General features: G+C 41.7%; 7 protein-coding genes and 1 long non-coding RNA gene across 12 annotated transcripts; 6 read left to right on the top strand and 2 right to left on the bottom strand.

The window, feature by feature from the left end:
• Window positions 1–417: 417 nt before the first annotated feature.
• On the top strand, window positions 418–6399 carry LOC124275143. The gene is made up of 5 exons (XM_046710633.1): window positions 418–476; window positions 1952–2011; window positions 2719–2843; window positions 4261–4428; window positions 6256–6399. The coding sequence occupies exons 2-5, from the start codon at window positions 1968–1970 to the stop codon at window positions 6330–6332; spliced, it is 414 nt and encodes a 137-aa protein (XP_046566589.1). The 5' UTR covers window positions 418–476; window positions 1952–1967; the 3' UTR covers window positions 6333–6399.
• Window positions 6400–12809: 6410 nt separating this feature from the next.
• LOC124275142 lies at window positions 12810–28731 on the top strand. The gene is made up of 5 exons (XM_046710632.1): window positions 12810–12891; window positions 15352–15404; window positions 16441–16565; window positions 21588–21755; window positions 28587–28731. The coding sequence occupies exons 2-5, from the start codon at window positions 15361–15363 to the stop codon at window positions 28664–28666; spliced, it is 417 nt and encodes a 138-aa protein (XP_046566588.1). The 5' UTR covers window positions 12810–12891; window positions 15352–15360; the 3' UTR covers window positions 28667–28731.
• Window positions 28732–29615: 884 nt separating this feature from the next.
• LOC124275129 lies at window positions 29616–37718 on the top strand. 3 transcript variants are annotated; one of them, XM_046710618.1, is made up of 5 exons: window positions 29616–29694; window positions 31453–31505; window positions 32703–32850; window positions 34764–34931; window positions 37575–37718. In XM_046710618.1, exons 3-5 carry the CDS (start codon window positions 32736–32738, stop codon window positions 37631–37633), a joined length of 342 nt encoding a protein of 113 aa, XP_046566574.1. In that variant the 5' UTR covers window positions 29616–29694; window positions 31453–31505; window positions 32703–32735; the 3' UTR covers window positions 37634–37718. The 3 variants fall into 3 exon arrangements, with proteins under 3 accessions (XP_046566574.1, XP_046566575.1, XP_046566576.1); XM_046710619.1 differs by lacking the exon at window positions 29616–29694 and adding an exon at window positions 30502–30597; XM_046710620.1 differs by lacking the exon at window positions 29616–29694 and adding an exon at window positions 30700–30784.
• A 3308-nt stretch (window positions 37719–41026) lies between these two features.
• On the top strand, window positions 41027–44610 carry LOC124275144 (probable calcium-binding protein CML10). Of its 3 annotated transcripts, none has more exons than XM_046710636.1 (5): window positions 41027–41077; window positions 41466–41511; window positions 42037–42185; window positions 42963–43130; window positions 44502–44610. In XM_046710636.1, the coding sequence occupies exons 2-5, from the start codon at window positions 41468–41470 to the stop codon at window positions 44558–44560; spliced, it is 420 nt and encodes a 139-aa protein (XP_046566592.1). In that variant the 5' UTR covers window positions 41027–41077; window positions 41466–41467; the 3' UTR covers window positions 44561–44610. The 3 variants fall into 3 exon arrangements, with proteins under 3 accessions (XP_046566592.1, XP_046566591.1, XP_046566590.1); XM_046710635.1 differs by lacking the exon at window positions 41027–41077 and adding an exon at window positions 41087–41114; XM_046710634.1 differs by lacking the exon at window positions 41027–41077 and adding an exon at window positions 41088–41162.
• A 4054-nt stretch (window positions 44611–48664) lies between these two features.
• Window positions 48665–55226, top strand: LOC124275145. The gene is made up of 5 exons (XM_046710637.1): window positions 48665–48798; window positions 50092–50201; window positions 51941–52068; window positions 52585–52752; window positions 55109–55226. Exons 1-5 carry the CDS (start codon window positions 48793–48795, stop codon window positions 55168–55170), a joined length of 474 nt encoding a protein of 157 aa, XP_046566593.1. The 5' UTR covers window positions 48665–48792; the 3' UTR covers window positions 55171–55226.
• Window positions 55227–62491: 7265 nt separating this feature from the next.
• Window positions 62492–95011, top strand: LOC124275147. Its single transcript, XM_046710638.1, has 17 exons — window positions 62492–62622; window positions 64859–64967; window positions 67368–67640; window positions 69940–70060; window positions 74143–74324; window positions 81312–81439; window positions 82633–82789; window positions 83479–83561; window positions 86764–87010; window positions 87492–87643; window positions 89974–90151; window positions 90905–91066; window positions 91268–91411; window positions 92252–92324; window positions 92559–92634; window positions 93619–93699; window positions 94096–95011. Exons 1-17 carry the CDS (start codon window positions 62527–62529, stop codon window positions 94555–94557), a joined length of 2724 nt encoding a protein of 907 aa, XP_046566594.1. The 5' UTR covers window positions 62492–62526; the 3' UTR covers window positions 94558–95011.
• On the bottom strand, window positions 83263–85939 carry LOC124275148. Its single transcript, XR_006898217.1, has 2 exons — window positions 85062–85939; window positions 83263–83554 (listed from the first exon to the last, which is right to left on the bottom strand). It is a non-coding gene; the product is annotated as an uncharacterized LOC124275148 (long non-coding RNA).
• A 1362-nt stretch (window positions 95012–96373) lies between the features above and the next one.
• Window positions 96374–117637, bottom strand: LOC124275176 (lactase-like protein). The gene is given in 11 exon segments (XM_046710674.1): window positions 96374–96927; window positions 97379–97563; window positions 99143–99269; window positions 102168–102401; window positions 102880–103066; window positions 105238–105315; window positions 105318–105497; window positions 106099–106173; window positions 106208–106233; window positions 109262–109367; window positions 117570–117637. Coding segments are annotated over 10 exon segments (1374 nt in total). The 5' UTR covers window positions 109353–109367; window positions 117570–117637; the 3' UTR covers window positions 96374–96736.
• Between the last annotated feature and the right edge of the window lie 5467 nt (window positions 117638–123104).

Raw genomic sequence — 123104 nt, forward strand, 5'->3', positions numbered from 1 at the left:
TCCGATTGCTATATTTAAAGGCGGTGTACATGTACCTGGAGTATTCAGTGCGATGTGAAACACAAATAACCAAACAAACTAAAGCTGACTGTAGGATCGGGGTAAGAGGTAACTTTGCATTACAGGAATATTTCGTGAAGCCACTTTTGGTCTATTGAAAAGGAAGTTTTCAATTTTCATATCATTCGAATAACATGTGAACCGCATCACCTAAAGTAAAGTATATTATAATATCATAAATAACAATATGTTCATTTAAGAACATGTTATCTCCAGCATCACATTTTATTTCCCGGGCAAAATGATTGGTACAACAAATATTGTCACTTCATGAAACCAATATGGCTGAACGGCAAGTATCCGGAGTTTTGACAAGGCTGGGTTTCCATCCATAAGGGCTATCAGCAAACGCCAGGTGTTATCAGAACTGTGGCAAGGGGCTACTGAGAGACATTTTAGCTGCGTCTGTGTACAAGGTAAGTATGCCTGAAATGTTCTACCGTATATTTTTATCTACTTATGATCTGATTTTGTACTGACAAAAAAAAATGGACCAATATTCAGGCCAGGCTTTCTTTACATTTCGTTTGAACCATGGTGATACACCTTGTGTTTATCGTCTTGCGTTAGGACAATACTATACCAGTGGAATGGCCTACGCAGTCAGAGATATTTTCATATCTTAGCTGATTTAGTTTTCGAAAATTGCGAGCTCATTTGTTAGTAAAACCGCGTATAACCATTTCCTTCATTACATGCATGGTTGTCCATTGTCCGATTCCGACCTTGTCATCCGCCTGCGTTTATAACTGTCCTTCAAACAGTGATAATAAAAGATGTTCGCGAATATGCGAGTGAATCGTTAAGAACATCCAATTAGCGAAGCATTTAACTTGTTTCAAATTCGAACCCAGAGTACCTATATAGGAATTAGGATTAAACTAGCGCTTTCGAATGGTTCTGCTGGGCGCCACAGGTTTAACTGCATCGATTAAGTGTATTTGAAAAGGCGTACAACACTATGATACATTTTCCAATCGTCCAAAAAGCCACACGTCTGGGTAGAGCATCACACAAACATTTTCCTTTTGCTTTGATAACTACAGAAATTGTGCATTATGAAGCGGTATCTGTGCATGTACGTACGAATAGTTTAATTTGGTCTCTCTTGTTGTTGTTAGTCACGATATGGCTGAAATATTGCCGATGTGACGTTGAATATTAACTCACTCACTCACTCTTGTTGTTGATGCTGTCCGTGAAACAGCGTAAAACGTTTCACTGTTTGCGTTTCGCAACATCCCCGACGCTGCTCTCAAAGCGTTTAGAATTTACTTTGTGTGACTTGGCAAGTCGTAGTACTCTGCCCCGGACGTTTACGTAACCAGGATGTTCCCCATCGAGCTTTTTGATTTGAAGTTCCTTGGGGAGACTTGGCATGGCGGTATACTCTGCCTCAGGATTTCACGTATCCCCACGGCGTTGCTCTCAGAATTTCTTTAGAATTTCTTCAGGGTGACTTGGCAGGGCGGTATACTCTGCCCCCGGACCTTCACGTGCCCCCGACGTTCCTCACCGAGCGTTTAGAATTTCCATGGGGTGACCTAGCAAAGCGGTATACCACCCATGTCCATCGTGGATCTAATTATTGTCCACATGATATTCTTCCATATAGAACCTTATTGAATTATCAAAGGAATCTTTGCTTTTTCCAATGTAGGATAACCATGCATATTGAATCCTATCGTGTTATTACGCCCATAAAGACGTGTAAATGAGGTTGAAACAAAACGTATTGCCTGGTCCAGCGCGTTCTCCAGACATTAAACATCTCTAGGATCATCTTGATCGTCAGCTGAGTTTGCGTGTACCACCTCCAGCGAAACGGTTTGTATTGTGGACAGGATAAATACTGAAGGCTTATAAAACTAATCGGTTTATTCTTTTACAGCTAGATCCTCGTCATCATGAAGTTCCTAGTTGCAGCACTGGCGTCGTTCCTCGTTCTCGGGTAGGTGCATGAAACAGTTGCAGTTGTATACACCATCGCTCAGCCAGAGTACTTGTGTATCTCCAGTCAAATTGATTGTGATACATAGTGTGGTTCAGTTGTACCGTTTTGTGGTACAGTGCATATACCGTTTGAGGCTTATTCCTGGTATCCTCGGGATATTGCTGGAACATTGCTGAAGGCGGGTACCGCCATAATCATTCACGATTTTTAACATAGGTTTGCGATCGCCCTACAGTTGTGATCGTTTTGTGCCATGGTTTACTTATGACAGTGCTTTGACGACTATTCGTGTGCGTTGTCATACGAATGACAGTCATAATAAGGTATGGTGATGATTGAGTCCTTCGTGTTTATCACACTAGATCGGAGATATATTACGCTGGATAAGTGATAACTAGTCAACAGTCCGAAATACATGTACTTCGTCTAATACATATCGCTATAGATATGTAGAAACGATATTCATAAATTGTAGCTCAACTAGCTCCATAACTCCAGTTTGGAGGATCATGCCCTTGGCATGACATGTTATCTATAGTATGAAAGAATCAAATAGTCCTTAGCTGTTTTGAGTAGAATCCAGATTATATATTACGTACGAGAGATATTTGGATTTTTAGTTCAAACAGCGTCATTTCAGCGGTAAAGGGTAGACTAGTGGATCTGTCTTGACACTGATACCAGTACTGGGATCTGTTCTTCAGTTTGGTGTCCTGCAACTCTGAGCCCCAGAAGGAGGTGATGTTGTTCAACAATGTCGACAAGGACAAGAACGGCAAACTGTCCAACGCTGAGTTGGAGGCCATCTTCCTCTTCTTTGACGCCAACAGTAAGTCACACAAACTGTGGGGGATGTGAGTGTGTATGTGTGTGTGCACGCGCATGAGTGCGTGAGAACGTGTATGTGTGCGTGTGTGTGAACGTGTATGTGTGTGTGCGTGCGTGTATGTGTGTGAGAGAGAACGTGTCTGTGCTTGCGGGCGTGTATATATGTGAACTAATCCAGATTAATGGCGGTTCTTCGGTGTTAACATGCTGAAATTAAACATGTACACCTCATGTAGACACGGTGTACAGACTGCGATAGGGTACATCATAAGTATCACGATAAGACAAATTACATTTCTGGGTGACGATTTTCTTTCGGTGAACGGAACGAAAATGTTCAAATCTAGTTTGCCTAGACATACTTTAGACACATTCCCAAATTTCGTATTTTTGTGTCAGAAATGATATCCAATACAAGTGAACATATACTGGGCAAAATAAGTTAAGCATATTGATATTTTTATGATTGATATTCTATCAGTGTGACAATGAATAAATAGATCATTATTCATAATTTCAAAATTTGCATATATCCCTAACTATTTTTGTCCAGTATATATGTCTTGTTTTTTGTACCTGTTTGTGACGGCAGGATGTGTCAACCTTTCAGTGTCCACCTGGTGCCTTTACAAATGTATCGTCATATATACATGATTAGGATGTTGCCGAATTTGCACCACACAATTTTAATATTAATTCCTAAATACATGTCATTGATATGTTCGAAACCGTACAGTGGATTGTTTTCAGGGAGCTATATGTCGTGTTTGCGGATTGTAATTTAAGTCATCACCCGCCTTAATTACAAGCGTATTGGACTTGCATATAACCCATGAAAGTGTTGCGGTGGATCGACTCTCACTCTCGAGATATCGTTTTACTGTTATGAGAACTATTACATGGCACAATAGCAGTATTGAGAAGAACACCATCCCAGATGCAAAAGGCCATACCCAAGGCACCATCCGGCTTAGAAATGGCCTTCAGCAACCAGTGGCATCAGGTGTCTGAAAGGACCAGTAGTTCAGACGTGTCGTCGTGTCCGAAACTGCGTAGCTCGATGGCCATTATGTCGATCACCGGATTGTGTAGACTAACCTCGATCATTTAAACACCGCCTTATAATAGCTGTAATATTGATATTGTTCAGTGCGGCCTTTAAACAAACAAGCAAGCAAACAAATAAACATACAGCGCATCTGGTGGGATCGACAATTTGAGAAACAGTCATGCCTCTTTTCCCCCCTACACCCACACACTCACACACATATATGCTGTGTACTGGATGATATATAGGTGATTTCACTGGGTATGTATATATCACATTCCCAACTCCTCACTGTTGAGACAAATTCTTCCTGCGAAACATTTCGTTATGCAGCAAACCTGACAAGCGCGGTCGATGTCCTCTGTTGCAGATGACAAGGAGATAACACAGAAGGAATTCGAAGATGAGTGGGTTGTGAAGTACGCACTGGGACCATCGGCGGAGGCTGTCGCCCTCTTCAAGGCTGCAGATGCAAATGATGATGACAAGATCACCAAAGCCGATCTACCCTTCATCTTCCAGTATTTCGACATGGACAGTGAGTATATTCAATATTATAGCTAAAATACATGGAATTATCATGAAACGGCCCTCCCATTATCAGAAATTGAAAATGATATTGGACCGCTCAACCTTAAGGACGGGCCACTATCAGTTCTGTTGTCAAGTGACGTCATAGTGGGTGCGTGGGCTTACGGTTCATTCGACAATAATTGGCTTTCGAGTGGCAGATATTCTGGGTCAAACAAGTCAAAGCAACCCGAATTCCCGCTTTAAATAGCGGTAATATTGGCTTTCTTGTTGGTGCTAACCTTAACAATTGCACTATTAAGACTGTTGATGGACCAAAACCGAACACTGACATAGTTTGACATGTTGCAGGCTATGGTCTTGTCAAAGGCCAAGGTCGAATATCGTCACTTTCTGTTGTTACGTCACTTGAATTGTTCAATGACGTAATTGCATTCGGGCAGTCAACCCCGTCAGAAGTTGATTTGGGTAAATTTACAGTCAAATGCCTTCATTGTTTCCCTTTTCTTTTCAACACAAATTCCATGTATTTTAGCAATAATAAGGGTAATGCTATTTTTGAGGACATTATCATTTGCAGAAGCCCTCGGTCTTTTTCATATGCCCTCCTTCGTCGGGCAGTTAATGGAAGACCTCAGGCTTCTGCAAATGATAATACCCTCAAAAATAGCATTACCCTTATAGGTGTGGTCAAGGTGTTGATGTTAATGACAAGGATAGCTGAAACTTATGCAGTGGTGACTAGAGTTTACAGCCACATAACCGTCTCCTCTGTTATATCGTACCCCTGAAGGCCCGGGTTAAAATAACCTTCAGTAACCCATGCTTGTCGTAAGAGGCGACTAACGGGATCGGGTGGTCAGGCTCACTGGCTTGGTTAACAGATGTCATCGGTAAAATAAAAGAATGTTATATCGTATATATGTTTCTGTGTGTCCTGTGAGTTCTGATTGGTTTTTATCTCTTTGTGATTCAGCACGATGTTTGTTCAAATAGGTCTCCATGATTTTCAGATGTTGTGTTAGGGCTTGGCCTCTTCTACCTCCAGGGTAGCTTCCGGTGACTCTTATCAATGGTCGTTTTCCAAGTTGGAGCAATAAGTATACCAATAAATTTAAACGGAGAGGAATTCACTGTGAAAGCAACAAATAACAAAGACAGGTTATACAAAAACAGTTACATTCACAGTTTTAACAGTCATCAGAAAGTAATGTATTTGAGGTACCTAGTCAAGTGGCAGTACAAGATTCAAAGTCCAACGTAGCTCCAGTCTGGACAGTCAGGCTGTAAGAAAGGGTCTTCACACTCCCGACAAACATTATGGAATGTGAGATGAAAGAGGCCCTACTTGCCCCTTATATGGTCATAAAACACAAGAAATTTCTCTATTCCTTTTGGATTATGCCTGTTTTTCGAGAAGATTCCTGACCATCCTTGATCCCAGAAGGGTCTAGCTCTACTGTTTCTTACCACAACCCGCAACAGATTTGTTCATTTCCGACAACCAATTGCTGAAAAACACAACGTTATGAGAGTTTTTTTCCGTTTCATCTTTATGATTATGTTCTTGTCAGTCAATGTTGTAGCCATGCTGTAGTGTCTTACAAACAAACCATGTTACTTTATGATTATGTTCTTGCCAGTCAATGTTGTAGCCATGCTGTAGTGTCTTACAAACAAACCATGTTACTTTATGATTATGTTCTTGCCAGTCAATGTTGTAGCCATGCTGTAGTGTCTTACAAACAAACCATGTTACTTTATGATTATGTTCTTGCCAGTCAATGTTGTAGCCATGCTGTAGTGTCTTACAAACAAACCATGTTATTTCCAGGTGACGGTAGTGTGGACATGAATGAGTTCCTAACACAGTGGGGCGACCTCACGCTGATTCCGGTGGTGGGCAAATAGACACTCGAGTTGTCTCCCTTCTGAGGGCGGTCGCCTTATTGCATGTGACAATAAATGTTGTTTTTACCTTGTGTGTTGTCATTTTGACTTCCAACCCTCCCTTTTCCTTACTCAGACATGGTTGGTGAGTTAAGTTTAAGTTCCATGTTAAGTTAAGGATGACATTAGCGTAGATATTATTATGATTATGATTATTATTATAGGATATTTATATAGTGCACATATCCACGCACTAGTGCATGCTTAAGGCGCTGGTATTTTTCCCCTCGATCATTGGACATACTGTGTTCGTATATGCGTTTGAGACTGTGATCGAGTGAGTGAGTGTATGGGCGAGTGAGTGAGTTTCCACAGAGTCAATTCCGAAGATACGTCATGAGAATCTATATTTATACCAGACATAAAGCATTCATAGTACAAATAATTATGGCCATGATAGTTCCACCAATATTGGTTTTCAAAGTTGATGTGTGCACCTGATCCGATCCTAACCCCTCTTCAGTGTGGATAGAGGTAATGATATTATACAGAACAGGTATGCACGTATGATATTCTGAGAGATCTTGCTCTCTTCATTTCTCTTTAAATCGTTGTCCCATTCTCTTAACACCTGGTTACAATTTCCTGCCAAGCTAATGTATTTGGAAATGCACCAACATTCAGACTGAGTATAACCTTTGATGTATGTCTCTGGTGGTAGTTGGTGCTACACATGATTACTTAATGGCTAGTATTGCCATAAGTCTGTTGGGAACATTAACACAGAATGGATCTTAATTGCAGAGCTTTTATCAGAATTATTACCTACCTTTATCTATATAACTATTGAATGGACGACACCTACTCTATGTTAAAATTTGATGTATGTGTCAGTTGAACATAAATGTCGCACAATGTAAGCCTTATAGTGATGAGCAGATACTGACGAGTCTGTTGGAGGCCTCTTACCAAGCTCCTGTATACGGCGGGCAAGGTAATGCTGTGTACATTCAGTTATGTCACGTTGGTTACTGAATAAAGCTTTATACAATTAATTTACGTAAATGCTTGTAGATACACTCATTCATTATCTTGACACACAAAGCATGGGGGTATCAAAGTTATAAGGCCAATGCTCACAACGAATAAACTCATTTTCATGCTGGATTTGCCATCGTACATTTCCGCAATATTGGACATATGAGTCAGAACTGTCGCCTGTAGCACGTATTGTAACTCACTTTATTGTGAGACTGGAGAGATTTCCTTAATACGGGGATTTACTTTTAGAGGCGGTATAGGCGAGGCTCCATTTTTGCACAGAAACGAACTGAATAAAGTAAATTCTGTAAGGTTTATACTCTTGAATGCCAATGAACCTTATACACCAAGTGTCTTATCGGCCAGTACGACACTGGGTGTCCTCTTCGAGGACAGAGAAGTCAGAATTTGCTTTACGTAATTCACTCATACAATTACAAAACTATTGAAAAGACCTACAGACATGGTTATGACGTGCCCAAAAGCTATCTTAATAGGAAACACATCACATCTTTCTGCACGTCATATCCTGCACAAATAGCTATGAAACAGTAAGATTACGTAACCTAACCTTGACACCAAGGTCACGTAACCTGACAACTTGACCGTCGTGCCAAATACGATCGAAGGCAAAATGGATAAGATACGTGCAATATTTGTTTTTTGGGTTGTGGCTCTCGTGTTAGCATATGTGTTATATAAAACACCCACAGAGTAGAACCTGCCACAACACCAAACACCCGGTGTCCACATCGAGGGCATACATTCTGTATATTCCAAGTTATTTACAAAAATACATACTTTGTTAAAATATTCGAGTCAGGAATTGTATCGCTAACAATTCCACCTACAAGAATGCATGACTCAAAGAGAGAAGTGTATGTACTCGATTATAAGAAAATAAAAACCCCAACAATTTAAATTGGTTTGAAGACACTTTAAAAATTAAAGTGGAGCAGACAACATGTTGAAAGAGATTACTAGGTCGCCAGGTAAGTGTAAGGTGTGATCAGCTCAGATAGCGAGCAAGGGAAATCCACATATGCCCGAAAGTTAGAAAATATTAAAATAAGATTCGAACGAAAACCCCATGGAATAACATTAACAATTCAAATTCAAATATTAGTGCATATGGTGTAGTATAGGATCGCCTTGACAAAATGTTCACATTTCACTTCAATCCGTTTGTGATATATTGTTGTACTGAAGGTCGAATTAAATATGTATTTGGTATGCATTGATTTCGAATATTCTTTAAGGATGGACATACATGTATGTGAGTGAAAGGGGACAGATTTCGATATTGTTTAAGTTACAAGATGTTCATATTCTTGCAGACTTTTATGATGTATCCTGCTATCAATATTTAGCCTTGTACGTCCAAGTCGAGCCCGAGCAAAGTCGGTGGAATATGTACACAATTTATTACATATTTCGCTGCAATTCTACCAGCGTGTAAAGTATGTAAGTACAATGAACAAGGCTTTCCTGCGAATAGAACTTAGATTTTCGTATTTTTTCACCTCTGCTTACCAGTACAAAGTAATGACTGCTAATGGTTGGATGTCTGGCGCTGTCTGAGTTCACTTCGGAGCTAAAAGTAAGCTATAGTAAAAACATGAGTCTTTAACTGGCTTTTGAAAGATGCAAGTTCAGTCAATGATCGAAGTTCTTGTGGTAGATTTTTCCAGAGTTTTGGACCATTTGAAGTGAATGCTCAGTCATCAAAAGACTTTGTTCTGGTACATTGAATTTGCAGAAGAGATTGGTCACTGGAGCGAAGAGATCGGGTTGGCACATAGGGTTTTACAATTTGTGAAAGATACCTTGGAGCCAGTCCATGGATGCATTTGAAAACAAGAAGCAATACTTTGTATTGGAATTCTGAATTTGATTGGGAGCCAATAGAGATTTTGCATGACAGGGGTAGTGTGTTCAATCTTCTTTGTTGTGCTGATTAATCTTGCGGCTGAATTCTGGACTTTCTGTAGCTTGTGTAGCACATGATTTGGAAGACCACGGACCAACGAGTTGCAGTAATCAATGCTTGATGTTACATAGGTCTGAGGGCAGTGGGGTAGCCTAATGGTTAAAGCGGTGGCTCGTCACGCCGAAGACCCGGGTTCGAATCCCCACATGGGCACAATGTGTGAAGCCCATTTCTGGTGTCCCCCGCCGTGATGTTGCTGGAATATTGCTAAAAGCGGCGTAAAACCAAACTCAGTCAGTCAGTCAGTACATAGGTCTGCACCAGAGCACTCGTTGTTTTCTCATCAAGGTACCTGCGGATCAGGCCGATATTCCAAATGTGGAAATAAGCGCTGCGACAAACACTGTTGACATGTGGTTCCATGCAGAGAGATGAGTCAAATACTGCACCAAGATTCCGGACTTGAGAACTTGGTGTGATTGCACAGTGTCCAATAGAGAAAGTGGGTACATGTGGCATTCGGATCCATGAACAAGCTGAGGAATGTAACTTATTATAGTTATGAGGGATGTAACTTACTTATAACAGCTGACGTGACAGCTGCTCGCTATATTGATTAAGTCATAAGACCACACGCTGTACCACATTTGGACGTTACAGAAAACACGTCTTCCAGCAAGACAACGGTCGTGCCCACACTGCCAGAGTAACATTGGACTTCCTAAGACAACATGGCATCCAAACCCTACAATAATCAGTCCGGGTTTAAAAGAACACCTTTGGGACGAGATTCAAAGAAGACTGAATGGCCTCCAACCAAGGCCGACAACTGCGACTGGACTCGACCAGGCATTTCGCAGAGTATGGACACAGAGTATTCCCGAAAATGTGTTAACCATAATTGTCAAGTTTGAACTCAATCCTCCGTTTTGATTGTTAATTAAAGTGATTTAAAGTGTGTACTTCAAGAAACCGCTATCGGTGCGACATTTCTTTTGTGGTTCGGTATATATGTCGTACACTTTCCCAGTAGACTATGCAATTCTCCAAAGCAGTGTTACCTTCAAATGTCTAAGGTATTTATTAACCGGTATTCCGGTACACTATAACACTACAGTTTGCTTGTATTGTGAGAGCGAGCAACCAATGCTGTATTGGTGACGATACGATGTCTTTCACAGGATAGTTAAACCAAGACCACCTGCATGACGGACAAGCACCCTAACCATATACCTACCTGCAAGGGCTGTAACGATGCATCGAACTATCGATGGATTGCAATTATTGAGTCTCCGATAACAATTAAGCGATGGTAGTAACGAAAAACTATCGATGCATCAATAGTATGTGTGACTATCGATAGTTTAGTAATTGATGGTTGTTCGTTTTAATTATTAATTAACTATTTATTTACTATTAAAATTATTTGTTTTGTATTTCTTGAAGGTTTGGGTGAAGACTTGCGGCTTCATTGAGTTTTAACTGTTTACTTGATCTGGGTTTCCAGTTTCTTGTCATTTATTAAAAGAGATTGAAACTACACTAAACGCCAAAAGAAACGTGACCCTCCTTCCTTAATGACGGGGGTACCTATCTTCAGCTGGCGTTGTGATGCGTGGACTTCTTGGTCTGTCTATGGTGACCCCAGTCTGTCTGAAGCCCTAAATATGTCTTATAACCGTGATACGGCGGCATCCGAGGGCGTTGGCAACAGCATTGTATGTCGACCCCATCTGCACCATCCCAAGGGTTCTTTCTCTCTCTTCAGTTGTTAATCGTGGCATATTTCTCGTACTTGTGTATCATATTATGTATTCTATGCTCTCTTCATACCCTATAGAATCTTTCAACATGTGAAATGGATGCAAATACTGCTCGAAATTTGCTGCGTTTTGGCGATTGATTTCTATGTGTAAACAGGAAATGGAAAAATGTTACTTTTAGATAATTTTAGATGATTTTAGATGTTCCTAAACATTTTTCACTATATCAAAGACACGTTTTACTTGTTTTCACTAATGAAAATCAGCAGAAAATGTTTTAAAAGACTAATATCATAGGAATGGTGATTTTACAATTTTACACACTCTACAACAGTTGTTTCTTGTTTTAATAGTTGAAAAATGGTGACTTTCAACGGTTTATCATTGTCCCAAACCAGAATTTTATTTCAACCTTTCTTTTGGACATCAAAATCAGTGTTATTGGTTTATTTCGGCATGGACGAATATAGGACAATTTAACTCTTCTGAAAAAAGATGCATTTCACCTAAATATGAATGCATTTGAGAATTCTTTTCGTGATTTGCATAAAGCTGTGTTGTTTCTGGCAAACTAATACCTTCTAACATATCTTTGGTAGTTTTTCAGTAATTCATAACGGTAGGAGTGTAATGTTTCTTATGGCGTTTAGTGTCCTTCAACTTGTTTTTATTCATGTAAGCTATACATTCATTTGGAAAATGACTTCAAATGAGACAATTCAAGGGGAAAAAAAGCTAGTGCAATAGTTTTGCAATAATTAGTCACAATAGACTATCACTATCGCAATAGTTGTTTCCCCCTCAACAGTCACCCATACCACCTGCCGAGTAGTGTTGAGACCAGACTGCGTTCGCCCGTCGAGCCGGAGAACGGGTTTGATTTCGGGTGCCGTTGATCTTTCTGAAATAGCAATGGTCATAATAATGTTAGAGTGAGTGAGTGAGTTTGGTTTTACGCCGCTTTTAGCAATATTCCAGCAACATCACGGCGGGGGACACCAGAAATGGGCTTCACACATTGCACCCATGTGGGGAATCGAACCCGAGTCTTCGGCGTGACGAGCGAACGCTTTAACCACTAGGCTACCCCACCGCCCCTAATAATGTTAGAAGCTTTGTAAAACTCTGTTGTCTCACATTCGGTATCTGCGTGTTTGATCGGTGGAATAAATGCAATGTCTAGATATAGTGCACGTAGCACTCATATTTTGGTGTTTCGTTTGTCTTTTCTTGTCCTGACAGTTGGGACTGGGCCTAGACTAGAAAAACCGCTTTGGAATAATTTGATTTCAGCATGACAACCTTTCTAAAGTGCAACTCCTACTGATATATGTATGAATTAATTACATGACTCAATTTAGATCTTGATTATACATTAGTTTCCATATATGACTGACTGACTGAGTTTAGTTTTACGCCGCTTTTAGCAATATTCCAGCAATATCACGGCGGGGGACACCAGAAATGGGCTTAACACATTGTGCCCATGTCGGGAATCGAACCCGGGTCTTCGGCGTGACGAGCCAACACTTTAACCACTATGCTACCCCACCGCCCCCCATATATGAAATCTTTCGTTATGCATGCGTGTAACCTAACGCCACCAAATGCTTTCCTACCGTGACTTCACCATGTCACATCGTGCCTTGGTCTAGGTGTACGGAATACAATAACTGCCAAACTTCGAAGTTTAAAGAGAACCTATTGCACTTCTAAACTTTTTATAAAAATATTTTAATCAGCATAATTATTACACGGATGATCTCCATACAACCGGGGCTATCGGGCCAGGTGTTATCTGAACAGTTGGCTACTGAGAGACAGTTTACCTGCGTCTGTGTACAAGGTAAGTATACGTGGGGTGTTCCACGGTATATTGCATTACGTAGTCTTGTACTGAACAGGGCAGGAAGAGTTTCCTATGTGGATTCAAAGCTTTGTGCTCAGCTTTGTTCTGAAACGTATTTTTTTGCCACACGACATATGAAACAGCTAATTCTAGGGTCACACCATGCCTTCAATCCTGAGGGGATTAACGCGGTTGTCGAGTTAGATCCTCAAGCGGGAGGGATCCGTGAATGTGAACACGACAGCACCAGTTGCATTGAGACGTGTTACCTTGTCCAGGCCATCCATGGACTGGTTGTTTTCGAATCAGTTTAAGGAGTGAGGGGAGTACTCGTGTTAAACCGCGAGATGGTTTCTCATTAGTCTGGCGTCAGTGCGACATGAGCCCAGACTCGTATAAACACCCACTTTACTACATTCCTACTTCTATATATTCAAATTTCACCACACAGAGCTTATACTTTCACCCAATTTTAACACACCAGCATCTGATATTCAAACCTAATTTCACCACGGAGATACTGTAAACATGATTTAGTTCCGAGTAGTAAATGTTCCGGTTCGGAATAAATGCCGTGAAATTGAGAATGAATGACACGAATAAAAATTCCGCACACACGGGAAATATTCCATCGAAAAGGAACAAATACCGTAGGCCTAACCTATTCCAGTCATCATTGAATGCAAAATGGACTCATCCAACTTGTCAACATCCGGGATGTCTACTAACTTCAACTTGGTTACATGCTGACTGTAACTTGGCTACTGACTAACTGTAACTTGGTTACATGTTGACTGTAACCTGGCTACTGACTGTAACTTGGTTACATGTCGACTGTAACCTGGCTACTAACTGTAACTTGGTTACATGCTGACTGTAACTTGGCTACTGAATGTAACTTGGTTACATGTTGACTGTAACTTGGTTACATGTCGACTGTAACCTGGCTACTGACTGTAACTTGGTTACATGTCGACTGTAACCTGGCTACTGACTAACTGTAACTTGGCTACATGCTGACTGTAACTTGGCTACTGACTAACTGTAACTTGGTTACATGTTGACTGTAACTTGGTTACATGTCGACTGTAACCTGGCTACTGACTGTAACTTGTTACATGTTGACTGTAATATGGCTACTGACTAACTGTAACTAGGTTACATGTTCACTAACCTGGCTACTGACTGACTGTAACTTGGTTACATAGTGACTGTAACCTGGCTACCGACTAACTGTAACTTGGTTACATGTTGACTGTAATCCGGCTACTGACTGTTAATTGTTACATGTTGACTGTAACCTGGCTACTGACTGACTGTTAATTGGTTACATGTTGACTGTAACCTGGCTACTGACTAACTTGGTAACATGTTGACTGTAACCTGGCTACTGACTAACTCTAACTTGGTTACATATTGAATGTAACCTGGCTACTGACCAACTGTAACTTGGTAACAATATGACTGTAACCTGGCTACTGACTGACTGTAACTTGGTTACATGTTGACTGTAACCTGGCTACTGACTGTAACCTGATTAATGAAGGTAACTTGGTTACATAATAACTGAACTCCTTTTAACACAAGATTCATTTAGAATCATCAGTTCGCATTCTGGGGAATCTACAATGTATTTTCATAAAAAAAATTAAGTAACTTTCACACATGATAATTGCTTCTTGATAGCCACATGATTTGTTCCAAATGGAACAAATACCGTAGGAAAATCTTTTTTTCCTTTCCGTTCCCCCCACGCCCCAATTTTTAAGACCATCCCAACAAACAAAACCCTCTTTTAGACACTTTATGATGTGTGTGGAAGTTCCTCTTTACCCGGAATAAATTATGTGTGTGCGGAACGAAATAATTGTTCCGCATGCACTATTACAGGAACAAATGTTGGAATGAAAAGTTCCGCCGGAACTTTTACTATGGGGGAACCAAATCTTTTTTACAATACACCTTATACATGCCTCATTTTACCGCACCCATCTTATATTAAACCCCAGTTTACCTCACCTTACACCTTTTACTCCTTTTCACCCCACATCTTATATTAAACACCAGTTTACCTCACCTTACACCTTTTACTCCTTTTCACCCCACATCTTATATTAAACCCCAGTTTACCTCACCTTACACTTTTTACTCCTTGTCACCCCACATCTTATATTAAACCCCAGTTTACCTCACCTTACACCTTTTACTCCTTTTCACCCCACATCTTATATTAAACACCAGTTTACCTCACCTTACACCTTTTACTCCTTTTCACCCCACATCTTATATTAAACCCCAAGTTTACCTCACCTTACACCTTTTACTCCTTTTCACCCCACATCTTATATCAAACACCAGTTTACCTCACCTTACACCTTTTACTCCTTTTCATATGCAATACATATGAAATCATTACTGTCAGTCAATCAACTGAATACACAATTCATTTTTTCGCAGCATACCATCATGAAGTTCCTAATCACAGCTGTGGCGTCGGCCGTCCTTCTCGGGTAGGTTTTATAAAATAGGATGTTTAATGTTATAATGGTATTTAGTAGGGGTGACTATTGAGGGGGAAACAACTATTTTGATAGAGATAGTCTATTGCGACTAACTATTGCAATACTATTGCAGTAGTTGTTTTCTCCTTGAATTGTCTCATTTGAAGTCATTTCCCAAATGAACGTATAGTTTATATGAAATAATAACAAGTTAAAGTACTTTCAGTCTCTTTTAATATATGACAAGAAACTTGAAACCCAGATCATGTTAACAGTTAAAACATAAACTCAATGAAGTTGCAAGTCTTCACCCAAACAATAAAAAAAATACAAAACACAATAGTTAATTAAAACAAACAACCATCAATTACGAAACTATCGATAGTCATACATACTATCGATGCATCGATAGTTTTTCGTTTCTACCATCGCTTAATTGTTATCGGAGACTCAACAATTGCAATCCATCGATAGTTCGATGCATCGTTACAGCCCTAGTATTTAGATGTCAAACAGCTTCATGCTCACAGTAAAATGATGGACCTGTCGTTTTTGGTCTGCCTTTAAACATGACTGATCCTGGTATTGATTCCCAATACATCTGAAAATATGTGGGACTCTTTTCAGATGTTGAAGACTTAAACCTTGAATTGATTTGGGGAGATACACAATTGTCCCATACACTTAAGACTGCATAAGTATTGTAAAACAGAGAAATATTGCAACGAAGTTGAATTTTATGCATGATTGCTTTTTTGTATCGCAGAGCTTGTGCAGAAACCTGGAAAAAAAAAGGAACACATGTGCTTTCATGTGATCTCTTATTTTTTCCCGTGTATATCAAGTCTCAAACTGTAACATTTTTGACTGAAAGCCTTGATGTACATAATGCATGTCTAAGAGAACTAAAAGGAACTGAACCGATTACTTCAGTGACCTGCGTAATTCACTGACCAAACATTGCCAGAATTGTGGGTTAAAGGCCTTCATCGCAATATGCTGTCTCTCTCTGTGTGTGATGCTGGGACTGGGCTCTGTTCTTCAGTTTGGTGTCCTGCAACTCTGAGCCCCAGAAGGAGGTGATGTTTTTCAAAGCCGTCGACAAGGACAAAGACCAAAAACTAACAAGCACTGAGTTGGAAAATGTCTTTCTCCTCTTTGATGGCAATAGTAAGTCCACCTTGCAGACTATCACACACATCCTGATGTGACTCACTATCACCTTGCTGACTATCACACACATCGTGATGTGACTCACTATCACCTTGCAGACTATCACACACATCGTGATGTGACTCACTATCACCTTGCAGACTATAACACACATCGTGTTATGACTGACTATCACCTTGCTGACTAACACACACATCGTGATGTGACTCGATATCACCTTGCTGACTAACACACACATCGTGTTATGACTGACTATCACCTTGCTGACTAACACACACATCGTGATGTGACTACTATCACCTTGCTGACTATCACACACATCGTGATGTGACTCAGTAGCACCTTGCTGACTAACACACACATCGTGATGTGACTCACTATCACCTTGCAGACTATCACAAACATCCTGATGTGACTCACTATCACCTTGCTGATTAACACACATATTGTGATGTGACTCACTATCACCTTTCTGACTATCACACACATCGTGATGTGACTCACTATCACCTTGCAGACTATCACACACATCGTGATGTGACTCACTATCACCTTGCTGACTATCACACACATCGTGATGTGACTCACTATCACCTTGCTGACTAACATACACATCGTGTTATGACTCACTATCACCTTGCTGACTATCACACAAATCATGGTGTGACTCACTATCACCTTGCTGACTAACACACACATTGTGATGTGACTCACAATCACCTTGCTGACTATCACACACATCGTGATGTGACTCACTATCACCTTGCTGATAACACACACATCGTGATGTGACTCACTATCACCTTTCAGACTATCACGCACATCGTGTTGCGACTCACTATCACCTTGCAGACTAACACACACATCGTGTTATGACTCACTATCACCTTGCTGACTAACACACATCGTGTTATGACTGACTATTACCTTGCTGACTGACACACACATCGTGATGTGACTATCACCTTGCTGACTATCACACACATCGTGTTATGACTGACTATCATCTTGCTGACTAACACACACATCCTGTTGTGACTCACTATCACCTTGCTGACTATCACACACATCGTGATGTGACTCACTATCACCTTGCAGACTATCACACATATTGTGATGTGACTCACTATCACCTTGCTGATTAACACACACATCGTGATGTGACTCACTATCACCTTTCTGACTAACACACACATCGTGATGTGACTCACTATCACCTTGCTGATTAACACACACATCGTGATGTGACTCACTTTCACCTTGCAGACTATCACACACATCATGTTGTGACTCACTATCACCTTGCTGACTTTCACACACATCCTATTGTGACTCACTATCACCTTGCTGACGATCACACACATCGTGATGTGACTCACTATCACATTGCTGATTAACACATACATCGTGATGTGACTCACTATCACCTTGCAGACTATCACACACATCGTGATGTGACTCCCTATCACCTTGCAGACTATCACACACATCGTGTTGTGACTCACTATCACCTTGCTGACTATCACACACATCGTGTTGTGACTCACTATCACCTTGCTGACTATCACACACATCGTGTTGTGACTCACTATAATCTTGCTGACTATCACACACATCGTGATGTGACTCACTATCACCTTGCTGACTATCACACACATCGTGTTATGACTGACTATCACCTTGCTGACTAACACACACATCGTGATGTGACTCACTATCACCTTTCTGACTAACACACACATCGTGTTATGACTCACTATCACCTTGCTGAATAATACACACATCGTGTTGTGACTCACTATCACCTTGCAGACTATCACACACATCGTGTTGTGACTCACTATCATCTTGCTGACTATCACACACATCGTGTTGTGACTCACTATCACCTTGCTGACTATCACACACATCGTGATGTGACTCACTATCACCTTGCAGACTATCACACACATCGTGATGTGACTCACTATCACCTTGCTGATAACACACACATCGTGATGTGACTCACTATCACCTTGCAGACTATCACACACATCGTGTGGCGACTCACTCATCACCTTGTTGACTATCACACACATCGTGTTGTGACTCACTATAGTCTTACTGACTATCACACACATCGTGATGTGACTCCACTATCACCTTGCTGACTATCACATCATCGTGTTATGACTGACTATCACCTTGCTTGACTAACGCACACACATCGTGATGTGACTCACTATCACCTTACAGACTATCACACATCGTGATGTGACTCCACTATCATCTTGCTGACTAGCACACACATCGTGATGTGACTCACTATCACCTTGCTGACTAACACACACATCATCTCATGTGACTCACTATCACCTTGTTGACTATCACACACATCGTGATGTGACTCCAGTAGCACCTTGCTGACTATCACACACATCGTGTTGTGTCTTACTATCACCTTGCAGACTATCACACACATCGTGATGTGACTCACTATCACCTTACAGACTATCACACACATCGTGATGTGACTCACTATCATCTTGCTGACTTACACACACGTCGTGATGTGACTCACTATCACCTTGCTGACTATCACACACATCCTGATGTGACTCAGTAGCACCTTGCAGACAATCACACACATCCTGATGTGACTCATTTTCACCTTGCAGACAATCACACACATCCTGATGTGACTCCCTATCACCTTGCTGACTATCACACACATCGTGATGTGACTCACTATCACCTTGCTGACTAACACACACATCCTGATGTGACTCACTATCACCTTGCAGACTATCACACACATTGTGATGTGACTCACTATCACCTTGCAGACTAACACACACATTGTGATGTGACTCACTTTCACCCTGCAGACTAACACACACATCGTGTTGTGACTCACTATCACCTTGGAGACTAACACACACATTGTGTTGTGACTCACTATCACCTTGCAGACTAACACATACATCCTGATGTGACTCACTACCACCTTACAGACAATCACACACATCCTGATGTGACTCACCATCATCTTGCAGACTATCACACACATCCTGATGTGCCTCACTATCACCTTGCAGACTAACACACACATCCTGATGTGACTCACTATCACCTTACAGACTATCACACACATCGTGTTGTGACTCATTATCACCTTGCTGACTATCACACAAATCATGGTGTGACTCACTATCACCTTTCTGACTAACACACACATCGTGTTGTGACTCACTATCACCTTGCTGACTATCACACACATCGTGTTGTGACTCACTATCACCTTGCTGACTAACACACACATCGTGATGTGACTCACTATCACCTTTCTGACTAACACACACATCGTGTTATGACTCACTATCACCTTGCTGAATAATACACACATCGTGTTGTGACTCACTATCACCTTGCAGACTATCACACACATCGTGTTGTGACTCACTATCATCTTGCTGACTATCACACACATCGTGTTGTGACTCACTATCACCTTGCTGACTATCACACACATCGTGATGTGACTCCCTATCACCTTGCAGACTATCACACACATCGTGATGTGACTCACTATCACCTTGCTGATAACACACACATCGTGATGTGACTCACTATCACCTTGCAGACTATCACACACATCGTGTGGCGACTCACTATCACCTTGCTGACTATCACACACATCGTGTTGTGACTCACTATAGTCTTACTGACTATCACACACATCGTGATGTGACTCACTATCACCTTGCTGACTATCACACACATCGTGTTATGACTGACTATCACCTTGCTGACTAACGCACACATCGTGATGTGACTCACTATCACCTTACAGACTATCACACACATCGTGATGTGACTCACTATCATCTTGCTGACTAGCACACACGTCGTGATGTGACTCACTATCACCTTGCTGACTAACACACACATCCTGATGTGACTCACTATCACCTTGCTGACTATCACACACATCGTGATGTGACTCAGTAACACCTTGCTGACTATCACACACATCGTGTTGTGTCTTACTATCACCTTGCAGACTATCACACACATCGTGATGTGACTCACTATCATCTTGCTGACTTACACACACGTCGTGATGTGACTCACTATCACCTTGCTGACTATCACACACATCCTGATGTGACTCAGTAGCACCTTGCTGACAATCACACACATCCTGATGTGACTCATTTTCACCTTGCAGACAATCACACACATCCTGATGTGACTCACTATCACCTTGCTGACTATCACACACATCGTGATGTGACCTCACTATCACCTGTGACTCACTATCACCTTGTTGACTAACACACACATCCTGATGTGACTCACTATCACCTTGCAGACTATCACACACATTGTGATGTGACTCACTATCACCTTGCAGACTAACACACACATTGTGATGTGACTCACTTTCACCCTGCAGACTAACACACACATCGTGTTGTGACTCACTATCACCTTTGCAGACTAACACACACATTGTGTTGTGACTCACTATCACCTTGCAGACTAACACATACATCCTGATGTGACTCACTACCACCTTACAGACAATCACACACATCCTGATGTGACTCACCATCATCTTGCAGACTATCACACACATCCTGATGTGCCTCACTATCACCTTGCAGACTAACACACACATCCTGATGTGACTCACTATCACCTTACAGACTATCACACACATCGTGTTGTGACTCACTATCACCTTGCTGACTATCACACACATCATGGTGTGACTCACTATCACCTTTCTGACTAACACACACGTCGTGTTGTGACTCACTATCACCTTGCTGACTATCACACACATCGTGTTGTGACTCAGTATCACGTTGCAGACTAACACACACATCGTGATGTGACTCAGTAGCACGATGCATGCTAACAACACTTCTTGATGCTACTAACAAGGACCTTGGAGACTTACAAACACCATGGTCCTCCCATCTGTTGTAGAGGACATTCTATCTCACATACGAGTGGTGTATGTTGTTGTAGATGACACGCAGATCTTAAAGTCGGAGTTTGAGTCTGAATGGGTTACCAAGTTTGCTTTAGGACCGAAAGCGGAGGCTGACGCGCTATTCGATGCCGCCGATGCAAATGACGATGGCAAAATCACCAAGGCGGATCTTCCTTACATCTTCCAGTATTTCGACATGGACAGTGAGTTATTTTTATATAATCAATTATCAGACATTAACATGCACTCTGACATGCAGTTAAGATAGGTCAGTCCAACAGAATACCCAGTCCTTAGTCTGTTTAATTTGACGGGAAAATTATATGAAAGGATCACTGGAATATCCTGGAAAAACAAGCACCTTCTGTGAGTGTATGTTGAGATGACAGCACCGTATGTGTATGACAGCACCGATGTGTGTGTATGTTGAGGTGGCGGCATCCTATGTGTGTGTATGTTGGGATGACGGCATCTTATGTGTGTGTATGTTGAGATGGCGGCACCTTATGTGTGTGTATGTTGAGATGACAGCATCTTATGTGTGTGTATGTTGAGATGACAGCACCTTATGTGTGTGTATGTTGAGATGACAGCATCTTATGTGTGTGTATGTTGAGGTGGCGGCATCCTATGTGTGTGTATGTTGAGATGACAGCACCTTATGTGTGTGTATGTTGAGATGGCGGCACCTTATGTGTGTGTATGTTGGGATGGCGGCATCTTATGTGTGTGTATGTTGAGATGGCGGCACCTTATGTGTGTATGTTGAGATGACAGCATCTTATGTGTGTGTATGTTGAGATGACAGCACCTTATGTGTGTGTATGTTGAGATGGCGGCACCTTATGTGTGTGTATGTTGAGATGGCGGCATCTTATGTGTGTGTATGTTGAGATGGCGGCACCTTATGTGTGTGTATGTTGAGATGACAACACCTTATGTGTGTGTATGTTGAGATGACAGCACCTTATGTGTGTGTATGTTGAGATGACAGCACCTTATGTGTGTGTATGTTGAGATGACAGCACCTTATGTGTGTGTATGTTGAGATGACAGCACCTTATGTGTGTGTATGTTGAGATGACAGCACCTTATGTGTGTGTATGTTGAGATGACAGCACCTTATGTGTGTGTATGTTGAGATGACAGCACCTTATGTGTGTGTATGTTGAGATGACAGCACCTTATGTGTGTGTATGTTGAGATGACAGCACCTTATGTGTGTGTATGTTGAGATGACAGCACCTTATGTGTGTGTATGTTGAGATGACAGCACCTTATGTGTGTGTATGTGTATGTTGATGGCAGCACCTTATGTGTGTGTATGTTGAGATGACAGCACCTTATGTGTGTGTATGTTGAGATGACAACACCTTATGTGTGTATGTTGAGATGACAGCACCTTATGTGTGTGTATGTTGAGATGACAGCACCTTATGTGTGTGTATGTTGAGGTGGCGGCACCCTATGTGTGTGTATGTTGAGGATGGCAGCACCTTATGTGTGTGTATGTTGAGATGACAACACCTTATGTGTGTGTATGTTGAGATGACAACACCTTATGTGTGTGTATGTTGAGATGACAAGCACCTTATGTGTGTGTATGTTGAGATGGCGGCACCTTATGTGTGTGTGTATGTTGAGATGACAACACCTTATGTGTGTGTATGTTGAGATGACAACACCTTATGTGTGTGTATGTTGAGATGACAGAACCTTATGTGTGTGTATGTTGAGATGACAGCACCTTATGTTTGTGTATGTTGAGATGACAGCACCTTATGTTATGTTGTGTGTGTATGTTGAGATGACAGCACCTTATGTGTGTGTATGTTGAGATGACAGCACCTTATGTGTGTGTGTATGTTGAGATGACAGCACCTTATGTGTGTATGTTGAGATGACAGCACCTTATGTGTGTGTATGTTGAGATGACAGCACCTTATGTGTGTGTATGTTGAGATGACAGCACCTTATGTGTGTATGTTTGAGATGGCAGCACCCTATGTGTGTGTATGTTGAGATGGCAGCACCTTATGTGTGTGTGTATGTTGAGATGGCAGCACCTTATGTGTGTGTATGTTGAGATGGCAGCATCTTATGTGTGTGTGTGTATGTTGAGATGATGGCAGACAACACCTTATGTGTGTGTATGTTGAGATGACAGCACCTTATGTGTGTGTATGTTGAGATGACAGCACCTTATGTGTGTGTATGTTGAGATGACAGCACCTTATGTGTGTGTATGTTGAGATGGCAGCACCTTATGTGTGTATGTTGAGATGACAGCACCTTATGTGTGTGTATGTTGAGATGACAGCAGCACCTGACAGCATATATGTGTGTATGTTGAGATGACAGCACCTTATGTGTGTGTATGTTGAGATGACAGCACCTTATGTGTGTGTATGTTGAGATGACAGCACCTTATGTGTGTGTATGTTGAGATGACAGCACCTTATGTGTGTGTGTATGTTGAGATGACAGCACCTTATGTTTGTGTATGTTGAGATGACAGCACCTTATGTGTGTGTATGTTGAGATGACAGCACCTTATGTGTGTGTATGTTGAGATGACAGCACCTTATGTGTGTGTATGTTGAGATGACAGCAGCACCTTATGTGTGTGTATGTTGAGATGACAGCACCTTATGTGTGTGTGTGTATGTTGAGATATGTTGAGATGACACCTATATGTGTGTGTATGTTGAGATGACACACACCTTATGTGTGTGTATGTTGAGATGACAGCACCTTATGTGTGTGTATGTTGAGATGACAGCACCTTATGTGTGTGTGTATGTTGAGATGACAACACCTTATGTGTGTGTATGTTGAGATGACAACATATATGTGTGTGTATGTTGAGATGTATGTTGAGATGACCTTATGTGTGTGTATGTTGAGATGACAGCACCTTATGTTGTGTGTGTATGTTGAGATGACAGCACCTTATGTGTGTGTGTATGTTGAGATGACAACACCTTATGTATGTGATATGTTGAGATGACAGACACCTTATGTGTGTGTATGTTGAGATGACAGCACCTTATATGTGTGTGTATGTTGAGATGACAGCACCTTATGTGTGTGTATGTTGAGATGAGATGACAGCACCTTATGTGTGTGTATGTTGAGATGACAACACTTTATGTGTGTGTATGTTGAGATGACAGCACCTTATATGTGTGTGTATGTTGAGATGACAGCACCTTATGTGTGTGTATGTTGAGATGACAGCACCTTATGTGTGTGTATGTTGAGATGACAGCACCTTATGTGTGTGTATGTTGAGATGACAACACCTTATGTGTGTGTGTATGTTGAGATGACAGCACCTTATGTGTGTGTATGTTGTGTGTATGTTGAGATGACAGAACCTTATGTGTGTGTATGTTGAGATGACAGCACCCTTATGTGTGTGTATGTTGAGATGACAGCACCTTATGTGTGTGTGTATGTTGAGATGACAGCACCTTATGTTTGTGTATGTTGAGATGACAGCACCTTATGTGTGTGTATGTTGAGATGACAGCACCTTATGTGTGTGTATGTTGAGATGACAGCACCTTATGTGTGTGTATGTTGAGATGACAGCACCTTATGTGTGTGTATGTTGAGATGACAGCACCTTATGTGTGTGTGTGTATGTTGAGATGACCATGCACCTTATGTGTGTATGTTGAGATGACAGCACCTTATGTGTGTGTATGTTGAGATGACAGCACCTTTATGTGTGTGTATGTTGAGATGACAGCACCTTATGTGTGTATGTGTGTATGTTGAGATGACAGGCACCTTATGTGTGTGTATGTTGAGATGACAGCACCTTATGTTGTGTGTATGTTGAGATGACAACACCTTATGTTGTTGTGTGTATGTTGAGATGACAACACCTTATGTGTGTGTATGTTGAGATGACAGCACCTTATGTGTGTGTATGTTGAGATGGCAGCACCTTATATGTGTGTATGTTGAGATGACAGCACCTTAATATGTGTTTATGTGTGTGTATGTTGAGATGACAGCACCTTATGTGTGTGTATGTTGAGATGACAGCACCTTATGTGTGTGTATGTTGAGATGACAGCACCTTATGTGTGTGTATGTTGAGATGACAGCACCTTATGTGTGTGTATGTTGAGATGACAGCACCTTATGTGATGTGTGTATGTTGAGATGACAGCACCTTATGTGTGTGTATGTTGAGATGACAGCACCTTATGTGTGTGTATGTTGAGATGACAGCACCTGTATGTTGATGTGTGTGTATGTTGAGATGACAGCACCTTATGTGTGTGTATGTTGAGATGTATGTTGAGATGACAGAACCTTCTTATGTGTGTATGTTGAGATATATGTTGTGTGTATGTTGAGATGACAGCACCTTATGTGTGTTATGAGATGCACCTTATGTGTGTATGTTGAGGATGACAGCACCTTATGTGTGTGTATGTTGAGATGACAGCACCTTATGTGTGTGTATGTTGAGATGACAGCACCTTATGTGTGTGTATGTTGAGATGACAGCACCTTATGTGTGTGTATGTTGAGATGACAGCACCTCTTATGTGTGTGTATGTTGAGATGGATGACAGCACCTTATGTGTGTGTATGTTGAGATGACAGCACCTTATATGTGTGTGTGTATGTTGAGATGACAGCACCTTATGTGTGTGTATGTTGAGATGACAGCACCTTATGTGTGTGTATGTTGAGATGACAGCACCACCTTATGTTGAGATGTGTGTATGTTGAGATGACAGCACCTTATGTGTGTGTATGTTGAGATGACAGCACCTTATGTGTGTGTATGTTGAGATGAGCAGCACCTTGTGTGTGTGTGTATGTTGAGATGGCAGCACCTTATGTGTGTGTATGTTGAGATGCACAGCACCTTATGTGTATGTGTGTATGTTGAGATGACAGCAGCACCTTATGTGTGTGTATGTTGAGATGACAGCACCTTTATGTGTGTGTATGTTGATGATGACAGCACCTTATGTGTGTGTATGTTGAGATGACAGCACCTTATGTGTGTATGTTGTGTATGTGTGTATGTTGAGATGGCAGCACCTTATGTGTGTGTATGTTGAGATGACAGCACCTTATGTGTGTGTATGTTGTGACAGCACCTTATGGTGTGATGTTGAGATGACACCTTTGTGTGTTGAGATGGCGGCATCTTATGTGTGTATGTTGAGATGACAGCACCTTATGTTATGTATGTATGTTGAGATGACAGCACCTTATGTGTGTGTATGTTGATCTGTGTGATGACAGCACCTTACCTGTGTGTGTGTATGTTGAGATGACAGCACCTTATGTGTGTGTATGTTGAGATGACAACACCTATATGTGTGTGTATGTTGAGATCCCAGCACCTTATGTGTGTGTATGTTGAGATGACAGCCACCTTATGTGTGTGTATGTTGAGATGACAGCACCTTATGTGTGTGTATGTTGAGATGACAGCACCTTATGTGTGTGTATGTTGAGATGACAGCACCTTATGTGTGTGTGTATGTTGAGATGACAGCACCTTATGTGTGTGTGTATGTTGAGATGACAGCACCTTATGTGTGTGTGTGTGTATGTTGAGATGACAGCACCTTATGTGTATGTTGAGATGCACCTTATGTGTGTGTGTATGTTGAGATGACAGCACCTTATGTGTGTGTGTATGTTGAGATGACAGCACCTTTATGTGTGTGTATGTTGAGTGTGTATGTGTGTATGTTGAGATGACAGCACCTTATGTGTGTGTATGTTGAGATGACAGCACCTTATGTGTGTGTATGTTGAGATGGCAGCACCTTATGTGTGTGTATGTTGAGATGACAGCACCTTATGTGTGTGTATGTTGAGATGACAGCACCTTATGTGTGTGTATGTTGAGATGACAGCACCTTATGTGTGTGTATGTTGAGATGACAGCACCTTATGTTGTGATGACAGCACCTTATGTGTGTGTATGTTGAGATGACAGCACCTTATGTGTGTGTATGTTGAGATGACAGCACCTTATGTGTGTGTATGTTGAGATGACAGCACCTTATGTGTGTGTGTATGTTGAGATGACAGCACCTTATGTGTGTGTATGTTGAGATGACAGCACCTTATGTGTGTGTATGTTGAGATGACAGCACCTTATGTGTGTGTATGTTGAGATGACAGCACCTTATGTGTGTGTATGTTGAGATGACAGCACCTTATGTGTGTGTATGTTGAGATGACAGAACCTTATGTGTGTGTATGTTGAGATGACAGCACCTTATGTGTGTGTATGTTGAGATGACAGCACCTTATGTGTGTGTATGTTGAGATGACAGCACCTTATGTGTGTGTATGTTGAGATGACAGCACCTTATGTGTGTGTGTATGTTGAGATGACAGCACCTTATGTGTGTGTATGTTGAGATGACAGCACCTTATGTGTGTGTATGTTGAGAAGACAGAACCTTATGTGTGTGTATGTTGAGATGACAGCACCTTATGTGTGTGTATGTTGAGATGACAGCACCTTATGTGTGTGTATGTTGAGATGACAGCACCTTATGTGTGTGTATGTTGAGATGACAGCACCTTATGTGTGTGTATGTTGAGATGACAGCACCTTTATGTGTGTGTATGTTGAGATGACAGCACCTTATATGTGTGTATGTTGAGATATGTTGAGATGACAGCACCTTTATGTGTGTGTATGTTGAGATGACAGCATGTGTGTGTATTATTATGTGTGTATGTTGAGATGACAGCAACTTATGTGTTTATGGTGAGATCCTAGCACCTTATGTGTGTGTATGTTGAAATGACAGCACCTTATGTGTGTGTATGTTGAGATCCTAGCCCCTTATGTGTGTGTATGTTGCGATTCCAGGACCTTATGTGTGTGTATGTTGAGATGACAGCACCTTATGTGTGTATATTTTGAGATTCCTACCCCGTATGTGTGTGGTGGGTGTGATTTTACTAATTACTCAAATTTTTCTAACATGAGACTTCATGGAAACCAAATCAAGCAATGTTTTCAGGTGATGGTTCCGTTGACATGAATGAGTTCCTAACACAGTGGGGTGACCTCACGCTAATCCCAGTCCAAGTTGGCAAGTAGGAGCGGTGTCCTTTGATAAGACATGGCATTTGAACTGTATATTTAATAAAAACTGTTGAGTCTAATCAAACTCTGTACACTATTTATTTTATCGTTGAAAACGATCCAGCTCAGTGTACCTGGACATGTGCAGGATAACCATCCAAACACCTGTTAAGACATTATTTCGAACTCACGGTACTTTAATGCTGATATGTCTTTATGAAAAGGCCTTCTGTGGTGATGATATAGGTTCTACCAAGAATGGAATGACGATGAGAGAGGAAAATAGAGACATTTTGTCAGTGGTCAGGTCAGCAATATTCCTGCAATATCACAACTGACAATATACTCAAATCTGGACTGGACAATCCAGTGATCGATGTATCAATGTGAGTAACTATCCACGTCGTTGGGGTGGGTACAAGGATACCCCTGAAGCACATCAATCCGTTTGACCACCCGATCCACTTAACCAGCACTTTAACGCAGAGTGCTGGGAATCAGTTCTACGTCAGAATCCCCAAGGGGTACCATGTCTCTCTGCAATCACGGGTATGATATGTATCCTAACACTAAGGGAGCGGTGGGTAGCCTAGTGGTTAAAGCGTTCGCTCGTCACGCCGAAAACCCGGGTTCGATTCCTCACATGGGTACAATTTGTAAAGGCCACACATGATGTCCCCGGGGCGGTGGGGTAGCCTAGTGGTTAAAGCGTTCGCTCGTCACGCCGAAGACCCGGGTTCGAATCCCCACATGGGTACAATTTGTGAAGCCCATTTCTGGTGTCCCCCGCCGTGATGTTGCTGGAATATTGCTAAAAGCGGCGTAAAACTATTACTCGCTACACTAAGGTATATACATGTACATCCGACAAGGCATTAGACAAGGTGGTTCGTGTTTCAATCTTCATAAAATGGCTGACAATGACATTATGCTAATCATGGTATAAGTATGAATATAGATACTGATTTAAAGAAGCCGGGATCTAGCTATTTGTGGAGCTGATCACGTGACACTGATAACAGGTTGACATTGCCGCCAGTATGGTAAGTGGAGTTTTTCTTTGTAGAATTGTAGAAACCAAGCTTGAATAAAACAGTTAAGTCACATCTAGTTATAAATACATTTACGAAGAGAAGACATGGAATTGTACGTCTTAATACAGCTAAGTAAAATGTCCTCTCAGTTTAGAAAAAGTAACTCATATGTATACAAGAAACACAATCAATATCATCTTGTCAAATCTAAGCAAGTTTTAATATGTACCCAACCTGACCACGACCAGCCTCTTATACCTTGCGAGATACACACGGTGAACAACATAGGATTTGCAAAGTTTCTCGACAAACAGTTCACGGATAGAGTGAGTGAGTTTAGTTTTACTCCGCTTTTAGCAATATTCCAGCAATATCACGGCGGGGACACCAGAAATGGGCTTCACACATAGTACCCATGTGGGGAATCGAACCCGAGTCTTCGGCGTGACGAGCCAACGCTTTAACCACTAGGCTACCCCACCGCCCCAGTTCACGAATAGAAACATCGGCGGAAACTTTCGAATGTGAAGAAGGAACCAAAATAATCTACAGCGTTTCCATAGAATAGTTAAAATGATATGCAGTAAAACCTGGTAAATCCGGACAGGACACTAATTATAGAGGTGTTCAGATTAGCGGGGTCCCAACTAACGAAATGTTGGTGTATTTCACATGTGGATATGCCTATCTCAGTGTGTAGATAGCGTGTTATTAGCAGTTCTTGTGGGATTGTTGAACAGACAGGTGTCTTGGGTCACATCCTGTCTAAGGGAGACAGAAACACGATTAGTAAATTCACAGATTGGACAGGTTGATTCCTGTATTCTGGTTGTAAATATTCTTCTTATCTGACACGGACTCTGAACATTGCTTCATTGTATGAAGGAAAAAGGCCTAGATAACAGCAGTCAGGTTTGTTTCACTGACACACAGACTACCTCTCACAAACACAGTTACAGACACACACAGACTACCTCTCACAAACACAGTTACAGACACACACAGACGCACGCTCACACAGACTCTTTTTCTCATGCATACATATTATTCACTATCGCGAGTGCGCACACACGTCACAGCATTCAAGAACCTTGCCCCAGTGAGAGTGCTACTACATCTACATTGATTATATTTGGGGCCGTGACTTAGCTTACCCGTGAAGATCCGGGTTAGAATTGATTTTCAGTAACCCATGCTTGTCGTAAGTGGCGACTAACGGCATCGAGTGGTCAGGCTCGCTGACTTGGTTGACACATGTCATCGGTTCCCAATTGTGTAGATCAATGCTCTGCTCTGCAGTTGACCACTGGATTGTCTGGTTCAGACAGGAGTATTTACAGACCGCCGCCATATAGCTGGGATAGTGCTGACTGCGGCGTAAAACTAAACTCACTCTCTCGGGGGTAGCTTTGTGGTCAAGCTTACAATGTGCTTACAAAGTCACTAAACAAGATGTGGTTGTCTCCCTTGTTGACGGGGCTGCCTCCGAGCCCCGAGGTGAAAGTGTCTAGTCAAGTCAATGGTTCGATACCCGCTAGAATCATACCAAAAGTTAAAAGATGGTACTTATTGTTTCCCTGTCTGTCACTCGGCAATACGCGCATACAACAAGGACGATGTGGGGCATCCAAGTTAAACTGCGGTATGGTATCTATCTGGGCTAGCACTTTCCCAATGGCGTCACTACACAAGTGAAATAATATTGAACCCACTGAACCTGTCCCCGCATCTTATTTACGATACTAACAGATGATATCATACTTTCAGACTAGCCTGTCCAGGATATCGTGTTTAGTTGTCGTCTCTGCTGTGGCACTGGGGTGAGCAGATTTCCTGCATATTCAATTATTGTTATATTTTCACCATTGTGTACACAGGGTATCCTGTACTGTATCGGTTGTCCATGCCTTTAGTTCCACTGTGTTTGGATCTATTGAAAACCGCCTTCAGTAACCCAGTGACCCTTCACTGCTTGACTCCACCCTGGTCTAGTGGGCCGAGCGTGTTCTCGGAGAGCGACAAGTCGGCATCCCGTTATAAAGATGGTACACGATATTACCTTGCCTCGGGTGGCAATCCCTTGTTGTTCTGGGTCAGTAAACCGCATTAGAGCAGCTTATCCATGCATTTTCACCGCGCCCAGCGTCACTTTGTTCGAACCCTAACTTTTCCTGATATTGAATCAATGTGTTATTCGTTTAATGCTATTCCAGATATATGGCAGCGAACTGTAAATATTCGAGTCTGTCTTGTAGTGTTGGGAATTGGTTAAAATCTCATAATTGATGATTGGTTCATTACCACCGATCAATCATCGAAAATAATTGGTTAGCCACATTTATGAAATTTGTTTATGCACAAATAAATAAGGAAAAAAACATGTAGTTATTTTGGGGTTTGGGCAAAATTTCACATCTTTAAAGGATGACTAGTATTTTGGGAACAGAAATTTCTTAGTGTCTTTAAGATAAATTCAATCATGGCTTGGAACGATCTTCTAATGCTTATGAAATGTAACAGACAAAACCAACCTTGTGAAAAATATTGTTGATAAAAACAAGTGTTCCAGAATTGTTTGTGTTCGATTATGAGAAAACATGATCGTTGCTTGGTCGTTTAGTCACTGCGACCAATCTTCGATTATTTCAATTAATCGGATCACCACTACTGTCTTGACAATCCATTGATTGACACCACCTATCTACGCATTTTTAAAAGCAATAGATAGCAAAGGCAGTCAAGAGACCCACCCATGGAGTCAACTGACCATTGCCGCTGGTTCAAAACACGTGGCCACAGTTGGACATAGCCTCCGTTGACTTCTCACCTGCTGGTTACAGGCTTACACTCGACTCGTTGCTCACAACAACAGCAATTGAGCGTGACGGAGGAACATTGTGTAGACTCCCGTCTAGGTCTTTATAAAACATACAGTGTCCATTGCTGTTTCGTTTACTGTATATAACTGGCTGTGTTAATGCTGAACTGACCTATGTATGTTGCCCCTACCCTGGCAGGGTGATGGGCCACCCCGGGCGTCCCCCCCCCTCATGGACCCCACCCAGGCCAGACAGTTGTTTCATCTCGCCGAGATGAACAGGACAGCGGATGGGTTTCTCACCAAGGCGGAGGTTGCCGACATATTTAGTGCATTTGATGTGAACGGTGAGCACTGACCAATATAAGTATGTTTTAATGCTGCCCGATGAAAACTACCAGATATCTTGGTGATAATTAAGCCTACTTCCGGTAGGTCAGTGATATTAAGTCTATATGCAGCTATCTATGTCTGTAGGCCGCCTCCGTGGTGTAGTGGTTAGAGCGTCCGCCCGGAGAACGGAAGGTCGCGGGTTTGATCCCCGACCGCGTCATACCAAAAGACGTTAAAATATGGTACTTGTTGGTCCCTGCCTGGCGCTCGGCATTCATGGGTACAACAAGGACTGGTCGGCTCGGAGTCAGTATACTGTGTCTGAGTGGGGTATTCATGCTTCACTGCGGCATGGTATCTCAGTGAGCTAGCACTATAAAACCAGCTTCAGTCTGGGCTAGTACAAGCAGCCGCACATACACATACACACGCATGCACGTCGTCATATGAGCGAAATATTCTCAAGCACGACGTTCAACCCAATTTCACCTCACCTCACCTATAGGCAGTATATATCCGGGTAGGTCAGTAATATGAATTCTATATGCGGTATATAAGTCTACTTAGAATATATACCCGGGTAGATCAGTGATATCAAGTCTGTATACGGTATATAAGTCTATATGCAGTATATATCCGGGTAGATCAGTGATATCAAGTCTGTATGCGGTATCTAAGTCTATGTACAGTATATATCCGGGTAGATAAGTAATATCAATTCTATATGCGGTATCTGAGTCTATAAAGAATATATTCCCGGGTAAATCAGTGATATCAAGTCTGTATACGGTATATAAGTCTATATGCAAGTCTGTATGCGGTATATACGTCTATATACAGTATATATCAGGGTAGATCAGTGATATCAAGTCTGTATACGGTATTTACGTCTATATGCAGTATATATCCGGGTAGATCAGTGATATCAAGTCTGTATGCGGTATCTAAGTCTATGTACAGTATATATCCGGGTAGATAAGTAATATCAATTCTATATGCGGTATCTGAGTCTATAAAGAATATATTCCCGGGTAAATCAGTGATATCAAGTCTGTATACGGTATATACGTGTATATACAGTATATATCCGGGTAGGTCAGTGGTATCAAGTCTGTATACGGTATCTAAGTCTATATACAGTATATATCCGGGTAGATCAGCGGTATCTGGTTTGTATACGGTATCTTAGTCTATGTACAATATATATCCGGGTAGGTCAGCGGTATCAAGTCTGTATGCGGTATCTAAGTCTATGTACAGTATATATCCTGGTAGATCAATGATTTCAAGTCTGTATGCGGTATCTAAGTCTATGTACAGTATATATCCTGGTAGATCAGCGGTATCAAGTCTGTATGCGGTATCTAAGTCTATGTGCAGCATATATCCGGGTAGGTCAGTGATAATCTTGAAGTCCTTTTCAGGTAGATCACCGTTATAGCGTCTATATGCGAGTACAGTCGAGCACAGTTGTATCTAAGACAGATCAATCATGTATTGGCACATCGTCAGGTAGTTCTGTTATATGATGTATATATCCCAGTGGTTCGCTGATATCGTGTATATAGCCTCGTAGATCAAGTGTATCAAGTCCGTATCTAGGTAGATTAGTGATATATCGCTACATAGTCCTGTAAATAAGACACATTACATTTACTGGCTCATGGACGTATGGTGGTCGATGTGAAGTTTCTTCCCATAGCTGTGCACAGATCAGCTGCTCGTGTGTTTGAATCCCATTATGAACCTCGGTATGTCAGCACAGTACTTGGAATCGTTTTATATATTTGTCAAATGTACACTTAAATCCACACTTCTTAATATTGTTGAAAGTGGAGTTAAATCCTACTCAGTCCCTCACAGCAGCTTTGATCTAAGTTCTATTTACATGTCTCTCGTGTCTCATGGGACGTTATTGTATCTGTAGGAGACGGGACAATCGTGGAGTCTGAGTTCACAGCTCACTGGCAGAGTCGCAATCTCGGCAGCGTCCTATCCGCCGTCTACCTCTTCCACCGCGCCGACACCGACCAGAACGGCATCATCACTCGAACACCTGACATGGACCGGGTTTTCAGCTACTTCGACCTCGACGGTAGACATTTTGATTCACCAAGAACACCGGCTGTATGATGAACTTTTGCAATGTTTCATTTTCAGACTGCAAACTGTCCACTGGTTTGGCGTAATACGAGTGTTATTTGGGATGGGATTGTGACGATGTGTCGATTGTCCCATTACTAGGGGTGGGTATTGCCGAGAAATTTCATATTGCGATATATTGCGATTCGAAAGCATATATTGCTATACGTATTGCAATATATTGCTAGAATATTTGTTTCATAAAAAAATACTTATAATCGAGTTAATGCTTGATTTATAAAGCAAATTCACAACAAAATCACTATGCTTGATTAAGCTTTAATAAAAACTTTGAATCATGTTTAAATGAAGGAAACAAGGAAAAGAACAATTTAACATCAACACAGTGGTTACTAGTTTAAACTAGTTTCTCCACCCTCAAAAAAGCCCTGAGATTTTAGACAGCAACTTGACCTGGTCAGGACATATCAGGGATCACTGGTCAATAATGAGTAAATATATATATAACATTCAGATCCAAAACATTGCGAAACACTTGAACAAATATTAAGAACACAACTTCAAACCGAACTTAACTTGATTTCCGGTGTGAAAAACGGAAATATCCGAAGATTTCCGAGTGTTACGAAGTTTTCCGAATGCATGTCGAAAAACCGGTTTTCGATCCGGGTATCGCAATACGTATCGATTTCATGTCTGAACCGGTAAATACCGGTAAACCGGATATATTGCGCAGCCCTACCCATTACACATCCAGTGTTGTTCAGACACCACTATTTGCAACCCGCTATATAGGTCCGCACTCAGGGGGCACAGAACCCTTTCTTTCTGAGGCGACGCATGCAATGAGCTGTGCAGATACCCTCACGAAAGGCGTTCCTTATTTATATAATAGACACTCACATCCATATCATTCAAGGAGCAATGGTGTTCGCTCGTCACGTCAAGGATCCGGGTTCGATTCTCCACATGGGTACAATGTGTGAAGTCTATTTCTGGTATCCCCCGCCGTGATATTGCTAAAGCGACGTAAGATTAAACGCACTCACTCACTTATCATTCAAGAGGATGCCAGTTGGATACTTGGTGTAAAAGTGGCCAAGGGATTTTCTCTCATTGACAGGAATAAGTGAAGCGTTATAAAATACCTTCCAGACACCCACATGTGAATGAGTGAGTTCTAATGTTAGTAGATCCCTTCGACTATAGTTTATAAAATGCTCAATGTAAACGTGGATGAGTGAGTGAGTGAGTTCTAATGTTAGGAGATCTCGACTATAGTAAAATGCTCAATGTAAACGTGGATGAGTGAGTGAGTAGTTCTAATTATAGTAGATCCCTTCGACTATAGTTTGTAAAATGCTCAATGTAAACGTGGATGAGTGAGTGAGTGAGTTCTAATGTTAGTAGATCCCTTCGACTATAGTTTATAAAATGCTCAATGTAAACGTGGATGAGTGAGTGAGTGAGTTCTAATTATAGTAGATCCCTTCGACTATAGTTTATAAAATGCTCAATGTAAACGTGGATGAGTGAGTGAGTGAGTTCTAATTATAGTAGATCCCTTCGACTATAGTTTATAAAATGTTTATAAAATGCTCAATGTAAACGTGGATGAGTGAGTGAGTGAGTTCTAATTATAGTAGATCCCTTCGACTATAGTTTATAAAATGCTCCCTCAATGTAAACGTGGATGAGTGAGTGAGTGAGTTCTAATTATAGTAGATCCCTTCGACTATAGTTTATAAAATGCGATGGATGAGTGAGTGAGTGAGTTCAATGTAAACGTGGATGAGTGAGTGAGTGAGTTCTAATTATAGTAGATCCCTTCGACTATAGTTTGTTTATAAAATGCCCAATGTAAACGTGGATGAGTGAGTGAGTGAGTTCTAATTATAGTAGATCCCTTCGACTATAGTTTATAAAATGCTCAATGTAAACGTGGATGAGTGAGTGAGTGAGTTCTAATTATAGTAGATCCCTTCGACTATAGTTTATAAAATGCTCAATGTAAACGTGGATGAGTGAGTGAGTGAGTTCTAATTATAGTAGATCCCTTCGACTATAGTTTATAAAATGCTCAATGTAAACGTGGATGAGTGAGTGAGTGAGTTCTAATTATAGTAGATCCCTTCGACTATAGTTTATAAAATGCTCAATGTAAACGTGGATGAGTGAGTGAGTGAGTTCTAATTATAGTAGATCCTTCGACTATAGTTTATAAAATGCTCAATGTAAACGTGGATGAGTGAGTGAGTGAGTTCTAATTATAGTAGATCCCTTCGACTATAGTTTATAAAATGCTCAATGTAAACGTGGATGAGTGAGTGAGTGAGTTCTAATTATAGTAGATCCCTTCTATAGTTTGACAATGTAAACGTGGATGAGTGAGTGAGTATAGTTTATAAAATGCTCAATGTAAACGTGGATGAGGTTGACGGAGGGTTAGTGGACACATACAGGAATATAAGAAGCGTCATAAAATACCTTTCGGTGCTCAAATCTGTTCGGTGAGTGAGTGAGTGAGTGAGCGAGGGTTGATGTTTCCAGCATCCGGGATCACATAAAAGGAATAACGGTCTACACATCAATAGTTTACTGTTATTGTTCTACATTATTGCTTGTTTATCTCCAGATAACGGAAAGGTTAGCGAACCCGAGTTTGTCGTCGTTTGGGCGAGTCTGACGTCATAAATGGAACACATGCTGAGGAGAGAGATGCTCTCATCATTCTGTGGAACATGAGAAAATAAGAAATAAAGTGTTTTCTAAACCTGAAGTTTTTCCTTTGTTGTAAAATATTCATTTCTGAAAATTAAGAAAAGGTCGTTATGAAAAAGTCTCTGTACAGAATGAAATTCTTCAAAGGCATTTAGAAGTTGGTGTAGTAATACAAGACAAATCTTATGGATAACAACTTCTTGATTTATTTTACACAACGTGTCACAGGCCTTTGCAGACAAAATTAGAATTGCACGAATCGTTTTTCCATTACTCATAAACACCTATTTCCTCCCTTTCAAAGAATTTGCGGGGTGGTGGGGTATCCTAGTGATTAAAAAACGGCGTAAAACCAAACTCACTCACTCTTTTACACTTTCGCAACCCCGTACAATAAGCGTGGTACTATTCAGAATCTCACTTTCGATATTGTGACAACACATTTTCTTAATTTAGGGGTTTAATTTACAGAACAATTAACAACCGAATGGCAATATGCGCAACACATATATCCAGAAACTATATATCGATCCCAAGGACATTTTACAAAACGGTTACAAACAGATCATGGCTGCCACGAAAATAATGGTCTTAGTAAAACTTTGTAAAACCTGAGAGACTCGGAAGTTAATTACATGCATGTAGCTCACATACGGGATACAGACTCGTCACAGGGATGCAGGTGATGAGGACGAGGGGACACAGGTAAGTGAATCACAGTGGGGTATAACTACATTATCAAACACGCCAGGTGCAAAGTAGCCTTTGAAAAAAAACCCTTGTGACCTGTCACTGCTTTAAATAAAGGTATCTCACCCACCTGCTGTTTTAACAAACCATGTTGGGATGCTTCAGTTACCTGAGGACTCCTATACAACAGGTGTAATAGACTGTAATATTCTTACAGGTGAGGCACGTCAAATATCTGGTATACTGATGTAATCATGACACTGGCTCGTTATCCATTGGTCTTCAAAGGCACGAGGACTGGTGTTTTTGTGTGCGTTAAGGAGAATAGAGGGAAGTTTGAAAGTTGAGATTTTTTCGTAGAGAGCCTTTTTGTCTCTTTCCATCCTTTTGTATAGGTCTAAATATGAGTTTCTAAACCAGTGGTAGGGATTTGGCTATTTGATCTCAAGCTGAAACAGAAGTTGCCCGATTTCCCTTGTTTCGATTTGCAATTGAATCCAAAATCGATCTAGAGCAACTGACAAGCGACTGCTTACAAAAGATAGTAATTCATTCTGACCAACCAAACATTGCTAAAAAAAATGTCATAAACTCCTAAATAATCCGAACAGCAACAATAATACAGTTACGACAACTAAACAAATACACAAATGAAAGCATTCACAAATGGGTTTTACTTAAAATTTAAACTTTAGTATTTGGAAAGTGGGGTGACAATCTTTGGGTAGACATGTAAAGATGGTGAGGTGAGGGTCTCAGGGTAGAGCTATAAAGGTGGTGAGGGGATGATCTGAGGGTAGAGATGTACAGATTGGTGAGGTGATGGACTGAGGGTTGATACGTACATATGGTGAGGTGATGGACTGAGAGTAGAGATGTACAGATTGTGAGGTGATGATCTGAGGGTAGAGATGTACAGATTGGTGAGGTGTTGATCTGAGGGTAGAGATGTACATATGGTGAGGTGATGGACTGGGGGTAGAGATGTACACATGGTGATGTGATGGACTGAGGGTAGAGTTGTACAGATGGTGAGGTGATGGACTGAGGGTAGAGATGTACAGATGGTGAGGTGATGGACTGAGGGTAGAGATGTACAGATGGTGAGGTGATGGACTGGGGGTAGAGATGTACAGATGGTGGGGTGATGGGCTGAGGGTAACGATGTACAGATGGTGAGGTGATGGACTGAGGGTAGAGACGTACAGATGGTGAGGTGATGGACTGAGGGCAGAGACGTACAGATGGTGGGGTGATTGTCTGAGGGTAAAGATGCACAGATGGGTTAAGTGATGGTCTGACGGAAGAGATGTACAGATGTGAGGTGATGGAGTGAGGCTAGAGATGTACAGATGGAGAGGTGATGGACTGGGGGTAGAGACGTCCAGATGGTAAGGTGATGGACAGAGGGTAGAGATGTATATATGGTGAGGTGATGGACTGAGGGTAGAGACGTACAGATGTTGAGGTGATTCACTGGCGGTAGAGAAGGACAGATGGTGAGGTGATTGTCTGAGGGTAAAGATGCACAGATGGGTTAAGTGATGGTCTGACGGAAGAGATGTACAGATGTGAGGTGATGGACTGAAGCTAGAGATGCACAGATGGTGAGGTAATGGACTGGGGGTAGAGACGTACATATGGTGAGGTGATGGACTGAGGGTAGAGATGTACAGATGGGTTAAGTGATGGTCTGACGGAAGAGATGTACAGATGGTGAGGTGATTGACTGAGGGTAGAGATGTACAGATTGGTGAGGTGATGGACTGAGGGTTGATACGTGCATATGGTGAGGTGATGGACTGAGAGTAGAGATGTACAGATTGTGAGGTGATGATCTGAGATGTAGAGATGTACAGATGGGTAGAGATGTACAAGTGATGGTCTGGACTGAGGGAAGAGATGTACAGATGGTGAGGTGATGGACTGAGGGGTAGAGATGTACAGATGGTGAGGTGATGGTCTGAGGGTAGAGATGTACAGATGGTGAAGTGATGGACTGAGGGTAGAGATGTACATATGGTGAGGTGATGGACTGAGGGTAGAGATGTACAGATGGTGAGGTGATGTACTGAGGGTAGAGATGTACAGATGGCGAGGTGATGTACTGAGGGTAGAGATGTACAGATGCTGAGGTGATGGTCTGAGGGTAGAGATGTACAGATGGGTTAAGTGATGGTCTGAGGGTAGAGATGTACAGATGGTGAGGTGATGTACTGGGGGTTGAGATGTACATATGATGAGGTGATGGACTGAGGGTAGAGATGTACCGATGGGTTAGCTGATGGTCTGAGGGTAGAGATGTTTGAGGTGACGGTCGTAAGGTAGAGGTGTACTGGTGGGGGAGGTGATTATTTGAGAGTAGTAATGTGCAGATGGGTGAGGCGACGCTCTGAAGGTAGAGATGTGAGAGGCGATGGTCTGTCGATAGAGATGTAGAGATCGGACCAATCATGTTCTGACTGGTGAGATGTAAAAGTGGGTGAGGTGCTTTTTTGAAAGTAGAAAAAGGTAATGAGGTAACCGGAGCCTATTAAACAATATTTCCTCACATAATACCAACTAGCGAAAACATCTGGTCGTTCAGGAGTAGCGAACTCGTTATCAAAGTGTAGCCTTGTTCATTGTTATATGTCACAGATTGCACGAGGAAAACTGACACATGCGGATCTTAAGAATAATGCGTTTGATAAGGCTTTCCACGACCCCAATCACACATCTGTACAGGTAAGTGGCATAGGAGGAAAGAAAATGTCGCCATATGGTAAAAGGATACTTCCTTTGAATATCCTCACGAAATATCGGAAAACAGGTTTTGCAAAGAATAACTGTCGATAATGTACAAACAAAAAATAATGTTGACAGTAAATAGTTTACATTGAATTAAGTAATCATGAAGCGACCATTTGACTTTCACTGGTGCTTTGTGGTTAAGCGTTCGCTTGTCACGATGAAGACCTGGGTTCTTTTCCAGCCTGGTACAATGTGTTCAGCCCATTTTTTGGTGTCCTCCGCCGTGATAATGGCTGAAGGCGACGTAAAACTATATTCACTCACTCCAATTATTTTGTTTTGGGGAGGTTCTTTGATGTCAATTGTTATTTGTTCATTACAGAGATGTTGACCCTCTTCCTTCTTGGTGCCTGTATTTTTGTGGCAGGGTGAGTAGTTACCGAAATATGAAGTTTCCAGTTAAATTATTGACTTGTGGTGGGATGGGATGTTTCGGTGCTAGGGGCGGCTATACAGGATCGGGGGTAGTAGGGGGTGTTATACAGGTGCAAGGAATGGGGGTGGGGTATAGGGGGATAATACATGTTTTGTCTTTGGTTTGGATGTAGAGAAGGGAGAGGTGATGGCTTGGAGTGGTTGGGTGATGGGATCGGGACGGGTGATGAGGAACAAGAGATTGGGGAGGTGAACGATTGAAGTTGTGGGTAAGAGTGCATGATGATCTGAGAGGAAAAAAATGTAGAAACAGAAAAGCGTACAATGTTCACGGATGGAATGTACAGAACGATGAGTTGATGGTCGGTATATAGTTTAGGTCCAAGGCAAGGACTGATGGACGAGTCGGGTAATAATGTTGGAGATGTTAAGGACTTGAGTGTGTTAGTCTGAGAGCTGACATTTAATGGCTGCCAGCCCCAGTGATCCGCATTATCCTTGACGTAACTCCCATTCAGGGTTGTCGGGCACCCAGCTAGACCTCCCTTGTTGGACCTGAACAAGGCCAGACACCTCTTCCAGTTGGCTGAGAAGAACAACGGTGTTACAGATGGGGTTCTCACAAAGACAGAGGTCGTGCGTATCTTCACAGCTTTTGATGGCAACGGTAAATATCTGTCCAGTTTAACAATAAATACGTGCATTACCTAGTTTAGCAATACGTACATGTCTTTCCTAGATTAGCAATGCGTACATGTATTACCTAGTTTATCATTACGTAACGTATTATCTAGTTCAGCAATACCTACATGCGTTACCTAGTTTAGCAATACGTAAATGCATTACCTAGTTCCGCAATACGTACCGTATTACCTGGTGTAGCAATACGGACATGTCTTACCTAGTTAGCAATACGTACATGTATTACCCAGTTTAACAAGACGTAACGCATTACCTGGTGTAGCAATGCGTACACGTATTACCTAGTTTAGCAAGACGTAACGCATTACCTGGTGTAGCAATACGTACACGTATTACCTAGTTTAGCAATACGTACATGTATTACCTAGTTTAGCAATACGTACATGTATTACCTAGTTTAGCAATACGTACATGTATTACCTAGTTAAGCAATACGTACATGTATTACCTAGTTTAGCAATACGTACATGTATTACCTAGTTTAGCAATACGTACATGTATTACCTAGTTTAGCAATACGTACATGTATTACCTAGTTTAGCAATACGTACATGTATTAACTAGTTTAGCAATACGTACACGTATTACCCAGTTAAGCAATACGTACATGTATTACCTAGTTTAGCAATACGTATATGCATTACCTTGTCTAGCAGATGTATTTCAAAGTGTTGGCTGTCCGCATCCGTCGACTCCAGTGATGTAAGGGGATGCCTGTGTTACTGTAGCTTGATGTATGCAGGTGATGGGCGCGTCACGGAGACAGAGTTCACGGGCTACTGGCAGAAGGAAAACCTGGGCGACCTACAGGCTGCGGTCTACTTGTTCCATCGCGCCGACACCGACAACAACGGCGTCTTAACCGTCACCCCCGACCTCGACAGAGTCTTCAGCTACTTCGATACAGATAGTACGTAGTCCATTACTGTGTATAGACATGCCAGATATTTAAATCCTTGTGCACTTAGAGGAACCACACATATTCTGGTCTGGATTACTGTTAAAGACAGACTAAAGAAACAGCAAACCTTATTCCTAGAAAATGGAGAGTGTCTAATTGTTGTCCGACACACCACACATGTTTCCACTTCCAGGATCAAAGCGAACGCATTGTTTTATACATGTAAAACTTTAGGATACTTAAACTTTAAACCTTTTGAACCAGTCATTATCTTCGAATGTGGATATTACCTATACGTTTTGAATTATATGACACTTGGAAATGTTCATCGTTTAAATAGCTGTAATGACTATGACTGTCAGGCCTACCATACAAACGGTGAACAAATCATCACAACTGAACTCATATACACCAAAACAGAACAAAAATCACCAAAAAACCCCAACAATATCCTCTAAAACCGAAACAATACATCTGTAATGGAAGACTAATCATTTGAAATGGAAACAAAACTCGCGTATCAGCTACAAGAGCGCGCGAGAACGGCATTCATAGCATCCCAACACGGCAGTCATAGCATCCCGAAACGGCATACAAATCGTCAAAGATGGCGGCGAGAGGAGGCGAATAGGCTTTGGTACATAATTGTTTTTCGTCACTATGAGTCTAATCTTGAAAATTTGATATTGGGATGTAGCGCATAAACCCCCTATTGTAGTAAGCTTCAAATCTATGTCCATACTTCTCAGTGTCAGGCTTGCAATTCTGCACAGTGTGGTGCCTCGTTCGACCGAATAGGATTTCTGGTCAACATGCCGTGCTACAGTTTCTCTTCAGTTTTGAAAAATAAAGTATTCATAGCATCACATTCAACATTACTATATTTTACTGATTTAAAAAGTTTACAGAAACTTTGTTCATTCTCCTTGAATTGCCTGACACTGAGAAGTATGAAGCTTACTACAATAGGGGGTTTATGCATTACATCCCAATATCAAATTTTCAAGATTAGACTCATAGTGACGAAAAACAATTATGTACCAAAGCCTATTCGTCTCCTCTCGCCGCCATCTTTGACGATTTGTATGCCGTTTCGGGATGCTATGACTGCCGTGTTGGGATGCTATGAATGCCGTTTTGTACGCTCGGCGATCGTTCTCGCGCGCTCTTGTAGCTGATACGCGAGTTTTGTTTCCATTTCAAATGATTAGTCTTCCATTACAGATGTATTGTTTCGGTTTTAGAGGATATTGTTTTGCAGTTTTGGTGAATTTTGTTCTGTTTTGGTGTATATGAGTTCAGTTTTGATGATTTGTTCACCGTTTGTATGGTAGGCCTGACTGTGGTCAGACTGTTTACTGCTCCTTATCCTGCTTGCAGCAAACGCCAAGGTCACCGAGGCTGAATTTGCTGTCGTGTGGTCAAGTCTTACCAGCTAAACACCATTGTAGAAACAAATCTGAATCTGGAATAAACACGTCTTTCTCTAGACTTGTGCTGATTGATACGGTCTAGCTGATGAACAGACTAATCACAGTGTATTCTGGACACCTGGTGTTATTATACGATCTTGTGATCAATTCTTATGATTTCTCCCGACATTTTGCCTTCTATGCCCAATGGAAGTTGTTTCGGCGGACTGAAACCATTTATTCTCTCTGGCGATTTATTTGCTACTCAAAACAGTTAGGAAGCATCAATATGTTTTGGATTTTCTTTTCATGAAAGTGTGTTCTCAGCCTTAAATGAAACACAATATCCAGCAAAATATTCATGATCTTTAACTGAAGCTGGTTTAATATATTTACAAAGTGTTGTCTTAACACGTGGAGAATTCAAACAGGTTTTCTATCTGCCCCTACTGGACTAAGTGTTCTTGTTGTGAGAGGTGCAGAAAGCTGAGGTCTGTCATGATCACATCAGTGTCTGGTTTCGGAGAGTGATCCACTGTTTCTCATGTTGATCAATCAGCCATGTTGAGGATCGTTAGGATACAATGTGTACTCTGGCTTTGTGCCATGGAAGGGAATGGTCATGACTCTATTATTTACACGACCCTCTGTACAACGACAGGGATAATACTGTCCATGGGAGTGATATTTACCCACTTTCAAAACTTGCCTATACCAGAATTCACAAATGGTTTTAGTTTAGAAAGCCCATACAGGCGCCAGTATCATCGGATTGTCTGGTCGATGGTATGCTTTGCTACATTCGGCAACAAACACAAAGTCCGATTTTGTTCAAATTGTGTGCGGACAGAAGCAGATGCTGCAGGTGGAGTAGGATTTACTTAGTCATCAACACCCCCTATCATGAAAGAGTCTTTGTGATCCATTTATTAGAAACGCGAATTTTGGGGAATCAGCTCGCTTGGCAAGAGGTCTGCCCATACCAACCCACACACAACACAACACCTGAGTAAATATACAAGGAGTTTATTACACAGCAGTCACTGAACGAGTTTACATAATCAGTCAATAATACCATAGTTTACAATTAATTATTAGAACATGTTAACAATACAATCAGCTATCAAAGTAAATAAACATTACATGTAGATTCGTTATACACGACACATACTACATTAATCGCGATACATATTCCAATGTACACAACAATAGTTCAGTACACTACACATCACCCCAGTGGGGGTTCATACAATCTACATTCTGCAACGGTCCCAAACAGCATAGTATTCACAACGTAATACAATAATTAAAATATCCGACACACTCTATACATTCTATAATAGTCACAAAACAGTGTAGTGTCAATCAGTATTAAATAAACAATCCTAAACTGTAATACAGAAGATATGAGACACATACTAAGGGATGCCTCGTTCCACATAAACCTGAACGTACTGCCAGGGTTGTAACTTATAGTTAAGGTATTTACAATAGATTAAAGTTAACATAGAATAACAATGGTATATATGTCAAAGTAGAAGAAAGTAAAGTTTCTTACCTGAGTAAATAAACAAAGAGTTTATTACACAGCAGTCACTGAACGAGTTGTGACTGTGTGTCGTCCCTGTTTTATACCTATTCCAGTTATCATAGATAATCCCATTTACTGGTACACTGACGATAAAGTTGTTGTTGTGACCTTCAGTTACTGTATCTTAATCCTATTGCCTAACTCGACTGACGATACGGTGCCAACTGCGCACTTAAGCTACTCTATCTTGACCGGATTATATGATAATTTTCCCAAACGTATTGAAGACATCGGTGTTGATGGGTGAAGTTCACAGTGAATTTGATTAGCTTATTGCTATCTGCAGACCCGGACCAGATACTGGTTTCGGATGTTCGTTATCAATGTGACCCTTGGCAGCTTGAAGATTGTGAACCGTGGTCAGTTAATCTGTACATGTCCAGTTTTCAATAATATATACTGTTATAAACATTGGTAAAACTTTTTATCATACAATGGAAAGTGTTCTCGGCAGGATAAAGCCAACGGATATTTTCGGTATCCGTTGGGGTCATATACGGATATCGATGCAAATTAGAGAGGTCATATGCAAATTTCAGGGTCTACTTTCACAGTGTAAACAAACATGGCGTCAAGGGTCGGCGGTCGTGTCCGGATTGACGGCCGTGGTTACGGTACTGTCAGTGTTTTGATCCAAGAAAATTCATACCTTGTTATAATATATGTAGTAGATTACAAAGCGAAGATAGAATTTCATAGGCTTACGAAGATACCAACATCAGTTCCCCGACCGACTGTCAGTGTTAGCGAGAGAACGGCATAGGAATCCAGGTGCACAATGTCACGCAAACATTAAAGCGTAGTTTGCTGTTCAAAAGGTTAATTGAAGGTTTCTGAATTTTCTTAGACGTAAGCTAAGATTTGTTGACAACAATACGTGCTTTAGCATAAAAGCTTACTGGGAACTAGATGACCTAACGCAGTCAGCTGAGTGATCAGGAGAAAATTATGTCACCGGGCTTGTGACGTAACGTATTACTCCGCACATATTTGAGACGTCATAGACATTCCACGAAGTTTAGGGCCTGTTCGATTATTGCGAAACTGGTTTTGGTTTTTGAAACTGGTTTCTCCTGTTATAAACGAGTGTCTAGTTTCGGATACATGGTTTCAAAGAGAACTAGTTTCTAGTTTTATAAACGAGTGGATGGTTTCACCATCCGGTTTCAAAATGGATACCAAAAACATGTCTCAGCTACTGTATATGTGGAACGAATTGGATGACAGCATATGTTTTCCATTTTATCAGTGAATTCACAAATAATAAAGAGATGAAATGCTTTTAGAGGTAAATATTTGCGTATATGTAATTATACTGTTACAAGTAATTATATATATACAAGTTACATAATATAGTCATGTTCAGTAGACTGGGGTTTTAAATAATATTTTCCTAGTTCTCAGTTGATTTTTATCATTATTTTGGTTCCAAAAACAGCTGCTCTATTTTGCCACCAAGATCAGCTGAACTTGGCGCTTTCGTTTCCGCCATGTATGTTGTTAGAGAACGCGAAACTGAAACTGCGAAACCTGCCTCGGAGATGGTTTCGAAGTTTCAGAACCCAGCTTTAGGTTTCGACGTAATCGAGTGCATGGTTTTCCCGAAACCAAAAACGGTTTAGCATAATCGAATAGGCCCTTAGTTTCATGATTTTTTTAAATTATAAAGCAAAAATGACATTGTATGATAAATAGGTTATCACACTCGTGTGTTTTGGGATGGTTAATATCCTGCATTAGGAATAAACACTATGTATCTAGCTCGCCAAGGCTCGCTAACTACAATGATTATTCCTAATGCAGGATATTAACCATCCCAAAACACACTTGCGTGATAACCTATATGTCCAGTTTTACCGTGTTAATACATTCATACAATTCCCGCCTCTGGTTTAGCTTAACCAGCGACGCTTTGTATTGCATACTCAAGCGTCAAGAAGGCCATTAAACCCGATAAAAAAAATGACAATCAGATATTCACAGGACAAACTGATGTCTACCGTTGTTTGCTATAAGATAAAATTAAATTTCCTAAAATAGGTAAGCATGAAAGCTTGTATGTGAAATGTCATAAAGATCTACCGAGATAATGCCACAATAGAATACAGATGTTGGTTCGCAGAGAGAGAGAGAGAGAGAGAGAGAGAGAGAGAGAGAGAGAGAGAGAGAGAGAGAGAGAGAGAGAGAGAGAGAGAGAGAGAGAGAGAGAGAGAGAGAGAGAGAGAGAGAGAGAGAGAGAGAGAGAGAGAGAGAGAGAGAGAGAGAGAGAGAGAGAGAGAGAGAGAGAGAGAGAGAGAGAGAGAGAGAGAGAGAGAGAGAGAGACGGAGACAGAGAGAGAGAGAGAGAGAGGAGAGAGGATAAGTTGGATTTTCAATATATTATTCAGGTAACAGACAGACGTTTTTAAAGTGCTCTACACTCACTTTACACCAGCCCACACACTCACACCCATACTGTGGCCAATGGTTGTCAATAATTGACACAGGTATGAATTGACAAAGAACACACTGGGTCATTTAGTCTGTGTTAGTGCCTGCAGACATCTACCACCTACAGCTTATCAGCTGCGAACTATCTGCCATATGTGTTCTTCCATATTTTCACATCCGTAATGACTGCAGAAAAATGCACCAAACTTCACCAATGAACTAGAATTAAACCAGCAAGATGTCTGTAAGTACACACTCAGATTACATTTAATGTCGTCTGTCTTGTCTTAGTTAAAATCTATATTTGTAATGCAGAATCTGCCATTTGAGTGAGTTCACCTCGATTGCCTATCGTCCTTGTGGCTTACCTTACAGTGTCCCATGTCACAAGACTTCAGTAGCGAGTGAGTTCGACCATTATAAAATGTATATTAATGATCTGTAAATTAATACAGTAACTCAATAAGGACCATTCAATGGGCAGTAAAGTAACAAGAATACTACAGAATTCATATAATGACGTGGACACCCTCATTATAACGCTGAAGTCGTCGAAGCCGAATCTAAGTTTAAACGAAGCGTGAGGCTACATGAAACGAAACGATGCTGGCGTAATTAAATGTCGGAAAGAGAAAAAACAGATTAATGAAGTGTTAATGACTGTTTTTGCAAATATGTCTAATCGATGGCAACAATGTACATGGACAGACCTAGCTGGGCATTCTACCATTGATTACACCACAGCCACCACACATACTGACACACATACTGATACACATACTGACACACATATTGCCACACATACTGCCACACATACTGCCACACATACACACATATTACACATGCTGACACACACACATACTATTGCCACACATACTGACTACACATACTGCCACACACACATATTGCCACACATACTGACACACATACTGCCACACAACCCTTGTTGAGCGTAACACTGAATGATTAAGTTCAGTCCATATATGAAAATGTTTCCTCCAGTCAAACTGTTCCAACACCCTTGATAAGTTCCAGACCTGTCCCTTACTGATATGGCCACTGCAACTGACGATCATACGCAGATGGTGGCTTCTCCTATGTTGGGCGATGATCTGGTGTTTAATGGAGACTGGTGTTGTTCAGCACGGAGAATAGAACGCCCGCATGCTGTTTCCCAATACATTGTAGGAATGTCAACATGCTTGTATATTAGTAGTTTAGAAACAATACAAACAAATACACCAGGGCATCCACTGCTCAATGGTTCAATCAAAACCGTCTCAATTATAGTTGACATTGTTCCGGCCTTCTTTTAAACATACGACACAGTTCAACTGTCCAACCTGTAGGGTAATATATCACCCTGAAGAACAAATGGCTGCACTTTACCCATGTTGTGCTTGAGGGGTGTTCCATACATTCCCATGCACATATAACCCTCGTCCGAGGTAACATTCTCAAAATGTCATCTTTGGTGTCCGTTTACCCTGGTTCACAGAGAACTGAAATGTATTTTCTATAATGTTCCCGTTTGTAGATCCTCGTCCTGACCATTCTCTGTGTGGCTGTTATCTCAAGTTCAGCTTTGATCATCCCGAGAGTCAACAAGACCAATACCCCCGACCCGAGCACTCATCACACGGATCCGTGAGTTGACCACCCTCATCATCATAACCTGTTTCAGTCCGAAATTAACACTCTACATAAACTACGTCGCCACAGAGGATGACATCAGGAGAAACCCGCGCGAACTTTCACCCCCAAATCTAAGTGACAGGTACGCGTGGCCTGGAGCCAATAACATGTCATTCCTCTAAAACAATTCGGCTCCATTTCTTTCACCATCTAAAAACTTTAATTCTGTTTTGTAGTATTATATGATATTTGTATAGCGCCAATATCCAGCTCAGCACAGCTGCTCAAATGCGATTGTTTTTCCATCGATCATAGGATGTCAATCTCAACGGCAGATCGTACTTTCTATCTCAACTTCCTGGGGAGTATACAACTCTTGCAGCCATTTAGGCGCACGAAGTTAATGTGGCTTCGCCATCTTTACGTGATACCCATTCACAGATGGATGGACTGGGACACATAGTCACAGTACTTTGTCCAAGTTTACTACACGTTGCTGTACCCGCAACTAGGTGTTTGCGCGTATTCATGTGTCCACCATCTGGTCATATACCAACGGATTCGTGGGTTCTTTTAAGTGCACAGGGTTGTGTACTGTACACTAGGGGTTGTGACAACACTGAAAGTCTGCACTCAAAATTGACTCAGAGGTTTTTACACCCGTTCACAGGTGGGCGCGATCCCGACACCTCAAGCTCGCTGGATCACTAGCCCGGCTCCTTAGATCGCTCGCCCATCTTATAGTGTGATGCTATGCTTCAGTTCATACCCATAACATTATAATGAAAATGTACCTTTCGCCATTTGGAAGTTCCCGATTATATTCGTTTGAGATGCTGAAGACGACAGGCTCCGCTCACTCAACCCGACATGGACGTGCCTTCAGATCGTCACAAGAGAAATTAGTGGAGGAGGTGCACGTATCAGAAATAACATCTGATTTATAATGAAATTCTAATTTCACCAACCGCTTTATGTAATGCTCTTTGTAATGGGGTTGGGATAGGTGTACGGGAGGGGTGATGAAGTGGGCATTTTGTATTTTGTATGATAACTGGATATTTTTCAGCAACAGACTCCAAATAAGATATGCTCTTAATCAAAACCATGAACATAAATATCTAAACTTGGCAGACAAATTCTTTTACAAACAATTGCTTTTTTCACCACCCATTCCTCCCTCCCTCTTGTCTTGTTTACTATATGGCCAATGTGTGTGTGCGGTATTGTGTTTTTCAAAGGAAATGGGTTCATTGCCATATGTTTCGAGAAAGTCTGCCCATAATGTGACCCCATCGTGTGAAACGTTGTTTGTGTTTAAACTTGAAACTGTGCCTGTGCGTTCCTTACTGTTTAACTAAGGCCGATACACAATATGCCATCATCCACGTCGACCGGAAGTGTTAATCAACGTCAAGGTCATATGTTGTGATATCACTGAAATGTTGCATTATTCTTGAATCAGTCTCCTTTCTTTCTCAGTCGTATTGTAAATCTCGCAAATGTACCGAGACGAGAGCTGTCTCTGTGCTATTACAATACAATACCAGTGGTGACTTGGATAAGCAAACAAGCAAATTACAACAAAATTATTCATTATTTGAAACATAAAGAATATAGAAACAATACAGATTCTATTCTGCATTCGGAACACAGCAGGGATTATTGCATTCAACAGGCACCTGCGTCTATTTTGTTTTGTCCACGGTGTAAATTATTCCGTCGTATACAGGTGTGTTTTCCACTTTCAGGAACCACATGGACCAGGTGGCTGTAGACAGCAAACAAGCCAGGACTGTTTTCCGGGAACTCACACTGGGAAATACCTTTCTCAAAATGCAGGACCTAGAGAGATTCCTGAATAGTTCAGATACAAACGGTAACTAAATGACTTGACAAAACAGATTCTGTTTCTGGAGATCTATTTCTGGACACAGGTAAATGGCTGGTCTAATGCCTTGTAAATCTCCTCGTAGTGTTTTCTCCCTTAGCAAACATAAACTTGCTGCTGGATTCCTCTATCCAGTTGGGTGACCAGTGAATACGTATGGTCATTCTCCAAAGCAAACCTATAAGCCCCAGTGACTTTCTGACAGCAACTGAACTCCTTAACCGTAACATTATGTACGCATTCAGTGAACATTGTTGTGATAGAATATCAGGTTGTAGTATTCCAATGGGGAAACGTTCAGTTTCAAGGTGGTACTGTTCGTAGGCGCTCATCACTGGGGTAGTCTTATATCCTATTATTCGCATAGAATGAAACTAGGGCCGCCCTTCTCCAAGCATCCCCTTCGATATCTCTTGTTGTAACATGAAAATATAGGAACTTTAAAAGACACGTGAGGGTTTCATATTAACAAGAGTTACACAAATACAAGTATATTTTTATCAGGTGACGGCCAGGTGACAAGTGACGAGTTTCTCCAAACGTGGTTCCAACATAAGGTTGGTTCGCTTGTCAACGCAGTCCAATTCTTCTTCAACATCGACATAAACAAGGACAACAGGATCACCGATGATGTCGATCTCAAGTACATATTCGGCATATTTGATAGAAATGGTAAGTTGAAACACCAGGAATAAGAACTTCTGTGTACTCAATCGCAGAGACGCCATCCAGTATATATGTCGAGTTATCTGGATTTCGAGATAAAAGGAGTGGTACTAAAGACGACGATGTAGATACTGATAGGTCTGCTTTGTTTTAACCTCTTTGATGTCGGGATGTTGGAGCTTAGGGTTTAACAATGCGTTTTAACAATGGGTTTTAGCAATGGATTTTAACAATGGGGTTTCACATAGGGGTTTCACATAGGGGTTTCACATAGGGGCTGAATGTGACATTGTAGATGCTACTCCGGACTACTACTGGTTTCATACTCGTATATCAAAAGAATACCTAACTTGTTTAAGTGAGATTTAGAAGTTGGTGTGAGAGAGGAGAGTTCTATGGATATACAACTTCTTTAACATAATATGAGTTTCGATGTAGCTACTAACGACGTTATCAAGCAAATGACAGTAGCTACTAACACCGTTATCAAGCAAATGACAGTAGCTACACCGAAACGTCGCTCATATTATGTTAAAGAAGTTGTATATTCATAGAACTCTCCTCGTTGTTCAAAAGAATACCTATCCACAGTTTAATGTGGATATACCACACAGGATACAATCACAGTATTCTTCAAGTCCTTGTTTCATACCTTAATACAGAGCGTCTGGCAATGTGAAAACCATCATTAAACATATTTTGGTTTGACTCGACCGGGCATCGAACCCTCGACCTTCCGCTTAGCGAACAGACGGTCTATCCACTTATCACGGCGGCAGTCAAACAGCTCGGTACAAAACTACCTTCATGGGTTGCTTCTCCACGTTATTTTCGGATACTATGACATCACCACTCCTCGTTGTTTCTTTGATAATGTCCCATCTCCTCGTTTCTTTGATAATGTGCCATCTCCTCGTTGTTTCTTTGATACTGTGAAATCTCCTTGTTGTTTCTTTGATACCGTCCTATCTTCTCTTTCCTTTGCTACTGTGACATCCCCTCGTTGTTTCTTTGATACTGTGACATCCCCTCGTTGTTTCTTTGATACTGTGACATCTCCTCGTTGTTTCTTTGATACTGTGAGATCTCCTCGTTGTTTCTATGATACCGTCCTATCTTCTCGATCCTTTGATACTGTGACATCCCCTCGTTGTTGTTTGGACACTGTGACATCTTCTCGTTGTTTCTCCGGTACTATGATATTGTCTCGTTGTTGTTTTGATACCATGCTATCCCCTCGTTGTTTCTCCCATACTATGATATCGTCTCGTTTTTTATATTGTGCCATCTCCTCGTTGTTTCACTGATACTATGACATCTCCTCGTTGTTTCTTTGATACTGTGATATGATTTACTCAATACATTAGACCCGAATGCACTAGTATGACTTTCTATATATTCCTGGGATGTAAGGGATGTACAAGGCTTACGTTGAGGTCACTGGACGTGGAGGTGGGGAGGACTACAGGACGGATTAAGTCATATCCATGGAAACATGGACGTGTAAGGTCTGGTTTACCCCGCTGAACTTAACAACGTCTCCATCTAGGGACCATGTAGCATAATGTATTGAGGATAATGTAGCATAATGTATTGAGGACAATGTAGGATAATGTATTGAGTTTCACACCACATTCCAGTAACTAAGGTATGAATATAACATTATAGGTTTGACATTATAGTGGTGAGCAATTGACGTTTGACATTATAGTGGTGAGCAATTGACTTTTGATATTATAGTGGTGAGCAATTGACGTTTGTCATTATGGTGGTGAGCAATTAACGATTGACATTATAGCTGTGATCAATTTGCGTTTGACATTATAGTGGTGAGCAATTGACGTTTGACATTATAACGGTGAGCAGTTTGCGTTTCACATTATGGCGGTGAGCAATTAACGTTTGTCATTATAGCGGTGAGCAATTGACGTTTTTATTATAGTGGTGAGCAATTAACGTTTGACATTATAGTGGTGAGCAATTGACCTTTTATATTATAGTGGTGAGCAATTAACGTTTGTCATTATAGTGGTGAGCAATTGACGTTTGACATTATAGTGGTGAGCAATTGACCTTTTATATTATAGTGGTGAGCAATTGACGTTTGACATTATAGTGGTGAGCAATTGACGTTTGACATTATAGTGGTGAGCAATTGACCTTTGATATTATAGTGGTGAGCAATTGACGTTTGTCATCATAGTGGTGAGCAATTAACGTTTGACATTATAGTGGTGAGCAATTGGTGTTTGACATTATGGTGGTAAGCAGTTATTAATATATTACATATATGTAGCATGTATGTTGAAAGGTCCTGTTTGAAATTACTGACTGTTAACGATGACTTTATGTTTGTCAACAGACGACGGTGTCGTGGATGAGGCGGAGTTTGTCGTCCAGTGGGTGAAGTTGTCATCTCTGTGACGACGCGCGGAATACACACAGAGCACATATACCAAAAATAAACCCTTCTTAAGTTACTTTTGTTTGTTAGTCTATTGTCTGACGCCGGACCCGACAATAGTCCAGCTGCCATAAATAATCGAGTTCTGACCAGACAATCCTGTGATCGATATAATGATCAACAGTCCACGCTCTCCGGGAAATCGTTCAATATGGTCGCCTCTTGCGATCAGCATACGTCTGAGGACTTATTCTAACCTGGAAACCTGGTGATTTTGTAGTTCTACTTATCAATACAGCTGATTACAAGGTGGTCGTAGTCAGAGCATTTTCTGAAGGGGAGCTGTAAATGATTAGAAATAATAGATAACAAAGATAACACTCGAGCACCCATACAGTCATTCCTCCAAGCTCCATCCACCCATTTCTCCTCATTCATGGTTTATCCTCTTTTTGCCAACGCCCTGAAAAGGATTACCAGGTACTGTGTTCATACAAGCACAAGGTCATGTCAAAATTACTCACAGCAGCAAGTGAGTGAACTGAACTCAGGCTTAATACGTATCCATGATACTGATAACGGTGTTCACTATATCTATATCTATAGAAGCTAACTTGTCAGTAAACACAGTTCACTCAATTCTAACAATGTAATAATTACGACACTTGAAGTAACAAGTTAACACATAATTAGTGAGATGGTGCATATAAGCACTGGGAACACCAAACAGCTTCATTGCAAAATGGCAAATGCACTTGTGAATGTCGAGTTCATTGCTAACAGTGGTGGTGACAGTAGTGTAGTATTTCAAGGTTTTAAGTATAGAGTTAAGAGAACGCGAGGTGCCAGCATTCACTGGAGATTCTGTACTGCTACATGCCCAGCCACCATCAACACTTCGAACTACTACATCATAACTCAGAACAATGGACACAACCATCCTCCAAACCAGGCTAACATCATCGTGGACTAGTTCCTAGGGACAGTGAAGGACTTAATTGGTGACGAAGGCCATAGGTCGATTCCGACAACCTACTAAGAAGAATTGAATGGTACGTACCCGTACAAGCAAAATGCCAAACATATCTATGAACGTGACTTGTAGTTGTAATAATGTAGATGGTTACTGCTTTCCCCCCTAAATATCAGTTAATTACATTCTGTTTTTATGCAGCTGATATACATATATATTTTATTCATCTTTTTTAGGTTTATGATCAGCTGAAGCAGATGCAACATGAGCAGCACCTACGTTTTACAGCGTCCAGGCCAGCCTCTACAGGTCCAGAGCCAAGGAAGTCCCTCCACCGCCACAACAGCGATCAAACATCGACCTACGTTTTACAGCGTCCAGGCCAGCCTCTACAGGCCCAGAGCCAAAGAAGTCCCTCCGCTCCCACAACAGCGATCAAACATCGACCTTCCCCAGATCTGCACTTAGACATCTGCCTGCGACAACTTCCTTCTCCATTCTGACGACAACATGCTCATTCAATTCAATTCTTTTATTCGGTATAAAGGCCAACGGCCCATGTACAACATAATACAAAATAATCATTATAATGACAGATGGGAATTTCTCAGAAATAGAGCTTCCTTAATAAACCTTGCAACATTTAACAAAATATTTATCTTATCACATGTTAAAAGAATTTTAAACTTAAACATCGTGGGTGAATGACAATAATATCTTGGTATATATTTTGATCTGAGATAGTCATACAATGGACATTTTAGAAGGAAGTGATATTTATCTTCTACACAACCTAACGCACAAAATGTACATATTCTATTACCGCGGGGAATGCCACAGGGTCTGCCAATATTAACCATTAAAGGAAGCTCACACATTCGTAATACACATAAAAGTCTTCTGTATTCTCTTTCTAGGATAGCACACAAATAATATTCAGTTGACAAAAGAGATTTATATTCTATATAATTACATGATTTACTTGAATCACAAAATTTAGAGCCAATTTTGTTGATTGCAGTCTTTAAGTCTTTGTACAAAGGTATTAAGAAACATGTTTTTATCCCCCACTTCATGTGTGATCCACACTAAACCAAAGCTATAACTAAACAGTAAGTGTTTAACCTCTGATGCCCATGTTATACGATTACATTCATCTAATGATTTACATAATAAATAACATTGTTTTGGATATCTAACAGTTGGCATTGCTAACAATTTTAACCAAAATGTAATACATCGTTTATGATAATCAATAAACAGACCATGTATACCGCATTCACCCACAGCAGCATCATTTGAGACATAATACCCAACCCTTAAAACATATTTACAAAACTTAATGTGAAAACGTTCAACATATTCAATTTTAGAAAATCCCCATACCTCACTGGAATAAAGTAAAATTGTTTTTATCTGTGTATCAGAAATCTTAAATAGAACAGTGGGAGAAATATTCTTTAACTTATACTGTAGGTGTATAACTGAAAATTAAGCCTTATTGGCTTTCTGAACAAGAACATTAATTGCTTTTGACCAACATAATCTATTAGAAAATACAATTCCCAGGTAAATATAATACGTTGATATCTTAACCTGATCACTTCCAAACATCCATTTTTCTGTTCCCCTTAGCTTACCACCGTTTCTAAACACTAATATCTCTGTCTTATCTAGATTTACATTTAATCCCCATTTAATACTATACTGCTTAAGTACATCAAGTTTTCTCTGCAAACAAACAACACTGTCATCAAACACACACAAGTCATCTGCATAAAATAACAACAACATATACATAAATTCCTGACCTACAAAAATACCCCTAACATTGGATTCATACAACATATTTTCAAGTTCTACCACAAACAATGAGAACAGCAAGGGGCTGAGTACACATCCCTGTTTCACACCACTCAATGTATCAAAATAATTGGATATTGACAAATTAGTTATTTTAACAGCAGATTTTACATTTGCATACATATCAAACAAAACATTAAATAGTTTACCATGAATGCCCCGAGTACCATAACAGTTTTCTATTAATAGAATCAAATGCTTTTTTTAAAGCAACACACAAGCAGTAAAAGCGACCATTAGTCTTTGTAAGATACTTTTGTACTAAACAATGTAAAATAGAAATATTGTCTAGAGTGCTGTAACCAGCTCTAAACCCTGCTTGTGATTCGACAGCTGTTCATACAAAGAACAAAACAGTGTGATTCTCTGGTTCAAAATGAATGTAAAAACTTTACTCATAATGTCAGTAAGTGTTATGCCTCTATAATTATAAAGTTCTGAGGCTTTTCCTTTTTTGTATAATGCTACCACTAATCCCTTGATCCATTCCACAGAAAATTTACCACTAGTAAGTATAGCATTAAATAACACATGAAAATACGGTAACAGTTCAGATTTACAAGATTTAATCATCTCAGGTGTAACTGCATCAGGTCCAGGCGCTTTCCCAACACTGAGATTGTCAATAGCCTGAAGAATTTCAACGTTCGATATTTCACTGTTTAATGTGTGATTAACGTCATCATCATTACAGGCACTACAAGTTTTATCATCATGTTCTTTCACAAACTGATCAGCCTTATTGAGATGATCTTGATCAATGTCAGTGCTTATGGTATTAAAGACAGTTCCAAAATATGACACCCATTCAGTCGCTGATATGGAGTTTGATGTGCTGCTTTTTGGTTTTATCAGTTATTTAATATGACTCCAAAATGTTCTGGAATTACAACAGATGTTAGACAGCATGTTAACCTGTCGTTCTTTCTTCAGACGACACAGATGTCGATACGAGTTTCTTAATAACGAAATTCAGTCCAATATAAGGAGATGTCAGTTTTCCTAAACATGTCCAAGTTTGAATATTTAAGCTGTTTCAAGTGTCTACACTCCTCGTTATACCAGTAAGCACTACGAGGTTGAGGGACAAACCTCCGTGGACTCGCATACCACGCTGTTCTGCACTACGGGTTATACAGGAAGTTAGTTTGGAGACAGCGTCGTCTACACTCCTCAGAACATCGCTTGTGAAGTCATGAATACCATAACACGACAATTCACATGTGAGGCTACCTGAATAATCGTATATCTTTTCATCCTTCCATATAAGTTTAAGAACAGAAATTTCTTCATTGTCATTCACGTCAACTTTGTCACGCTTTGTCACGCTTTGTCACGCTGTCACAACATGCTCATCTCCACCACCGAGTCCAATCTACGACATCTAGCTGCTGATGACATCATCTTTGATGGAGTGAGTGAGTGAGTTAAAATTATAAGTCACATCGGCAGTATTTCAGCCATATTGTGACTATATCAAGTTATACATTTATAATAATCATAGGTAAATTATAAAAACCTGTCAACGAAGGACAGTAAAACAACTAGTTTATCACAGATGGAAATTTAAAAACTAGTAATTACATTTAAAACATTTTAACTTAACAAGACGATACAATATAAAAAAACAGGCTATAGAAATTGAAATTAGTGATAAACTAGTTATTTTACTGTCCTTCGTTGACAGTGAGTGAGAAAGTGAGTTAAAATTTAAAGTCACATCGGCAGTATTTCAGCCATATCTTGACTAAGAAGTTATACATTTATAAGTGAATAAAAACAAACTTATATAATATGCTTACCTGTCTGCAAAGGACAGTAAAACAACTAGATTATCGCAGAAACAAATATAAAATTAAATCTAAAACATCCTAACTATAAATGTCAATACAATATAAAAACAGGCTATATATTGCCAACAACTGAAGGTAGATCACCATACTAGGGACCATGGAACTTACAGTACATTTGCTTCCTGCATGGACCCTAGCTGGATTTACACCATCCCTTCAGCTATTGGCAATTTTAGATAATCTAGCCAGAAATAAAAATGACATATATGCTACGATTAAAAATAGAAGTAGGTTTACATTAACTTTGAATGTTTTGGGACTTACGTGGCCTTTCAGGAGAACAATAATTTTACAATGCTTCAACCCCCTTTGAGGGAACAGCCACTAACAATCTCAGTTACTAATCTAAACTACCAATAATAAAATATTTATCTATTTACAATTCTTTTATCACAATTTATCTAATAATTCAATTTCTTTTAAAAATTCATAAAGTAAATGATAATTGACGTTAAAAAGATCCTTCACCGTTTTGATATTGAAAAATCTATCCCTTGTGATGGAAAATCTTCTTTGATGGAACATTTAACATCTGTCCTAAACTCTTTCATCAGCTATAATCCATACGTGTTTTTGTGGGCTCAGAAAATGGTCCCTCTCGTGCTTTCTGCAGAAAGAACAAGCCCACACTGAAATCACCATCAGCCAGATCCTGTCAGGTGGACACATGCCTCCCCCCAAAAATAAAGTTGCCTCCCCTAAAAATAAAGTACAGACAACTAGAAGACCCTGAGATGAAATGCCGATTCGGTATAATTGTTTATAATTGTGAAAGTGTGTAACCTGTGTAATAGATTTCTTAATTCCGTACTGTATTAAAATTTCATGTAATTTGTGCATTATATACTTGTGCAAATCTTGTGCAATTTCATGAAAAATACTAAAGACGTCACTGTAATGTAAATGTTGTGCAAAGTTTATTATACTTTTTATGATACTAGAGAGGATACCTGCCACCTCCTTTTGTTCTTCCAATCAACACGCATGACGGCTTCGCCACCCTTAACAATAGGGTGGTGGCAAAACGAGGAGACCCCTCATTCAATCATGCTAATGTCCGGACATATTATCTGTTGCTGTGCATGTGTGTCTACATGGTGAGGGTAGCTTTTCGGAGCGTTGGTGATTTGCCCTGTGCGTCGCAGTATGCATTGTGTTCTGAAAGGAAATACCTCTCCTTTATAAAAACAGTTTCGAATCGTGTCCTAACCAGCTCCATCCACCCAGTCCTCCACATTGAGGACCACAGCTCTCTCCATCCACTCATTCCGCCACATGCAGGACAATCGCTCACTCCATCCACCCAGTCCTCCACATTGAGGACCACAGCTCTCTCCATCCACTCATTCCGCCACATTGAGGACCACAGCTCTCTCCATCCACCCAGTCCTCCACATTGAGGACCACAGCTCTCTCCATCCACTCATTCCGCCACATGCAGGACCACCGCCCACTCCATCCACCCAGTCCTCCACATTGAGGACCACCGCTCACTCCATCCACTCATTCCGCCACATTCAAGACCACCGCTCTCTCCGTCCACTCATTCTGCCACATTCAGGACCACCCATCTCACCATCCACTCATTCCGCCACATTCAGGACCACTGCTCACTCCATCCACTCATTCCGCCACATTCAAGACCACCGCTCTCTCCGTCCACTCATTTTGCCACATTCAGGACCACCCATCTCACCATCCACTCATTCCGCCACATTCAGGACCACTGCTCACTCCATCCACTCATTCCGCCACATTCAGGACCACTGCTCACTCCATCCACTCATTCTGCCACATTCAGGACCACCGCTCACTCCATCCACTCATTACGCCACATTCAGGACCACCGCTCTCACCGTCCACTCATTCCGCCACATTCAGGACCACTGCTCTCTCCATCCACTCATTCCGCCACATTCAAGACCACCGCTCTCTCCATCCACTCATTCCGCCACATTCAGGACCACCCTCACTCCATCCACTCATTCCGCCACATTCAGGACCACCGCTCTCTCCATCCACTCTTTCCGCCACATGCAGGACCACCGCTCTCTCCATCCACTCATTTCGCCACATTCAGGACCACTGCTCACTCCATCCACTCATTCCGCCACATTCAGGACCACCGCTCTCACCATTCATCTATTCCACCACACTTAGGACCACCGCTCACTCCACCTCCCTCTCCTCCCCCTCCTCCACACTCAGGACCACCGCTCACTCCATCCACCCTCTCCTCCACACTCAGGACCACCGTTTACTCCAGCACCATCCACCCATTTATCCACACTCAGGACCACCGCTCACTCCATCCACCCTCTCCTCCACACTCAGGACCACCGTTTACTCCATCCACCCTCTCCTCCACACTCAGGACCACCGTTTACTCCAGCACCATCCACCCATTTATCCACACTCAGGACCTACGCTCACTCCATCCACCCTCTCCTCCACACTCAGTACCACCGCTCCCTCCACCCATCCTCTCCTCCACACTTAGGACCACCGCTCACTCCATCATCCATCCACCCATTTATCCACACCTATATCTAGGTCTAGATTCTTGTTACTGCGCTCTACATCTGATTTATAGGGCCTGCTATCCCCCGTGGCTGAGCTTCAACTTAACAAAGCGTTCGACGTAACGTAATCCCCTGTAATGGTCCAGTGAGCAGGATAGTGATGTCATGATCCACGTACTACACATAATCAACAGGGAGACTTGTAGTTGGAACCAGGAGCTGGACGCACAGAGGAGTCAGAGAAGTAACACAGTCAGAGAGGTAAGTAGTGTCCACTGCCGTACAGGAGGTCACAAACCTGCCCAGAAACTGGCCTCTGGTGCATGGGCGTCAACTGGTACATTCTGTGTCGGGTGTCGAGTCTGTGTAGGGTGGAAACGGGTGGTCCGTTGTCCGAGTCTGCCATGATATTGCGGGAAAGGGAGGGCTCGCTACATCTATAAGTACATTCTGGTTAGTCATTCTGGTGAGGTGAACTGAGGTTTGCATTTATATTGCGAAAGCATTTGTGTAACGGGATATTGTATCCCCTGGAAACGTCCCCCCAGCATATTGTAACCTCAGGACAGATGGTTCGGGATACATGAAACACGCTAGGTTGATATTTTTTACATTTTGCTTTTACATATGTACTCGTTCGGATGAATGGCAGTTATATATATGCAGATATATTATGTTTGTTGATAAACTACAACCATGTCCAAGATATTTTTATGGATTAAACTTCTTTTTTATTTTAATTTTTAATTTTTTAATTTTAAATTAAAAAAGAAGTTTAATCCATAAAAATATCTTGGACATCAATGTACAACTTCTAAATGCCACTGAAAGACATCAAACTACAACTAGTCTATAACTGTCGCGTACACCAGATTTTATAACATACAGGTGACTACGCATGCCACATAGAGACTGTTTGGAGACACAAATATTGTTGGCATTCATAGAAGATAATGTTATTCAACCGGCCGACTTTCCCGCTACCTATCGACACATTGTTTTATCATGTCTATTTAACAAATAATCCACGAATCAATTGGGAAAATATTTGACAAAATTATGTGCTGAGGATTCGCTTCTTGGACTATAGCAGAGTGCAAATGTTGATGGTACTGGATAGTTTTCAGGAAGGATTTCACTCCTCGGCAATATGCTTATTCTGAAAACCATTATTTCAGTGTATCCCAGAAGAGTTATTTTGACTGTGCATCTGTACACACTTAAGGCTGCATTCGCCACTGTTTACAGACGTTGTATGAACTGTGGGAAGCCGAGGTTGAAGGTACACTTACAGAGTGATGAAAAGCATGTCTAAACAAACAAAACCTTGTTTTTGTTATTGCTGGACGTTTTCATATTTTAGCAAATATGGATTGAGGGAGGGTGTCAAATGTCACAGTTTTGTTTGCTTGTGTATTTAGATGTTGTACTCTTTTGAAATTCTGAGAGGAATTACCATGGGTCTGTTGATCTTGTTTCTACTGATGTTTACATAATTATAAAAGTTACCGAAGCGTCAAAGGTGTAACTACGAGGGTCGGTCAAAAAGTAGTCGGCCTAACTATATTCTCGATGTCCAATGTTTGAAAAGCTTCCATTTTAGTTTGTAGGAATCATTAGCAAAGCGGTATAAAAAAATTCACATATGTGGGTAATGTGATTAACGAGATATTAGTAATCACAACACATTGGGGTATAATATTTCTAGAAAAAATGCAGAAAATTAAAAACGATCCGTCATTTAGTACCTCTTGGATAATGGTATGCCCTCAGATAATGTCATATAAAATATGTTAGTATAGTATTGGATGACTTCCCGTCATAATCAAGAGTCAAAGCTTTGGATTGCTTGATTCATATTTAGTCGGGGACTGTTTCTTTTAAGGACGCCCCCATTTTAGTATTTCAAAAACATTGTGTCCAGATATTCAAGCTGGCCCTGTTTACAATATACTGAGAGTTGACGCTTGTGTGACCATTCAGTATTTACTTTGAATCTTTAACATCATTTGTGAAAAAGTGAAAACATTAGAATAAGTTATGTCCTTATGATTTCGTCGTCTGAAAGGGGATGGGTAGTGTCTCCAAAACAATCTGTTTCAGTAAACATGAAGGGGGAATCACTTTAACAAGCGATTGTACTTTCAAATTGCTTTTTTATGCACTTTAATATCTAAGTTTGATTCTAGCGGACGTCTACCTATCTCAAACACACAAAATGTTTCTTGCATATTTTGTTACCTGAAGTTTGTGGTGCATTTATTGCAGATTTTGAGCTTTTGGGGGGGTACAAAGGTAAACTTTCAAACAAAATGGGGATCGTAAGGCTGGAACGTAGCAAAACCAATTTGCTTGAGGTTGACAGATAATATGTAGAAAAATAAAACATAAAAACAGCTGCATTTGTATCATTTACTAGGTCAGGCCGACTACTTTTTGACTGTCCCTCGTATCATCCAAACATATCTACTGATAACTAGAGCATCTTCCCCTTCAGATGTCTGCTTGTCTGACCGTCGTGTGCCGCACTGTTGTCATCTGTATCATCATCACAGTCGGCTGTCCTCGATCGGGGCTCATGATCTCTCACAGGAGGACCGAAGCAGGTATGATATATATGTATATATTTATAAACTTGGGGGTAAGGCCGTCCGTATTTTTTTCTGTGTTTCTCATCTCCCAACCGACCCAAATTTTCCTTCCGTCGGAACAAAACAAATTTTTTTATATGCCGCCGACAGCAATAATTTCAGCCCAATCAAACGAAAAATGTGTCTTAAAAGTCAACTTTGAAAAAAATATAATATTTTGAAAAGTCTCTCAAGCATCTAAATGGGCGATGTTTTTGAATTTATCTAAAGTATCTATAGTATATATAAAGTGAGTTTACATTATTCCATAGATGCTATGACACCCGAGACTTACAGTGTCTCATGTTCTGCCGTAGGAAATGCTGTGACAATATACCGATTTTTCATGGCGTTTTTCCGTTATCTTCTATCGTGTCAATTCGTATTGAGCTTGAAATTAAACAAACTGTGGACCTGCAACCAGTGAGCTACCAGTGGACCACAGCCTTTGGCCGGTGGCCCAAAAACCTACAAGTGATAAATCTCTCCAAAAATAAAGAAAGTGACAGTTTTGAAGAACTGACTTTGTTGTATTCTGATCCCATGTGACATTTAAAGAGGCTCTATTAAAGGTTTGTAGCATAATTATTCAATATAGTTTCCTTATGTTTAATGACAAAAAAGGATTATCACAATAAGAAAAGCCTCTTTTTATGGTCTGGGTACTGTTGGAGGGTCATTTTCTGTCACCAACTTGAAAAGAAGATGACAAACTGCTTCTTCTTTTCTTTTTTGCTTTTTTTTTCGCCAGCATTAATAATAATAATAATGTGTCCATTTATATAGCGCCAAACTCCACACTAGGTATGCTCATAGCGCTAACAATCAAGGCCATTATTACCCCGGATAACCCAAGCTGCCTGTTAGGCGCTAGAAGGTTATAGTCATATGACTTTTTTCCACCGGGTACCCATTTTCCTGCTGGGTGAACAGAGACAATTTTGAACAAACTCACTTGCCTAAGGTGAGACCACATGTGTCACATGTGCTTCGTTGTGGGGCAGGACTCAAGTCCTAGAAACTCTCAGGAGTCAAGCTGCCAAACACGGTCACCCATCCAAGGACTCTCCGAGCTCGACGCTGCTTAACTTCACCGATTTATGACCTGAGCTTTAAGCATAGGACCACGCGCCACCATTAGCACCAGTTTGGAGATGAGAAACATAAAAAAATGTATATGGCCTAAAACATATCGGCACACGAATTTCTGACATAGGCAGAAGTCTTTTTTCATAATCCCTACAAGGGGTGGTGGGGTAGCCTAGTGGTTAAAGCGTTCGCTCGTCACGACGATGGACCGGGTTCGATTCCTCACATGGGTACAATGAGTGAAACACTTTTCTGCGCAACCCGTTGTGACATTGCTGGAATATTGCAAAAAGCGGTGTAAACCCCAGACCCAGCTTACTTACATAGTGCTCCAAGGCATTGATTGGCTGGAGGTAAACCCCGACTGAATTTAAACTCGAAAATATTTAATATTCATAATTTTTCTACTGTGGTTTTGTCAGAGGCCTCTATAAGAACTACATTGCTGATAAACAGCTTGTTTATGTTTATTATCTATATTTAGACCTGTACCTTTTCAAACTTCACCCATGGTAATAAATAGACACATCACTTGCCTTGAAGTTAATGTCGTTCGGCGGCGCATGTTCCAGCAATCTTTACACATAATACAGTAACACTCGGAGTCCCTACTGTTATCAAGCATGTCAGGGTACGTGTACTGATACCTCATGGTGACGTGCTGAATCAGGTTTTCAATTACAAAAAACCACTTTCACGCAAATATACATTTTTGTAATAAATGGAAAGTTAACAATTTTTCAACTTGTCTGCAAGAAAGTTCAAGGAGTCTACTGACTAATTTTGAAAAAAGGAATTTATTATGGTCATTAAGTTGATTCAACTCAAATGGATGTTTGCATTCCGTTGCATTTGTTGATAACGCAGCACTCAGCAATATTCCAGCTCTGTGACGGTGGTCTGTCACTAATTCACCAGATAGTTAAGTTAAACTGCTTCATTCCAACGCAGAGAGCCAGCACTGTTAAATGCAGTCATGCCGCTCTGCAAATAGTCTGTCTCACAGTCCCTGAACCACATTAATTTCCCCACTGCCAAGCCCTCTCTGCTGTGCTAAAGCCCTAAATAAAGCAAGTCTAGATTTCCTCTGGTTCAGGAATCTCTGGTCTCCCTAGGGCTCCTTTTCAATATAAATGGGCTTGTTTGTTACTATCAAAATTATATATATTCAGAGACTAAGCCTTTGTCTACTCTGCAAAGTGCAGTAGTTTTATAGGCAGCTTTGTTCATAATGTCACCTGACCGTACAATGTGAAATGTATACCGAATTGCCTGTTTCTGTTCCAGTACTAACAGCCAGTGCGGTGGCCTTCAACATTGGGAAGCCAGCCAACTTCAAATGTCGACTCACTACACCGAGAAATCAAAAAGATAACTACACCGTCAACGATCTCCGTTTCGTGTCCGTGCCCGCGTCACTTGCGGCACGTGGGGCGACGAGGGTCTTGGACAACGCTACTATTGCGATGTGGGTAACGTCCCTATTTCTGAATGACACCGGGACATTGTATTGTGTCACCAGCAACAAAACCCTGGCCATGAAATTGATTTTTGTTGGCTGTAAGTATACTGCAATACAAGCAAAAGCCAGTTAGTGAGTTGAGATTTACGCCGCTTTTAGCAATGTTCCAGCAGTATCACGTCGGCGGACACTAGAAATGCGCTTCACACATTGTACTCATGTGGGGAATCGAACCCGGATCTTCGGAGTGGCGAGCACACGCTTTAACCACTAGGCTATCCCACCGCCCAATATGAGCAAGTGTTAGCAGCAGAAATGCTATTCGTTGCCTCCTGTTTCCACATAATGTGAGTAGGTCCACTGTTATTATAGTGAAACTCTCTTCTCAGTCATCAATTGCAGAGTTGCCTCCCTTAGGCGTATCAGAATCCTGTAATCGTCGTTTATTATGACGTGGCCAAACAATAAGCATAGCCTGCCTTACCCGTAGCACCCGCCACTCAACCGTAAAAGTTTTTTTTAATTTAAAGAGTAAGTGTTTAACGCCATGATCTAACACCTCTAATGTGTCACGGTCTAACACCTGCTCTCGGTATATCTCGAATTACGTATAGGTCGAAATATACATTTCATCTCAAGGCCATGACGTTAACGAGATTGCATGAACTAAGGATCTGGATGTTACATGATATACGTGTGCATGGCCAGGCCCTTCTACTACAATAAACTGTCACCGCATGGGCAACTGATTGTATTACTACAAGGGCAACTGTTTGTATTACTACATGGTCAACTGTTTGTATTGCTACAAGGGCAACTGTTTGTATTACTACAAAGGAGCAACTGTTTGTATTACTACAAAGGCAACTGTTTGTATTACTACAAGGGCAACTATTTGTATTACTACAAGGGCAACGGTTTGTATTATTACAATGGCAACTGTTTGTATTACTACAAAGGAGACTTTTTGTATTACTACAAGGGCAACTGTTTGTATTACTACAAGGGCAACTGTTTGTATTATTACAAAGGAGACTTTTTATACCACGAGGGCAACTGTTTGTATTACTATAAGGGCAACTGTTTGTATTACTTCCATTGCAGCTGTTTGATTTACTACAAAGGCAACTGTTTGTATTACTACAAGGGCAACTGATTGTATCACTTCAAAGGCAACTGTTTATATTACTACAAGGGCAACTGTTTGTATTACTATAAGGGCAACTGTTTGTATTACTACAAGGGCAACTGTTTGTATTACTACAAGGGCAACTGTTTGTATTACTACAAGGGCAACTGTTTGTATTACTACTACAAGGGCAAATGTTTGTATTACTATAAGGGCAACTGTTTGTATTACTACAAGGGCAACTGTTTATATTACTACAAAGGAGACTGTTTGTATTACTATAAGGGCAACTGTTTGTATTACTATAAGGGCAACTGTTTGTATTACTACAAGGGCAACTGTTTGTATTACTACAAAGGAGGTTTTGTATTATAAGGGCAACTGTTTGTATTACTACAAGCGGGCAAGGGCAACTGTTTGTATTACTACAAAGGCAACTGTTTGTATTACTACAAGGGCAACTATTTGTATTACTACAAGGGCAACTGTTTGTATTATTACAAGGGCAACTGTTTGTATTACTACAAGGGCAACTGTTTGTATTACTACAAGGGCAACTGTTTGTATTACTACAAGGGCAACTGTTTGTATTACTACAAAGGCAACTGTTTGTATTATATTTACCACGAGGGCAACTGTTTGTATTACTACAAGGGCAACTGTTTGTATTACTTCAAGGGCAACTGTTTGTATTACTACAAGGGCAACTGTTTGTATTACTACAAGGGCAACTGTTTGTATTACTACAAAGGCAACTGTTTGTATTACTACAAGGGCAACTGTTTGTATTACTACAAGGGCAACTGTTTGTATCACTTCAAAGGCAACTGTTTATATTACTACAAGGGCAACTGTTTGTATTACTATAAGGGCAACTGTTTGTATTACTACAAGGGCAACTGTTTGTATTACTACAAGGGCAACTGTTTGTATTACTACAAGGGCAACTGTTTGCTTTACTAGAAATGCAACTGTTTGTATTACTACAAGGGCAACTGTTTGTATTACTACAAAGGGCAACTGTTTGTATTACTACAAGGGCAACTGTTTGTATTACTTCAAATGCAACTGTTTGTATTACTACAAGGGCAACTGTTTGCTTTACTAGAAATGCAACTGTTTGTATTACTACAAGGGCAACTGTTTGTATCACTTCAAAGGCAACTGTTTGTATTACTACAAGGGCAAATGTTTGTATCATAGCAAATGCGACAGTTTGTATTGCTGTAAGGACATCTGATCGTGTTACTTTATCATTGCATTCACAGCACCTCCTGTAGCGGCGTACAACATCAGCTGTATCTCCTACAACCAAGTTGAGCTCGGGTGCGAGGTACTGGTGGCACCAGGGCAGTTGCAGACACGATGGACGATCGAGTACAAAAACAGGTAGGCCAGGATGTGTTGCTCGGTGAACACTAGACTAAGGCTTAGTCTCTGAATATATATAATTTTGATAGTAACAAACAAGCCCATTTATATTGAAAAGGAGCCCTAGGGAGACCAGAGATTCAGAACCTGAGGGAATCTAGACTTGCTTTATTTAGGGCTTTAGCACTGCAGATTGGGCTTGGCAGTAGGGAAATTAATGTGGTTCGGGGACTGTGAGACAGACTAGGTGAACACCTTCGTCAGTGCTTCACGGGGCGTATACATTAGCTGAACATTTGTGGACTGATCTCAAGTTTTGTAATGTTTGGGATATGTCAGCTGGAGTCGTGACATTAGATATGGGCTATTGTATCCGTGCAAACAACCCATTGTTAAAGCAATAATCTTGTAGATTAGTTTCCGCCGAGATAACCAGACACGAGATCCAACAGGTCACATGTGATGACACTCCGCTCATCAGTTGAGCTTATTGACTGATCCCGTGTCCAGTTATGTATCTTGCATGGTGACCTCAGACCAACAATTTGCTGATCAATCACAGCTGATCCAAACGCTAGGTTTCAACGTTAATGTATTGTCAGAATCAAATGTCAACAATATAAATAACTTTCTTGTTCTGTCCTCGAAGGACATGTCAAGTCCTTGTTTCTATCAGATGTACATGCGATCCCAGGACTGTTGTATAATACTACACAGTCATGTCGGTCCGGGGAGAGTGAGGATGGTATATAATTCTTTTCGCGTGCACATATTCCCAAAAAACATGCGGCCGTTATTTCATATATTTACTAATAATGGTTTTGTAGATTATTAACACTATGTATTGTTTCCCACGAGGATTGCCAGCTAATGCACGTATGCACACATCTAACCCCCCTCCTTGATAAAGACTCAGTCTTTTTACTGGTAAAACAGTGTGTATACTTTTATAGGGACTGAAGGTGAGTCTGAGTAACAAACTGTTGTGCATTCAACCCGTGAAGATCCGGTTCATAATTGATCTTCAGCAACCATGCTTGTTGTAAGAGGCGACTGACGGGATCGGGTGGTCTGGCTCGGTGACTTAGTTGACACATGTCATCGTATCCTAATTTGGTAGATCGATGCCCATGCTGTTGATCACTGGATTGCTTGGTCCAGACTCGATTGTTTACAGACCGCCGCCATATAGTTTGAATATTGCTGAGTGCAGCGTAAAACTAAACTCACTCACGCCTCACTGTTGTGTATTAAAAACTGATGTAATCTAACAGGGCTTTATTTAGGTTTTATGCCTCTTCCAGCAATACTCCAAACATGTCCTCGCTACCCTGGTTGCCAGATCTGTGTGCATTCACGCACTAAATGTTTGACCGACGCCTCGTTATTAACGCAAATATCAACATCTCGTCACAATAGTGAGCTGGTCGAAGATACTTTGCTGTCCACTCGCCCATTTGTTTCGTAATTCGTTTAACTCATTGCATTCTAATATAAAGTGAAATTCATCTCCAATTTTACTCTTGCATGATGTACACAATCTATTTTCTTTATCAATTTTATGCCATCTACCAGTTTCAGTAGGGAGTCTGTGGTTACAAGTTCTAAGTTTTGTAGTATAAATACGTAAATCTAGAGGAAGTTGGAACAAATAAGTTTCAATATAAAGATTATCCTTAAACATATTGTAATATAGGCCTTTCGATGATTGTGATTTACTTTCTCTCCAAGTTTGTAGAAACTGATCAACGAGAACAGTTTTAACATTATTTACCAGCCAATGGGTACTCTGAAATTCTTGTAATTGCCAAGTGTAGCTGAAGCCTGTATTCTCTAAGACAGATTTTACTTCCGCTATTAGCGGATATTTAGCATTTGCCTGAGAATTGTGCAAACTGAACATTAATTTATACATTACTTTTGATAGTTTACCATGAGATAATAATAATTTACACCAATATGATAACATTCTCAATTTGATAGAAATACTAAGTGGATATCTTCCAAGTCCACCATAAACCATAAAGTCTGGGGTTGTTGTTTTTACCTTCAATATGTATTTACAAAATTTCAAATGAATATGTTCTAATTGAATAGTGTTTTCGTAGCCCCACACCTCAGCACCATACAATAACATAGGCTTAACAAGTTGATCAAAAAGTTTAAGTTGGCAGTCGACCGGTATATCTAACAAGCGAATTTTTCTAAATATAGCAAACATTGCACGAGAAGATTGGTCAGAGAGCCGTTTAATGGCTTTACAAAAGCGACCAGTGCTTGTGAATAGTACACCAAGATAAACATAATGTTTTTCTACCTCTAAAACAGTATTCTGCAGAAGAAATAATGTACTAAGTTTACTGCTTCTTTTGGAAAAAATCAAAACTTTAGTTTTAGAAATGTTTACTGGTAGTTTCCATCGTGTACAGTAAGCATCAAAAGTTTCCAAACAAAGTTTCAAATCAGAAGGAGATTCAGATAAAAGTACTGTATCATCAGCATAAAGAATTACCAGTAGCTTAATGAATATACCAATTTCTTTTAGTGCATAAGCATTTACAAATTCCAAACCAATTACGTTATTTGATAGAAAATATGACAAATCATTTAAATAAAGAGCAAACAGAAATGGAGATAAATTTTCGCCTTGTCTAACACCCGTATTACAAGGAAAGAATTGGGTTGAACTGCCATTATGAGAAACACATGATTTTATATGCTGATACATATTTTTTATAACGTTAAAACATTTTCCAGTAATACGATTATCAACCATTTTCCGCCAAAGGCCACAGCGCCACACAGTATCAAAGGCTTTACTAAAATCAACAAATACGCATTATAATTTCTTATTTTGATTAAGGTATATATCAATCAATGCCTTTAAGATATAAATGTTATCAATGGTGGAGTAGTTTTTCCTGAAGCCCGCTTGCGCAGAGCTTAAGACACCAATGCTGTCAGAGTAGGCTTGGAGCCGTTTACTTAATATGGATGTGAATAGTTTACCCAAGCAGCTTAAAAGTGACACCCCTCGATAATTATCCGGGTCCCCAACACCCCGTTTGTTTTTGTAAATAGGCTTAATTATACCTAGAAGCCTGGACTCAGGCATTACACCACCATCAAGAACTAAGTTAAATAGCTTTACATATACAGGTAACATAACGTCAGTAGATGACTTAATATACTCATTTACTATATCATCCAACCCAAAAGCTTTGTTGCTTTTCAGACAATGGACAGCAAAAAGAATTTCCTTATCTGTAATCACCGAATCTAAAATCTCGTTATGTAACACACCTTCATGAAAACAAATATCACAATCAACCTTGCAGGCTTGTCCTGCGTTCAAATCTTTGAAATGATTAAATAGCTCTTGCTTGTCAATACCTAATGCTTTTTCAGTGCGATTATCAAATGACTTTAAAATTTTCCAGAAAGATTTTTAGTAGTTCTTCTGTGAATTACGTAATTTTTCAGCACAGTCACGTTTATAGTTATTAAATGAAGTTTTCAAAATTTTACTGTAATAAGATATACCGTACATGTACCCATTTACTGAATTCGTAGCCGAAAGCGAAGCACTTATATCGTTTGACTGTAGAAAACGTTATAGTTGATTGATTGTTGAATGTTATTTAACGCCGCACTCGGCAATATCGGGATACGATGACATGTGTCAACCAGTCAGCGAGCCTGGCCACCCGATCCCGTTAGTTGCCTCTTACCACATGCATGGGCTACTGAAGACCAATTCTAACCCAGATCTTCACTGGTAGAAAACGTTAAACCTAAATGCCAAGAAACAATTACGGAGAAAGACGTTCCTTTCTGTTAAATTCTGCCACAGTGGTGCGGTTGTCACATCATTTTCGTCATTTTTGGGGATTGATTTGATACCCTGTTTCTCAAAGCTCTCGTAACTAAGATGTCGTAACTTTTCTCGTAGCATTCGTACCTCCTATGTTACAGTATAGGAGATACGAATGCAACGAGAAAAGTTACGAGAGTGAATATTTTCAAACTTCAAGGCAGAAATAGGTATAATTTCTATTAAAACTTCACAATAATAGTTTAATGAATGTGTTGTCTGACAGAGGTTTGGGAGGAGTGTACAATATGTGTAGCCACTCTACAATATGTGCTCTCATCACCAACGACATCGACGACCCCAACTACAACATCTTCTACCCTGCCTTCAATCACACGTTCCGCGTAAATGCAACCAATCGTTTCGGACGCGCCACAAAGACGTTCGAAGTGGACCCATTTCTTGTTGGTAAGTGTTTAAACCTATATCTCCCTATTCTCCATTACTGTGCTACAAATGTATACTGTTGTTATGTGAGGAGAGTGTGGTTTGTAGTGGTGATCCGATTAATTGAAATAATCGAAGATTGGTCGCAGTGACCAAACGACCAAGCAATCGATCACATTTTCTCATAATCGAACACAAACGATTTTGGAACCGCTGTAATAGAGTTTGAAATACTTGATGATAGAACATATCTAGGACGTTGTCATGGCCTGAAAACGTGTTTATAACTAAGAAAACTCACTTCACTTTCTGAAAAGTCATGACTGAATATTTCTTGAAGTATCTGGGAAGTTTATGTTACACTGGAACTGAATCATTTTACACTGGATGTGAAATTTGCAAATGTAATTTATGAGTTTCAAAACAGAACAACAGAGAACCAAATGTTTTTTTCTTTATACTTATCTGCAACTACAACCTGAATAGGAAAATCTAAAAAATGATGCTAACCAATTTTTTTCGATGATTGGTCGTTGGTATTGAACCAGTCATCAATTGTGAGATTTGAACCAATTCCCAACACTAGTGGTTTGCCGATGTCTTTAGGAATGTCACCAGCCGTGGCACGCTGGGGATACATAAATGCTATTCACACAATGTTCCTATGTCCGGATTCGAACCCGCGCCGTCGGTGTGACGGGCAAACGTCTTACCCACTAGATTACTATGCCAGGCCCTTGTCTCACTTAACGAATACTCTAGCATCGTGTATTTAATGATTTGTTAGAAATATTGAACTACATAACGGCTGTATACAATCCAGTCTGGGTCACATAGCCTGGTAACTGTTGTCATGAGCATCGATCTACGAGAACGGAATACGACGAGATGTATGATCTAGATCAACCAGATTACCTGATTCCTTAAGACACAGCTTACACCAATCATGAAATCATGAAGATCAACCAGATTACCTGATTCCTCAAGTCACAGCTTACACCAATCATGAAGTCATGAAGATCAACCAGATTACCTGATTTCTTAAGTCACAGCTTACACCAATCATGAAGTCATGAAGATCAACCAGATTATCTGATTCCTTAAGTCACAGCTTACACCAATCATGAAGTCATGAAGATCAACCAGAGTACCTGATTCCTTAAGTCACAGCTTACACCAATCATGAAGTCATGAAGATCAACCAGATTACCTGATTCCTTAAGTCACAACTTACACCAATCATGAAGTCACGAAGATCAACCAGATTACCTGATTCCTTAAGTCACAGATTACACCAATCATGAAATCATGAAGATCAACCTGATTACCTGATTCCTTAAGTCACAACTTACACCAATCATGAAGTCATGAAGATCCACCAGAGTACCTGATTCCTTAAGTCACAACTTACACCAATCATGAAGTCATGAAGATCCACCAGAGTACCTGATTCCTTAAGTCACAGCCTACACCAATCATGAAGATCAACCAGATTACCTGATTCCTTAAGTCACAACTTACACCAATCAACCTTCGCTCCTTATGTTCAGGTTTCATGATCGGTGATTGAATTCCTCGTATTTTCGGCCAACCAATTGCATGAGGCTCAGTTCTAATTGTCTCCTTACAGACAGCCACAGTTCCTCAATCAATCATATCCAGCCTTGAGTTTTCTAAAATCCTTCTGTTTGTTTTAGAAACAAGAATACCAAGCCGCCTCCTGTCACCGACAGTCCATATTCTTGGCCTACCTACTGGTGCCTCCCCTGGTGCTCAATGCCATATCCATTTGCAATATTTTTCAAAACACGATAAACAGTGGACAAAGAGATGCCTGTTCTACTTGAAATCACTTTAGCTGATCTGATGTCCTTTGTTATAATACTCTAAAATCAACTTCCTCTTCTTCTTCATGAAGATCAACCAGATTATCTGATTCCTTAAGTCACAGCTTACACCAATCATGAAGTCATGAAGATCAACCAGAGTACCTGATTCCTTAAGTCACAGCTTACACCAATCATGAAGTCATGAAGATCAACCAGATTACCTGATTCCTTAAGTCACAACTTACACCAATCATGAAGTCACGAAGATCAACCAGATTACCTGATTCCTTAAGTCACAGATTACACCAATCATGAAATCATGAAGATCAACCTGATTACCTGATTCCTTAAGTCACAACTTACACCAATCATGAAGTCATGAAGATCCACCAGAGTACCTGATTCCTTAAGTCACAACTTACACCAATCATGAAGTCATGAAGATCCACCAGAGTACCTGATTCCTTAAGTCACAGCCTACACCAATCATGAAGTCATGAAGATCAACCAGAACTTGATTCCTTAAGTCACAGCCTACACCAATCATGAAGTCATGAAGATCAACCTGATTACCTGATTCCTTAAGTCACAGCTTACACTAATCATGAAGTCACGAAGATCAACCAGATTACCTGATTCCTTAAGTCACAGCTTACACCAATCATGAAATCATGAAGATCAACCAGATTACCTGATTCCTCAAGTCACAGCTTACACCAATCATGAAGTCATGAAGATCAACCAGATTACCTGATTTCTTAAGTCACAGCTTACACCAATCATGAAGTCATGAAGATCAACCAGATTATCTGATTCCTTAAGTCACAGCTACACCAATCATGAAGTCATGAAGATCAACCAGAGTACCTGATTCCTTAAGTCACAGCTTACACCAATCATGAAGTCATGAAGATCAACCAGATTACCTGATTCCTTAAGTCACAACTTACACCAATCATGAAGTCACGAAGATCAACCAGATTACCTGATTCCTTAAGTCACAGATTACACCAATCATGAAATCATGAAGATCAACCTGATTACCCTGTCACAACTTCAATCATGAAGTATGAAGATCCACCAGAGTACCTGATTCTTAACACCAATCATGAAGTCATGAAGATCCACCAGAGTACCTGATTCCTTAAGTCACAGCCTACACCAATCATGAAGTCATGAAGATCAACCAGAACTTGATTCCTTAAGTCACAGCCTACACCAATCATGAAGTCATGAAGATCAACCTGATTACCTGATTCCTTAAGTCACAGCTTACACTAATCATGAAGTCACGAAGATCAACCAGATTACCTGATTCCTTAAGTCACAGATTACACCAATCATGAAGTCACGAAGATCAACCAGATTACCTGATTCCTTAAGTCACAGATTACACCAATCATGAAGTCACGAAGATCAACCTGATTACCTTATTCCTTCAGTCACAGCTTACACCAATCATGAAGTCATGAAGATCCACCAGATTACCTGATTCCTTAAGTCACAACTTACACCAATCATGAAGTCATGAAGATCCACCAGAGTACCTGATTCCTTAAGTCACAGCCTACACCAATCATGAAGTCACGAAGATCAACCAGATTACCTGATTCCTTAAGTCACAGATTACACCAATCGTAAAGTCACGAAGATCAACCTGATTACCTGATTCCTTAAGTCACAGCTTACACCAATCATGAAGTCATGAAGATCCACCAGATTACCTGATTCCTTAAGTCACAACTTACACCAATCATGAAGTCATGAAGATCCACCAGAGTACCTGATTCCTTAAGTCACAACTTACACCAATCATGAAGTCACGAAGATCAACCAGATTACCTTATTCCTTAAGTCACAGCTTACACCAATCATGAAATCATGGATCATATTCCTATCCCGGATCTTCACAAGGGTCCATTTACAGCTATGATTGGCTTAATGTTTGCAAGACAATTATGAGCAATTAAAAGGTACATATGTCGCAACAGATTTAATTACAACTTAAAACGCAAGTAACCTGTGACTTGTCGGATTATATCATTCAGTTTGATAGCGAAAGGCGACACCTGCCTGCTGAACGAAATCGTATTTTGATCATACTACACCAAGCAGTGACAAATACATGTAGTAACTGTTCAAGGCCTAATTTGCTGTTCTCGTTCTCTGTGAATTTCTGATGCATTTAAAAAATATATTTCAAGTGAACCTAAACATTTTCCAAATAGTCGCGGACCCCTACCCCTTCAAATCTGCTGACTCCCTACCTTTCGCATGCGTACTCATCTTATTACATGTTATAGAGTTTAGCCAAGGACCACAGGGGCGGATTGGAGGTTTGGATGTGAATGTTGCAGCTTACCTGCAGTAAATGCCCTACCCTTGTATCGATAAAGTAACATAAGTAGACACAAGTGTCTGATAATGGTTTAACGATAACATCTGGTAAGTGACACGAACGTGCCAATTGGGAACTTTGTTTGTAACGACTGTATTCAACCAACCACAGAGAGTAGGTATGCATTGTCTTCGTTGTAAATCAAGACTTTATACGTACAAGGAACCGATAGTGCGGAACATATGCATCGGTGTCAGCTGCATAAAGATGTTCACTTGACCTCATTGTGGCGAACGTGACATAAACTGCATGAAGAGGTCCACCTTACCTCAGTTCAGTAAACGTGGTGTGTCCTGCATTGAAGAGGTCAACCTCGCCTCTGTGCAGGGAACGTGGTATATGCTGCATTGAAGAGGTCAAGCTGACCTCAGTATAGTGAATGTGGTACACATCGCTTGAAGAGGTCAAGCTGACCTCAGTTCAGTAAACGTGGTATATATTGCTTGCCGGAAGAGGTCAACCTGACCTCAGTACAGTGAACATAGTATACTGCATTGAAAAGGTAAAACTGACCTCAGTATAGTGAACGTGACATGCTCTGCATTGAATATGTCAACCTGACCTCAAATAAGAGAACGTGATATATGTTGCACTTCAAATTGACCTCAATATAGTGAACGTAGTATACAGTACAATCAGAAATTATTGAGAATTTAAAGATTTGTAATTTTTATTATTTTTTCACTCATTACTCATTAGCAGAACATAACTCCAGCTTCAAAGACAGGTGAACAGTTAGTATTTTATCAAGTCACCATGGGCAGCAATGCAGGCTTCAATGCGGCGGGGCATACTCCTGATCAAAGAAGTTAGAAAGTCGTGGTCCATGCTGTGCAAATATCGGACCACCTCTTCTTTCATTTCAGCAATATTTTCTTATTGACAATTTCCTTCATAGTCCCAAAACATTTTCTATTGGATTTAGGTCAGGGCTTTGGCTTAACCAATCTAATAATGTCATATTTTGGGTCTGAAACCAGGCCTGTGAATGCTTTGAACGATGTTTTGGGTCGTTGTCCTGCTGGAAAATCCAAAATATTCCATAGAACACGTGAGCAGATGGAAGTAAATGTCCCTCGAGAATATCTGTGTACCGCTCAGTGTTCATATTCCCTTCAAATACGCAGAGAGGCGTTGCCCCTAACACAGATATGCCACCCCAAACGTTAAATTTCGGACTGTACTTTGGGCGCTGATACAAAGGTTTTTCAGTTTGTTTGGTCCAGAATTTCAGTGTATTAGGAAACAGCCACACAGAACTTTCATCTGAGAAAATCACATTGTCCCAGTTAAAATTTCTATGCTGTAAGCACCAGTTCAACCTTCGCTCCTTATGTTCAGGTTTCATGATCGGTGATTGAATTCCTCGACTTTTCTGCCAACCCATTGCATGTAGCTCAGTTCTAATTGTCTCCTTACAGACAGCCACAGTTCCTCAATCAATCATATCCAGCCTTAAGTTTTCTAAACTCCTTCGTTTGTTTTAGAAACAAGAATACCAAGCCGCCTCCTGTCACCGACAGTCCATATTCTTGGCCTACCTGCGCCTCCCTGGTGCTCAATGCCATATCCATTTGCAATATTTTTCAAAACACGATAAACAGTGGACAAAGGGATGCCTGTTCTACTTGAAATCACTTTAGCTGATCTGATGTCCTTGTTATAATACTCTAAAATCAACTTCCTCTTCTCTAAATCATCCATACTGAGGATCACTGAAAATGTCGTCTGCTAGCAAGTAAACGAAGGGGGATAACTCTTCACAAACTAATGAAAAAGGATTAACAGAATTCTCTCTCTTGAATGAAACCAAGCACTTGATAGCTGGTCAAGGTTGTTTATACTAGAAATCCAATTAAACATATTCCTAAAATTCTCAATAATTTCTGGTCATACTATATATTTCTTGAAGAGGTCCACCTGACATCAGTACAGTGAACGCGCCATATACAGCATTGAATGGTTCAACCTGACCTCAGTATAGTGAACGTGATAAATACTGCATTGAATGGGTCAACCTGACTTCTATACAGTGAACTTAGTGTATATTGCATTGAAGAGATCAACCTGACCTCAGTAGATTGAACGTGACATATATTGCATCATAATGTCGCAAATGACGTCGGTTTCTTCTTAACTGTATATTCTTTCTGTATCTCAAGAATAAAGTCGTGGATCCATTTGTACAATGTTAAAAGACAGAACGATCTTTACATATTTTCTGAAACATTCCGCATAAATGCATTATCATTTTTTAACATGTCAAACCTTCACTGTCGTGGATTTTGAAGAGTGAAAATGCTCAGGATATGATTTCATTTCATGTGTTTGGGTACACGGGTCTGTTTGTGACCCATCCTTTGGGGTGGCCAGAAACCATGTGGTCATGGGTTCGAATCCCGTTTCCCTCCAGTATGTTTCTGTTTGTCACCAGCGTACCTGGGTTTCTGGGTGCCACTCACTCACTCACTCACCCACCCTCCCACCACCCACTCACCACTCATCCACCACTCAGTCACTCACCCACCACTCACTCACTCACTCACCCACCCTCCCACCTACACACCCACCCACCACTCACTCACTCACCCACCACTGACTGACTGACTGACTGACCCACCACTCATTCACTCATTCACTCACGGAGCTGAATGGGATTTGCTCTCAACTTAACCGACTAAGATATTTCGATTTCAACTCACTGTTTGAAACACACAATGTTACGAGCCTACCGTCACTTGGTCAGGAAATGCTGTCTCAACTTCCTGGTGTTAATTTCAGTGAAGCCGGATCAAGTAAAGAATGTAACAGCTTGGATCCTCAACACCACGTGCCTCAATGTGACGTGGGGTGACGCCAGCTTCTCCGGTGTGGCTGTGCAGTATACCGTGACAGCTAACTCCCAGCAGGTGTGCCACACGTATCTATTGCCCATCTTCACACTGTAGCATATGGTGCAGCGGACAGTTGAATGAACTGCGGTTTACCTATCACGGATCTGTGGTGTTTCTATTTGAATAGAAGGCGTAACCGGTTATTAGGGATGGTACCAACAAAGACATGTCCACGGCATGCTAAACTTAATACAAGTTATTGTGAAGGAACCGCAGTGTTAGTGCAAAGTAGAGATGCAATGTAAATTCCATTGGCAATAGAAATACAATGATCTTACAAAGGTATGTGTAGTGATTACAGCAATAAAGGTGGGTGGTTATTATAATAAATTGTAGTTTTCAAATTAGGCCAAGGTTATATCCATATATAAGATAACTATCGTTTTCACGATAAAAGTTTACATAACAAAATACATGACAAACATGTGACTCGTTACATAAAACCGTATGTACAACTAAAACAAAAGAAATTTGACTAGCGATTATATAAAACAGATTTTCCTTTCTGTAAAATATCACAGCAGGTTCGGCAGCTAACGAGAATACAACTGTACTAGAAAGAGTTAAACGTCGTTTTATAAATAACATTTAACGTAAAACGTCAGTTCAGTTCGTCACATCTTCTAACATTATTGACACTCATCGTAACACACCAAGGCTGTTAAGACATATTCTCTGTTCGACCAAGTCATACCTCTTGTATTTAAGGTAACTGTTTTGGAACTTTCCATGATATTCTGACTGATATTAGGCTCGTGCATTTGTAGTACCTTGTAGTACCTTGCAGGACCTTGCAGTATCTTGCAGTACCTTGCAGTACCTTATAGTACCTTGCAGTACCTTGTAGTACCTTGCAGTACCTTGTAGTACCTTGTAGTACCTTGCAGTATCTTGTAGTACATTGCAGTACCTTGTAGTACCTTGCAGTACCTTGTAGTACCATGCAGTATCTTGTAGTATCCTGTAGTACCTTGCAGTATCTTGTAGTACGTTGTAGTACCTTCGAGAACTCTCAGTCTAAATATAGCGGAGCACTGCCAACTACTTAATTTCAACAGAAACATGTCATAAACTTGAAACACTATTCGTAATTGATTACACATGCCACATAACAGTGTCTGGTTGGTGAAACACACTTATGATAGGGTAATTAACGTATGGTAAATCAATACATAATAAAGACTGTGATGCACGTATTGGTTATTCAGGTGTTTGTGTCTGGGCATAACGACCGCCAGATGTACTGGATCGTCGTGTGCGACTTGCGCCCCTACAGCAGGGTGGTGGTGTCAGTTACGTCACGACCTCTACACGGAGGGTATCCTAGTGACCCGGTATCGACTACACACACTATGCAAGAAGACAGTCAGTGTTATATTCAAACTATTTGTGTTTTTCAACTATGTTTATATTCCAACTACGTGTATATTCCAACTATATATGTTGCCGTCTTCAAAATATGCTGATTCCTGCAGACAGCGAACTGTGAAAGGTGGTTCTCTGCTTCTGTGTGCAGTGTTGATTAGAGCACACTTAGGAACCGTTCATAATTTATGAACCGCAGAACAAAATGGGTGACCCCCTTAAAATCATCATAACACCCCTCTCCCCCACCCCACCACACCCCCGCCGCCATAAATTATGAGCGGTCCCTTATACCTATGTGTCGCTTTAATCTTTCATGCACGTCGATCCCATACTGTTATATTTATGTTTTTTTAACACAATTGTTCTGAAACAGGTTTGATTTCAAATATTCTTACTGTGAGGTCGCGTATTTCCCTTTATAAAATACAATGAGTTGTGAAGAGACATTCACATTGCCTAACAAAACAGTGTCGGATTACCATATGATTTATTGATTTCCTCGCATGCTATGCATTAGTCATTGATTTACATTCATTGTCAATACACTACAGACATAATGAGTAATTATAAAATCGATGGATAACATATTAATCAATGCCATATCTTAATCCTCAACCCGACTACTGGGATCTCAGTGTTGCATCCTTTTATTAGAAACATAACATCTTGGCATCTTTTGTCTCCAGGACCATCCGGGCCTCTAATCCAAGCAGGGTCGTACACCACGCTGGCAGCAGGTGCGCGGAGGAAGATCGCAGTTTACTGGCAGGTACGGTTCATGTATGTACATAGAGGAACAATGAACATTACGATCTTAGCTCAGTGAGAAATGTGAACATACTAACAAAAGGTGTCCTCCCATTACGCAGGCAGCCAATTCGCAGACATTTACGGTTCAGTGAACAGATTATCTACTACCTGTTACCTACACATTATAATGGAATAGTCCAAATAAAAGCACAGGAGCAAACTGAAGCTATATTATTTATTTTGAAAGATGGACGTTAAGACAGTAATTTGAATTTTTATTGCTGCAATATATGAACAGTTTATTTTCATAAACATTTCGGTTTTACCTTCTAGTCTAACGGAAGTCGGCATAAACTGTTACAATCTTTAGAAAGAATTGTTGAAATTAGAACACTGATTGGTATTAATCGTATCTTACATGGCAAATCAGGTGTCTCATTTACTGCAAATCAGAATGTTTCCAAATATGTACATATCTATATCTCTCCAACAAAACGTTTTCTCAGTTAACTTCTGTTGTACATATGCTATTATTGGGAGGGGTCTTTTCTATCAATAAACACAATCAAACCTCTCAGTGACAAACCTGTGATGTAGATAAATGGCAGAGAGATATGTACATATTTGAGAACATTCTGTTTTACAGTTAATGGGAGACCTGCATTGCCATGTAAGATAAGATTAAGACCAGTCAATGCTCTAATTTTGACGATACTTTCTAAAGATTGTAACAGTTTACTTTGATTAGCAAACAATAGCCATTCAAGGAAGTAATGGAAAACATTCTCACATCCATGGCCACATTGACATGATGAGTCACTTTTTTATATTTATTCTCGTTAGACGAAAAGGTTAAAACGAAATGTTTATGAAAATCAACTTTTTTCTTTTTGCAGCATTCAAAATTCAAATGTCTCTTCGGTCATCTTTCAAAGTAAATAATACGGCTTCTGTTTTCTTCTTGCATGTTAATTTGGACTATTATTATGTGTAGGTAACGGGTAGTAGCTAATCTGTTCATTGAACCGTAAATGTTGTTGTTTCAAGACGCCTGCGAACAGCCTGTCTGCGTAATGGGAGGACAACAATGTTCACAATGTGATTATTCTTACACCGGATAACCCAAGCGGCCTTTGGGGCGCGTGAAGGTTAAATATTTAGTAATGTGAACTATACCTCCGGGTACAAACTTATTCCAAGTAAGTGAGCACTGTAAAGAATAGTACACTAAGAATGTTCTTTTTTGTAATCCGAGAGACGAAGAATTTACAAAACTGTTCATGTTTCAGGCTTGCAAAACCCCAATAAGCTTAGATATAAGTATTTTACATACACAAGAACAGTTACTGAGTGTTTAATACCAACTATTTCATTTTAAACCTGAGTGTATTCTTTACACTGACGTAAATCATTAAATACATTAAAGGATTCTTCAGTGGTATTACATGTAAATTACTCAAGCGTATCTATTTTAAGATGGCTAATCACAAAAAAATAATGCAAGATTTTACATGCTTACCAAGTAAGTATGTATATCATATTGTGAGGTTGTTCCTGGTATTTGGACAGCATCGTATAAACGCAACCATCATCAACAATAGCGTGCGCCTGCAGGTGGACTCATCAACGGTGACGTGTGATTGTTTCTCAGTCGTATTCAGTCTCATCTTTGTCTTCGTCAAGTAAACGTCTCTTATTTGTACATCTGTGTTGCGTGTTATGTCGGCCTGGAGACCTTACAATATACATGTACACAGAGGACAACCAACGACAATACATGTAAACCAACGCTTCCCAAACAATCACTGTAACTCTGGTTCAATCATGCGCTCGTGATAACCACATCCCAGTATGACAAATGAAAGTACCGGGATGCTGGTGTACCAAACAACCTTCGCTCTGATCATGAGACTACCTTATATTAAGCAATTGGAGTTAAGACCGCTTTGTACAACGGCTCCCAGGTGTGTCGCAAGTCCCATGATACCAGCTGAAAATTTGAATTAATTATGATCCAATCCCCTTTAGTTTGTGTCATCTCACATTTGATGACGTTTGTCAATATGTTGATATTTTCAGTGATTTACAGAGAAACATCTCAGTCTCGCAGATGGTTATCAACACAACGTCTATACTCGAGATAATACTGGCACATCGCTATATAGCGTAGACCCCATTTTTGTAGGTGAATAATTGACTTGGCTTGGCATGTGTTTGTGACGGGACGGCCATTCTTTCGTTAACACCAGGTGCCATCACTGTTTAGTATTGAATAATAAATACTTCTGTGTACCCAGGCCATCTCTCCTCACCTATTGTTGTACACCCAGTCCATCTTCCTCATCCACTGTTGTTATACCCAGACCATCTGTCCTCGTCCACTGTTGTATACCCAGACCATCTGTGCTCGTCTAATATTGTCTACCCAGACCATCTGTCCTTATCTACTGTTGTCTACCCAGGCCATCTGTCCTCGTCTAATGTTGTCTACCCAGGCCATCTGCCCTCGTCTAATGTTGTCTACCCAGGCCATCTGTCCTCGTCTAATGTTGTCTACCTAGGCCATCTGTCCTCATCCACTGTTGTCTACCCAGGCCATCTGTCCTTATCTACTGTTGTATACCCAGACCATCTGCCCTCGTCTAATGTTGTCTACCCAGGCGATCTGTCCTTATCTACTGTTGTCTACCCAGGTCATCTGTCCTCGTCTTATGTTATCTACCCAGGCCATCTGTCCTCGTCTAATGTTGTCAACCCAGGCCATCTCTCCTCATCCACTGTTGTCTACCCAGACCATCTGTCCTTATCTACTGTTGTATACCCAGACCATCTGCCCTCGTCTAATGTTGTCTACCCAGGCGATCTGTCCTTATCTACTGTTGTCTACCCAGGTCATCTGTCCTCGTCTTATGTTATCTACCCAGGCCATCTGTCCTCGTCTAATGTTGTCAACCCAGGCCATCTGTCCTCATCCACTGTTGTATACCCAGACCATCTGCCCTCGCCTATTGTTGTCTACCCAGTCCATCTTTCCTCATCCACTGTTGTATACCCAGACCATCTGTCCTCATCCACTGTTGTATACCCAGACCATCTGCCCTCGTCTACTGTTGTATACCCAGACAATCTGTCCTCATCCACTGTTGTATACTCAGACCATCTGTCCTCGTCCAATGTTGTCTACCCAGGCCATCTCTCCTCATCTACTGTTGTCTACCCAGGCTATCCCCCGTGATCTGCAGCACGGTGTCATCAGGGGTCTCCGTGTTATGGTCCGCGGGAGTGAACCAAGGAGGAACACGTCAATACTGGCTGAACAGATTGTACCTAACACCAGTGTGTCGGCCCTTGTCGACGTCGACCTCAGCATGTCTGTGGATTATGTGATGTCGGTGCAGGCCTGGACGAATGTCGGCTACTCCGATGTCACGGATAGATCGAGAATCTATATACCTGTTGCATCTCAGAGTGAGTCAGTTTTATCTTATACATTATCTATAAATCCTGACGGTGTATCTAAAGAGGAATGAGAGTGTGGGCAAGTTCAGTTACAGTCCCCACTGAGCTGTGTTTCAAAATGTCAGGTTGCGTGTCAGATTTATTGTGTGTGTGTGTGTGTGTGTGTGTGTGTCAACCGAAGTTGTTGAGGTCATTAGTAACTGGAATGGTGCTGGCAGACCTTGAATCACAATCTGGACAAACCGGCTACCATGGCCACTGTCTAAGGGACATAACTCAGCGAGGCCATGGTCCCTGTCGCCACTAACAAGAGTGCACCTATTGTCGTGTAGTGATGTCATCAAATCAGACCAAGCTTTGTGCTGATGCCGTACACATTTTATTGGCAAGGTGCAGTCGTTGATCCTGCTCATGATGGATCGGTAGTACATATCCTGCAACGCACCAGGTATTATTTTGTAGCGCATAAATATTTTGTGGCACTTTTCAGAACTGACTACAGCAAGATGGGTAGACGCCGTCCTCGTGGATGATGATGTCTATGACATATACTGGGATCCCGTCATCAATTCGGCGACATCTACGACACGACTTCACTGGTGTTACGGCCAAATGACCAGTCCAGGCTATGTCTCTTGTGAGGTCAGTATTTGACGTAAACTGACAGCAGGTATTAACGTTGACAGGATCAGGAATTAGCATCAACCCCACAATTGTTGCAGTGAAATAATCTCCAAGGATACCTGCGCACGGCCACTCAGGTTGGGAAGGATTTGGTTATGGTGGTGTATACCGGATGGGGTACCTTCAGGACTATTGCTAGCTGAAACACATGGGACAAGACAATATATACTTTCTAGTAGACGATGGTGCAGTTGGATGGGTGGTGTAGACTACAAGTGGAGGTGGTTGGTGTTGAGTAAAGGGTAAAGAAGATGGGGTGGCTATCTACTGTGGTAGACGATCTGAGATAAAAGATGAGGTGATGTTGTCATTGGGGCAGATGACTGTCTGTACATCTAGATGATGGCGTAGACGATAACCAGAACATGGGAACATGATAGTTCTGGAGTGAATATGTACTAGTATTTTAAAAATAAATTACTTGACACTGATATGTTCACTCCAAGTTAGCTCCAACTCATGATGCAGTGTATATCGTCCTGCAAACTGATCGGCCAGCTGTTGCGATAGCTCTCAAAACCATTTGCTGACTTTGTTGACGAGATCATATTTCCCAGTAATAAGATAGTCTACAATAAAGACAACGGCTGACTTCAGTGAACCAAAACGTCTGGAGCAGAGGGGAGGGAGGTGAGGGTGATTGAACGGGTACACAAAGAGAAGGAACGAGGACAGGACAGGACGAACAGGGCAGGACAGGAGGGAGAACAGGGAGAGGACAGGAGGGAGAACAGGGAGAGGACCCGAGGGAGAACAGGGAGAGGGAGGGAGGGGAGAACAGGAGAGGAGGGGAGGGAGAACAGGGAGGAGGGAACAGGGGAGGACAGGAGAGGACAGGGAGAACAGGGAGAGGGGGAGGGAGAACAGGAGAGGGAGGGAGGGAGAACAGGAGGAGGAGGAGGGAGGAGGGAGGGGACAGGAGACAGGAGAGGAGGGAGAACAGGGAGGACAGGAGGAGAACAGGAGGACAGGAGGGAGAACAGGAGAGGGGAGGAGGAGAACAGGGAGAGAGAGGGAGGAGAAGGAGGGGGAACAGGAGGAGGAGGAGGAGGGGAGAACAGGGGAGAGGAGGGAGGAGGGACAGGAGAGGGAGGGAGGGAGAACAGGGAGGAGGGAGGAGGAGGAGGGAGAAGGAGGAGAACAGGACAGGAGGGAGGAGGAGAACAGGAGAGGGGAGGGAGAACAGGGGGAGGGAGGGAGGGGAGAACAGGGGAGAGGAGGGGGAGGGGAGGGGAGGAGGGGAGGGAACAGGGAGGGAGGAGGGAGGGAGAGGACAGGGAGGAGAACAGGGAGAGGACAGGAGGGAGAACAGGAGAGGACAGAGGAGGAGGAACAGCACAGGAGAGGGAGGGAGGAGAACAGGAGGAGGAGGGAGAGGAGGGAGGGAGAACAGGAGGGAGAACAGGGGAGGGGAGGAGGGAGGGAGAACAGGGGAGGAGAGGGAGGGAGAACAGGGGAGAGGACAGGAGGGAGAACAGGGAAGGAGAACTGGGGCAGGGTGAATTATGGATGGAGGTAATGAGATGAGAATGTTCAAGTCATGCCAGCAATACCAACTTAATGAACACTTTGTTCAAGTCATATCAGCTATACCAATGTTACCTTTTGCCCTGTGATATCAATAAGTGGCGGCGTTTACGACGTACGCCTCCATCGACATTCGCCGAAGACGTACGTTTACACATCTTTGGACTATGTCACACGTGATAAATATGCGAGACCGTGAGCCTTCGGGATATGTTTAGACTATTATCTAGACAGTTACCTGTCTGTACTCCTCAGTTGAATTGTTCAAGCTTATACTAGGGCAGCGTGTATATAGCCTCAGTTTGACTAGAAAGTGTGCCAGATGTTCCCCATTACTCAGTGGTTTATAGATCACCACTCATGAAACCTACCAATTGAAGAATTGGTAGGTGACATGAGTGGTGCTAGATAGGCCAATCATCCATGATTATGTTTGCATTAAGTATTAATCGAATGCATGCGATGGTAGCGTAGCGATCGGCAAAGCAGGCGGGTAGGGTACACCGAAGTGTCCGGCCTTGTCATAATGTATTATACTGTGAAGCATTTTGAGTCGGGGGTCATCTCCAATGTTTTATGCTTTTTTAACATCTTTAATCGTCGCAAAGACACGAGGGCATGTGGTCCATCATGGGTAACGTACCCTCATGTGTATTATGACCCTTTGCAAAAATCAGGCTATGGACTATAGAAAAGCCCCCAATCCGTCATACGTAACTTATGTCCGTGAGGAAGCTGTGAATGTGTTGTTCATGTTGCAGACAAGTATCCAAGCCAGAGTTGAGGGGGAAGCTGACGGAGATGGCGCTGAGGTGGAGGTCGGGGAAAGGTTCGTCACCACGTGCAGTGCATGTGTCTGGCATTTCGGAGTTTCCATGGAAACCGACGGAATAAATAGCGGAATCGTATGGAATCAATGCAAATTCCAAAAATTCAAAGGTGATTTAAAACCATCATGCAAATCTGTTTGGTTTAACCGGATTGGAGATTAGCACCATAGTTGGTCTTTATGTTATTTCGGTTTGACAAACGGACACAATGAGGTATTTAATAAATTGGGTGAGTGAGTGTAGTTTTACGCCGCACTCAGCAATATTCCAGCTATATGGCGGCGGTCTGTATATAATCGAATAATAGGGAACCGATGGCATGTGTCAACAAAGTCAGCGAGTCTGTCCACCTGATGCCGTTAGTCGCCTCTTAAGACAAGCATGGGTTACTGAAGATCAATATTCTAACCCGGACCTTCACGGGTTGATAAATTGGGACCTCCGTGAGACCTGTAGTGGATAGAGCGTCTCCCGCTGATGGGGAGGTCGGTAGTACGATACCTGAGTACGGCATACCAAAGATGGCATTGAGAAGACACACCAAAGACACTCTGCTCGGTGTCACTATGATGTACCTGAGTGGGCCAAGCATGTTAAACTGCCCATTTCTGCTGCTGGCTATCGCAGTGGGCTATCGCAGTGGGTTAGGGTTATAAAGCCCCACAATGCAAGCTCCTACCTCATCTATTCACCCCCACGCCCATACCTCTCTAAAGGAATGCATAAAACGTTGATTACATAGACTGAATTCAATGACTACTTGGAGAGACATCAATATTAAACACTGAGTTATCTCCCCTCTTACCCGTTAAAGATGCATCATGGATCTGTATGTGTTCTAGTTCTTGTGCGTTGTTCTTAGTACCGCTCGTCAATGATGTCGTCGTGAACAGACTGACGGAGACATCGGTGGAGGTGACGTGGGGCGTGCCGTGTCTGATGATGAACTATGGCAGACCAGAGTTTATTGATGTTGCAGTTATACCTGGGAATATTGACCCGGGACGTTGCGACAACTTTCACCGTGAGTATATCTCTATGTGTGGAACTGACAGTGTTTGTGTGAAGTAATATAAAGTATGTGTATCAAAACCGAAACTGAAATAGGGCAGTTTTGACGAAGAGCATGGATCTTTCATCTGGATATTTGACGCTCAGCGCCACCTGGTCAGTCACGTGTTGATTTGTACGTGACACTGATATCTGTCTATATTTACAATTGCAGCTGTGACGGTGACGGCAAAGCACGACGGCGACTCCGTCATCCTGAAGGTGGGCGGCTCCTCCTACAGGGTGTGCGTCAGAGCTGTGGGAGGAGGAGTACATGGACCCTGGGTCAGGAGGAACGTCACGACCCCGGGGTCTGTAGGTATGTTGGTACCCTCACTGCTCGTCATCGTGAGCGTTCAGTGGCAACACCGTCTGTGACAAATGCGCATCACCACCACGACCACCACACCGACCACCCCCAACACTACCATCCTCACCTCCACCAACAACAACTCCAACAACAATGATATAAATATATAAAACTTCTTTTGTGAACAAACTATTGGGTAATTAAACAACAGGAAGCTTGAAAGTCATTGTTGCTACGTGAACGCCTTCCTGATTTAACTCCTCAGCGGCGAGCTAAAACCGGCATCAATCCAAACAGCCAAAAATAAACCCTCCAAAAATACACACACATGCACTCCACTTGTACGCATTTATCGCTAGGTAATTCAGCGCGACATTAGACACATATTTCCCTTGCGACTCTGCTCGACCTCTGATACAGATTATCAGTTGTATCGAACACATATTTACGCATACATGTGGTCTCACCTTAGGCAAGTGAGTTTGTTCAAACATTGACTCTGTTCACCAAGCAGAAAATGGGTACCCGGTGTGATAAGTCATGTGACTATAACCTTCTAGCGCCTAACAGGCAGCATGGGATATCAGGGGTAATACTGTGCTATGCTATTCATTGTTAGCGCTATGAGCATACTTGGTGTGGAGTTGGCGCTATATAAATGGACACATTATTATTAGTTATATTGTTATATTTTGATAATCAGTTTTCCGTATCTTTGAAAGTTAAGAAAGATCCCTTTCATAAGTGGATTAGTATTCACCAATACTTTACTCATGAAAGTCACGAGTGTGAAAAAACACAGCAATATAGCAGAATAATGTTGATGAGTAATCCTTGTTTGTTGTGCAGCTCTCGTTCCACCGGAAGTGATTGTTGGGGTGCCAGTCAGCTGTTCAACACTCGCAGCCGCCATCTTGATAACGTAAGTCTGATCATGGATCTACTTGTGGTGTGATGACCTTTAAAGGTCCCTAAAGGTGATTGTTCTGTATTGCTACAGTATTGCCGCCATCTTAATAACATAAGTCTCATCATGTGGTGTGGTGACCTTTAAAGGTCAGATGTAATACTCTGAAGGTGATTGTTCTGTGTTGCTACAGTCATTTCCATATCTGTATGTATATGTATGATACATATTTAATGTTTCTGCTCTTAGTTCCATATATTTCTGCAGAAGAAAAAAATGGTTCGCCAAGATTCAAATCCAGCTACCGACTTTAATCAACCATTTGGTATGTATTTAGTAGTTTGTTGTTTATTGCCGCACTCAGCTATATTCCAGCTATTAGGTGGCGGTCTGTAAATAATCGAGTCTGGACCAGATAATCCAGTGATCAACATCATGAGCATCGATATACGAAATTGGGATACGATGACATGTGTCAACCTAGTTAATAGGCGAGAATTGATCACTACTGCTCTTGCTCTCAACAAATTCTCGTCCTTAACAACATAAATACAATTCTTTAATCAGACGCAGCACGAGCTGTTTCCATTAATGGTGACAGGATCTGTCTGTCGTATGTTCGAATCCAAAATAGTGTTGTTGGTTTGTTGTTTAACGCCACACAGCAATACTCCAGCTATATGGTGGTGGTCTGTAAATAATTGAGTCTGGACAGCCAATCCAGTGATCAACATCATGAGTATCGATCTACGAAATTTTGATACGATGACATATGTCAACTAAGTCAGCGAGTCTGGCCACCCGATCCTGTTAGTCACCTCTAACGATCAGCATAGGTTGCTGAAGGCCAAATCTAATCCCGATCTTCACGGGTATGTATTTGTTGGTACAATGTGTATTTTATACAAACCTTTCTCTGTGCTACTGTTACTAAATGATTTGTTTACTCCTCATAGAGTGAGTCCAGTTTGATGCCTCTTTGAAAAGTATTCAGTTACTATAACTGTCAGTTTGGTGTCTGAGAACAGATAAAGCGGATAAGGTCTCAGATGTTACCACTTTGATGAAAACACCCAATCACACGTTTTGTACTGACAAACAATACATGACCGGGGCGAACGGGATTCGAACCCGTGATTATACGTTTGTGGCGTGTCCATAGGGACGCAGCGCAGTGAATGAAACAACTAGGTCACATATTTGTTTTAGAAATACTTCTGTGGAATGCATGCGTGTTGCTTGTATTTTTTTGCAGTGTACACCATCATTTAATAATAGCTCACTCACAGGTTATGCATTGTGTTGCCAGGGAAACCCTGCACCAGAAGAAGGCCGTTTTCTTCCTTCGGGGAATGTTTCCTCGGAGACCTCCACAGCTACCAAGATGAAGGTAATGCAGCGTCCATGTGATATAGTTTCGTATACAGAAGAAAGTATAGGTTTTACGCCTTTCAGAAACATTCCAGATATGACGTTGGATACCAGAAATGTGCTCCACAGATTCTACCTATGTGGGAAATTGTTGGAGGAAAAACGTCCAGGCTATTCATTGTCTCGTATATTAGTAGGGGAGGTGGGGTAGCCTTGTGGTTAAAGTGTTCGCTCATGACGCCGAAGACCGAGGTTTGATTCCCTTCAATGTGTGAAGCCCATGTCTGGTGTCCCTCGCCGTGATAGTGCTGGAATATTGCTAACAGCGGCGTTAAACTATACTCACTCACTCCCATATGTTAGGTTGATCAGTGTAAAGGACCGATTGACATAACATCAGTGCATTGTTCCACAGGTCAGTTATCGGGATGAATCCAAGACACTGTCCAACTTGGAGTCCAGAAACGAAACAGTGGGAACAGGCCTCTTGACCTATGTCATTGCAGGGGACGACGTCTCCATGGACAACAGCATCGACATTTGTGTGGACATTTCAAGTTTATCATCAGTGGATGGAAACACCGAGCGCGTTGGTGAGAAAGTCGATAATATGGCCACGAAACACAGGATGAGAGCGAGCAACTTCACCTTACAAGGCTCTGAATCAGGATGTGGTCAGGATGTGTGGTTGCAGGGAAGCTGTGCGGGTGTCGCCGGGTCATCGGAGTTTCCAGATTATAATGTATGTGTTGGCGAGCCTTGCGACACAGATGGAGACGGCCTGGATTGCTATCACACGTGTTCCTTTGTTCGTGAACCCGTGCAGAACGGTGTGGGAAAGCAGCATGGCGTGTCAGACAATCAGATATGTACGTGAACGAGTGGCATGTTGCGGTGAGACAACAGGGACCGCATATTGACCAGACTAATATACACACATGAAGGCTGACGTATAATCGGCGCGTACACTGAAAGTCTCAGCTATGCTTGTAGCAGTTGCTCTGATGTGTCTATCGGCAGATCGATACGTGATCGATAGTGAGAGCATCCTCGGATCCATCCATCTCACGGTTGGGTCTGTCTTGGGGGTGACACACGCAGGTATTAACTACCCGGAAGCTTGAAGTAACTTTGTCTTCAATGTGGTCTGGTATGAAGTGGTTGTATCATCACGTCTAGACGTCTCGGGCTTCAGACGAAGGTGAGCTGGAGGAAGGTATCCACTGTTGTATGGGGTGGTATGCAAGGGCTATGTTTGGACTGCAAACCTGGTTTGTTGTGATTACTTACTTACGTGGAGTGTGACGATGGAGCTTGTCCTGTGTCGTCGAAATGGCGTGTCAAGGGAGCTTGTCCTGCTGGTGTGTCGAAATGGCGTGTCAAGCTGGAAGTTTTAAATAGATTATCGAGGTACTTTGTCGAAATTACATATCGAGGTGATGTGTCGAGCTGGTGTGTCGAAATGGCTTGTTGATGTGGAAGTTTTAAGTAGATTGTCGAAGTACTTTGTTGAGATAACCTGTCGAGGTGGTGTGTCGAGGTGATGTGTCGAGCTGGTGTGTCGAGCTGGTGTGATGAAATGGCTTGTTGATGTGGAAGTTTTAAGTAGATTGTCGAAGTACTTTGTTGAGATATCCAATCGAGGTGGTGTGTTGAGGTGATGTGTTGAGGTGGTTGGTTGAGGTGGTGTGTTGAGGTGGTGTGTCATGGAGGTTGGGTATCGAGGCAGGGTGGTGTCGGGGGGAAGTGTTGGTATCTACATGATGGTGGACTAGTAGTATCAGAGTGACACGGGTAGCTTCTTAGATACATGGCAGGACCTGTAGAGCTTTGAAGATATACGCCATAATAAGGAACACCTCCACAGTGGCCCAGGACAGGAAGACTGTAAATATGACTAATATGTATACCATTTAAAATCAGTGACAGGTGTGATGGAGTAAGTAATTATATTTTTCAATATTGAGTGCTGCCTCCTTTTTTACATGATGACCCATGCTGAATGTGACCGTGTATTTTCAAACGGGTGACATGTTGTGCGGAACTGGGGTTACTCTGTCCTGCTTCTGTACTAGGAAAAGGAACTGGCTGAGGTAGTCATTCTTCTCGTTTCTATTTCTGCTCTAAGTCCAGATGATGCCTACATGTACATGTAAAAGCTGTTGAGGGCTAAGTTAATTTAAAAAATAAAAATTTTAAATACAAATCTACGTTACTGTAGAAGTCAATGGGGAAATATTTGGTTTCGTGTAACCTGTAGCACATGGTTTACGACGTCAAGGCATCCTGTTCTGTTATAGATTTATATCAGATGTACGTGTCTAAAAAGCTTAAATACTGCCTCATTGTCAAGGAGATTGGCATCAGCATGGTTAACTTTCTTCTGAATGCACACGATATGGACAATTAAAGCTTGATGTAGGCTTTCTTTCATCAAGCCTTCCGTCATATTATAGAAGTGTTTCAATGTTAAGATGTATCAATCTTATATTAGTTCTGGAGTCAAGAAGCCATACCACCAGCACTGACCGGATTTCTTTGTCTCGGGACACCATGTCTCCTGTTCCAAGTGTTATTGGTATTGTACGCACCATGAGGCTGGACGACACGTTAGAAACTCGTATTAAACTAATGTTGTACTCATATCGATATAGTCCTGTGTCTGAGACGAAACAGATAAGAAACTTCCCATCATCTCTTTACAATCAGGTTTATTCAAACATTTTACTATTATCATGGTGTATGTAACATGACAAAACCAAAACGTTTCTGTACAAACCCATGACAGTATCAATATCAACCACGCGAGATGCATGCTAAATTACTGTAACATATTTAAAGGTATTGAATAAATTCTGTTTGATCGTGTTTGCTTATTACCCTGATATCCTACAACCACTTGATGATCAGACATATGTCTGGACTGGTGGGTCACGTGACCCCTGACTTGTACAAATGATGGGGCCACAGTCCGACATAAGTACGATCCGTGTTGCTCACGAATAGAACGTCCTCAATTTAAATGAAGGGTAAAATGTCAAAGCACTGAGACATTCCTATACTTTTCCTGACTGGACAACTTTTCTATAAAAGGCTACCGAGTCTTTGGGTGTCCTGGGTCTAGCGGGGTCGGAGAAGTCGATGCTGTAGATGCCGAATCTCTCCTTGTAGCCCTGGTGCCACTCGAAGTTGTCAATGAGCGACCACAGGTAGTAGCCCCGGACTCGGCACTTGTCCTCGTTGATCGCTGTGGATACAGAAACACTGGACTTATATACAGTCAACACCGAGGTGAGAGGGACCTACGTAAACATTTCGAGTTATCAGAAATTCGACACAGCTCCACTATGAGAGTGATTAAGGAACTCAGCGTTTTCTTCGGGACAACAGCAGGTTCGAGACACCAAACCCATGGCATTTTGTACTTCTATACGAAATATGTCATTGTAATATCATCTTGATTGCCAGTTACCATATGGGACCTATGTTGACCTCTTCTGACATATTCTGACCTCAATCCGTAACGCCGAGATACCTTCAGTTCACAGCTCACCAAAGGTCGGGGGTGACGTAAGTTTTCTGACCCGTATTCCCAGCAGAACTGATAACCTCAGCAGAGTGGGTTTAGTGGAGGTTCTAAACAGCGAAATTCAACGATTCATACAACCAAGGAGAAAATGAAACAAATGAGAAAGCACCTTTTGATACTTCTGTGAGATGTTCCCGGAGGTACTTGATCCTGTCAGGATCTTGGAGCACCCCTGGCTGCGTGGTGAAACCGTTCTCGGTGATGTAGATGTCGGGATCCCCGAAGTCATTCTTGATGGCTCCGAGCAGTTTCCGCAGCCCCCAGGGTACGGAGTACAGCCAGTTAGACACGGCTCTGGGATGCAAGTGTTAAATGTTCTTAGCTGAGGTGATAAGGGGCTTAAGGTCTCATCTATGACAATTGCTAGTACATATACATGTGTGTGTTTGTACGTGTGCCCATTGTACTAGTCCTTATACCCGTGAAGGTCCAGGTTGGAATAGATCTTCAGAAACCCATGCTTGTCGTAAGAGGCGACTAACCGGATCGGTGGTCAGGCTCGCTGATTTGGCTGACACATGTCATAGTATCACAATTGCGTAGATCGATGCTTATGCTGTTCATCACTGGATTGTCTGGTTCAGACTCGATTATTTACAGACCGCAGCCATATAGCTAGATTATTGCTGAGTGTCCCCTCCTGGGTTTGTTCTTTAATCCCTAGTGACTGGCAGGGTAACACAATGGACTATGTTTTAATGTGTATCGGTATGGCACGACAGGGGATCGAACTGTCCCTCTTGGGGCAGATGGTGACGTGATTTGGTCGCAAATACAAAGTCGGACATGGATATAGTCTACACGATCTACATGTTTAACACGGAACCTGTAAACGATGGCTGTGACTCTCTATTGGCGAGACAAATAAATATACTTGAATCATCATCTTATGATGTTAGAATAACACGTCATACGATTCCTGCTCAAATCTTATTTGATCACGGTAACAATATTCAAGGCCTAGGCGAATATTTTATAGTCGGCAGGGGGCATTTCTATGCTTACTGCATTCGTGCAAACCGAAACATGAGTCTCATTAACCAATTCAGACAATGACCTACTTTTCAGCCGATCCTAATTTTCTCGTGTGAAAGTGAAGAGACACTACAAACAACTATGGTTACACTAAATTCCAATTCCTTCTGTCATAAGAAACGGTATTTACAAATTAAATTTAATTCTAAAGTTTTAAAAAATCGTATTTCTATATTTTATATCGAGGTTTAGGCAGCATGTCGTTGACTAAGACGTCACAGACTGCCCCTGTTGGAAGAGGTCATAAAATTATTCACAATTCATCTTGCTCACTGGTTACACCTTATTGCGCTTATTAAGTGTGTTTTCGTAACTACAGTGTGATTGACATAATATCAAGTCCGTACCAGACCGCCAAACGTTTCTAGCGGCCAAGCCTCGTTTTGAGATTTCCACGATTTCCAGGTTTCCGTTTGTCAGAGCACATAGGACAGAGAACGCTACACGTCGTGTTTTGCAAGGATTAGAATGAGAGTAGTGTTGCAATATACAAGTGATTAGATGTATCAAATAATACTGATTAATATTTATATATCCAGCTGAATGAGTTGGTCTCTCAATTCTTGACTGGTTATTGTACTAAGTTGCGCAATAGGGCAGAACCCAGTCAGCAGGGAATGCTCCCTTATTTCACTTCTACCGTATGTTCCCATATTTGCAGATAAAACTGACTTGCCTGTACATGTGTTTGTGACAGATGCCACGGGTAGGGTGAAGTACATTCTGGATTTCTGAATACGGCAAGTGTTTTATCGCTATTATCATCATGCACTAGTCCGTAATGCGACAGCTATGTTACGATGAACCTGTTTTAGTCCCAAGCCTACACAAGACTTACCGTGGCCATGATGGGTCTGTCAGTCCTTCGTAGCTCTTGTCTCCCAAATAGCCTGGCTTCTCTTCCATCGGCTTACTGGCGACAAGTCGGGTGGTGTAGTAGTTTAGCCCGAAGAAGTCGCTGCTTCCTGAACATAGAGTGAGTGAGTGACTTAACGCTGCTTCTAAGATGATTTTCAAATAGAGTGAGTGAGTTCAGTTTAACGCCGCACTCAGCAATATCCCAGCTATATGGCGGCGGTCTGTAAATAATCGGGTCTGGACCAGACAATCCAGTGATCAACAGCATGAGCATCGATCTGCGCAATTGGGAACCGATGACATGTGTCAACCAAGTCAGCGAGCCTGACCACCCGATCCCGTTAGTCGCCTCTTACGACAAGCAATAGTCGCCTTTTATGGCAAGCACATGGGTTGCTGAAGACCTATTCTACCCCGGATCTTCACGGGTCTTTTCAAATAGAGCATACACCACTAAAACAAGTTAAAGGCCATCCACATTTGTATGTTTGCGAGGGGCGGTGGAGTAGCCCAGTGGTTAAGGCGTTGCCTCGTCACGCCGAAGACCCGGGTTCGAATCCCCACATGGGTATAATTTGTGAAGCCCATTTCTGGTGTCCCCCGCCGTGATGTTGCTGGAATATTGCTAAAAGCGGCGTAAAACCAAAGTCAGTGAGTCAGTCAGTATGGTTGCGATGCTAGAGTGAGTAGAGTTCGTAAACATATAATACGAAACGTCAATGGATATAAGTACTTCCATCTCTCACGTGAACCTGACCTTTAAAATTTAAACTGTGTGTTGATTGATACTACACACCGTTTTCAAGGACGCTGTCACCCTTCCAGGGCCCCACGTAGCACTACGACAGTCGTAATTCCATGTTAAAGTATGGGAGTTACGATCATCTTAGGGTTGGAACGGGGCCAGACTAACGCTCTGGTTAGTTCTATGCAAATTTTATAAACTCTCCACAGTTCACTCAACCAGTTTTACAGTAACTCAGAATTTCAGCAGAATGCGTTCACCACAGAAACCCTTTAGGGCTAGGCAAAACCCCACGAAGAACATTACAGGGTGATCCATAATCAGGATCCACAGACCAGTACTAACACCGTTACTACAGGGTTACTAAGGGTTACTACACAACATCTACAAGCGGTTCTACAAAGAATCTGCAGGGTGATCATAAGTGATCTCCCAGGAAAATATTGGACAAAATATGGTAGCTCTACAAGGATATTTTTGTATTACCACAAAATTTCTGCAAGAAAGCTACTTGGAACGATACAAGAGCTCAACAAGAAATACAACTGGATCACTACAAGATTTCTGCAAGAAAGCTACTGAATCACATACAAGAATTTTACAAAGCTATTGGATTACTGCAAGAGAAAACTACTGGATCACTACAAGATTTCTATAATAAAATTATTGGATTACTGCACGGTTTCTACAAGAAAGCTACTGGATCACCACAAGATTTTTACAAGAAAGCTACTGGATCACTAGAAGATTTCTCCACGAATGCAAGATCACAGCAAGAACTTACCAAGTCTCTATTGGATCAATAAAGAGATTTACAAGAACATTAACAATTACTTCAAGAGGTGACATACATTTCAACAAGAACATAATAACATCACAACACAAGAATAGTAAAGGGCCAAGACAACTAGATCATGACAGGACCACCAAGTAGCCACAGAGTTGACAACTAGACCATGACAGGACCACCAAGTAGCCACAGAGTTGACAACTAGACCATGACAGGACCACCAAGTAGCCACAGAGTTGACAACTAGACCATGACAGGACCACCAAGTAGCCACAGAGTTGACAACTGGGCCATGACAGGACCACCAAGTAGCAACAGAGTTGATAACTAGACCATGACAGGACCACCAAGTAGCCACAGAGTTGATAACTAGACCATGACAGGACCACCAAGTAGCCACAGAGTTGACAACTAGACCATGACAGGACCACCAAGTAGCCACAGAGTTGATAACTAGACCATGACAGGACCACCAAGTAGCCACAGAGTTGACAACTAGACCATGACAGGACCACCAAGTAGCCACAGAGTTGATAACTAGACCATGACAGGACCACCAAGTAGCCACAGAGTTGACAACTAGATCATGACAGGACCACCAAGTAGCCACAGAGTTGACAACTGGACCATGACAGGACCACCAAGTAGCCACAGAGTTGATAACTAGACCATGACAGGACCACCAAGTAGCCACAGAGTTGACAACTAGACCTTGACAGGACCACCATGTAGCCACAGAGTTGACAACTGGGCCATGACAGGACCACCAAGTAGCAACAGAGTTGACAACTGGACCATAACAGGACCACCATGTAGCCACAGAGTTGACAACTAGACCTTGACAGGACCACCAAGTAGCCACAGAGTTGACAACTAGACCTTGACAGGACCACCATGTAGCCACAGATTTGACAGCTAGACCATGACAGGACCACCAAGTAGCCACAGAGTTGACAACTAGACCTTGACAGGACCACCAAGTAGCCACAGATTTGACAGCTAGACCATGACAGGACCACCAAGTAGCCACAGAGTTGACAACTAGACCATGACAGGACCACCAAGTAGCCACAGAGTTGACAACTAGACCTTGACAGGACCACCATGTAGCCACAGATTTGACAGCTAGACCATGACAGGACCACCAAGTAGCCACAGAGTTGACAACTAGACCTTGACAGGACCACCATGTAGCCACAGATTTGACAGCTAGACCATGACAGGACCACCAAGTAGCCACAAAGCGGTGCCCCTCCGAAGCCGCATGGTAGTAACTGACACTGAGACTGATTTCCCAAACATAAGTTCTGATTATTCTTGATACAATAGAAGCCTGTAAACAAATTGTGACACCGCATTCGTAAGTTTCTTTGTAATGATGATAGCCCCCAACAACCATGTTAACAGGGCATACTCAACGATAAAGAAATAAAAGGAACCCCATTGCCGTTCCATTGCAATGATTACTACCTTTAAGATAAGCCTTTTCCTCTTCAGTGAACGTAGGGAGACGGGACTTGCCCGGCTCACTCCGGCTGTTGATTCGCTCCTTCAGCTCTTCGGGATAGTCACCGTTGACAAAGATGGGGTTGGTGAAGAGTCCTATTTTGATCTGGAAGTACCGGAGTCGGGCCTCCACGTCAGCTGGGTTAGATGGATCTTTGGGCTGCGACCAGTCACAGTTCAGAGTGATGCCGATCCGGCCTGGCGGGTACATGGGAGAGAGAGAGAGAGAGAGAGAGAGTGAGTTAAAGTATGTTCGACTTTCCAGAAGAGTGAGTAAGTGAGTTTAGTTTTACGCCGCTTTTAGCAATATTCCAGCAATACCAAGGCGGGGGCCACAAGTAATGGGCTTTAAACATTGCACCCATGTGAGGAATCGAACCCAGGTCTTTAACTGCCCTTACAACTAGGCCTCCCCACCGACAGCTTTCCATTATCGAGCCTCCACCTTGCGATGGTAAAGGCCGTATAAAGATTGTAACATTGTTATCTTTACAAAAGCTATATAACTGAGTGTGCAATACAGCCATTATGTCACTGTGGTTTGGGTTAGCCATGGAACAACTATAACAGATTGATATGGCTACCGAAAAGTGTTCTTTGATCGTCGAAAACTCGACATTGTGCCGTCAGGACCTGGGCAATTGTACCCCATCGATTCTCGGCTACTCAAAGCTACCTTTCTGTGTAGGTCTGTACTTCTCGTCGTAGAGTCGGTATGCCTTGCCATGGGCCCGCACGACGTTGTGGGAGACTGGGTAAGGGCCGATGTCCTTGAAGTCAGCTCGGCCCGGCGCGTGCCAGTCGAGGACGTAACCGTGGTCGATGAAGATGTCGGGTTCGTTGAAGGTGATCCAGAACTTGACCTGGAATAGGAGTTTGGGATGCGATGTGATCTGAATGTCTGTGGACCTAGATGGCCCAGTCATCAACGTTTGTTTTGAGGTCATTTCTTCTTCTCATGACTACATAGTTGTTTAACCTCAGTGATTTGCAATAAGCCCACGTTGAAAAGAGCTATGTGGGGTTGCGTCCCTCTGCCGTGCCATCAAGTGGGTCACCCTGATTCCGATTATAGTTGAGTTAGCACCATATCCGTACCTGATTTTAGCAAATGGCAAACGTTTCCGGCGTGCATGAGTCTTGACATTTTCTCCACATCTAGCCGACACACAGCGCTACAGCTGTTCAAGCAGCTCTAAGCTTATACTTACAAAGTTTACTTGTTTATGACGTCTACTAAGGGCGACCTGGCTGAGGCTTGCTCGAGTTACCTCCCCTACACCAGTTACCATTCTCAGCAACCAGCAAGGTATGTGAGCAACATTTTAGATGAATGCGCAGATCAACTAAGCTGGTGGTCAGTATTTAAAATGTTGTATTTTGTTAGATTATAGTTCTACCAAACATGTTTCCATTGTCATAAATCCAAGAAGACCTCCAAAACCAGCCGACAAGTAGTAGTCGTGATCACCATCGTGTCTTTCTAGGAAGTAACGCCTCCATTACATTATGATTAAATCCCAACACCCAATCAATACAGCTGTTTTATTGAGAAAGGCAGCACTCAGGGAGCCAAATTCACGTTTCGAATTAGAGGTTGGAGCACAGGTGGCTATGTTAAAGGACGGCGCTATGATAACAATAGAATTGAGATATGATATCCCATATTATAGAGAATGAGTGAGATATGCCAGCAATATCACGGTGGGGGACACCAGGAATGGGCTCCAAACATGGTACCCCTGTGGGAAATCGAACCCCTCTGGTTTTCAGTGTGATATGATGACGCGTCAACCATTAGCCTTCCCCGCCGTCACTAATAAAGATGACTGACTGACTGAGTTTGTTTTACGCCGCTTTTAGGCAAATCACGGCGACACCAGGAATGGGCTCCAAACATGGTACCCCTGTGGGAATTCGAACCCCTCTGGTTTTCAGTGTGATATGATGACGCGTCAACCATTAGCCTACCCCGCCGTCCCTAATAGAGGATGACTGACTGACTGAGTTTAGTTTTACGCCGCTTTAAGCAATATTCCAGCAACATCACGGCGGGGGACACCAGAAATGGGCTTCACACATTGTACCCATGTGGGGATTCGAACCCGGGTCTTCGGCGTGACGAGCCAACGCTTTAGCCACTAGGCTACCCCGCCGTCCCTAATAGAGGATGAGCGACCACTAGAGGTGAGGTGAGGTAAAATTGGGTTTTACGTCGTGCTTGAGAATATTTCGCTCATATGACGACGTGCATGCCTGTGTATATGTATGTGCGGCTGCTTGTACTAGCCCAGACTTAAGCTGGTTTTATAGTGCTAGCTCACTGAGATACCATGCCGCAGTGAAGCATGAATACCCTACTCAGACACATTATACTGACTCCGAGCCGACCAGTCCTTGTTGTACCCATTAATGCCGAGCGCCAGGCAGGGACCAACAAGTACCATATTTTAACGTCTTTTGGTTTGACGCGGTCGGGAAACGAACCCGCGACCTTCCCTCTCCGGGCGGAAGCTCTAACACTACACCACGGAGGCGGTCGCGACAACTAGAGACCTGTATGGTAACCTTGAAGAGGTTTAAAGTTATGTCTATATTTGCCCTACCAAAAACTGGACAAATGTTGAGATATTTACACATGTACTGTGTGCATCTGTCTTATGCTACAGTATCGTGCTCATATTGAAAACCAACGGTACCCAATGTGTCTTGAAATTATTCTGGCGCATATAAGTAATAACACTAGTTACAGAGTATAAGAACTGACTTGGTTACAGCGGTATTTATTCATGAGTTGTGGGGCGGTGGGGTAGCCTAGTGGTTAAATCGTCCGTTCGTCACGCTGAAGATCCGGGTTCGATTCCCCACATGGGTACAATGTGTGAAGCCCATTCTGGTGTCCCCTGCCGTGATATTGCGGGAATATTGCTGAAAGCGGCGTAAAGCTAAACTCAGTCACTTACTATTCATGAGTTGTAAACCTAAGCGTAGTCATAGCTGTTGCAGCTTGATGCGTCTGCAGCTGTAATCTTACCCGGTCCCCGAATCTGTCGAAGCAAACGTCAGCATACTTGACGAAGTAGGGGATGATGTCCTCACTGGCCCAGCCCCCACCTTCTCCTCCAGGACGAGGGGGAGGTCCCAGTGGTAGAGGGTGACGGACGGTTCTATGCCGGCTTCCAGGAGGGCGTCAATCACACGGTTGTAGAAGGCCACGCCCTTCTCATTCACCTCCCCCGAGATAGGGTCGGGGATGATTCTGGGCCAAGCCAGAGACATCCTGTAGCTGGAAACCTTTAGTGGGAGACACAGACAGGGTGCGAGAATGTACCAGTGGATTAACATTATAGTTGAGGATAAGGGGATGGAGAGAGAATATTAATGTTTTATGGACAATAATTTCTTTTATTTCGGGAATACGTTGCAATACATATTTTCGTATCGTGGTCAAGCAATATACACAAGAATCTGTATCGAAACGTCGCACTCACGAAATTGTTATGCATCAAATTTGACAATATTGTAAACTTCTAAAATGATGTGTTCATTAGAACTGTCAATCCCCTGAAATGTTGATTTTGTTGGATAGAATTGTGCTGACAATTTAACGTTTGATTGCATCCAACCCCGTGGTTTGATGCTCATGATGTCAATCATTGGATTGTATGGTCCAGATTCAAGTATTTACACACCACTGTCATATAACTACAAAGCTACCGAGTGCAGCGTGAAACAAACAACCCTACACAAAGACAATAACATGACAAGATCGAGCCACCAGTGGTCAGTAAATTACTGGAATGCTTTATTTAAATCCTGTCAACGCTACCCAACATGTTTATCGTAGTAACTCAGTCATACCCAGCCAACCACACGCCACCAAATCCCGACTCACCCCCAGGTCCTTCATGAGGGCGATATCCTCCGGGTACTTGTTGTAGCTGTCGCACGCCACGTCACCAGACGCGCCCTTGTCTTGCATCAGGGATGCATCATGTGTGAACGTGTCCCAGATACTCCAGACCCTTGCCTGGACAGGGAACAAGTGAGGTAGGCCAGGTACTGATCATCAACGTGGATTCACAATTCTATAACGGATAAAACACACACCGTGCGGCCCCTCTGTCGGTTACACACACACACCGTCTTGGCCCATTTGTCGGTTACACACACACACACACACACACACACACACACACACACACACACACACACACACACACACACACACACACACACACACACACACACACACACACACACACACACACACACACACACACACACCGTCTTGGCCCATTTGTCGGTTACACAAACACACACACACACACACACACACACACACACACCGTCCTGGCCCTCTGTCGGGTACACACACTGTCTTGGCCCCTCTGTCGGTACACACGCTCATTTGTCGACTACACACACACACACACACACACACACACACACACACACACACCTGTCCCTTTGTACACACCCCTGTCGGACGGTTATACTCCACACACACACACACCGTCCTCATCCCCTTCTGTCGGTTACACACACACAGTCTTGGCCCCTTTCTCAGGTGTATACACACACACACACACACACACACACACACACACACACCACCCGTCATGGCCCCTCTGTCGGTCACACACACACAAACTGTCCTCACACCTTTTCGGGTACGTACACACACACAGACACACAGAGTCTTGACCCCTCCGTCGGTCACACACACACACACACACACACACACACACACACACACACACACCGTCCTGGCCCCTATGTCGGTTATACACACATCATCTTGGTCCCTCTGTCTGTCTGTGTCTCACACACACACACACACACACACACACACACATATGTACACCGTCCTGGTTCCTCTGTCGGTTACATACACATTGTCTTGGCCCCTCTGTCGGTCACACACACACAAACACACACCGTCCTGACCCTCTGTTGTTCATTTTGTCACACACACACTCACACACACACACACACGCACCTCTGTTGGTTACACACCCACACATGCACACCGTCTTGGCCCCTCTGTCGGTTACACACACACCATCCTTGTCCCCCTGTCGGTTACACAAGCACCGTCTTGGCCCCTCTATCGGTTACACACTCACACACACCTTCCTGTCCCCCTGTCGGTTACACAAGCACCGTCTTGGCCCCTCTATCGGTTACACACTCACACACACCATCCTTGTCCCCCTGTCGGTTACACAAGCACCGTCTTGGCCCCTCTATCGGTTACACACTCACACACACCTTCCTGTCCCCCTGTCGGTTACACAAGCACCGTCTTGGCCCCTCTATCGGTTACACACTCACACACACCATCCTTGTCCCCCTGTCGGTTACACAAGCACCGTCTTGGCCCTCTATATCGGCTACATACTCCACACACACCTTCCTGTCCCCTGTCGGTTACACAAGCACCGTCTTGGCCCCTCTATCGGTTACACACACACACACCTTCCTGTCCCCCTGTCGGTTACACAAGCACCATACCTCCTGGCCTCTGTCGGTTACACAAGCACACATGCCACACACCACATACCATCCTGGCCCCCTGTCGGTTACACAAGCACCGTCTTGGCCCCTCTATCGGTTACATACACTCACACACACCATCCTTGTCCCCTGTCGGTTACACAAGCACCGTCTTGGCCTCTATCGGTTACACACTCACACACACCTTCCTGTCCCCTGTCGGTTACACAAGCACCGTCTTGGCCCTCTATCGGTTACACACTCACACACACCTTCCTGTCCCCCTGTCGGTTACACAAGCACCGTCTTGGCCCTCTATCGGTTACCGCACACTCACACACACCTTCCTGTCCCCTGTCGGTTACACAAGCACCGTCTTGGCCCTCTATCGGTTACACACTCACACACACCTTCCTGTCCCCCTGTCGGTTACATAATGGCACCGTCTTGGCCCCTCTACACACACTCACACACACCATCCTGGCCCCCTGTCGGTTACACAAGCACCGTCTTGGCCCCTCTATCGGTTACACACACACCATCCTGGCCCCTGTCGGTTACACAAGCACCGTCTTGGCCCCTCTATCGGTTACACACTCACACACACCATCCTGGCCCCCCTGTCGGTTACACAAGCACCGTCCTGACCCCTCTGTCGGTTGCACACACACACACACCGTTCTGGCCCATTTTTCGGTTACACACACCGTTCTGACCCATCTGTCGGGTACTAACACACACAGTCTTGGACCCCTGTCGGTCACACACACACACAGAGAGAGAGAGAGAGAGAGAGAGAGAGAGAGAGAGAGAGAGAGAGAGAGAGAGAGAGAGAGAGAGAGAGAGAGAGAGAGAGAGAGAGAGAGAGAGAGAGAGAGAGAGAGAGAGAGAGAGTGTGTGTTTTTGGCCCTCTGTCACACACACACACACACACACACACACACCGTCCTGGCCCCTCTGTCGGTTACACACGCACCGTCTTGGCCTCCCTCTGTCACCCCCACCCCCCCAACAGTCTTGGCCACTCTGTCGTCTCTCTCTCTCTCTCACACACACACCGTCCTGGCCCCTCTGTCGGGTGTACACACACACCGTCCTGACCCCTCTGTCGGTTACACACACACCGTCTTGGCCCTCTGTCGGTCACACACACACACCGTCTTGGTCCGTCCACATGATACACACTCCCCAATTGCGTAGATCGATGCTTATGCTGTTGATCATTGGGTTGTCTGGTCCAGACTCGATTACTTACAGATCGCCTAGCACTGTGCAAAGAAAGCGGGAGAAAGTCATATAGTGTTAGAATTAGAAATCCTTGATTTTTGGCGGCCATGTTGGACGCCATCTTGGATTTTTCGGAAGATCGACCCCAAATATCGGGCACCTCCCAAAATATGTTTTATCATTATATTCCCCAGCACTTTGCAAAGTTTCATGCTTTAGTCCGGCATGTAACGATCAACCCCCAAACCGGACCTAAGCCACCGCACGTAGCTGGAATATTGCGTAGTGCGGCGTTAAACACCAACCAACCAGCCAGCCAATGATACACTCACCGTCCTGGTCCCATGCCCCCTCTATCTGGTAAGACGCTGTTGCCGTGCCCCACACAAAGTCGGAGGGGAAGGAGTGCGTGCCTTCAGCCATTTTGATTTTGCAACTCTGAAACACAACGAGGAAATCATAAACAAATGCAAGTCATTACGTGGTATTTGAATGGATAACAAAGCATTTATTTTTGCGTTTATGCTTCCATACATCAACAAAAACCTTGGCCAAGCCCATTAGCGGACTACCTACTGGACGTGTTCAGCATCCCTCGTGTCAAGCCCGTGTCAAGCCCGTGATATGCATAAAATGAGTAAAACCGTCCACTGTTTTTTATAATTACTTTTTAGGTCACACGCATGAGCATTCCATTGTTTAGAATATAATCCACACAAAATAAGACTTGAATATATTTTTCACAACTAAACGTATTTATTTGCCCGATTGGAGTCTGTCTTTTGCTTCGGCGGTTTTCATTCACGAAACACTGAGACTGTTTTCGCCATGAATTCCGATGTGTCAAATGATATTCTGAGATATAGAAATACGGATTATTGTTCTCTGTGATGAAATGGCTGACCTGTATCTGTGGTGTAGAGGACCGAACATTTACCCGCAGAGGTAAGATCGCTTGTTCGAAACCCTGGTCGCAAATGATGGTACTTATTGTTACCTTGCCTGTGCTCGATGTTAAAAATACGTATGTGTGCGAAGTAGAATCAGTCATTCTTTTGGAAATCTATGAATCCCTACTGAAAATAAAGGAATACCGACCTTCTGTATTATGTGTGGTGTCTGGAGAAATAAAAGCGTCCGCACTATGAAAGTCTCACAGTATTGTCAGATGCCGAATACAATAAAACACCGTTGTGTCGAACTGGCGGTTATCTCGAGGTAATATCTTGGTCCATGAGTATTCCTCACTTAGTCATTATTTACGGTTGTGTCGAACTATGGTTGTTCGAGGTAATATCTTGGTCCATGAGTATTCCTTACTTAGTCATTATTTACGGTTGTGTCGAACTATGGTTGTTCGAGGTAATATCTTGGTCCATAAGTATTCCTTACTTAGTCATTATTTACGGTTGTGTCGAACTGATGGTTGTCACGTCGAGGTACTATCTTGGTCCATGAGTATTCCTTACTTAGTCATTATCTACGGTTGTGTCGAACTGACGGTTGTTCGAGGTACTATCTTGGTCCATGAGTATTCCTTACTTAGTCATTATCTACGGTTGTGTCGAACTATGGTTGTTCGAGGTAATATCTTGGTCCATGAGTATTCCTTACTTAGTCATAATCTACGGTTGTGTCGAACTATGGTTGTTCGAGGTAATATCTTGGTCCATGAGTATTCCTTACTTAGTCATAATTTTACGGTTGTGTCGAACTATGGTTGTTCGAGGTAATATCTTGGTCCATGAGTATTCCTTACTTAGTCATAATTTACGGTTGTGGCGAACTATGGTTGTTCGAGGTAATATCTTGGTCCATGAGTATTCCTTACTTAGTCATTATTTACGGTTGTGTCGAACTATGGTTGTTCGAGGTAATATCTTGGTCCATGAGTATTCCTTACTTAGTCATTATTTACGGTTGTGTCGAACTATGGTTGTTCGAGGTAATATCTTGGTCCATGAGTATTCCTTACTTAGTCATTATTTACGGTTGTGTCGAACTATGGTTGTTCGAAGTAATATCTTGGTCCATGAGTATTCCTTAGTTAGTCATAATTAACGGTTGTGTCGAACTATGGTTGTTCGAGGTAATATCTTGGTCCATGAGTATTCCTTACTTAGTCATAATTTACGGTTGTGTCGAACTATGGTTGTTCGAGGTAATATCTTGGTCCATGAGTATTCCTTTCTTAGTCATTATTTACGGTTGTGTCGAACTATGGTTGTTCGAGGTAATATCTTGGTCCATGAGTATTCCTTAGTTAGTCATAATTTACGGTTGTGTCGAACTATGGTTGTTCGAGGTAATATCTTGGTCCATGAGTATTCCTTACTTAGTCATTATTTACGGTTGTGTCGAACTATGGTTGTTCGAGGTAATATCTTGGTCCATGAGTATTCCTTACTTAGTCATTACATCTAGTTGTTGTCGAACTATGGTTGTATCATGGCTATGGTTGTTCCGGTTGTTCGAGGTAATATCTTGGTCCATGAGTATTCCTTACTTAGTCATTATTTACGGTTGTGTCGAACTATGGTTGTTCGAGGTAATATCTTGGTCCATGAGTATTCCTTACTTAGTCATTATTTACGGTTGTGTCGAACTATGGTTGTTCGAGGTAATATCTTGGTCCATGAGTATTCCTTACTTAGTCATTATTTACGGTTGTGTCGAACCTATGGTTGTTCGAGGTACCATCTTGGTCCATGTGTGTTCCATGCTTAGTCATAATTTACGGTTGTGTCGAACTATGGTTGTTCGAGGTAATATCTTGGTCCATGAGTATTCCTTACTTAGTCATAATTTACGGTTGTGTCGAACTATGGTTGTTCGAGGTAATATCTTGGTCCATGAGTATTCCTTACTTAGTCATTATTTACGGTTGTGTCGAACTATGGTTGTTCGAGGTAATCTTATCCTTGGTCCATAAGTGTTCCTTATCTTAGTCATAATTATTTACGGTTGTGTCGAACTATGGTTGTTCGAGGTAATATCTTGGTCCATGAGTATTCCTTACTTAGTCATTATTTACGGTTGTGTCGAACTATGGTTGTTCGAGGTAATATCTTGGTCCATGAGTATTCCTTACTTAGTCATTATCTACGGTTGTGTCGAACTATGGTTGTTCGAGGTAATATCTTGGTCCATGAGTATTCCTTACTTAGTCATTATTCTACGGTTGTGTCGAACTATGGTTGTTCGAGGTAATATCTTGGTCCATGAGTATTCCTTGCTTAGTCATTATTTACGGTTGTGTCGAACTATGGTTGTTCGAGGTAATATCTTGGTCCATGAGTATTCCTTACTTAGTCATTATTTACGGTTGTGTCGAAGCTATGGTTGTTCGAGGTACTATCTTGGTCCATGAGGTCCATACTTAGTCATTACGGTTGTGTCGAACTATGGTTGTTCGAGGTAATATCTTGGTCCATGAGTATTCCTTACTATCATTGTTCTACGGTTGTGTCGAACTATGTTGTCCATGAGGTGTATATTCCATATTCTCCTTAGTCATTATTTACGGTTGTGTCGAACTACGGTTATCTCGTAGAGGCACTATCTTGGTCCATGAGTATTCCTTACTTAGTCATTATCTACGGTTGTGTCGAACTATGGTTGTTCGAGGTACTATCTTGGTCCATGAGTATTCCTTACTTAGTCATTATCTACGGTTGTGTCGAACTATGGTTGTTCGAGGTAATATCTTGGTCCATGAGTATTCCTTACTTAGTCATTATTTACGGTTGTGTCGAACTGATGGTTGTTCGAGGTACTATCTTGGTCCATGAGTATTCCTTACTTAGTCATTATCTACGGTTGTGTCGAACTGACGGTTGTCTCTTCGAGGTACTATCTTGGTCCATGAGTGTCCCTTACTTAGTCATTATCTACGGTTGTGTCGAACTGACGGTTATCACGTCGAGGCACTATCTTGGTCCATGAGTATTCCTTAAATAGTCATTCTCTACGGTTGTGTCGAGCCTATGGTTGTTCGAGGTACCATCTTGGTCCATGTGTGTTCCATGCTTAGTCATAATTTACGGTTGTGTCGAACTATGGTTGTTCGAGGTAATATCTTGGTCCATGAGTATTCCTTACTTAGTCATTATCTACGGTTGTGTCGAACTGATGGTTGTTCGAGGTACTATCTTGGTCCATGAGTATTCCTTACTTAGTCATTATCTACGGTTGTGTCGAACTATGGTTGTTCGAGGTAATATCTTGGTCCATGAGTATTCCTTACTTAGTCATTATTTACGGTTGTGTCGAACACAGACCGCCGCCATATAGCTGGAATATTGCTGAGTGCGGCGTAAAACTAAACTCACTCACTCACTCACTCATTTATTCCAGCAAATCAGGTTACTGTCAGGGGTGAAATCATTGACAATGGGTACAAATGACTAGCGAATGAACAACAGATCTGAGTTCAAACAATCCATGACAATGTTCACATACAAATGGGTGTTAACACAGTAGGCCTTACAAAAAGGGTTAAAATTGACTTGGTACGCGTCTGTTATCCAAGTGAAAGAAGGTGAAAGAAAAATATCTCTTATATACAAATTCCGTTATACGAACATGGCGAGTTTGCGAAAAGTTGGTGCAGTTAACAGGTAATATTTGAAACCTAACTCTGTTCTTGACTCTATCCGGCTGCTACTCCATATAGTAGCCAATTTACATACATGTTATGCTGCATAGAACATATTGTCTGAAATATATTATCAGGTGAGGTGAGGTGAAATTGGGTTTAACGTCGTGCTTGAGAATATTTCGCTCATATGACGACGTGCATGCTTGTGTATGTGTATGTGTATGTGCGGCTGCTTGTACTAGCCCAGACTGAAGCTGGTTTTATAGTGCTAGCCCACTGAGATACCATGCCGCAGTGAAGCATGAATACCCCACTCAGACACATTATACTCACTCCGAGTCGACCAGTCCTTGTTGTACCCATTAATGCCGAGCGCCAAGCGACCAACAAGTACCATATTTTAACGTGTTTTGGTATGACGCGGTCGGAGATCGAACCCGCGACCTTCCGCTCTCCGGGCGGACGCTCTAACCACTACACCACGGAGGCGGTCTATATTATCAGGAATTCTGAGGGAAACAGCTCCATGTATTCACGCTTGACCATTATCCGTATATACAGACTATTCTGACCTACATATCTCTAACTAAGTTGCCTTTACGTGGTCTATATAAACACATTTCCCCAAAGCACTCCAAGTGGGTTAAAGGATCATAATAAAGTTTTAACTTTATTGAATTTTTTAACTTTATGCAGGATGACTCGGTGTAATACGATTCTTTAAACTATAAGCAAATAATACTCCTAAACAACACACTCCTCTAGACACAAAAAACAGCTGGTGATTTATTGAAATTGGCTTCAAGATTGATCTACAGTTTGTCTTATTTGATTCAAGGCGAGCTTCGCTTTGACGGCGTTGAAAGATAGAGTGACCTCCCTTCATTCCGATTTTATGAACGCTCTGCCACGAAAGTCCCACACAGCAACACTTTCTTATCTCTGTTTATTGTATAAGAACGTATTATGATTGGAATGGATAGGCTGAACACGTAATTGTAGTGTGAGAAATAATCAACAACAATTCGTCCAACGAGGAGATGCGCGTTTTCATTCTCATGTGCTAACGGATAATCAATGGTGTGCCGTGCACGTTGAATGAGCCAGTAAGCGAGTGAGCCAATTTTGAAACTTTCATAAACATTCGTAATCATCGCTGGTGGGTTGGAATTGTACCAAAGTGGAGATCGAACCCGGGTTTACGGGGAAACGCATGAATGCATTATTCTCTACACTGTACCACCACCACGGAATAACAGTATATATTAAACTATACGTTATGAACTAGTCCGCTTAAGCAATTACCGGCATGATATGGCTAAATTTGAACTCACTCACTCACTCATAAGCAGTTAACGGGCTTTAAATCATCCAAACCACCTTGGTAGAGACCAGTAAAGGCGCTATTACTTGATTTACTGTCCATCACTAGATTCGATAAAGATAATCTACAAAATATTTGAAAAAGTAGAGTTATACACGACTTTTTATTTGGTGGTGGGGTGGGTGGGTGTGTGTGGGGATGTGGGTGTGTGTGTATGTTTTGGCATGGTCTGATTTCTGTTCAAATATTGAATCATTTCTCAGTATTCGAGACAAAAAGTAATTGGTTCGATAATAAAATATCGATAACACTTGACGACGTCAGATTTGATGTACAGCTTTGGCAATATATCTATTGAATACTACATTGCGACTCGAGTGTTTGTGTACCGAGGTGTTACGCCCTGCGTAGGTCAACATTACACTGATAAAACAAGACATAAGACTATATTTCATTTGGTCAATATTCCACTCGGAACACAGCGTCCTGTTCTAAACAAGTTTATGATGGTAGTTTAAGAGTTACTTTAAAATTGATGCAATATTATAGCGGTACATACCCGGATGGGTATGTATAGTTAAACAAATTGTTGGCAATGTGAAGATATATTTTCTGATTAATATTGACATGAGATTGTTTGACAACCTTCAAAAATACAAGCATGGAATAGTTCTATCCAAAGTATATATCATCTAATTCATTTTATCTAAGAAATTTTAATCACTGTTTACACGTAGGAAAGTATCCCTCACTCCCTGTCCCTGTAATCTGAGACAAGGTTTGACTCTTTCCAGATGTGGTAGGTTTAGACTTGCTGTAGATTTGGGGAGACTTACACATATCCTAAAAACTCAACCACAACGAAAATATGTTACAGAAAATGGTAGATTTTACACTTTTAGATGAATGCCATGCGTTGCTTGCATGTCAGCGTAATTCAAGTCTGAAACTGTAACATCTTTGACTGAAATTATTTTATCTGAAAACTTTGATGTTATAAGTAACACATTGCCCATATCTTAAGTCCAGCGGCTATGGGAAAAATAATCGATTATTTCAATGACAAGCTTAATTGAGGCAACAAAACATTGGCTGTATGTTTGGCTTATTGCTTTTTTTTTTTCAGAAAAAAATGTCGGTCCGTCTAAAAGTCCAAATTCAAAAACGTTTATCGCCCCGGGTATGGCATTCTCTTCCCACAGAGGTTACTTGTCATATCTTCCTACGAACCTCTGTTTTAATACGGCCATATTTCCCGGTTCTCGTAAAATCCCCTAGCGGCAAAAGATCGCAACACGAATTATCTACCTTCTTTCTATCCAATCAGAACACGTGTTACATCGACTTAGATTCAACTTGACTAACACAAGCAAATGTGGGGCCACAAATATCCCCCATCTGCCGGGGGCTTGTGTTGATGTTACACACAAGACGTTTAATGGCTAGCTTGTCCGTTGTCAACGAGGGCGATGGAGACGCCACTGATCCGCCATAACATGACTGAGTTCTGTCTAGAAGAAACGTTTGCGCATCGCGCAGGGGAAGAGGTTTAGTTTTCTCGAAGCATACGGAAATTACCGAGGCCTTGCGAATGATCACTTTTGAAACAACGTCGCTGATTGCACAACTAAATCTGATTGCCTCCAATCACGAGTCTTGAACGCTCACACCATGAAAGGGACGTATTAGAACAGAGGTTACGTAGGAAGATATGACAGGAGTAACCTCTGTGGGAAGAGAATGCGGGTATGGTGGTATCATCCAAGGAGCATAATCAGGAAGAATATTGTTATACGATCCCCGGATCAGGGTATCCTGTCACAACTAGGGCACACAAATTCGACAGCGGATTATGGATGACCAGTCGTACCTGCTTTCAGGATTGTGAGAGCAGTGGAACATTGAGTGAGAACAGTAGCGTAACGGTCGAGGACTTTGAAGGAAGGAGACACTGAGTTAAGGCAGGAATCACAGCCACTTACACCAGCATAGACAACAAAGTGCACAGCGAACCCTGCGCGAGAGGCAAACGCAATCTAACAACCCTTGTTGAGGGAAGTAGGTTAACAGAGGTTCATGATCGCGAATAAGGTCTAGTGGTGAGGGAAGTGTGACTGAAGTGTGGATAGCTGAAACAGTAACACCAAGTGTGATATACCTGTACGGCTGTTTAAAATTGGCTCATTTAACGCTAGTAATGCTAGCACGTGCAGCAGCAGAATTGCACGTGCCCTGACCTGTTGGGGACATGCCCAGGTACAGACCATGTGCTAAGACAACCTTAACTTTATCACTCACTCACACACCCCTCGTGTCTCAAAGGCGGTGAGGTAGCCTAGTGGTTAATGCGTTCGCTCGTCACGCCAAAGACCCGGGTTCGATTCCCCACATGGGTACAATGTGTTAAGCCCATTTCTGGTGTCTCTCGCCGTGATATTGCTGGAATATTGCTAAAACCGGCGTAAAACTAAACTCACTCACTCACTCAAAGTAGAATATCACTTATAAAACAAAGGGATAACATCACCATTTCTTTAAACTGCAGTAGACCTGCTCAAAGAAAATCCCTCTGACAAACACCACAGACTGACAATATGCAAACCTTCAAATCTCCTATTATGCATGTGTACATATACCGAACCGAACAATAACTACACATAAAAAGTATTAATTTACTTGGTTTCTTGAACACATAAAAGCTGGTGATACAACTTACCTTGCCCACGCCTTCTGTTGTTGAATCTGTTATCGTATCGTGACCTATATAACGAGAAGACACTGTCCTTGACCTGTCAACTTGCATCAAAGACCCGTAACTACTATCAGTATCAGGGTCGTGCGAAAATCGTGATCTTTCCCCTTCTCTGTACTCTTCATGAGTGTCAAGACGTTTATGTTAGTGGGCGATATTAATTGTACTATCTGTCATTATCTCCCTTGTCTCTGATAACCTCGTTAAACCGACCCATCACTTATCAACATAAGGCACATGTCGTCAGCGGGGACAGTTGGTAACTGACTTCAAATGAAACCAAAACGCACGAGTGATCTGATAACCTATACAGGTATCGTAACTCCAACACAATCATCTATGTGAATGTGACTCCGATACAGGGCAATGAACTTAAGTATTAAGGTTTCAAATGTGTTGACTTCAATGTGTTCAATTTGTTATGAAAGGAGGGGTATCAGGGGGGTTCGAACCCCCCGAACCCCCAACTTGATCCGCCAAATAAAATCTTCAATGTGATCTTAACTCATTTTCAAAAGGGGGGATCGAACCCTGAAACACACACACACACACACACACACACACACCATCCGCCAATGCAAATACCACTTAAACGCCGCAGTGCTGAAATATTGTTCAGAATGTCGTTTACCCAATTCACAAATACACCCGGCACAGGTATAATCCTTAGTGCATTGTGGAATATGATCTCAACGATATGCAGTTGTTGCAACTCACACATCTTTACAAGGATTTACACCAGTCATTCTACTAAGGGTGTATCGTATTGCAAACCTTAAGGTGTGCTGGTATGTTTTAAAACTGATACTGTTTTTCCGCTTTCGACGTGGCCGGAGTCTGTACGTTGATAAAGTTAACTACTGAAAGCCAGCCAGTGCGATATCATTTGATCTCCTCAACCATGTTCCCAGGGTCCAGCTACCCACAAATGTTGCTTGAAATGAAACAGTAAACGTCAGGCCCTTAAAATTGACAAACAAGTAGTCATCAGAAATGAAAATGAGTTTAAACTAATCTACAACTTTTCCATTGAACAGGGTGCCGTTATACAAAACAACATAAGCGCTACGCCAGTCGTAAGTCTATGTTGAAGTATGGGAGTTACGATCACCTTAGCCCCAATGTTGCTTTGTACGACACACAGGTCTTTATGATTCCGATGTGAGGGAGTTTCCACGTTTCTACAGCAGTTCTATGAACCAAATGTTACCCAGCATCTGCTCTCTGTGATAACCATGCATCCAATATACACCCATCCCTGCCTGGCAATATAAAATTGGCGTGATTGTTGATGCCGATACCACGACCGGAAGATTTGTTTCAGGACATTCAAGAAATTCCACATTAAGAAACTCAAGTACAAAACACTGTCACTTGACTGACGTCAGCTGTAAAAGTGGGCAAAGTATGGTGGTTACTATTGGTGGTTATTATGTATGTATTGTGATTACTATTGGTGGTTGCTATGTATGTATAGTAGTTACTATTGTGCTTATTATGTATGTTTAGTGGTTACTATTGGTGGTTACTATGTATGTATAGTTACTATTGGTATGTTATTATGCTATATAGTGGTTACTATTGGTGGTTATTATGTATGTATAGTGGTTACTATTGGTGGTTATTATGTATGTATAGTGGTTACTATTGGTGGTTATTATGTATGTTTAGTGATTACTATTGGTGGTTACTATGTATGTATAGTGGTTACTATTGGTGGTTGCTATGTATGTATAGTGGTTACTATTGGTGGTTATTATGTATGTATAGTGGTTACTATTGGTGAATTCTAAGTATGCATGGTGGTTACTATTGTTGGTTTCTATGTATGTATAGTGGTTACTATTGGTGGTTACTATGTATGTATAGTGGTTACTATTGGTGGTTATTATGTATGTATAGTGGTTACTATTGGTGGTTATTATGTATGTATAGTGGTTACTATTGGTGGTTATATGTATGCATGGTGGTTATTATTGTTGGTTGCTATGTATGTATAGTAGTTACTATTGGTGGTTACTATGTATTTATAGTGGTTACTATTGGTGGTTATTATGTTTGTATAGTGGTTACTGTTGGTGGTTATTATATATGTATGGTGATTACTATTGGTGGTGATTATGTATGTAAAGGGATTACTATTGTTGGTTACTATGTATGCATAGTGATTGCTTTTGGTGGTTATTATGTAAGTATAGTGGTTACTATTGTTGGTTTACTATGTATGTATAGTGGTTACTATTGGTGGTTACTATGTATGTATAGTGGTTACTATTGTTGGTTTCTATGTATGTATAGTGGTTACTATTGGTGGTTATTATGTATGTATAGTAGTTACTATTGTATAGTGGTTACTATTGGTGGTTATTATGTATGTATAGTGGTTACTATTGGTGGTTATTATGTATGTATAGTGGTTACTATTGGTGGTTATTATGTATGTATAGTGGTTACTATTGGTGGTTATTATGTATGTATAGTGGTTACTATTGTGGTTATTATGTATGTATAGTGGTTACTATTGGTGGTTATTATGTATGTATAGTGGTTACTATTGGTGGTTATTATGTATGTATAGTGGTTACTATTAGTGGTTACTATGTATGTATAGTGGTTACTATTGGTGGTTATTATGTATGTATATAGTGGTTACTACTATTGGTGGATTACTATGTATGTTATATGTGGTTATTGTATGTATAGTGGTTACTATTGGTGGTTATTATGTATGTATAGTGGTTACTATTGGTGGTTATTATGTATGTATGGTAGTGATTACTATTGGTTATTATTGGTTATTATGTATGTAGTGGTTACTATTATGGTGGTTATTATATTGGTGGTTACTATTGGTGTTACTATTGGTGGTTATTATGTACTATGTATAGTGATTACTATTTGGTTATTATGTATGCATTGGTTAGTGGTTACTATTGGTGGTATGTATGTATAGTTACTATTGGTGGTTATTATGTATGTATAGTGGTTGCTATTGGTGGTTATTATGTATGTATAGTGGTTACTATTGGTGGTTATTATGTATGTATAGTGGTTACTATTGTTGGTTACTATGTATGTATAGTGGTTACTATTGGTGGTTATTATGTATGTATAGTGGTTACTGTTGGTGGTTACTATGTATGTATAGTGGTTACTATTGGTGGTTACTATGTATGTATAGTGGTTAGTATTGGTTGTTATTATGTATGTATAGTGGTTACTATTGTTGGTTACTATGTATGTATAGTGGTTACAATTGTTGGTTACTATGTATGTATAGTGGTTACTATAGGTGGATATTATTAGTGCTTCTTCTTGTACAAAGTGAAATATGTGTTGATTACCATTATATTACGGGAATATTAGTGTATTTAATAAAGTGTAAATGCATTTGAATAAGAAACAACACTCAAGCTTCCCCTCCACTAATAACGGAGCCCTGTAACAGAGTGAGGCAGTGTGAACCCGACAATCAGGTGATTTTATGTTATGAGCAGCGACCCGTCGGATTGCAATGACACGTGATCAACCAAATCATCGAGCCGTTACACCCTATCCATCTGGTCGCCTGTTACGATAAAGGGAGCTGGGGACAAATAATGTTACGATAAAGGGTGCTGGGGACAAATAATGTTACGAAAAAGGGAGCTGGGGACAAATAATGTTACGATAAAGGGAGCTGGGGACAAATAATGTTACGATAAAGGGAGCTGGGGACAAATAATGTTACGATAAAGGGTGCTGGGGACAAATAATGTTACGATAAAGGGAGCTGGGGACAAATAATGTTACGATAAAGGGAGCTGGGGACAAATAATGTTACGATAAAGGGAGCTGGGGACAAATAATGTTACGATAAAGGAGCTGGGGACAAATAATGTTACGATAAAGGGAGCTGGGGACAAATAATGTTACGATAAAGGAGCTGGGGACAAATAATGTTACGATAAAGGGAGCTGGGGACAAATAATGTTACGATAAAGGGAGCTGGGGACAAATAATGTTACGATAAAGGAGCTGGGGACAAATAATAATGTTACGATAAAGGGTGCTGGGGACAAATAATGTTACGATAAAGGGTGCTGGGGACAAATAATGTTACGATAAAGGGTGCTGGGGACAAATAATGTTACGATAAAGGGTGCTGGGGACAAATAATCCTACGATAAAGGGTGCTGGGGACAAATAATGTTACGATAAAGGGTGCTGGGGACAAATAATGTTACGATAAAGGGTGCTGGGGACAAATAATCCTACGATAAAGGGTGCTGGGGACAAATAATGTTACGATAAAGGGAGCTGGGGACAAATAATGTTACGATAAAGGGAGCTGGGGACAAATAATGTTACGACAAAGGGTGCTGGGGACAAATAATGTTACGACAAAGGGTGCTGGGGACAAATAATGTTACGATAAAGGGTGCTGGGGACAAATAATGTTACGATAAAGGGTGCTGGGGACAAATAATGTTACGATAAAGGGTGCTGGGGACAAATAATGTTACGATAAAGGGTGCTGGGGACAAATAATGTTACGATAAAGGGTGCTGGGGACAAATAATGTTACGATAAAGGGTGCTGGGGACAAATAATGTTACGATAAAGGGTGCTGGGGACAAATAATGTTACGATAAAGGGTGCTGGGGACAAATAATGTTACGATAAAGGGTGCTGGGGACAAATAATGTTACGATAAAGGGTGCTGGGACAAATAATGTTACGATAAAAGGGTGCTGGGGACAAATAATGTTACGATAAAGGGTGCTGGGGACAAATAATGTTACGATAAAAGGACAAATAATGTTACGATAAAGGGTGCTGGGGACAAATAATGTTACGATAAAGGGTGCTGGGGACAAATAATGTTACGATAAAGGGTGCTGGGGACAAATAATGTTACGATAAAGGGTGCTGGGGACAAATAATGTTACGATAAAGGGTGCTGGGGACAAATAATGTTACGATAAAGGGTGCTGGGGACAATTAATCCTATGATAAAGGGTGCTGGGGACAAATAATGTTACGATAAAGGGTGCTGGGGACAATTAATCCTACGATAAAGGGTGCTGGGGACAAATAATCCTACGATAAAGGGTGCTGGGGACAAATAATCCTACACAGGAGTAGCAGTTGTAGTCAGTGATAAAAGTAGTAGCAGCACCAGCCACTGCCAGTAGCAGTAGTTGAATGATACATAACATGTCGAATAGGGCAAGGCGAGACTACTCGGAAATGAGTGGAACAACAACAGTTATGGCACCCAACACTGAATTACATGGACCACTTTCATAGTTACAATACAACATACTGGACATCGTGTTCGGGTCATTGGGTGAATGTTGTATTACACAGCAACAAACACGTCGGGATGATGAGGACCATGTAAACCAATGGTTCAGCATCATGAGCTACGATACACGTAAGGCGGGATGATGAGGACCATGTAAACCATTGGTTAAGCATCATGAGCTACGATACACGTAAGGCGGGATGATGAGG

Source organism: Haliotis rubra, unplaced genomic scaffold, assembly GCF_003918875.1.
Source record: "Haliotis rubra isolate DU_JTF1 unplaced genomic scaffold, ASM391887v1 Scf199, whole genome shotgun sequence".
NCBI lineage: Eukaryota > Metazoa > Mollusca > Gastropoda > Lepetellida > Haliotidae > Haliotis > Haliotis rubra.

What these genes read in the sequence shown, in the direction of transcription:
- LOC124275142 (XM_046710632.1), top strand. Translation starts at nt 15,361, where the DNA reads ATGAAGTTCCTAATCACAGCTGTGGCGTCGGCCGTCCTTCTCGG. An exon ending in GCGTCGGCCGTCCTTCTCGG is followed by an intron (nt 15,405 to 16,440) that starts GTAGGTTTTATA and finishes TCTGTTCTTCAG; the next exon opens with TTTGGTGTCCTGCAACTCTG. An exon ending in CCAGTATTTCGACATGGACA is followed by an intron (nt 21,756 to 28,586) that starts GTGAGTTATTTT and finishes CAATGTTTTCAG; the next exon opens with GTGATGGTTCCGTTGACATG.
- LOC124275145 (XM_046710637.1), top strand. An exon ending in AGCACTCATCACACGGATCC is followed by an intron (nt 50,202 to 51,940) that starts GTGAGTTGACCA and finishes TTCCACTTTCAG; the next exon opens with GAACCACATGGACCAGGTGG. An exon ending in GAATAGTTCAGATACAAACG is followed by an intron (nt 52,069 to 52,584) that starts GTAACTAAATGA and finishes TATTTTTATCAG; the next exon opens with GTGACGGCCAGGTGACAAGT.
- LOC124275144 (XM_046710634.1), top strand. Translation starts at nt 41,102, where the DNA reads ATGTCGCCATATGGTAAAAGGATACTTCCTTTGAATATCCTCACGAAA. An exon ending in CACGAAATATCGGAAAACAG is followed by an intron (nt 41,163 to 41,465) that starts GTTTTGCAAAGA and finishes TGTTCATTACAG; the next exon opens with AGATGTTGACCCTCTTCCTT. An exon ending in CAGCTACTTCGATACAGATA is followed by an intron (nt 43,131 to 44,501) that starts GTACGTAGTCCA and finishes TCCTGCTTGCAG; the next exon opens with CAAACGCCAAGGTCACCGAG.
- LOC124275143 (XM_046710633.1), top strand. Translation starts at nt 1,968, where the DNA reads ATGAAGTTCCTAGTTGCAGCACTGGCGTCGTTCCTCGTTCTCGG. An exon ending in GCGTCGTTCCTCGTTCTCGG is followed by an intron (nt 2,012 to 2,718) that starts GTAGGTGCATGA and finishes TCTGTTCTTCAG; the next exon opens with TTTGGTGTCCTGCAACTCTG. An exon ending in CCTCTTCTTTGACGCCAACA is followed by an intron (nt 2,844 to 4,260) that starts GTAAGTCACACA and finishes CCTCTGTTGCAG; the next exon opens with ATGACAAGGAGATAACACAG.
- LOC124275147 (XM_046710638.1), top strand. Translation starts at nt 62,527, where the DNA reads ATGATCCACGTACTACACATAATCAACAGGGAGACTTGTAGTTGGAAC. An exon ending in TCACAGGAGGACCGAAGCAG is followed by an intron (nt 64,968 to 67,367) that starts GTATGATATATA and finishes TTTCTGTTCCAG; the next exon opens with TACTAACAGCCAGTGCGGTG. An exon ending in CGACTTTAATCAACCATTTG is followed by an intron (nt 92,635 to 93,618) that starts GTATGTATTTAG and finishes TTGTGTTGCCAG; the next exon opens with GGAAACCCTGCACCAGAAGA.
- LOC124275129 (XM_046710618.1), top strand. Translation starts at nt 32,736, where the DNA reads ATGGACCCCACCCAGGCCAGACAGTTGTTTCATCTCGCCGAGATGAAC. An exon ending in TAGTGCATTTGATGTGAACG is followed by an intron (nt 32,851 to 34,763) that starts GTGAGCACTGAC and finishes TTGTATCTGTAG; the next exon opens with GAGACGGGACAATCGTGGAG. An exon ending in CAGCTACTTCGACCTCGACG is followed by an intron (nt 34,932 to 37,574) that starts GTAGACATTTTG and finishes GTTTATCTCCAG; the next exon opens with ATAACGGAAAGGTTAGCGAA.